The sequence below is a fragment of the Tyto alba genome, unplaced genomic scaffold (genome assembly GCF_018691265.1).
Source record: "Tyto alba isolate M040663 unplaced genomic scaffold, T.alba_DEE_v4.0 Super-Scaffold_38, whole genome shotgun sequence".
In the NCBI taxonomy this organism is placed as follows: domain Eukaryota; kingdom Metazoa; phylum Chordata; class Aves; order Strigiformes; family Tytonidae; genus Tyto; species Tyto alba.
Genome location: NW_024881313.1, coordinates 21,651,452 through 21,795,630, shown reverse-complemented (window position 1 = coordinate 21,795,630; position 144,179 = coordinate 21,651,452). Strand labels below are relative to the sequence as shown.

Here is a 144,179-nt window from a genome sequence, read left to right as displayed (position 1 = left end):
TGTTTTCACCCTGTTTGCATTCCTTTTCTATCCAGTGTTTTCAAATGTGCTTCAGTGGGACAAAAAATTGTCCAGTGCTTGTGAGACTGTCACTGTACAGTAACTTTTAACCAAAAGTGGAAAAATATTCACAGAAAGGGAATCTGGAATTTACTGCAGTGCATGGTGGAAACTCAGGTTTCCAGGGCTGTGTTTCAGGGAAAGAAACATTCCTTGGGGTCCAGTCAAAATACCTCAGATGTCTACATGCTTGTCAGAAACTTCTTATGAAGAAACTGTACACTAAGATTTACTTGCTTATCTATTTTAAAGTAACAAATATTTTCAGATCATTCAATATGTATTCACAGTTAACATTCAAATCGGAGAAGAGTTTAATTTTGTTCATATAATTGATGGAATACAAATTATACGTATGGGATTGATGGAATACAAATTGTACTACATACCATATTTCTGTGGCAATGAAAACCTGGTCAGACTGATGGTGTTAAGATTCTCATAAGACCTGAATCTGCAGTTATTTTTAGATCGTTCTTTTAAGTGTGGACTGCTCCCCTCAGTAAAGCCATATACATGTTTAGGCTGGTCTGGTTTTACTGTATTAATCACGCTGATCTAAACATTTACAAATTGCTTTCTAATTTCTACTATATCATGATAATTAGAATCTTTACAAATACTACTGTGAAGTCAAAAGCCTGGCTAAAGCATCAATTAAAACCTTAAGTTATGTTACTGCCAATAAGTGGTCATTAAGGGCATGTGAGGGCAACCAGCATGTTTGTAGAATCAGATTCTTAGGAGTTGCTCTCTACAGCAGATGTTTTTTTCATTTTTATTTCTTTTTTAAATGACTTATGAAATAGTGATACATCTGTAAGGATAGTGGAGATTTTTTATATCAACAGTGCATTACTAATGCAGAGATAAGCTTTTAAATTCTGAAGTTTACTATTGATGATAGAGGAATAATCCTTGATCTGTGGAGAGAGGCATTGCAATAATATCAACAGTTCAGGGGAATGCTCACAACATTTTAATGCAAAAAAGAGTAATTAGTAGCTTTCTCTAGTGTGACAATTTTCCTGCAACATGAGAAAGGCATTTATTCAAATATAATATAGGAGCAGAACACAATTTCTTCACACATTACAATTCTTCCTATTTATTGGGAGTATACTACAGATTTTCAATACGTGCTATGAAAAGATAAGGGTTTTAAGTCTGTTCAGTGTGATTTTTTTTGTCTTTTAATATGTCATGCATTGTCAAAATGGAAGTAACTGATGAGTTTGTGTTTTTCGGTGTGACCTGCAAAGTGTAATATTTGCTGAAACAGAAGTATTACTGCTAAAACACAGTCCCAGAAGAACACTTCCAAATGGAAATAGTTAATTAAACAAACCTCAGAGTAGGTGAAAACTGTTAATTTCACTCGCCTCCTTATTCCCATATCACATTGCCACCCTAATTAATTTAATCTTCACTGAAAATGAAGTATAAACTCTTGTTTGGGAAGTAATAATCACAGCATGTAACAGGCTGAAATACTGTTCTTAGTCAACACCAGCTGTTTGGCTTGAGGTAGTTTGTGGTGTTGAAAAAGCATTTAAATTATACAGCAGCAGTGGACTTTTAATGGAATATCTGTTTCCACTCAGTAGAAACTTCTCTGTTGAATCTCAACATGAAATAGAGAAAAAGACAGACTCTCACCTCTTTTTTTGTCAAATTTCAGCATGAAGTAGATGAAAGTATAGGGGTTTAGTTATAAATCCCAGTAATGTAAGGAAGAAATAGTACCCTTCCTGCACATGCAATAAACTAGATTCTGAACACAATTACTTTTGAAAGGTAAACCACAGAATAAACAGAAGTTAGTGGTAGGTTTATGTCCAACAAAATGACTGAGCAATTTAGCATGTCTTGTGATAGCCTCAGTGTACGACACAGAATAGCTCTTTCTGTTTTCTTTCTTCAAAACTATTTTCATCTCAAGAACTACAAAGTTAATGGAATGGAAAATTCAGGCAACCTCATGCTCCTGATTTATGCATGACAAGAGAAACAGATCCCATAGATTTCTATGATAAAATGCTTTCCTTTTATTACAATCAAGTTATTTGCAGTTTGTTTGCTTTTTGTGGGGGTGGATGTTACCCATCACAAGTTAGACAGTACACAAGTGCTTTTGAGCTGCTACAGGGTTCTGCTGGTGTAGGTGTGTAGGTCATGGTGGCTAATCCCCTAATATAGATGCAGTTTTACTAGCCTAATTTTGCCTTTTTTTTTGCCAGCATAGTCCATGGAAAGCAAGCCCCTAGCTGTGTGGTGCGCATTCACAACCATAGCGCTTTAGCAGTACATTATACCACTCTTCCTATTTTGGTAGCATCTTCCTAGTATAGGCACGACAAAAATATCCACCATAGCACTGCCAATGTAAGTGCAAGCAGCTCAAGCAGGTATAAGTCAGGCGTCACACAGAGCTATTTGTACATGCAAACCCTGACCTGCAGTGTGTTATTTGCAGCCCTCCACCAGATATCTACATTTGACCCTTCAATGTCAACAGAAGTGTCTGACTACCAGAACCTAGTTGTCATCTCCTTTCATTATCACAGGATTTTCTTGGGTCTTTTTCTGTTCTTCATATTCACAGTGCTAAGCTTCCATATTAATTAAATGTCAACATTCACTAGTCTGAGACTATGTTATCCAATAAATACCTGCCTGAAGCCAACTACATGAAGGGTGGAACTTCTATGATTTTTAATACAAATTATTTGTTCACAATGTTTGATCAAATTAATCAGTGGCAGAATAAACGGGAGCTGTAACCATGGCTGAAAAGGATTTGAAAAAAATATTAATGCTGCTGTTGTAACTCATCTCTCTACTTTGCTCTGAGAGCCTTTATTTTGGGGATCTTAACCTTCCTATGGGCCAGAGCTGGGTTGCTTGCCTGTATGCACAACAAAACAGTCAAAAACAGTAGGAAGCATCACACAAATACAGTCTTACTTAGATCCAGTGGGGGGTTTTTTCCCCTTCCAGGTGTCTCATTTTCAGTTCACTTAGTTTTTATTGATAGAATGTAGAAAAAAAAAATGAATTCTGATGGGAAATCTAACAATACATGGCCCTTTTCTCTGACTTAGTTTGACAGTTCTAGCCACTGGCTGTAACCGATGAAGCTCCCACGGGCAGATATTATTATCCTAATTCCCGAGACGAGGAAGCTGAGTCACGGGGGGAGGGTGGCGCTGCCTGACCGCCCAAGACCGCGCAGAGGCCTACTCCCCTAGTCTCAGGGAAGCCCCACGCTCAGGCTGGCTGCAAGCTGCAGAGATAAAAAGCGCATTTTGGCACGTCAGAAATCGTGCTTGCTTGACACGGACCCACCGGGAGCCCCAGGCCCGCCTCTCCCACCGCCTGGGAGCTGGCAACGCTTTCTTGCTGGGTCGGATTCTGCAACGCGACGTATCACTCTCCCTCAGCCGGGAAATAATGGCTTGGGGCTGGCTTCAGCGCAGGAGAAATGATATTTTCCCCAACAGTGCTGCAGATGGAGCTCCAAGCAACTGTCAAAAGCGCGAGGACTTCCACCTCCTCGTAACTGGAGGCAGATTTAAGCCGGTGACCTACAAGCAGAGGGCTCTGTAGTGTTTTCCCCGACCTCTGTGCAATCCAGCCGCCCTGGCAGCTCGTTTTAACCTCAGCAGCCATCTGGGTTGTCACAGGGATTCGGAGCCAAGGGTGCGCTGCGGTGCTTGAGGTCTTATCTGCTCGTCGGGCCCTTTGGGATTTCTCACCCTCCACGCACTAGATGCCTTAATTTCCACAGGATTTGCTGGGATTTCTGGGAGAAGCAGCCCCAGCCGGTGCCTGCTGCCCTGGCAGCCCCCCCAAAGCACGAGGTGAACAGCTCCTGCCATGTGTGGGACCCTGCAGCATCCACAGCCCTCAATCTGCATCCAGAGCAGGAGAAACTCTTTTAATTGTTGGTTGTTGCCTTTTTTTTCAGGGGCATCAGGGAAGGAGGAGGTAGCCCTGAGGAAGAACAGTGTGTACAAGTTCAGTGCTGTCCGTGAGTCCGGCTGAACACCTCCCTTGCTCCTGTACACCACCACCACCCTGCCTTCCAGTGGGCTGCTGCCTGCTGCCATTCTCTCAACTGCAGCAGGGGTGAAGGTGGAAGAGTGGTGGCATCTCATAAACAGCGGTTCAGAAGCCCTCAGAAAGGACCTGGGATTTCAAAACAAAATGCTGCCACTACCAGCACAACAGCATTTTAATTACAATTCCACAATATCTGTATCACAAAACCTGGCAATTTTAATGACAAAGTACTGCGATGCAACAAAGTATTTTTAGAACTAATAAAAGCTCTGCAGAATATTACCCTGGAATGTATTAAGATCCAATTTCTGCATTCATTAGTGATATCAAATAGCATGTGGTGGATGGTTATTTGGAAAAAATGTATTCAATGTAAATTGATTTTTGTATTATCAGGAATAATGTGAGGAGAGGCTTTTCCAGCATCTTCAGGCTTCAGCCATTCCACCGCCTGCTGCAGTTTATGCCCTAATCTTGTGAGATTTACATAGCATTTTAATTTTCAGTCTTGCTTGCATTTGCCAGCTGAGGGATTCTTATTATACTTTACATTAATTCCAAATTCACACCATAACAATAGCAAAAAAACGAGTACTGACAAAAGCAAGAGGCCAAACATGACTCAATTAAAATAATATGTATCACTATTAATCACCTCTGCCTGTCCATCTACATGCCCATGGCGGTGCCTCTCTGCAGCAGCAGCATCTATGAGTAAAGGCAGCTCTTGTCCCTCCGCTCCTCCCTCCTCCTGCCGCCTTCCCGAAGGATGACGAGGAGCCGGGGAGAGCGGGAAGGAGCCCCGAAGGGCAGCACTGGGAGAAGCCCAGGTGTGAAGAGGAGCTGGGCCGGTGCTGACCCCTGCACCGGCATGTCCTGGGCTCCCTTCCCGCCTCCCCTCCCGCCTCAGCTGGAAGCAGCCACTCATGCCGGCCGTGGAACCGAGTGCTTGGCGTGTCCGGCTGCCTGCCACGGCGGCGAGCAGCCTTGCACCAGCGGCGACGTTGTCCTCGGATTTGTGCAGAGCTCAGCTGGTTGCCAAAGCTTAACGCTTCACATTATTATTAACCGTTAATCCACATAAAAATAAGGCAGGACTGATGACAAAGAACAAAAGCAGACCAGTAATAACCACTCTCTGCAAAGTAAACCCCCCTGGGTAAGCGAACCAAAGAGGGTAAGGCTCCCACACAATTTGCCACCAGCCAGCCATCGGGCTGATAGGAGACTGATCAGGGACAGGCGGTGACAAAGGGGACACAGGAAGCTGAGGCTGAGGGCTGGCCCTGGCTGTCACCTCCCCAGTCCCTGCCACGGTCCGTGGTGCAGCGAGATGATGTGCAGAAACGGGGTGAGCTTCAGCGTGAGGGTCCCACAAGGCCTCGGCCCAGGGCAGTTGCTGGCAAGCTGGAAAATGGGGCGGTAAACTGGGAGCCGTTCCCCTCGACAGCAGTCAACAGACAGACAAGCCCTAAATCTGCTCACTGCAGAGCTTCGCCGGGCCCCAGCTGTTGCGGAGGCCAGGTTTAACACAGACCAGTTGGACCAGTCTCTCCCCTCTTCTGTGCCTTGTGAGATTACTGGCATTTGCTCAAGGTAGGAACAAACCACTGCTGCATCCAGCCGACAGCAGCCTTATGCCTGCATGGGCAGCGGGGAGCCCTGCTGCAAGGGACAGCCCTCGTGCAGCGATGGCGAGCAGGGCTGGTGCATCTCTGCGTGACAGAGCGGAAGCACAGCCCCACATGCTGCAGACTTGCCCAAATGTGATATTGAAGGTCATAATATAATCCTGGAATTACAATGCCTGTCCATGAAATTATGAAGCTATAGAAGAACTATCTTACTGTTCTCCTGCATCTATCTAGCCAAAGGCAGGTTCGCTCACCCCAAAAATCATTCAGATACGACCCAGGGAGCTTCTCTTGAAAGCAGCTTTGACAAGGTCTCAACCTTTGATAGAAAGGGACAGGACCGTGTGTGCAGGAAGTGATGTTGTCTTCGTGATGGTGTCTTTTGCTCCACTCTCTTTTTCCAGATAAATCCTGTATGTGTCAGCGTTACCCGGAGCCTACAGCACAGAGGCAGCAGTCACCAGAAACCACAGGCAGCTTGGTTCGAAGGAGCAAGGAAAACCACGCAACGTTTACAGTAAGCACACGTATTTGATCTGGCCATGCTAGCTGCTCGCAAAGTGCTCCGGACCAGCGCTTATGGGCTCCACTTCATTTGAATAAAAACACTTTGGGTAGCCATGGAGGAAAAGAAACAACTTGCAAGAAACACTTGCTAGTTTCACAGGAGTAATCACTCATCTGAAACTGGTAACAAAAAAACGGCCCTGTAGCCAAGGAAATCAAACTTCAGCTTGACTAATTTGTGACTGGTTATCTCTTTGTGAACAGTATGCTGAATCAAATCTGAGGAAAAGTGGGTAATTAATGAATCAGTCAATGACATCAGCTCAGTTACAGACAAAGCTCAGCATCTTTTTTAGCTTGGGACTGTCATTTGTTGCAAATGATCAAACACCTAAAGAAAGAACATTTTTGCTGAAAAATGTACTGAGCCAGGCAGACCCAGAAGCATTTGCAACAGGGCTGGGTTTGGCTGCTTCCCTGGGTTACTGCTGTACCACAGCTTTCCTCTACTGAACGACACAGGATGACACATCAGGCAGGTTAATAATAAAATAAATTATTTTTCTCTCCATTCTTGTTGCTGAAACTGCTGGGAGAGGCATTTCCGATTTCCTTCTTCAGTAGCAACTCTGGCCATCATGTAGTTTATCTGACCTTTGGCTACACCGCACCATGAAATCAGACACCCCTAGGAGGGGGGCCAGAACAAAGCCTGGAGAGATTAATAAGAGCATTATTTGCAATGTGGCACAGGGCCATGAGTCACCGTGCAGCCAGGCTGCTGCACCTTCTGGCAACAAGAACAGCCCAAGTTCTGCATGAAGCTTTCTGCTTTAAAAAAAAAAAAAATATATATATATATATATTTATATATAATCTTTACTTCTATTATTCTTTTACACAAAATCCTGATTGAATGAATGAATGGGAGAAGAAGGAAAAAACCCACTCAACTGAAGTGGAAGCAAAATATAAACATAAAGTTAATGTGTGACTTTCATTCAAAAGAGTCTATTCTTTGCATGATTGTTTGGGGCTTTGGGGGATTAACCAACAAAGAAAAAAATTCTGCTTGCTCAGCCTGATATTAATGTTGGTGTGGTACTTTCATTAACACAAAGATTTGCTCACATCCCACTCTAATACCTTCCACCTTCACAGCTGCAGCGTACCAGGGTGCAAATGCAGCACTCTATGGCAAATACAACTTCATCTTCTGATGTTGTCATGTGAAAATGTCTTGACTTGGAGAATACTAAATTCTGTGTGGGTCAGGTTCAAAGAGCTTGAGGATAAAGAAACATATCTAATTATTATTATTACAGTTCCATACCAAGCCCAGATAATATGAAGAGGAATTAGATTTCTTATCTTCAACTGTATTTGACTGTAGAGTTAGAGATCAGCGGCATCTTGATTAGGAAGCAAGAATGATATGAATCAAGAGATTCAAAATGAATCAAGATGATGTGAATCATGGTGAATCAAATATGAACAATATGAGTTGTGTTAAGGAGCTCCTTCACTGTACCAAGCTCCAGCAGGAGACTGAGACCAGGGGAGTCTCTGGGTGAGGAGCAGAGGGGACAGTCCTGCTGCAGATGGAGCAGCCTCTCACAGCACACCCAACAAGGAGGAGCCTGTGAATGGGGATTTCTACAGACAACTGGCAGAAGTGTCCTCCTTTCCAGCCCTGATCCTGACAGAGGATTTCAATCATCCAAGCATCTGCTGGAAGGACAACACAGCACTGAGCAGGCAATCCAGGAGCTTCTTCTACTCTGCTGGAGGTAATTTCATCATGTGAATGCTGGAGGGGCAGCCAGGGTTTACACTCTGCTTGACTTGCCAGTGGTGAATATGGTCTCTGTCACCATAATTGAATTCAGTATATAGAATAAGGCTGGGAAGGTAAGCTACAGAGTTATAATTCTGGATTTCAGAAGAAGAAACTTCCGTTTAGTCAGGGAGTTGCTAAATAAAATCCCCTGGGATGCAACCATGAAGTGGAAATGTGCCCAGAAGATCTGAATGATTTTTAAAGAGGTCTTACCTACAGCTCAGCAAAAAAAATATCCTGTTGTGCAGGAAGATGGAATTTCAGCAGAAGACCTGATTGACTATGGGAGCATCTTCCTGATGAAACCAGATGTAAAAAGTGAGCATACAGGAGATACACGTGAGGGGTGGCATGCATTTCCTGAAAGAACTGGCCAATGTGATTGTGAGAGTGCTCACTACTGTCTGTGACAACTGCAGTGACTGGGGAAGTCCCTGATGGCTGGAAGAAGGCTAATGATTCACCTATCTTTAAAAAGGCAAGAAAGGAAACTGAGGAACTATCTGCTGATCAGCAACATCTTGGTCACAAGAAGATCAGGGAGCATGTCCTTCCTGGGATCCACTTCCAAGGCCATAAAGGACAAGAAGGTATTTGGGAGCAGTTACTATGAATTTACTGATGGCAAACTGAACTCGACCAACTGACCTGCTTTCTAAGGTAGAATCACTGAATGTGTGAAGAAGATGAAAGCACTGGGTGTAATCTACGCTGATCATAGTGAGGCTTTGACACCATCTCATACAACATCATCATTTGGAAGCTCAGGCGTGGTCTAGAAAGACAGGCTGCAAGAGGGGCTGAAAACTTGCAGGTCATGTCTGTCAGGTGACCAGCAACCAGAGGGGCACCCAAGGGGTCAGTACTGAGATCCACATTGTTCAGTAACTTCATCAGCAACCTTGATGGTGACAGTCAGATTTGTTGATGACTTAAACTGTCTGGACTGACAAATGGCAAAGCTGCACTGCAGAGGCTCCTTTACAGACCTGAGATCTGGGCCAACAGACACCTCATTGAGGTTCAACAAGGAAACGTGATCCGGTGCATGAACCTCACTGAAGAGTCATCCGGGTGAAAAGGAGCTGGGGATTACAGAGGGCATGAGACCAAACGTGTGTCACCAGCGTCCTCTCATCTGAACGGGGCATATCACATCCTGGGCTACACTAGGAGGACAGCAGACAGAAAACTGAAGGAAGTTATTATCTCCCTCTATTCAGCTTTGCACCAGTTTTTGGGTCCAGCAGACCAAGAGGGGTGTGGAGAAACAGGAAAGGGTCCAGTGGAGGATTACTGAGATGATCAGAGGCCTGGAGCAACATGAGAGGGGCTGAGGGAACTGTGCTTCTTTAGTCTGATCAAGGGGAGGCTAAGGGCTGCTGGAACAGCCTCCCACAGCTCTTTGAAGGCTGGTTACACAGACAAGAGCCAAACCTGTTGTCTTAGTGATAGAGACTGTAAAAAGCGCCAGTGGCCACAAGCTGAGGTCTGGACATGTTCACCAGGAGGGCAGTGTAACCCTGAAACAGGATGCCCAGAGAGGTTGTGGAACTTCTGCTCCTGGAGATGTTTCAGGATTTAGCAGGACCGTGGCTGACCTCATCCGCTTGGTGACAGCCCCACTTCAAGCAGGGTGTTGGACTAGATGAACTCCCGAGGTCCCTTGATTCTACAATTAACTAATTGAAATAATAACTGTATGAAGTGATAACAAAATATGATTATAAATAAGATTAGGTGGATTCATTTTCAATTTGCAAGAAAAATGTAGCTGAATACCCACTATTTTGTAATTTTGCACTGCACTAGAAGAAACTATACAGTAACTCCTGAGTAATGTTTTTTAAAAATCCAAGATCAGGGGAAGGGTAAATAACAAGGAGGAAAGATTGTAACACAGAGTCAACTTGATTATTTGCATGGGCACACTGAAAACATAAGCTTTCCAATGCAGCCAAAAGCAAGCTCAGACATTTACAAGGATGAAAAATTTACAGCGGAAGAGATGCCATGTTGATCAGCAGAGGTTAGGGAAAAAGACTTGAAGAGCAGAGTGAATGAACTTAAATTTGCAGAGCATATTGCTGTCACAAAAGGAGGTAATATACAAAGATTGGTGCACACCAATGCGGATAAAAGGAAATGCCAAGTATGATGCGGTAGGTTACATCACCTGTGACATCAGCCCTTGTGGGCTGTTCTGCTGGCTACCTCCTGAGCAGAATACAAACAAACAGGAGAGAGTCTTAGAGAGTAGAAAACATCTTGAGGTAAGAGACTGAGGCATTCTAGTATGGTAGCTTTATCAAAGGTGAACATAATGGCCATTTCTGTACTGGTTCAAAGAGAGACAGTTCAACCTTTCTCAGCAGCATAGGGTCAAAACTGGGTTTTGTTGCTTCCTAGTTGTGAAGAAAAGTGATTTTATGGGCACTGCAGTGTGTTTTCCTCCACCTCCTGCACACAGGCAGAGCCGGGGAGCCCTGCAAGCCCGTCCCAAGCCCTGCAGGAGCCTCTGCCCAGCGCCAGGGGAGCAAGCTCAGCGCGGGGCTGCAGACATGGGCAGCAGGGACTTGGCTTCCTCTCTGCAGGTCTGTTTTACTGCTTCCATCGATTTGCTGCCTGGGCCATCTGCCTGTTCTACCCTCACCCAAGATGGGCTTTGGTCTCTGTATTTAGACAAGGAGCACAGATTCGGCATCTCTTAAAGCTTTCCCAAAGGTTGAAAGTTGAAGCTAGATCAGTTGAAACAGGAAACAAGACACAGTTATGTACACAGCATATATATGAACTAAATAACGGTCATTAACTATTGAAATAAATTGCTAGTGACTGGCAAGCAAATGCTATTAAATTGAGTGTATGTTTGTCCCAAAAGCTGGTGTTTTGTGCAGCTATAAGGCTTGAGACATGACTTATCCCTGGGTTGGCTAGGCAGGAGGTCAGCTAGATGATCACACTGGGTCTTTCCGGTCTTAAATTCTATGGCTCTGTGGAAATTATGTGTCAGAGGGTTTTTCTTGTCATAGCCAGACTGAGAGCTTGAAATCCACATGGTTACTGACAACTCCCAACTGTCAGTAAAGCTGTTTCACAGAAAGTGTTACATGACTGATGTCTCTACAACTGCACTTTTCCAAACAGATGGGGGGAAAAAAAAGGCACTGGTCTCAAATCAAATTAGTCTTGATGGATTACGCAAAAGAAATCTAACACATGCTCCACATTTTGAGAAACTTCTAAATAGAACATCTCCATTGAAAACAAAGTATATGACGGTGCTAAAAATATGTAAATACAGAGTTATAAAACTATTGTCACACTACAGAATGAGGACCACTATTAGGGGCAGGAAAAAATGACATTTTCTTGATGCAGAAGATCCATGATGGGTTTGGTGCAGCTTGTTTAACCTCAGAGATAAGGTCATATTTGAATGCTTACTTTCTGACTTCTAGAGGTTTGTCTCTGTGGAACACAGGGCAAAGATAAAAATGTTCCCATTGTGACTGATGTCGTCATTGCATTTAGAAATAATAAATCCATGACATTATGGAAAAAAATTAAAATAACCCACAAGGGAAAACATGATATTTAAATTCTGTTGCAGCTGGAAACACACTGTAATAAAGAATTAACCGGTGAGTCTTGGTCTACACTCTGGTTTTCTTTCATTATAATTAGGCAGGTTATAATTTTATTTTACCAAAGTAGTTATACTGGTAAAACATTTACTGCATATACAATTTACTCACACAAAGGTATGATGCATTAGTATATATTATGTCATCACCATTTCAGGAAAGAGATACAGCAATGTAAGCACAGCACACTAATATACCTACATATCTACCAAGCAATTGTACTGGTTTAAATGGAGCCATGTAGTTAAAGGAACATACTGTGTATATTCAAATAGGTTCCTGGAAAGTTAGAAAGTGATATTCTGAAGATATAAGTCTTTTACAATTACTTGTAGGAATTAATAATAGTAGCGAAAAGCAGTCTCAGAGACAGAAATAGCAGAATAAAAAGGCAGAACTGAGATTTGAACAAACAAAAAAGGCATATTTTTTCCTGAATAATGTCAAATAACACAGGTAAAACAGGCCCTGAGAAGTATAGCAAATAGGCTCTGTATAACAGAGGAATGATTTTATCAAGGAAATTACATTTGAATTCATTTATAGCCATTTTGGTGCTCCAAGTGATAAAAAGCAATTCACATCTCTAGGTTCTTTATTCCATGTAGAACCTGCTTTGAAAAAAGAATAATGACAGCTTCCTAATTATTATATTTAAGGTAATTTTTAAAATAGGAAAAAGAATCTCCCATGTAATTATCGAAAATAATTAATATCCTTCCAGGAACAGCAGCAAAAAATTGGACTGTAGCCTCCTACCTGGTACAGGGCCAGGGAGTTTTCTTTGGTAAGACTGTGGCAGGCAGGAGAGGCATAAAATCCATTGTAGCAGCAGACATTAAGAACATTAGCACAGGGGACAATTTTCTTCCACTTGTCAGTGAACACGTACAAGATCATCTTACCTGGCTCTGTCAAGACCAATGTGGCTCTGTGTGAGTGGCAGAAGAACAACATCCATTTCTTTATGAGAAACACCCAGAGTACCACTGCAGGGAAAGGCACTTGCAGTTCTTGCAACAAGAGTCAGAATTATATCTGGGGGTACTGAAAAACTATTAACTAGTGTCTAAGCAGTGCTTTTTTATCTTCAGTATATTTTACAAACCTTAATTTTGATTCAGCCCTGGCTTATGCCAGCTTGCAGCAGCAGCAGCAGCCAGATGGGGCTCACTGCCCCACCAGGCACTGACGGGACTTTGTGGGGACGTTTATATGGTGGGAGGTGCTACCCGGGACAGAATCTCGTTCAGGCATGTGCTGAGTCAATGTATTTCTCTGGCAGCTTGTACTGGCAGAACAATTATAGTGGCCAAAGGGTTATTTATAACTGTCCTCCCGCAACAGGATTCTTGAGGGAGGATGTTGGTATGAACACTGCTATTTCATGTACGCACACATCTACACACACGGCAGCTACATCTCTATTTAATGAATGCAGAACACTGCTCTGACATAAGTCCTGGAGGTTTTTTTCAAAGAGGTCACTTGTATGGGGGGAAAAAAGAACGCAGCTCCAACCACAGTCAGTCCACACCTCATCCAAAAGCCTGGAGGTCTCCCCACAAATTACCATAACTCCTTCACAAACTCATGAGAACTGACAGCATGGGTAAGCCTCTGACCATACAAACAAACCCGAATACTAATGTGGCTTCACTCACTTTGGCTTGCCTTAGACTCACCTCCTCGCAGAAAGCAGCCACCATACAGTTTCTGCAGCCCATGTGAGAGTGGGGAAAAGGAAACTTTTCCTTAAAAAACTCAAGGCTCTAAATTCATCACCCCACAGGAAAGCCATCCCCGCCAGACACAGCCGAGCCTCACTCCTTACTGGCTGCAGTCTCTTCACTTGCTCACATGGAACAAGTTACAAAATCAAGACCACTGCTTAACCAATTTAAGCAGTAATCTACCACAGGTGAAGAATGACCTTCATAGTATCCTTATTTGCTTGTAGTCCAGAATACGGATGAACTAGGTAGAAAAATTAAACGATCTGAAAATGCAATGGCAAATGCTTAATCTGCAAAATGCAGTTGTATGTATGGGGCCTCCCCACAGCAGCGCACCTTCGTTATTGTACTGGCAGGTACAGTACAAAGCAGGTTGGTGAGGAACAGAAATAGTCCTTAGACGCTCAAGAATGTGTGCCTGCTAGTTTATTTTCTTTGTTTTGCAGTTACAAATGCGAGCATTCAGCCTGCCTGTCTGCTGCAAGAAGGCTCTGCAGCGGAGGAGACACTGCTTCCAGCACTGAGATTTTGTACATTTTCCTTTCCTGGCATTTCCCTCTGCAGGAGGAAAATGTGCATTTTGCTCTTTGTATACAGAAAATGTAAAGAAACTGGGAAACAGGACAGGGTTGTTAACTAACCCCCTCTGCAAGCCAACGTAACAGTAAAGGAAAAGTGAATGCAAAATCTCCATGAAAGAGAAAACAAAGCCTGTCTCTCTTCCATCTTGAATCTCAGGGTCCTGCCAGGCAGGCACGATGCTTTGCACATTTAAAGGTGCAAAGCGCATAATAGGAGCTGTATCATAGGGGAAATAAATATGACTGCAAGCATTTCAGAGGAGGTAGGACTGGAAGCAAAAAATATCATAAGCACAACCCTTTCTCCACCACTTTTCTTCGAGATGTGGATCTGTATGTTACAAACTACCACAGCGGTAGAAGGATGTGTTGCAAAAGGGAAACAGGCAACTGATTCCAAATTTGGGATTCAAAACCTCTTGCACACAGCATAGAAATTAGACTAGAGAAGTAATCTTTTGTACTGATGGGGCTGAATTAAGAAGCTTTCATTCATGGTCATTCTATATTTCTTTCAGCCACAAATCCTGGTTTGCTTTGGGGGTTCAGAGGAGCTGGGAAGATTTCATAATGTCACTGTGTCAGAGTCTGATGACTGTTTTTTGTTCCAGACAACATAAGGGATGTACACAGCTATCGAGGTGCCAGTATCAAAGAAACGGCAGCAATGTTGCCCTTCACAATTATTTTTATTCTAAGACTCATGTGCTTTATTATATTTTCTTAAAAAAAAAAAAGAAAAGAAAAAAAAACTTAGTGGCACTAAAATTAGCAATGCCAAGAATAGACACAAAAATCATCTTCTTCCCCATTTATTTTGCTCAGATGTGAATGATGCTGCATCAAGCACAGAAAAGGAGTATATTAGTCTCATGCTGCTGGAAAAACAAGTGTATTACATTGCTGAAATGTCAAGTTTCCACCATGTATTTGATAATAGATTGCATGCTCAGTTTCTTGCATCCATTGTGGCAGCTTGCTGAAGATATGCTCTGCATTTGCCATCAAACCAGCCTGCCCTTTGGATTGAACCATTCCAGCCAACTGGGGCTTTATCATTAGCCCTTTCAGGTGTGGCCTGGCCTGTCAGATGGCTATGTATTTTAAAAATAGTTAATACGTTCTTAACAATAGAATCCTTCATCTGATTTTATTATTGTTATTGTTATTGTTGTTGTTGTTGTTGTTGTTGTTGTTGTTGTTGTTATTATTATTATTATTATTATTATTATTATTATTATTATTATTATTATTATTATTATTATTATTATTATCCCATAATCTTCCATCATGAACTATTCCTGCAAAGATTTTTGGCTGCCATAACAGGTGAAAGTTCACACCTGGACATCATCCATCACAGCAGCATTTTCTCCCCACTGCAATTGCATGGGTGGTTGGTTGTTTTGCAGGCTGCAGTAAGCAGATAGGAATAACTCTAGTGAGAAGGGTTGCATGCTGTCAGTGCAGGTCCCCAGATGACTTCTATCATAATTTTAAGGCTCTGCATGTCATTAAATGCCCTGACACTAAGCTTCAGTCTGTTTCAAATTATACCAAATGCCCACACATAAATCTCATTCGGAGCAGTCCTCCTCAGACCCAGGCTGACAAGCTCAGTGTGCAGAAAGCTACATAAGTAGGTATAGTTGCTATATCCTAGTTATCGTTTGGAACAAAAAAAAAAAAAAAAAAAAAAAAAAAACCACAAAAAAAATGGACTTAGAGTACCTTTCTTCAACTCACTTACCAAAAAGACTGGAAAGCATCGGTGATCATACACTTTTTCTCCAAAAACTCTGGAGAGGAACCAGCTTCTAGAAATTCTTTCCCTTCAGCTGCAGCCTTGTGAAACCTGCTTGCCTTCAGAATCTTACAATAGTAGTTGCACGAGTTGTGATGTCAGCTGCCTGATTTTTAGACACACTGTTGCTGCAGGGTAGAAAATAAACATGGGGTCAGTACAGGAGGGATGGATGCAGGGAGGGAGCCATAAGAGGAGAGGAAGAAGCCTGTATCTATGAGAAGTGATCCACTTAAAGAAGCCTCAGTCACTGCCTGTTTTTCTCCCCACACCTTGCCCCTGCCTTGCCCCTGCCTCGCGTGGTGTGGGGTGCCGTGTTGTGTGGGGAAAGACGAGCTGAAAAGCAGTGCAGGAGGAAGAGTAACGCACCACCAGGCACTGGAAAGTAGTCAGCATCTCCAGGAACAGGGAAGGCTGAAAGTAGCAATGGGCAGAGAAGATGTTACTGGATTGATGAAGGTAAGAAGTGCTGTAAGAAGCCAAGGAAGGAAAGTAGACAAATTAGCTGAATAAATTTTGTGGTGAAAACAGCTGGATGAGCATCTCTGGAGACTGAGAAAAACCAGAAACAGAATGGAGAGATCATCATCATCTGTCCATGCTTATAATGATGACAGATATGACAGCCTGCCCAAGCCAAGCATTCTCATCCTGCTGTGGCACTTTCTCTTCCCAGAACAAAGCTCCTCAGCAGTCACTTTGAGCCCTACAAAAAAATTGGCATCTTTTACTGCTGCTTTCTGTGTTTTTATTTACTGTTCACTATTTCTTGTCTTGCATTTGTGTTTTCCTTTCTCTCCATCTTGGTGATGATCAGTAAAGAGCATTACCTGCAAAACTGCATTGCCTGTGAGCGGGCACAAGAAAAGTCTTCCCTGCCTTCCAGCCTATTTCCCGAACTGGATCCTCTCAGAATCTCCTTAGTACCATTTGTCCCTCATCAGATGTCATGTAAGAAATATCTGTGTTTAACAGTTGGGCCAAAAACTTTTCATTGTGGTGTTTCTCTAATCCAAAGGGCCTGTATTTAACTATGTTCTTCTGTTTTGTGCTCATTTCTTCTGTTAAGTCCTAATCTATACGATTTCAGTGTAGAGTTACACTCTCTCCCCTCTTTGCTTCAATAAACTGGCGATGCAGATATTCCCACCACACCATAGGAAATATTCCACCAGTTACCAATTATATATCAATATCAGGTATGAGACCTATGACAGAAATTGTATTATCACCTAATCTCATACATCTTCTCTGTATTTTGCAGACCATTGTAGAAGACATATAAAATGCCTTGTCCCTATGGAGGGAAGAATGGGAAAGAATAACTTGCACCTAAGTGCTCACTTCAGAAGTTGAGCAAATGCGTTCTGAAGTTAAAAAACCTGAGTTACTGACATTTCTCTGGATGGTGGTTTCCATTTCTGAGTAAAGCTCTACTCTGTCACTGACAAGCATTCATCCTCACCCCTCGGACTCAGGCTGCATGGGACAGGGAGGGGAACGCAGCACAGTGAGCACCAGGCTGCCAGAGGGCTGGCAAGTTGTCCTTGCAACTCCCAGCCACAAAAAGGACTTTAGAAGGGATCCTGGGAATTGCAGATCCGGAAGTTTCCCATCCATCCTTGCTAATGGCAGTAGGGTCTAAAAAAATGAAGTCACTCTAGACAGGGATAAACATGGTATGTTGGGAACAAAGCAGAGTGGCTTTTGCAGAGAGAAACCCTGCCTCACCAACTCACTGCAGGCCTCGGAGTGCATCAGCAAAGACGGAGAGTGGGTCCAGCAGACACAGAACAGTCCAATTTTGAAAAAGATTTGATGAAGTTCCACACCAAAGGTTATGAGAGAAACAAACTTGGCACAGGATGGGAGGAAAGAGTCTTACAGATAGAAAATTGGAGGCAGGGCATAAAGCAAAAGATAAGTCTTAAATCACTTTTCAGGGTGGAGAACGGGCATCAGCAAGGTCTCCCTGCTGTGGGACTGGCCTTGCTCAACATTTTCAGTGAGTACCTGAAGAGGGGAGAGTTAAGTGAAGACCTCAGGCTTCTATGTGACACTAAGCTTTTTCAGTCAAGTAATTCTAGGACTTCATAAAATTGAGTGAGTGGGCAATGGGTCCATGAGCAGGTATTATAAGGGTTAGGCAGTGATGAGCCTCTAACATCCAAATCCAACAGCTGGGGATGCTGGGGGAGCACAGAGAGGACAGGCCACAGGACATGGCCAGGCTCACCTACACTCTGTAGGAGACAGACTCAAGGCTGGATTGACCATTGGCCTGATGCAGCAGTTAATGTCTTATGTTCTTAAATGTACTTCTGCACATTGTCCCAAGACACTTCCTAGTTTCGGTGCACACTGATGGGGTCAATTCCCAGTCTGGCACTAAATTTGGGATGTAAAAACCCATGGAGTCCAATTGTGGCAGTCCCCAAAGCCAGTGCTGCATGCCTCCCTCCATGTCTTCCTCGCAGCTGACCTGCTGGCAGGCTGACACGCTAGGCATACTAAATATAAAACCCTTCAAGGACCACAGGACAGTTAAAGAGAGAAGGAAACAGACTTTGCAAATGCACTTTCACACATGTGCACTCTCACTTCCTCCTTCTCCATTAGCAGCCCTTGCAGAGTAAAGGTCTATGCAAAAATTACAAACACTTGACTGGAAATCCCTGCTTTCACCTCCTGAGCTTTCCTTGGATTTCTCTGGAGTTTGGAGAGCATCCTTTCAAGGTCTAAGATCACTCAGCTTTCCATTCTTCCTCTTCAGTCTGCTGGTGCAAGCATGTCCATCCCTCGGCTGCGGGAAGGACAGTCCCTTTTAAAGTCAGGGTCTGATGATGCTCCTGCCTGCCTCTCCTCTACTCCTTTACTACTCATCCTCTACAGACCTGCCCTCAGAACAGGCAACTGGTAGAAGTTGGTGGCTCAGACTGCCAGCTCCACAGACACACTTTTGGTAGCCACAAACAGCCCAACTCCATTCCAAAGCACAGCCTGCCCTCAACCATGACAGGGATATCTTAATCCATGCAGAAGGACACTGTCAGAAATACCATTAATGAAATGAAGCGGAGCCCCTGCCGCAGCAAGACTCTGCCTTGCAGCGCTGACACCGCCCGGCACGGAATCAAGGGCTGGGGGGGAATTGAAATCAAGAAAGCATGACTTAGCAGCTTGTGTAGTCTGTCAGCCCTCCGTGCTGTGTGGTTTCTGCGGTGATAGGTAAAGGGTAGAATCTCTGTCTCTCCCAGCTCCTCCTGCTTCCGTTTGTTTGGGTTGTATCCCAAGGCCTTTCCTGCATTACGTCTTTTTTTCCAGTGCCCACGTGCATGATTTCAGAGGTTTCTGAGCTCACTTTACTGAGGAAGGACTGATGAGCCCAGCCCGAAAAGACAGACCTCTGCTACCACTTAGAGGAGCTGCATCCCAGCTCCCCCTCCCCCAGCCCCTTCAACACCACCCACACAGCAATCCATCAGCATCACCCATGGAGCATCTGGGGGCAACATGTAATTAGGAATGATGCTGTCTGCCATTTATAGACATACTACTGCAAAGAAAAGCCGGTGAAAGTAATACTCACCGACAGACATACCTTATAGCGTGCATCGAACATTAATAGGGAAAAGTAATGGAAAGGTGGAGGAAAGATTCAGAGAGGAGAGAGAAGGATTAAGGCAGTAGTGTACTCCACACAGCTTTAAAACAAAGCAGTCATTAAAATACATGTTCAGAGTGATCATGATGTAGTTATCTGATAAAATAGTTCATTTGAAGCAATAAATTAATTCTGTAAAATAAGAACATCCTGTCTTGCTGGGTAGGTAGAGCTGCATTTGCTCCATGATCCCTTTACTGGGATACAACCCAGCAGAAATTGTGGAGGCACCCAAATGCTACATTGCCTATGCACAGGACATCCTGGGGCCCGTGGTGTTTTCCTCTTCTTTTAAAGCCTTTCAGTGCAAGAGGTCTTCTTTGAGATTTTCCTCCCAGCTGATACTGTGTGGCTCATCTCAAGCATGCCTCCTCCTCAGTTTGTGGATGCTTCTTTTCAATTATTTCCTATTTTTTATCAACACCTTAATTTTTTGTAAAGACCTTTTAAAAATTGGTTGGGCTTGTCACAACAGTGCAAGCATTTAATATGCAGGTCTGTGTATTCACTTTCAAGGCGTACACCAGCCTACTGTCACAGCAAAAAACAGCTGTTTGTGAGATGCTATAACAGTTCTGCCAAGAGTCAGTAACTAGCTTTGGAAAAGGCAAAGTCAAACAAAAGGCGTGTGAACTATGACAAGCAATGTGCAGAGTGGTAATTTAGAAGGGCTGAAGGAGATGTGAAGAGTAATTAGCCAAATAAACAAAAACACAGGACAAACTATTTAAGTGCATCAGAAGCTGGAATCAAGGAACAGAGGGAGTATCTGAGGTCTGGAAATGCACTGGAAGGAGCTGAAGGAGAAATTCTTGCATCTCGCTCACAGATAAAGCCACGTAGGAGATATGTGCCTCAGTGAATTTGAGTTAAAGCAAATGAAAGAATTCAAAACCAAAAAGACAGAGAGACAAGATGAAGGAAATCTGGAAGAAAGTGACTGAACCACTATTTCGTTCAGCAGGAGAAAGGGAAGGCAGCTGCCTGCTCGGGGCACAACGGTATGGCAACAGAAGACGGCGAAGACCTCAGTGCTGTGCTTCCGGGGCTATGGAAAATGCTCTTCTAATGAGTTTTTCAACTGCATTATGAAGCCAGATCAAATCTCTCCGTTGCTTTGTTCTTTCCCCTGGTTTGCTAATCTGCAGCAGTAGAACTGATGGCAGTTAAACAGAATGGAATTTATATCAGGCTTAGACATTGTACTTGCTGCCTACGCTTTCCCTGCAGAATGGCTTCAAATTACAGCGCACTTGTGTGAAGTTGCAGAGTTTTGTCATCTAACAATTCCACCAGTCCGGAGCACATCATGAGAGCTGCGCCACCATCATCTGACTGCCATATGCCCAGGCCCAGGAGCCTTCCTCCAGCACACAGTCACCCTCAAATCAACAAAAGCTTTTGCCTGGCTGAGGGTTTTCAGGACCAGCTCCACAGACAAGTAGGATGGCCTGTCTGCAGCACCAGTTCAATAACATCCATCTTTTATGTATTCTTCATGTGTCTATCACCCCAGGATTCCAACACACTCGCACGACATTTCAATCATCTGTAACAGATTGGAATGAACATTCAGCTGAAATTTTATTAGTTTACTAGTGAATTTTCCCAAATTACCTTTTAGCTTTGTGGATTTTTGCAGCTCCTTCAATAGGTATTGCTAGGGTGTTTCACACTATGATCCTGACAAACTACTTAGCTGTGTATAAAAGAATCTATAGCTCTGGTCCTTTGGACTAATCAGGCTGTGGGGAAGGGAGAGATATATCCCTCCTTCAAGATTCAAATAATTTTCGTTAAGATTACAGAAAATTACTTGTGGTCTCTGAGGAACAGGAAAAATCCAGATTTCGGATTGCTTTTGTAGTTCTGTGTCCTTCCTGTAGGTGTGCAACAATGTAGCTCTGTCTATTTTCACACAGAAGGAATCCAGCTGAGAGCCCATTTTATTCTAACTCCAGATGATGTTCAAGAGGATGAAAAACTCATTTTTCTAAGGTGGTCTGAGAATAAGTCCCAGTAAACTGTCATTCTTTCCTCTCTCATCTGAATTCTGAAGAGGAATTCAAATTGTTTATAAAGCCATTTCAAAGATGTTTTAAAAAAGAAACACACAAAATGTTAAAAAAAAAAAAAAAAGAAGACAGTCCTGGACTTTTTCACCTTTTCAATTACTTTTCAACCTCTTAAAAGCAATCATTTAGGTCAGCATAGTTAAACTGCTATAAAACAGCCGCTAAAGCATTCTCCTATTGTAAATTAAACAGCAATTTTACCAAATGTTCCCTTTGCACAACTACATTAGCATAAACACAAAATCAGGATTTTAAGAAACACTTGGAGGGGGAAGGGCTAGACCTAAAATAATGTTTCATGACCTCATGATAATTTGAGTCAATGGCAAAAATTTTAACAGATTTTGTTACTAGTAGGTCATGTCTGATATCCTGAGGAGGTGGAAGTCCTCGCTGTGCCAGACCCAGGCAGGTAAGGTTGGTGCACTGCTGCCAAAAGGACATGGGATAGAGGAGGGGAGAGGAATCTATAATTCCTCTCAGCCCTATGGGTATATGCTGTACGCTGCTTTTTCCAGGGCAGGGTGGGGTCTTAACCCATGTGATTAAGGACAGACTGATTTCAGCTCCATCTCTCTAGCTGTGATGGCATACAAACAGCACAGACACAAGGGTTGCTCTCCTTGAACCCTGCCCAGCCTACCACTGCCAAATTTCCCTATCTCTGGTGTGTTCCAAGACCTTGTAGTCTCCACAGATAAACTGACGTGGGATTTGCTTTGCAGTGAATGAAGGCAAGAAAGTTTCATATTGTTAAAGTGCTTATAGAATCACTGGAGTCATGCTCCTTTCTGTTACTGTAAACCAAAAATATCTGTAGGAATTATGATCCAATGCTAGGCTGGCACAAGCAGCACTGCTGCTGTCACTGACTGATGCAACTGCGGGGCCCCGAAGTAGGAGGCAGATACAATAAACCCCACAACCAAACTCAGAGATGGCTACAGCAAGGAGGTATTATTCATGAAGCAAGATAGAAAACATGAAGCTTCCTTACATATTAATTTCCCAAAGCAGGTAATAGCTGCAACACCAGTATGTTACTGATTCTTCTAATCTCCCTTTCTATCTCATGTCCTGCACAGCTGGGGATTCAGTCTCCAACACAGAGCATGAGCCATTCCCCAAAAGCTCTAGAAAGATTTTCCTACCTTTCCCTCATTTGAAGCACTGTTGGGGAAGAAAAAACAGAAAATAATTTTATCACTTCTGCTTCGTTTCCAGCACGAAGCAGAGCTGTTCAGAGCACAAAGGAGTACAGGTGGTACAGATCCAGTGCTTGATTCTCACTGCAAGGGAAATCAGGTGGGTGCTGCTGGCCTTAGTGGAAATTAGTACCATAAACCTAGCATTAGTGAGAAGAGGACCTGCCAATGACTTGCTCTCCTCCAGCCACTAAAGATGCTTTCCAGAGGCAAATCTTGTGAAAGCAAAGACAGAAATCATTATGGTTATATTTTGGTTGACCATGCTTGCAAGTGTGTATGTATGTGTATACAGGGAGGGGTTACATAAAGATCAGAGAAGACTACAAATGGGAGCTGTTCTTTCCAAATTTCATACATTGTTTGAGTCATAAAAAATTAACTTCACCCTACTCAGTAAACTCCCTTCCCTCTTTGTCCATATTCACTCTAGTATAGCCATCATTTTTGATCCTCTACTGATTTCCATTGTTGGGGCTTATTTTCTGTGACTTGAGAACCTGAAATCACGCTATATATCTTTGTAGCTCATTGAGCTAACCAGCATTTATTTTAATTTAATAAAGAAACATTTGGCTGGGTGTGACCAAATAAATACTGTGTCTAAACCAACACAAATATACTTTGCACGAGGCTATAAACCTGTCTTGGAGCTCTAATGATATTGCAAGTCAATGAAGCTTCAGTGTTCTCATTAACATGATTCCATCAGACCTCTATGTTGCATATTATTAATTTTTAACAATAGATTGTAATATAATTTATAGCACTGTGGAGCAACAAAGGCTGAATCTTGGTAGTAATCCAGCCTTTTAAATTGATAATGGCTTTAACACTGACCTAATATTGAAAGGTGAACATGTACAGAGGACATCAGACCTAATTATAAATAGGACAACAGGGATAAAATACATCACTAGTCTGTATCAGTGAAGACAAAACTTTCCCTGAGAGCAAAGGACACAGATCTTTTCACAAGATTATGAAGAGTTTTGTTACTGATTTTGACACAAAAAAAATCACGAACTTTTTTTAAAGACATTAACCCACTTCCTCATCCTCAAAATTTAATTTTTATTATAAAAGAAACAAAATATAGAATAGCTAAAGTTAATCTGGATACCTACCTTTGGAGTTAGGAACAAGCATATTTTTATGAAGAAAAAGCAAGCCTTCACAATCTCTGTGGAAATCTGTTAAGATGATATTACTACGTTCGCATTGTTCCTCTCCATAGCTTACTGACGTGTGATAGTGAACACAACCGGTTTCTGCTACAGAGAGTAGATCATGGTCCTCAGCACTTCGCTGAGCATTCAGCGAGCCTTGTGATCAGACCTCTGGGTGGGAGGGAACACAAACAACTGCAAAATGTGTTTAACCCAAGTAAGAGCAACTTCTTGTGAAAGGCAGCACAACACCATTTCCTGGTTTAAAAGGCATTCTCATCATCCAAATATGCTTTACTATTGCTTATATGTATTTTCTAATTCCATCTTTTGTGCAGTATCTAGAAATACAGTACAGCAGTAATAATGTAATTAGTATTTTCACTAGCTAAATTATAGAGCTGAGTGCAGAGTACAGCATAGTAGCATCAATATTAACAGTTAAGTATTATACAAAAATGACATCAATAGTTTTAGTATAGTCATGAGAGACATTGTAATTTCCTCTTTCTCCAAGATCCCTTCAAATTGTGTCAAATGAGGAAACTCACAAAATCCACTGGCTTCTAGTTCAACTCAAATTCTAATAATCAGCATCTCAAAGATTTCTTAGGTAAATTTTTGTAGGTTCTTGAACAATATTCCTTTCTAAATATGGTATTAGTTATAGATAACTTAAGTTCTGCTGCATCAACCTCTCATATGAATTTAATTTTCCCAGCACTTCTGCAAGTTAACAACGGAGTAAAACAGCGACTTCACAGCTGAAAATGATGATACACAGGGATTTGTAATAATTATCCAAGACCATAAAAGCAATTCTATGTCAGTGCAAGAACTGGAACCACTGGCTTTGCAATCTAGTGCTGCTCTGTATTTCCTCTCTACCCTGGTCACACAGTGAGATCTAAAACTCTAACCATCGAGATACTGGACACCAAGCAGCCATTAAGGAATATACTGAGGCACAAATGCTTTCGGAGATTACTCACCTGAAGGGACAACAGTCCTCAATCAGAGGACACCAATTTACACCAGAAGCTGAAGGTTATCCCACAGCATCCTCCATGCCTAAAATTCCCCTTTGGCCAAGCTAATTCACCACCACCTAGACCAAATCGAGAACAGTGAGGATCTACCCACACTCCATCCACTTCCTAATTACAGTAACTTTATGCTTTACTTCACAAAATGACACTCATTTCTTCCTTCACCAATTTCATTCAGCTCCTTCAACATTTTGTTCACTTGTTTGTTAAGATGCAGATCTCCAGCAGATTGATCACTTCAGATGAGACAAAGCAACCCCTTGGTAAATCCCTCTGGAAACACAGAACGTATTACATGCACAAGAGTTGAACTCCTTGAATTTCCCCTTTTCAGATCCTCTTGGTTTCCAGTCATTCAGATAAAGAATGGAGCTTTTGTAGGCTAGTTAATCCATCCACTGAATGAAATATGGTAAACTTTTACACATCCATATGTTCTTTCAAGGCCCTGGTTTACATCTGTAGATGTAATAATAGCTGTAGTAATGTAGACAAAAATCATGGCTCGGGCCCCCAGAGAAGATCTTTAAAGACTTGGGTTGAAAAGTCCCAATGCTGCAGTCAAAGGAACTGGCAAAATGATTTAAGGGCTGTCTCCGCTTACATTTATTTCCGCCAAAGCACTGGCTTAATTTTCTTTGTGTGTCTTAATAAGCCACCTCTGTGAGAGAGACTCTTACTTGAAATGCTTGTATGTCCTAAGCTCAGAAGTAGGCACTATTGAGTGGTAAGCCGAGACAAACATCCAAAGGTGGTGTCAGGCTCAAGCTGTAAAATGAGCCTGTTCTTCATCTTCTCTAGAATCACAGTCACAAACTAGAATGAAAACAGCATTTACACAATGAATTAAAATGCAAATCTACATTTTATTCGATGAAATTGAGACAAATGACACACACTTGAAGCCTGCCACAGTAGCAATTACAAACACTAATATAGTTTTAGATGATGACTTAAGCCAAATGAGAGGACGGAATAGAAACACTGTACATCAGAGCTTGTGAAACACTACAGGAAAAAAGCAACTCTTGCCCCAGTAATGTAAGCCTAAATACAAATTAAAGATAATTCTGCTGTAAAGGACAAGATTTGCCTTGCGCAGACGAGTACCTCCAGGGAAGCCTCCAGCCTCGACGTGTACGTACAACACAGGGAAGCAGCCTGCCAGCAAAGGAGAGCTGAGCAGGTCTCAAAGTATGTGGGAGAGGACTTTGCAGTGCCACAGCCTAAAGGGATGTGGCATCATCTGGGAGAGTCTTGTGACAAGAGGCCAAACAGCCACTGGCCTAGGACAGAACTGCCTAGCTGGTGTAAAGATGTATTTATGCTAGGTCTGATTTAGATTGCGCTCTGCACAATCAGATCGCTTTGAAGGTTTGCCTTGTGCAATCATTTCCTTTGTCAGGAATCAGAGAAAGACTGTGAAAAGACTGTGAACAAATTGTTTAGGCATTGAAATTTAACCCTGTGGAATCCTTACAGTGTAGCACAGAGTGACACAGCAGGAGCACATTTGTCAGAGGACCAAAGCCTCTTTGCTCACCCCGCACAAAACATATACATTAGCATTGTGTGGTGTGGGTGTGCTCCCGAGCACGATGCAGCTATGGGTACAGCTCCATGCCTACCCTGGCTCCCATCTGCTTTGCAACTGCATTCAGCCCTCTGTACCATTTCTGTTCCATGAGGGAAAATAAAGGCTTCAGATCCTTCAATAGCATCTGGAAGCCCTTCAATTACATTTTCTTTTAGAGATCATACAAGATTTTATTTTTAAATATCTGTAATGCATGTGGGAAATTATTGAGTATTACAACAATCTTTTCAATAGACCTAATGTTTTTCCACTAGTGTCCTAGCACTAATAATGTCAGAATATAAACACCAAAAATGAAAAGGCGTTTGGTAGAAGCTAGTCAGTTCCAAGACTTTTCACTCTGATGTGGGCTAAGCAAAGAACCCAGCTGGTGTGGTTTCTATACCAGCATTAATGACACCAACAATTTCCATCTCAGGCTCCATATAGCAAGGTACTATGCATCCCCTGCTTCTTCTGAAGAGCAGAGTCTGAGAGCACCAAGTACCTCACAGTGAGAACATAGCTCTCTGGAGAATTAAACCTTAACAAGATAGCCCATCAATGTTTTTGTGAACTGTTGAAAAATATGCTGACAAGAATAAAAGAAAATAGTCATTTGGAATTTGGCAGAGAAAAGCCACTCTAAATCATTTCCAACTGCAATAAGCCTTTGCTCCTGTTTTACGAGTAATAGAAGAAACTATCCCTGTTTTATAAACTCATTCAGTTAATATGTTTAAGAATGTAGACAAGTTTCTCTCCTGCAGGGGTTTTCAAATATTGTCTTTCCTTGTGGCTGCCAGTATTTCAACATGCCATTCCAGAAACACTGTTTATTACTCTTTGGGAAAAACAAAACAAAACAAAAACTGCTGCCTGTGAGGAAAAGAAAAATGGTTAGAAGAACAAAAAAATGGTAAATGACAGTTACATATTAGGGAATACGAAAGGGTTGTATGCTGCTCCCTACTGCTACAGTACACCAGAGGAGTAAGCAGAATGCAAAGTCTTTTCACGCTATACAAGAAGGCAAAAACATTTCCAGGATGTTCTGCAGACAGGCAAGAGCTCATACCTCCCATAACCTCCACAATGATGTGATCTGCAACTTCAAGACTTAAGTTCCAAGTGTGTTTCAACTCAATTCTGCAGCAATTTCAGCTCTTGAAGAATAAGTACTGAACAGTCTTAGTCCCACCACTCAAATCAGTGGGACTCTAGTATCCTCAGGTTTCTTCTGAATGTGCTCCAGACTTTGTTAACGGTGTTCTTGCGGCCAAGCAATTCTCTCGCCTGAGCCGCACAAATTTGCTGCTGACCCAAATGGAGGCCAAACCTCCCAGGGTCCTTCCCTTTGTGCCTGTGGAAGTTCTGAGTTCGCTCCGTCCTGTCCAAGCGGAACAATGATGCATACACCAAACAGTGTATTGCTCCTTCCCTCCACAGTGAATCTTGCCTTAATTAGGAGGACTTTTGCAGAAGATGTATTCTCTACCATGACGGGACCACCCACTCTATTGTATCATGCAGAATTCAGCCCTTTTATCATAATCAGATCTGATTATTTCTTTATTTAGTAGCTACTAACACATTTGGAGATGCAAAATCACATTACTTTCTGAATGGTAGCAGTAGGAGATGTCTCAGTGCAGAATGGATTCCATAATTATAAAAGGCACAGGGGCCAGCTTTTTCCCCCCTCATCAAGGTTGGGAAGCTCTAAACAATATGCAAAGGCAAAAGGGGAAAATGGTTACAGTACTGAGAAGGCTAAAATTTGAATGAGATAACAACAAACCTTTCTTGTGGAAGGAAAAGGAAATGACTGATTCTAAAAAAGCTTCTGTGATAAATCATCACCCCTGCATGAAATTCCATTCATATATGCTGCAATATCTGGTAGTAATGTTAGAGAAAAACAAAAAGGAACAAAAACTTAGCAACAAACAAGTTTATAAAGAACAAAATATAGCTTGCTGGAATTGCTGAGATCTTTCAGCAGTTCAGACAGTAGAAGGAGATTTCAGAACCAAACAAGAGTTTCAACAGCTGTATTTGTATTACAGTCATAAAGGCATAAATGTGAAAGACAACTCTAATAAAAAATTGAAGTTTATAAAACTGGATGGTAATTTTCCACCCTTTCCAGAAGTATCTCAGAATATCCAGGGGAATAATACCTGAAAGAGAAACATTTTGTTTGTGCATTAGACTACAAGGCATGTTCTGTGCTAAGTAATGAAACACTATTCATATTTCTATTGATCAGGAAAAAATTCTAGCATTAAATACCGCTCAAGGAATTCTACAGTTATGCCCCTACAATGTTTTAAGAGCCCTGCTTTTCAACTTACATTATAATTTAAACTTGGAAGTCAGGTTTTCAAAAATACGTTTAACTTCTTTTTAGGGCATGTAGGTGAGTGGCTAGTTTTTATACAGGTGCAGCAGCCATAAGCATTGTCTTTAGTGAGGAACGTAGATGTTAACTTCTTTTGAAATTATGGCCTTTAATAAAAAAGCACGAGTTTACACAGAACCATAGGCTGCCAGACGACAATAGTCTACTGCTGTTCATCAAACATAAGCACACACCCCAGAGCTAATCTGAAGTCTACATCAATGCAAAAGACATTGATTGTAGAACAAAAAAATTTATCACAATGACCTTCTGCCTCTAATGCCAACTCAAGGACGGAGATTACCCAATAGGTTTTCATTAGAGTAGGACTCTATGGTGCCATTATTGTCCTGCTGTCATTCAGTTGGTTTTCCACAATGGACCAACTACATGCTTCCAATATGCAAGCATCACCAAAGCTGCATTTAGGTCTTGTATTCTGGGTTAAGAGTATCTGAAATTTATTACTGTGTTACTCTAAAAACACACATCTCAGTACAGTTCTGGGTTTGCAAGCATGTAAATTGTCATCTCTGAGCCCTGGTAGATTTAACTATAAAGAGAGAGGAACACACTTCCATGTAATCCATGACTAAAATGTATTAAAGAAGAAATCCCCAACGTTTTCACACTGAAGGAAGATCCACTCACCTGGATGATTTCTGCATAATGTAACTCTTTTTAAAACTCATATTAGTTCTCTGATTGTAAGCCTAACTTTTCAATGCATCATTATATTCAGTCTGCAAACAGCCGAAAATAACAGGTCTCCAGGACAAACCCAGAGCTGGAGTCTATTATAGCAGCTGTGCCTCAGGCAGCACAACCAACATCAGGCAACAGCACAAAGAGGCAAGCAGGAGATGCTCAAAGGGGGCCTTTTCTTTATTACATCCCAGCCTACGTGAGTAACCTTGTTTCATTTACAGGGGAAAAAAAAATAGCTGTAACAAAGAAACACCAATTATATCCAGAAAAGCATAAGCAAATGTCCTCTTTCCCTCTGAAGTATTAACTGCAGACTAGAATTTCTTTATGATTTTGCTTTTACCCATTTGATAGCCACTGGCTTTTCCTTGTGGAGACAAACAGGGCTTCCTTTTGCATGACTTGGTTTGTAGCTACTGTTAGCTGAAGAACTCTGTTGCTATAATTAAAATTGATGATACAGATTTTTCAGAGCCTGTAGAGGGAGCGCATGAGTACAACACCCTTTTGATGTATTGATGGAGTGAAGGACTGGTAAATGGATATCTAGAATCTAGGAGGGCATTTCTCTCATTATTACAATTTAGGATGGTGACATTTTGACTGTAAGCTATTTAATAGTGTTTCTGTATTCATTAAGGGCAAAGTTCAACTTGGTGCAGACAGCTGGTGTATGGTCCTTTTATATAACACTTAAGCCTCATGATGAGGCTGGGGGAGGAAGGGCAGCTGTGGGTGAAGCAACTGTGCAGGAGAGCCTCTGGACCCTCTGTACATCAGAGGAAGTTTCAAAGGAGCCTCTGAATACTTAGAGGCTCTTAGAGAAGTCAAGGATGCAACCAAAGATTCACCAATACCTGTATTTTGGAGCCTGAGTAATCCATAAATAAGTTACCAAGATAAACTAAACTTCCCACAGACATTCATTAATACGTGTGATTATGCTGAAGCCTCAGAGCCTGTCTAGGTAGTGCAAGACCGACTTTTCTTCCCTGTTTCCTGCAACAGCCTGATTATTTGGGCTTTGTTTACAGACAAAGAAATTTGATTCCAAAAACAATTGGAAAAGAGAAAGCATTCAAAAGTATGTGTCTAGAGGTTGTCTTACCACTGGGGCAGTTAACCAAATGTTATGCTGTTTTATTAAAAACAAAATTCATGTAGAAATTAAATTAGTATTTTAAATCCTTGCTTTGTGTAGTAGCTGTGAAAAACATCTAACAATGTTATAAGTATTAATTTTTTAAATTTCGTTTTCCCTACCTTACTATTTCCTCTGGATAGCAGTTGTTAATGGCGTTGATATATTCCTGGAGAAGTGACCCAGGTTCTGCTTTTATTTCTTGAACCTTTTTAAGTCCACCAGTTGTTACAAAGAGACGACGTGCTTTACTGTCATGTGGTAACACCTACACACAGAAAAGTACGTTAAAAAAATATATTTTCTTTTAAAGGAATCTCTATGCTACTAGGCTCAAATATTGCTTATCTGTTTTTAATTTAGAGGACTGATAAAATGGAACATCAGAGGTACAACATCTGTAATGACTACTGTATTTTAATGTCCAGTTGTTCAGGAAAAAATCATAACCCAGCCCTTTATGGTTATAACAGAATTTCACATGTACTTCAATATATAACATATATAAAAATAATGAATTGAATGTTTATCTTTACGTAAATAACATCTCTTGAATTATTCCTATGGAGACAATAAGATTGTGGAGATTAAATAGATAATAAAACCAGAACACTAACGTGGAATAACAACAGCATCTGTTCCACTTAAACCAAGTTATTCAGGTCTTTTATGTCAATTCCCACAGTTTAATTGTACAGCAGAATTTTATATCATTATAATGATCTAGTATAGATTAATGCATGAAAACAATACTGAGAATTGTTGCAAGTGAACAATGCAGCCTTGAAGCATTACATGCTACTATTAAATTCCTAGATATTAAAATCCTACAACACACTGTGTAGCCATGGAAGCCTTTTACAAACACACACACAAAGCAAAAATGTGAAATTTCTGCAGCCAAAGGGGATGAGAAGCAGAAATGATCAGACAATACATTCTGCGCTCCCTGAGTGATGCCAATATGCAGCTCTGTCCAGAGGACGGGAGGGAGGGAAGGAGGGAAGGAGGGAGGTGGGGGCTGGGCCAGGCAAGGGAGAATGACAGCATGTAGTCCATAGGCCCACAGGGCTGCAATAATATTAAAAAAAAAAAAAAAAAAAAGAGAGAGAGATAATGCAAGACATCAGCTTCATCTACAACAAAACCAGACAGGTTTAAAACCAACTCTGAGACTTACATACTACGGGGGCAAAAGCATTTTGTAAGCCTTCACGCTGGTCAGATAAATCAAGCCCTAAATTTGACTGTATCCCAGTGTAAAACAAGAGCCTCAAAGGAGGAAGGGATTGCCTAAAAGGATGAAGGAAAAGGATGATATTTCTGCTTTGCATATGGGCAAACAGCTTTAATTTCTCTCGTCCCTCTAGGCTGTACAAAATCAACAGACAGGTAAAGAAAAAACAAGGGAACGTAGAGACTTCTCCCCATTACATGCTCCATAGAAGTGTCAGGAATAACTGTGATTGTTTCATTGTGGGAACTGAAGAGATGGCTGTTTCCATGTATCTCCCACAAGAACGAGCAAGGATAGAGGATATGGCCCCTTCCCTGCCTTCCTCCTCCACACTCTGACTCCCAGGCTGGATAAGACAGCAGAAAACTCTTTTGGAAGAGGCCCTAAAGCCAGACCACACCTCTGAGACACAGTCCCTTCCCCCAGTCTAAACTGAGACAGCACAGAATTGCACAGACTCTGAAGATGATAATACTAATATGACACAGTCCAGCACCAAGAACGGTTAGCATCTCACTCTGAAGCACAGCTTGAAAATAAGGCTTTTCCTGTGCTATAAATAAGCCCACAGAAGTAATACAACACAGCTCTAAGAATAGGAAATTCCCAAGCTATGGTACAGGAGAGAAAAATGCTTTTACTGCAGCAAACTTAATTTTAAATGTATACTTCAGAAAAGCAAATGCCAGGTAAGTATAGTTTGTTTAATACAATGTAGGAGAAGAAAAATAAAACAAAACATCAGCTGATATGAAGGGTAGAAAACCACTCCAACAGCAAACAACATTCAAATCTACATACTGGGTAACCAATTACTATGCACTCAGCTCATTAATAGCTCCAGTCAGCACAGAGAAGCCAAAGGCACTGGGTTCTGTGCAAATCTCCCATCTTTGTACAGACTTAGCAAGAGGACAGGACAAACCTAAGTGTGGCAATGTGATCAGGAATCTAGACTACAAACAGTAGTGCCTCCAGATCTGTGGTAATCAGAACTGAATATAAAGAGTGTTTTACTTGGCTGTTTCCAGAAAGAACATCTCACTAAGAGAGACTGGTATCCTCTGCTAATAGATTACACTGCAGAGTATTGCACAGAAGACCACTTATAGTTGAGCAGGATTCCCAACAGCTGGTGACTATTGCAGACACTGGAAATCTCCTGATTAGTTAGCAATTTCTTAGATAATCAGAAATATTTTGATTAATTTGTATCACTTCTTATGTGCTGCACTCAAATCAACAATGTAACAACAAACAGTTTCAAATTTTGAGAGGGATGAGAAAAGATTTGAGATTTTTACACTTACCTAATTGAGACTGAGAATTAATGAGGATAAAAGTCGTGAAGCCTTTATACTCTACATTATTGTAAAATACCCGATTTAAATCACTCCTGTACAGACAGCCTGTACTTTATCTAAGACAGATGTGACTGGGATTTATGTGATACATTGGCTCAGTGAAAATATTTGCATGTGAGTTAATATTCCACTTAATCTCAAGAGGCAAGGAAGAAAAAACACCTTGCTTATAAGCAACTGTTTTCCCAGTCTTAGGATGAATTACGGCAGGTTCCAGATGAAACAGTATCCAGCTTTATCAGACAAAAGAATGGGATGCTCCAAACTGCTTCTGCAGGGGATGCTTGAGGATCCTGAGAAAACAACTGAGACCTTTAGAGATACTTCATTTTTGGAAAGATAGCTTCCTGGCTAAATGGAAAACAATTAACATATTACTCAGCAACCACAGCCTTTTCTTACCTTACTAAACTGCCCAACAATATGTTTCAAAATATTGGGAGGGGCATCATGCAGTAATGGTTCAAGTGCTGGAAGATACGTGCATTTCTGAAGGATGTTCTTTAAGGCTTTTTTAGTCTATTGAAATGCAAAATAGAATTTCTCTGGTAAGACATCAATGAAAACAACAAGAATTCATGTTATATATCACTGAGGTCTGATCAAAAAAGTAAATTGATCAGAATTTTCAGAGAGCATTTTCTGAATAAAAAGTGTATCAGATCACTTAATAAATAATCAATTTTCTACTTAGATTTATTAAACCTCAAAACCTACAGTGCATCATATTCTTATTATGTTACCTACAGTCAAAGTAATGGCAATTTTCCTTTGACTACAATGGAAGCAGAAGTAGACCCCTTAAGTAAATTGAAGTATTGTAACATAAGAAGAAAGCTAAATCAAAATACATATTAAAAGACTGTATTTTAGAAGTGGCTTACTAGGGAAGTCTGCTGGTCTGGGATAGCAAAGTGCACTACTGTCCAGGCATGGAGGGAAAGAGAGTGAAACAGCTGTACATCAGTGCTTAGTTTCTGAAAACAGACTCAATGTTAACTGCTACAAGCAGTAATGACCTTCTTGGGTAGGATAATAGGTACAGTTAGTCTAGTCTTGATATTTTGGTGACCACCAAAAACAACTATACAAAAGTTATTTTACAGATCTGGAACATTATATTTCAGTGGAATGTACAGAAGAGTAGCACAAAATGGGAGACCATATCTTGTCATATCATACTCTTCAGCTGGTTCACTTACTGACACTCAAAAATACAGATCACCAAGCTGCAACTCTACTATCTCCCACACAAGAAAGGCCCTAAACATGAACAGTTGCATATTTTCAAGAGCAGAGCTTTGAGTATTTGTTAGTTTTAATAAAAATGTAAGCAAATCTACTACAAGGACTATAATATTTTGTACAAGAGCTTATACTTTAAAAAAAAAAAAAAGTAATTATTAGAAATTAGACACTCACAAGAAATTATAGCATTTATGGGTGTATGCAACTGATCTAAATTGGGAAGAAAATGAGGCATTAGACTGCTGTGGCTGTACCATATGATTTGGTGTGCACCACATGCACACCCATTAGGGCCGGTCAGTCCTAATAAATGACACACAGCCTTCAGACACCCTACACCCAGGAAATCTGTGACTCTATAAACATCAATTAAAGCATACAGCATTTAGTAGTTTTTAAGCACTTATACCTGTTGATTATTATAAATATCTCATACAGTAGATACTACAAATATACTTGCTTTCATTTGAAGATCTTCTGAACTACGTGTGTCCATATACATAGCAAGTAGTGTGGGTAGCACATTTGCTACTGCAACAGCACGTGCGTGCTCAGGGGTATGTCTTCCAACCTGTCCCAAAGCCCAAGCAGCTGCTGCCTTAATATGATCTTCATGTTCTTCTATCAAGCAGGTACACAGTGGTGGTATTCCCTGTAGCATTAATCAAAAGTACAACTTTTACAAGTTTACACCAGGGAAGGACAACTTGAAACTGATACAGACTGTGAGAAAATGTTTCTGTATTTACACCCTTCTTCTAAAATAAGCTATAAGAGAACGCATGCCAGTGGTGTCATATTTTTACAACATCATGACTAGCAAGAATTTTTAATCTTAATAAATCTAAAGAAAGAGAGAAACAGACTCAATATTCTAAGTCAGAAGGCAGTTTGAACTAACACACAAATTTAAGGGATAAAAGGAATACATGACAATTCAGGATCTACAAAGAGTAAAGACTTCAGTTTTGACGGACTGACCATAGAAGAATTTGAGTGCTTATGAATCTACGCAAGCAGTTTAAGACCAGAAGGTGTCAATCATTGACTCTCTTTTTTTTTAATCCACAGCACTAGATTTCAATTTCTCAATCTCTTCTTGAGCCCAGTAGTTCACGTTTGGCTCATGCAATCACTTCCAGAAAGGTTTTAACTCTTGAAGACATCAAGAAACGGAGAATATCTCACTCACATCCAGCTGTTACTGACGTTCTTCTGGTTCAGGGTCACAGTCTTTATCCTTTCTCCACAGGATTATGGAGCTGCTTAGTAGCTGGTATTTTATGTCAGGATACCTCAATAGGAATCATTTCATGCTACTTTAGGTAAGACAAGGCTATTAAACCTCTAACTAGAAAACCTTTTTCTCCACTCCAGGGGTCATTTTTTAGTCTTTTCAGCACACTCTTTGGCTTTTTTTTCCAAGATCCTTTTCAAATACAAACAGAACTATATGCACTAGTACTACAGATACATTAACTTTTCTTTTCCAATAATGCTTCATCTTCCATTCTTTAATACCACAAAGGACTGAATTGTCTTATTTTTTGCCACTGCACTATAGCAGAAGATCACAATGAAGTGTTTGTCCAGTATGACCCCAAAAATAATTTTTCAAAATTCATTCTTTCCAGGATACAGTACCACAGAATGGAGCTATCACTTTGCATCATAACACTGTAGGTGTGCAACTGCATGTGGTTATGACACAGTGCATTTCTTTCAGATGGTTCCAGTTTACCAAGCCCTGTCCTGAGCACTATGTACCACTCCACAAGCTTAGTTTCCCCTGAAGTACACTTTTTTCAAATGGGTTTTGAGTTTCTTTTGTGGATCATTCATTAAAATATTTAATTTCATGAGAGTTTGCACAGATCCCTACAAAATCTCTCACTGCACTCCCATTCAGTTACGGTAGCAACCATTATTATTCTTCAGAAATTTATCACTTAGGTGCTTCCTCATGAGCTTAATTCTGGATTCATCCCACTCAATGTCAAGCACTCAACAGCAGGAGCATCTTTGCTCTAGGCATCCCTGAAAGTGGAGAGACCGAGACACATCCAGAGGCAAAGGGCCTCCAGAATGGGCAAGGAAAAAGCGTCTATTTCTTTAGTTTACAAATGCAGAAGAGCATTTTTTTGATCACTCCTATCTTTCCTGCATACTTATTGACGTTATGTTGTAGTAATTTCCATTTTTTAACTTGCATTCCTACTAGAACACATTTCTGTTCCTCTGTTTTTATCGTTTCGTTGTTTCCACTCATACAGTGTATTTTAAATGACTGACATAGTGTGAAAATGGGCCAACAATGCTCAGTGAAATTACTTCCTTCTTCCTGTCATTAGTTAGCATTATTCACATCAAAATATTACATCAGGCACTAATTTCACCTGTTGCGAATATTGCAAATTCTCTCCCTTCTATATCATTGCCCAGCAGAATGTATTTAAACCTGAAAATGTACAGCTTATCTCATTTGAAATGTCACTTGCACAACTGAATCAAACCATATAGATTAGAAATTGAGGTCAAGTCTGAAGATTTCTGTTGCAAGACTACTCTAGCACTACTAGCAGAGTCATGCTAGTGCAATGAAGAATATGCCATTAAACATTCTTGTTTCTAAAAGGGTTTTGATGTATCCACAAATGCCCATTTTAAGAGGAAACAGACCACAGAAATTCACTAACTTCTTTTCTGTACTCATGCAGAAAAATCATGTACTGTAATACAAATGGATGCTCAGAAACTAATCCAGGACATTTTATAAAAGGTTCAACTTCATAAAGACACACTGATCAGGTTACCACATAATTTCAGCCATAGCAAGCAGCAATATTTGGAGAAAGTGCATTCATCAACAGCAGGTATATAATTCTGTCACAAAACACATTCTCTGGCTATGTTAATTTGTATCTCTTTCTCAGAATACTACTGAAGAATTATAGGAAGATGACAAAGTGATAGCTAACCTTGGAGACAATCACTGCCATTGACAGGTTCTCCGAATGAGCTGCTACATAACCAAGCATCATGATGCCAGGCAGTCTGACAGTCCCTCTGCAGCTGCCAATACAATCAATCACAGCAGCAACTCCACCTGCATTTACTATAAGCTGTGAAAGCTGAAAAGATAAATGGAAGAGATTAGATACTGTGAAGTATCAACAGGCATAAAGTGCTACATTAGAAAAGTCTTTAAACGTATTGCTCCCGATTTACAAAATAAAGCTGGAGTAAGGGTGATGTATCATACAGACTGTTGGGCACTAAGTGCAGCATAAAGTTCTCAGGAATTAAGCTGTTTTGATACTCTGTTTTTGATTGACTTTATTGCAAGGAAATCGTGACTCTGAATTCTTGATGCTGTATAGCATGGAGTGACATATTCTCAACTCCATTAGCATACACCAAAGAAATGTGCAAATGACAGCCTAATACAAGAATGCCCTTGAAGACACACCTACTGAGCGAGATATTCTTTCACACTTGTGCCCGCTCATTCCCAAGCCAACATCATATGTTCTGTGCAGGGACAGGGGGAAAGCCCCACTCCTGCTCTCAACTGCATTCTGACTGACCTCTGCGCCATAAAAGCCTTTATGGATCCCCCCACCGAGGCATGAAGCCAAAGCCAACTGTCATGGATGTGCAAAACTGACTTGGACTACACCATTCTGTCATGTTAGGGTGCTCTGAGGGAGGTGTCCAGGGAACACACCTGATGAGTGTGTTTTGCCCCAGGACACCAAATTACATAGCCTTGCTTATAAATTATGATCAAGCGATGCAACACGTTTCTTTCCAGAAGGTATCGCTTCTCAGATCACTTGAGGGACAGCAGTAGAATACGTATGATATCGACAATGCATAGCAATTAAAATAATTTCCTACTATGATTATTTTCTTCTACCTTGTTAGGTATATCCCATTTTTCCCAAAGATCCCAAAGCAAAAGAAACATGTTCTTAAAAGTCAAAATTAAATTAACAAAACTGAGGCATATGGACTTCCAATCCAGTTGATTTCTACAAAAACGTGAAACCGACCTTTGCCTTAGAGCCTTTAAAAGGGGATTGTTTTATTCATGAAACAGATAAATTTTAAAGTTATTGCTTAGGAAAAACTGTTCACATGATTATGAGCTGCAGCCAGTGACAACCAAGTCTGATGCCTAGGCACAGCCATGTGCACTTGGACACACAGAGCTCCTGCACAAACACGCTCCCCAGTGCTGTGACCCTCAGGCCCTGCTGTGAGCCCCCCAGATCCTGACCTTCACGCACATTTTACTGCATATGCAGACCCAGAGCCGAGATCCAAAAGCCACAACGCTCACATGACTGACACAGCCAGCTCCTCGAGCAGTATCGTTTGCCAATCTGTCTCTGCTGCAACATGTGTTGCTTGAATAGAGTTGCTCAGAGATGGAGAGAGAGCACTGTCACTCAAGTAGAATGTGGATCGTGACTTCCCATGGGGAGTCACCAAGATACTTCCTACAGCTCCTTTGGATAGCTGCTAGAACAGCCAATTCCCCTTGCATGGAAGATCCTGTACCAGCAGCTCTTCTGACTTACCTGCAGTCTTCTGAGTCTGGCCTCTGGCTTCTGACTCTAGTGCCCCTCTTTGATAATGATTCCTTCACTTTTTTTAAGAAAGTGAAATTGCATTGCTCATGAGGTACAGAGAGAAAGCAGAAAATATGACAAGACTGCAACCTTTAATCACCAGCATTTTAAAGACTAGTAGGCTGAAGAAACAGCACAATATTCACATTTAAACACTTCTCAATTGTTAGGCTAGTATCATGATTTTGAAATGGCTGTGCTCAGCATTAGTGTGTTCCACAGACACATTGCTTGTTTTTCATTCCAGGTTCATATTTAGGGCCTTTTAATTATCTCTGTGGTCTGACAGATTAACATAGTTATAATTATTTGGTTTTCCTGTTTATTTTGTATTGACTTTGCCAAACATCCCCATCTTTCTGTATCAGTTATTGGTGAAAACACTGCAAATGCTGAGACTCAAATTACAAACACAAGCTAATAAAAGAAACTACCATCAGTTTAATAATAAATAAGAGAATTTTTGACCTTCATTGTCACTGGAAAAAAATAATTAAACTGTGATCCCAGCACTCCAGATGATTTTTTTAAAAAGACACACACCATCTATTATTGTTAAAGGATGATCTTGTCATTTATTAGCTGCTATCATGTCTTCTGTGAGGCTTTTCTCATGATATTTTTAATATCTAGGACTGACAATACTGTCAGCCTAAAACTCCCTCTCTGTGCAGATATCTTATGGAATGAAGTAGCTAGGTATACATGATATGATTCCCAGTTTCCTAACACAATTCATATTCAATACACATCTCATAATATCAGCAAGCATTTCCATATTTTTCCAATGAGCATGCCAAACAGCTATTTGCCCTCCCTTTCGAAAAGCAAATGACAGAATAATCCTGTATTTTATTTAAAGTGTAAAATCTAATGATATGACCTTGTATTTGCATTTTCAAGGTTTTACCTCAGGCGTGTGCTTTGCTATCTCTCTAATTAAAGTTGCACCATTTTTCTTGACATATTCATCTGAGTCCTTCAGGCATGTGAGCACAACTGGGAAAATTTCTGCTTCAACCACCAACTCTGCAAGATCCACCGAATGCTTTGCTATTTGGCTTAGAGCTGACAGCACCTGACGCTAGTAAATAAAAATTGTTATAAAATCAATAGTACACAAACATCCCACAACACACACTCCTCCTGCACACAAAAATCTATTGCATCAAGGAAAACAAAGCAGGATAGGGAAAACAATTACAGCTATTTTACAATTCACTGAGTCAATTCATGCATGAATATAATGGCACAGAACATTCGCTGGTTCCTGAATAAAAGTTTCTCCTTTGTTTTATCCAATTCAAGCTTGCTATGTATTAAAAAAGAAAAAGAAAACACATATAATCTAAAACTATAATTTAAAATTTAGTGAAATCTGTAGAAAGTATCTCTATTTGCATAAGTTTGGTCTGTCAGAGCTCATATTAAAGAAATTTTATCTATTTGTTTGAAGTGGCATTTTTATGTTGTCTTGTGGTTTTTTTAGAGTAAGACAGAAAAATTATATTAATAAGTAATTTTTTTGTCAAACTAGTGATTAAACCTTCAACAACAACAAGCTATTCACATCAGCACATTCTAGAATACAATAATACATTTAATATTAACTAGTTTATAGTATAATCTTAAGTATGCAAAACCTTTTTTTTGTAACTGAAATGTGCAAATTTTATCTATTGAAAAGATCTGTTGCATTCTTCATATACTACATAATTCTAAAAAAAAAATCATACTATTCACTTTAAAGATTAGTTTTAGCTGTTCCTCACAGAGCAGCAGTTTTTACCCAGTAGCTAAATCGGTGAATAAACTAAATTGGTTCAGAACTCTTTGTCACTAACTATGTAGTTACATTTTGATTTTGTTAATGCCCAAAACAAGAGCTTCCTAAATCATTACGCACATTAGTGTCTTTGATTCAATATCAAGTAATGACTGGTATAATGGAGATTCAAAAAAAAAATTTTTAAATGTACCTTCAGTTTAGCATCAGGGTTCAGGATCATCTGAGCTAAGTGAGCGATAGCTCCTGCATCCACTACTGTCTGTGCTAACTCTGGAGAATGCTTTGAAATATCACTGAGAGTTGAAGCTGCAATCCTTTTCAAAGCAATTTCTGGCTCCTGGATACAGAGCACTAAAAGAGGAACAGCGCCTGCATCCACCACAGCTTGTGACAGTTCTGTAGGTCCAAGGAAAGTAATTAAGTGAGTATGGGTGACTGACCCTTGTGCAAGCCATTTTTCACCCTGACAGATACAGCAAAGGAAAAAGGGGAGGGTGTAGTTCACTGTCTCGACATCTGCATTTCAAATCAGCCCTCCTGGTTTCATAAACCGCGTGGACCAATCCACAACTGAAAAGAATGCAGGTCAATAGATGGACCCCCATTTACATGCACACATTTGAAGTAGATTAGGCTGAAATGGTTTGTTATTCTGTTTTCTTTTTCTTTTTTTAAAGTAAGCAGATGTCAGCTGTTTAAACCCTGGCTATTCTACACTGATCAATAGGAAAGCATTTTATGCATGGATAACAACAACACAGAAAGCCAAAGTACCAAAATTTTACCAACCACCTAATTAGAGAGCATTTTACCCTCTTTAAATGATAAGCAGATATTAGCATAGATCAAATGCCAAAAACAGAAATACAAAAAGCATACATAAAAGATTTATCTTACATAAAAGATTGGAAAAATGGAACTTGCTGATCAAAACTAGGTTTTGCTACCATACATAGGACAAGACAGAATTTATAGTTTAATGACATGAAAATGTTATCATACACAATTAGACAAATGAGAAATATCATCAGTGGGACATTGTATGTCTGAGATTAGTACAATACCCTTAACTAACTCCACCTTAAATAAAAAAAAGGAGAAAAAAAAAAAAAAAGAAAATCTGAGCATGTGATTAGCTGACATGGACAAAAATTACACTATTAGAAATTCATTAGCTCTCTCTATGTACGCAACATTAAACAGAGTCCTAAAATAAGAATTACTGGATATCAGAAGCAAAATTTATACTACAATCAAGCAGTGCTATTTTAAAATAGTGTTGAAAAAGTGGTAAAAATCATGGGGGATTCAATAATCTATTAGGTTCTTAGTTCAGTTTTGCTACACCTTATTATGCATATCCATTATTATCTTTAACATTTATCTTGACTTACAGTACCATGGCAACATATGGCTGTTGTATTTCAAGATTCTAACTTAGCTTTTGATTTATAGTCCATCCATAAAGAGATTTTCATACCAAGAAAAATATAGCATACTTCATTAAATATACATAGACTAATATAGTTTTTCATGAAATCTCTAAGTCATGTCATCATTACATTGTTAATATAAAAATAATATTCCTGACTAGATTTGTTTTCAATTAGTAAGTTATAACCACACACTCCAATACATGTGATAAGTCAAATATTTACACTGTATATTATTTTATGATATAGTATTTTAAAGAAAGTATATTACCTCACAAAATAATAATAATGCAGTAATTTCTAAACTAATACTAACTTAACCCTTCAAAGTTCACTTTTCAAATAACTATTTGACTGAAAATGTAGAGTGTGCATCCTCCAAATACACACAAATCATAAGATTTCAACAAAACCCAAATGCTGTATCTTCAGTTTCACAAATTCAAAATTAAATGCACCTGAAACGTATCTGAAAACAAACCTGAAAATTAGATAATCAATATACATAGTATAACCTACATTCAGCTTTTCATGGAAAAAGCCATACTTGATTTCTTCAAATTGTATTTTGATGCTGTACACTGACCAAGTGGAATACATTACGAACTACTGACCAACAGTTCAGATGAATCCATCCAACTGTGCCTCAGAAGCAACTTCAGGGCAACCAACTCAATTGCCTACAGTCTGCTAGGAGATGCCAATATCAGGAAAATCATTTCAAGAGGGACAGCATGCTACTAGAAGAATAGGCTGCTCTGATGCCTTATGAGCTGAAATCATGAAGTTCAAGTAGTGAGACAATGAGCAATACTTTAAGGTAACAGCTATGCCCAGACATGCAAAAGTAACCATAAAAGTTATTTTAATAGAGCAAACTAAATCTGAGTCAATTTAGATCAGCTCTTGCTGTTAGAAGTCTGATATCATTTAAATACTGATGGTTACTGTTGGTCACAGTTAATTAAATGGTTGTTCTTCCAGTGGTGTTTGTAAGGTTCATAGCTAGTAACTTACCACATGGAGGGCTGGACCATGTGTCAAAGACAGACAAGCAGTAAATGGACTGTCAGTAAAACAGGAAAGTTGAGGCAGGGACAAAAGAAAATACAGATCTTCCCATCTCATTCCCCTGCAAACTCAGTCCAAAACTACGACTCTAAGTATTAATGATTCTATGATAATTGTAATTTTTTTTCACCTCAAAAAGAGGCTCAAGTAACCTTCCCACTTGGTAGAACATTTTTAATTCAGACTGTACACCAAAGGATCCATGAACCTTTGCTACCCAATTACAAAACACAGAAGTGAAAAAAAATGAACGCTGAAAAAGAGTTAAAAGACAAAATACAGTTGTCAAGAATAAATGTTTAAAAACAAATATTCAGACAAAGAAATTAAAAGAGCTGGAACAAATTACAAAAAGATTCTTCTGAAGACTATGCCAAGACTGCATCATAAGGCAAAAACAAGACCAATAACTGAAGAGGAGAAAGACAGCAGAGAAAAATGAATTTATTAATCTCATCTAATTCCACAGAAAGTTATGAAAACTTTGGGCATGGAAATTTAGTTTGGGGTACAGATCAAGGAAGCTGTCCAACTGCATGATAATAAAGTAGAAAATGTTATTCTATATCTGCTCAGAGACAGGAGAACTAAGAGTCAAAACCCACCATAAATTAGTTGATTTTGTCCAGAACAATATGAGGAAGATTTTAGCAAAAGAAGATATGGCAGACATGAAGACAGACTGACATGGTGATAGAAGACAAACAGATAAAGGAAGACTTTGGAGTTTAAGCCATTACCAGTTCAACTAGAACTAGAGTTGCTCTGATTTGTCTCAATACAAAAGTACTCATCAGGGACTAAGAAATTAATTCAAAGTAAGTTGAGACCTAGGTATGAGTTTATGCAATCAGAAAGAATGGAAAGTGAACAAAGAGGAATCAATAAGATTCTGACTACATGCCAGCTAAAATCAACGGGAAGTCTTACAGGATTGATCTAAACTGGTTTAACGTGTTACCAAAAAGATGTCCATACTAATGTTAACATATTGGCAATAATAGTATGGATTAAAAAAAAAAAAAAAAAAAAAAAAAAAAAAACAACGTTAGGGAGAAGAGATAAAGGTAAGAAAGTGAATGTGTGGGTAGTCCCCAGAAAAAGAAAATCAGCTCTGAACAAATGCCATATTCACATAGTGAAGCAGCAGCAAAACCTTCCTTGCTTGGAAACAAAAGCAAGTTTCAGTCCAGATCAGGGTTCTCAAAACCTGCTGTGCTGGCAGGTGTATCCACAGGAAATAACAGGTTTTGACCAAAATAACCACCAACACTATATTTTTCTGAGGACTGCATGATCAAGTAATGGCCACATAGGAAGGCTCTAATCCCCACAAGTAGTCCAGAGTCTGCACTTCAAAATCACGGGTTTACGCAGACCACTACAACCACAGTGATAAAGGTTCCACTGAAACCAGCTGGAAAACTTTTCATCGGAAGGATGAAGGTCATTAATCACAGAGCAAGCTTAGATCTTGGAGTAAGACAAAGTTACTGCTAGACTTAAATCACTGAAGAACTGAGCAACCTGGTCTAACCTTGTAGCTGATCCTGCTTTGAGCAAGAAGATGGACTAAAGACCTCCCAAGGTCCCTTCCAAACTGAGCTATCCTATGATCATAAGAGTACCACTGTATGACAGAAAATAACCGTAACTCTGCTCTCTTATGCTCAAGTATAGTGTTGTTTATTTTTGTTTTCCTGCCAAATTAAAATGTGCTGAAGCAGGTAAGAAATGACTAATAAATTACACCTTTTATGTATGCAAAGCAAATAGAAAGCTAAGTTATTTGCATGTCTCAAACATAAGAATTTTACATTCTAAAACTGAATGTAAGTAAAAATGCATAAAACAGTCTTCATGGACCTGATGGTATTTTGATGGTATCTGAAACACTTTACACTTTCTTTAAATACAAATAGTAGAAATAATGAATGGTAAAGTTACAGCACACTGATCTGTATACTTTGGAGTAAGACCAGTGTCTGAAAGTCAGCTCAAAGGGATCTTCAAGAAAGAGCAGAACTGCAAGAGCTGTTCCTAAATTTTGGAATCTGACTTGGTAAGATTTCTAGTATCTAGAAATCTCATAAAACATCTGTCTTGACCTAAAATCTCATAGGCCTTCCGGAGACATCTGTCCACAGAAGAACTGCATTTTAATAGATTGTTGTATGAAGACAGTGGGGAACTTGCTAACCAGAGTATGTTTTCATCAGGAAAAAAAACAAAGTCTTCAGTTCTCAGAATGGAAGTCTTTTCACAGGAACATACACCACAGTTCCTAGAGAGCAGCTTTACCAGGTCATGGATGGAATTTCTGATTAAAAGCAGAGACACCCTCCCATTGCAAGCAGTTATTGCCAAGCGCTGGGAGCCTTTGCTTGCATTCAGGGAGACAAGAGGTTCACATCCTGCCTAAGGCAGATCAGGACTTTAATCTGTCTCCCACATACATCCCAGACATATGCCCTAATTACTGAACTTTTTTTGCTGGGGCAAATAAGCCTCCCTACCTCCACAGTCTTTTCAGGGGAGAAAAAAAAAAAAAAAAAATCTTCTCTTAACATTGTCCCAGTTTGGAACTGAAACAATTTTTGAAACTGAAAAACCTTTCGTGGGTGGGGAAAACCGTTTCACACCCAACTTTATTTTTAGAGTTTAAGCTGTAATATATGTCCACAGACAGTCAGTGACAGATAATCATAACTGCCAGATTTTGTCAACACAAGCATGTGAGTCTAATCCAGAGTTTCTTGAACAGTAAACACCAGATGTTGATAAAAACAGGTCCATCTATCTTTGTATCCCATCTCCAACAATATCCTGTTGCAAAGGCATGCTTGTAGGAGTGTAAGAAACATACCATGCACAGAGCGATCTTTCTTAAGTGTAACTCCTCTATTTTCAGTAATCATTTTGGAGACTTCCTGTGACTGTATTATAGAGGAAGGTAAATCCCCCAAATCGGCCACAGCTGGGCAGAGGAAGAACAATTTTTTTCAGGTTTTTGTTTTCTTTTGGGGTGGTTTGTTTGGGTTTTTTTAACTGACTACATCTAGTAATCTGTCTATGTCCCGATGCTTGCAGCTTGGTAACACTTGCAATTTCAGGTTAATTTCTGAAAATGCTGTTCTTATTGCTGGCATATATTGAGATAAGACGTGTACCCATTCGCTGTAAGTGAATAAATAATTCATAACCATGAAATAAAAATTTGTACAAGGAGTTTGTTGTCTTCAGTACCCCCACATTACTTCCATCTTTGCAGACAATGGCCTCACAGAGTGAACTGGATCACCCTAAAGATCAGCCAGCATTCATGCAGTGAATAGCATGAAGGGCAGCTGAAGTGAGTCAATATTGATTTACTGGCATAACAAAACTACAGAAATGTTTATGTTAAGAGTAACACAGATACACATTTATACTACATACATTTATACAAACAAACACTTTCAAATTACACTTAAACAAATATCTTTCAGATGGAAGCAACAATTATTTTCCACCAAGGGTAGGATTCAGACCCAGTGACCAAAAGATAAAAGATCTTTACAACAGAAGTGGCCCTAGAATTAATTTGTTCCCCAGAAAAAGCAGTCTGTTAGGAAGTTGTTGACAACTTTGGAGTCTGTCCCTGCAAGTTAACCCTCTCTTTAAGTGGGAAGGGGAAATCCCCCATGCCTTCTTGCAGTTCAACACTCCGTATTGATTAAAAAAAGAAGAAAATCACTTCCAAATTCAGTCTATGCACATTTCAGAGCCAAAACCAAACTCATGAGTTAATGTTATGATCCTAGAATAAGTTTAACTTTAAACAATATGAACACAAACCATTTCTACCACCCTTTCCAGCCAGCAGTTTCTTCCCTCAGTTCTTTGATTCATAGCTCTAAACTTTTACTTGAACTATATAAATAGCCAGTAAAAGAATTATCAGCCACATGGATCAGCTTTTAAATAGGAACATGACACTGCCAGGGAGTTATACAACTGCTTGTGAGACAGCAGTGAACTGCTCGATATCAGATTCCTAGGATCTATTCCTGACTCTCAGAGAAGAGTGTGGTCTACTGGCTAACAATAATATAGTCAGTGCAATGAATTTGGCACATTTATCCTGCAGGCAGTGCTGTAAGCTGAATTAAACTTGTTTCTGCAGAGGCTTCTCCATTTTCCTATGTACACAAAATAAGAACTAGTATCGAGCAAATGAAACTTTGTTCCACAGTAAAAGTTACACAATACATAAAGATTCTGAAATTTCTTCATGAAGGAGAACAAATCAGAGTGTCCCTTCCTGGCCACAGGCCCAATGCATCTCGTCTTAGAGCGCCTCTCATAACTAGGCACTGCTGGTATCAGATATGCCATCTTCCCTCAAAAGATACAGTATTGTCAGATTGGTATACTTAGAATAGATTTTTATTCCAAATTTAAAACTTTATAACAGTAGAGAAGAAAAAGTATCTTGTTCTATTTATGAACATTACAATAATGCAATTTATTGTAAGTCTCACACAGCATTAAGCCGAAAGATAATACATGTGAAAACTGTTACCTGAATTGTGTCGGGCAATATACCCAAGTGCCCAAGATGCAGCTTCTTTGACACCAGGGTCAAAATCTTCCAAGCAAATCACAAGCATTTCCAGTGCTCCACACTGAACTATTGCCTGGGCTAGCTGTGGAGAATGTTTACCGACTGCTCTTAGCACAAATGCAGCTGCTTTCTTGTAGAAACGCTATGCAAATCAGAAAAAAAATTAAGAAAGGGACCAAAAAAAAAAAGCTTTTATTAACATTAAGTAGTTCAAAGCATAATACAATACAGACATGCATAAATTAGACTTTTTTAGTAGCAGCAATATCTCATACAGATCCAAACGAGGACCCCCAAGCATCACACAATGAATCTCCAGTCCTTCTTTGAGACAGCTCACAATCTAAAATTTGCAGTAAGTGCATAACCAAACAGAAAAAATGAGAGGGCTAAGAGGATATGGGGAAAAGATAATAGTCAAGATAAGTCTGTTTGCTTAAGTGAGTAGTGAACGATAAGAGCTGCAAAAACAATAGCTCTTAACATATTTAACCAGATTACACAGGTTAGGCAAGGCAAGCTCCTAAAATAGTTCTACCCATCTGTGACACTTGCAAATTTTCACAATTTCTAATGTACATACCCTCACAACATCTCTATGAGAAAACGTTGCTTATATTTACAAACAGGAAGCTGAGACACAGAATTAGATCCAATAAAACAGTTTAGGATTTGAATCCTGAAATGTCTAAATACTGCCTAAGCTCACAGTTAAGATCATCCCACCAAACATCCACCACTGAATGACCCTCAGTTTTGACCAGGCAGCCTGCAATTTTACTCCTGCATGTGTTGAGAAACAGCACACTTTTGACAGCACTAAGCACTTTGGCACTTCTGTCATAACTCCAAGCAAAATCCAGGCACTTGTCTCAGTTCCACGTATCTCGGTGCTGGACCAAATCCACATTTTGAGCATATATATGGTGCTGCACACATCATGTGGTTCCATGTAAACTGCAGTGGTGGTTGTAGTTTCTTCTAAAAGTACAGTTAAAGTCTTCTCCCCAAAAGGCACATTTCAGTCTCCTCCTGCAGTTTCACAACCATCACTGGGATGTTGAAACTGAAGATTAAATTTCCCCCCCTGCCTTACACTTTCAAAATCCAGAGCCCAGTTAAAGTACTCTAGTCAGAGACAACCATGTTGTGATGAAGACAATTCCCCTCCCTCCTGAAGCCACCATGCAGCAATGAGTGCAAGTTTCACTGGGACGCAAGTAATTACTGCTACGTCCAGTGCCCAGAGTATGCAGTTGACAGATCATCCCTATGGACAAGCTCTAGAGGGCTCCCTCCGTGTGCCAGCTGGCTTTAATCTCATTCCAAGGTGTCCAACTCTCCCCTGCTCTGCACAGGGAGCCTGGGCATTTTACAGTGCTAGATTCCTACTGTCAAAGTACCCAAAACTTAAACAATACAAAGCCCACATCCCTTTTGGATCAAGTCCAGAGAAACAAAGAACCACGTGAGTGCTTTTGTGCATCCTGTAACGTGCCCAAACACCTTCAAAAGTCTGATCTAAAGCTCTAATGTATGGCAACACAGGAGTATCTGCAATGTCTCCACAGGAAATAAAACGGAGCCAGGTCCACTCCCTGGCCCTGAAAAGTGACACAACATACCATATCCACCCACCTAAACTCCTCTTCCCTCAAAGCACACTGACCTCATCTATACTACTGGAAACTGTCCTTGAGTTGTGCTATCCCCTAAACCATGTCCAGGCATTGTCAAGTAGTCTGATGTAGTAGTTAGCATTGACTAAAACCACATCAAAGAGCACGTTAGCAATTAAAGAATATAGTCATATTCCAGTGCTCAAACACATGCCCTGGCCTTCCTCAGTCTACCAGTAGTAATCTAATTCCTTAATGCCAAAAATCCAGTCTAAATTAAGGATTACAAGCAAGTACATTAAACATAATTTACAAGCAAAACATTAAACATCATTTAAGATGAAAAGTTAGGGGAAACAATATAGACGAATGGTCAAATCCCTAACTAATGTAAGTTACAGTAAGTTTTGCTGAACTCAATGGAGCTACAGTTGTTTACACCAGTGTATGTCTGTGCAAATATGGGTATGTTATTTCTGTTAAGTAATTATGCCCCTGGCAAAGAAAAACACTTCTTTGTATTTATTATTCAAAACACATTTATTTACAAACAAACCATATTCACAGGCACAGTCAGAACACACTGTAAAACTGTATTTTGCTCAGTTTAATTGACAAAACATTGATCTGGGGTGTGACCCTGTAACTGTTCTCCATAAATCAGTAGAATCAGTATTTATTATGTGCTCAAAGAATCTGCTCCTTAAATATCGATGTTGATACATGAAGAGTGAGTGGAATAGAAACTTATCTGGGGTGGGTTTTTTGCCTATGGGAAGTAACAAACTGCATGCATTGCTAAACTCTGCATGAACTGGATAATGAGTTTCCTTCACTTGCCCTCAGTCATCAAGGCATAGTAGGCTTTCCATGACCTCACACTAATCTTGCTGCTGCCCCAAGTGATTCTGAATTATAGCCACCTCAATGTAAGCAACATGGAAGAGATAAATCAGGGTGCTCTCAAGCTAATTTAGTGAGGGCTTTGAGTTGCAGCAGGGGGCTAGTTTCCAAACCAAAATAGAAGATAAAGAGTTTTATTCCCCTTCTTCCCTTAAAAATAGAAATAAAATAACCAAGATGGTTATAAACTTGTCAAACTAAAATGTTAACTTTCCTTCCATACTATACCAGTTATCTTGATATTAAGGTTTTTCTGTAGCTTTTTTTTTTTAAAGATTAATTGTATAGGCAATGACTCATAAGCATAAAAAAATATGCAATGAGTACTCACATTTATGCTTTCCTCAAAAAACTGAAAATTAAAATATACAGCTTTCCAAATTATATTTCCATTGAAACCCTACTTCTCCTAAATCTAATAAATCAAAACTGCAACTTAAGCATGGCTGTGATATCAATGAATTTAACTCTCAGCTGCCTCTTTTTCTAGTTATTAAGGACCTTATTTTAAAGTATTTCTGTTAATCTAGGCTAGGATCACTGGAAAAAAAATCAAAGCTGGAATATATGCAAAACCGAAAGAAAAATGGCAAGGAGGGAGGAAAAGACCACCAGATTTATTTGTATTGCAACTGTAACTGCACTTTGTTTGTTCTTCACAAATACGAAGATTAAAACCTTCCACTGTATTTTCCTGTGTCAGTGGTTTGATATTTCTCATGCTACAGATTTCCAAAAGGCTATGTTTGGAGATATTAAGTATTTCATTACAGAAGTTTAGTTTTTTATGTGTATTTTACAAGTGTTCAGTATTATCAACAAACCCTAGTCACTTAGCACTACAGCTTTCAAATTGTCTCATTTTTAAAGAGGGACCTTTTATAAAGCATCATTCAACATTTTAAAAATATAACAGTGCCATAAATGTATTTCCTGTAGTGCAATAAAAGGTAAGATGATATTTTAAAGTCAAGCTTATTTGAAGTCAGACTTAAGCACACAGTACACATTGATCTCTCAGGGGTTCAAACATACATGCTGTCTCTGACTTCAGTACATTTATTGCTATATTAGAATAACAGCAAATAGCTGACACAGAAAGATTTCCCTTTCCCTGTGCAATAGTTAAAAAAAATGATTACTTAAGAAAACAATGATGCCTTACATTCTGCTCAGACAATGAACACACGAGCTGTGGAAGAATGTCTCCCTTCACGACTGCCTCTGCCAGGTCATCATTATAATTTGCAAGTCTCCCAAGAGCCAAAGCAGCAGTCTGTTGAATAGTTGGGATGACATCCAGCAAAAGAGGTCTCAGCAAAGACATTACACCTGAGTTACACCAGGAAAAGAAAAGCCCATTTGGTAAGCAGAAATTTTTCTAAACATTTGCCTTTATTCATAAAAAAAACTATTAAATGATTCTTCCAGGTAATAAACACTTGTAGGAGATCCAGGTGTTCACTGAAATGAAGTCAGTACTTGGATAGCACTGCTGATGCATAGCAATGTTTCTGCCTGTTTTTCATAGGTACAAAACACTTCTAAAATATAAAAAAGTAACATGTAGAAATAAGCGATATTCAAACATCTATAAAATATGTGTCTTAAATTATACACAAGAAAACAAGGTATATTCAAACATATATAAAATGCACGTGTTAAAGTATGCACAGGAAACTATCTGGAAGTCCTGGTAAGCTGACACTGGCATGTCACTCATTCAGCATGCCAGCAGAACTTCTCCACTGAATTACACCAAATTACATTTCATCTATTATAAGCAATTATTGATTAGGGGACCAATATTCATAATATATTACACTCCAAATGGAAGAGTTGAATATTTTCTTATCATGTTAATATTTATGATGTGTTTTCACTGATGAGTCCACAGTGTATCAGTTAAACATAACAGAAAATAAAAGTCCATTCTCTAAGGTGGTCTTACAATACATACTTGAAATTATAGGTGAGGTAAGCAGCCGTGACATGAACCATTAGCAGATAGGGCCTAAGAAAGTCCTTACATGAATAAACATCTGGCTAAAAGTAGGAAGTGGAAGGAGTAAACTTTCCGTTCTTGCAATAGGAGGGAGGAGGTCACAGTGCAGTTCCATAGGCCTTTGTGATGGGACATGTGCTATTCAGTATTCATCCATGGTCTGGAACAGCATGAACGGCGAGATGAGACTTTGCTGGTGACTCAAAGTTACTGGTACAGAACTAGAGACTGAATGACTGGATAACAAAATGGCAAGTGAAACAGATCACATAGTGGGGAGCCAATCCCAGTGATGGACCCCAAACAGATCGCTGCCACCCAGGAGAAACATCTCAGTGTTAGAACAGACAGTTCTATGGAGCTACCAGCTCGTTGCTCAATAGCAGAGAAGAAACTTTACCCACAGAAGTATACAGAGCACTCAGGATTGTTTGGAAAGGAATAGAGGCCAAAGCAGAGGCCATCATCATGCTACTGTATAAATCTATTCTACATTTAATACCCTCCCCGAGAGTAGAACTGAAAAAGGTTCACTGAAAGGCAACAAGGATGATGAAAGATGACCAGTGTATGTGGAAGCTCTTCCTACAGTTAAACTACGACTCTTCAATAGGGATACAAATGAGATCCACAGGGTACATTAAAAAAAAAAAAAAAAATGTTTGTAAGGTCTAGAAGGGAAAATTATTTGTATTGCAACTCTTCGAAAGTGATGTCCCTGTACCAGCTGGCTGCATGAATCAATACCTCTGAGCTTTATATCTCAGCCAGAAAACAACGCTCTGAAGATGCAGAAGTGCTACAATAGAACACCAAATACTCAGCTACAGTCAGAAACCACCTTATCTGCTGACTCAATTCTTCCATTACATTTTTTTTGCTAACAAAGATAAAGATTTAGCTGGGTGACTGTGGAAGAAAGCAAGACCTCCCTTCTCAAGGTCTTGTGTGGTTATAAGTACAGAACAAAGGTGTTTTGGTGTGACAGTCACACAACAGTAGGACTACTGCCTAATGGCAGACAACACCCAGGTGTTGAACAGGCACATCATGACAAGGAAAAGCTGAGGACTCTAGAGCAAGGAATTGTCCAAAAGGATGAAGGCTATAACACCTTACACCCATAGCGTACTTCTGTATAGAAGGGCACTCTGAAAAGAAAAAAAGTAAGTTGAGCAGCAATGTAATTCTCACAGAGAACATTTATTTTAAATTAAAACCAAATTGCTCCCAGCAAGGAGAAAATAGCGTAAGAATCTATACATGTCTCTTTCAGAGTGGTGGTGGAGGGTAAAACTAACCATGGAGGCCATGCTGACCACTAATGAATTTATCCTAGGAAGGTCAATACTCCAGACAGAAGCTGCGCTGCCGTGAGAGGTATGGCCTCCCAGGATGTTCACAAGTCAAAATAACACAGGTCTCAGGGGCACACACAGTAAAAGCCAAAAAGTAAAATGAAATTGTGATGTTTAATAGCACTTCTGAAGTACCACAAATGGCTCTGTGGCATGCATTAATTGAACATGTACATGTAGAACCTATGGAAATAGGTCTGTAGCATAGCTGCAGCCTGCTCACACTTCTGTCAGCCTCACTGGAAGATGAAAGAGGCCTCTTGCATACCAACAGACAAAAGCTAGATCCTCCAGTATTATAAGATCAATGTGAATTCATTTAGCACTTTGCAGAAATCACTACTTCAGAATGCGGTCATCATACTGACATCTCACAAACTCTCTCAAATCACAGGTATAGTCCCATTATCAAGTTATGCTTCATATCAAAATGCACTAAGTACCTTCTATGACAAATTAAAAGTAAAGACAAATAAACATGCGAGCTGGGGCCAACCCCATACATCACCTATAGTGAGTTATCTTCTAGCAAGTCACCTGCACCCTCTTTGGGAGGGCATTTTCTTGTCCTTCCCTCTAACATTAATTGCATGGCTGAACAGCTGCTGAAATTCCTAAGGGGACATCATGCTCTTCTGACTCTATTTACACTCAAGGTATTTCAGTAAAGCAGAACCAGTTAGGAGTAGTACACCTGCATTTAGTTTACAGATAATACATTTGAGCCCTTAAGATAATATGAAAATAAGTTTATTAAATAAATTTAAAAAAAGGGGAGGGGGGGAAGGAAAAAAGAATTACTAATATAAGAGACTGTTAGAAGTAGTTGAGGGAGAGGGAAAGGAACACTTCAGTGTGACCCTAGAAAAGCCAAGAGCCTGATGGGTGGGACATTCAACCAGGATGTAGCAGAAAGCTCAATTCTGGTGACGGTCTCAAAATCCAGTGAAATTTAAACAGACTAGCATCACTTTGCCCAGAAGGAACCTATGAGCTAGATCCAGACAATGTGACATGTTTCTGGCCTACATGACATACCTAAATACTGCAAAATGTAAAACCACATTTAAGAAATTTTACATATACATATGAGATGCTTTGAGTTGTCCCAAATATAAGATTTGTATCATTTGTATTTTCAAGATTAGCTGATACAGGTTTCACTTTTAGAACAGACTAAAAAGCCTTGAGCCTGGAAATGCTTTGAAGCAGCATGCCTCCCCATGATCAATACCATTCATTTCATGGTAGTATAAACCATGTAAAGCTTGGTGATGACATTTAAGTGTCAGCACAAAACATTCTACTGCAAATTTTTTTCAGCTGATGAAACTGAAGGTGAGGAAAGAAATGAAAAGTGAAATGGGAGTTACTGTTTGAAGAAAGGATGCAAGAGGCTAAATCAGGGTTGAAAATAACAGTAAATGGATGGAAAAGGTTCAGGAATAATAGAAAATGTGCTGATCCTCTAGGAGGCTGTGTTTTCCCAAAGTGATGTCTGAATGTGAGAAAAGACAGTGAACAAATAATTATCATGACAAGAGCTTTGGAGGAACAAGAAAAAGAAAATCAATTCCTGTTGCTGTACAAGCCTTATATTGACATCAAATTAACTGAGAATTGAGAGAAGTGTATAGGCCTAGATTATGCCTGTGCACTGAACATAATTAAAAGCTTCTACTTCCCACCTTCTCTAAAACTAGTTTATTTCTCTGCATCAAGATGTTATCCATCATCTCTGACTACTCTGCAACACCAACTGCTTGAGCAGTTTTCACCACTGTCATGATTTTTATATCTTCAACAAACAAACAAAGAATATTTCTTTCTTTACAGCACTTAGAAAAAATAAACAATTCTGAGAGCGTTAAAACAGCTACAGAGAGATTGTATAGTCTCCACTAAAACACCTACAGGAAAACCAAGATGTCCACCCTTCCTTCTATGACTTTTCAAGATAGTGAGGTGCCCGACACAGGAGAAGGCTTTCCTGTCCTGAACCCAACCCAGTTCCTTCTACCAGACATCTGTATTTGAAGACCTCCCCTATTTAATCTCTTCCTTTCTTCTGACTGTCCCGTCTACAGCAAAGTCTACCCCTCTTCTCTAAAGAGGTCCAAGCCAGGATTCCTATCAGCATTTTTAATTAAACTCAAATTTATTTAACATTATCTTAGAGCAGGAAAATAGGTAAGAACCTTCCAGCAACTTTCCTTTACCTCCACCATTCACGCAAGTGAACAGGGCCATACAGAGCAGGGAGTAGCAGTGTCTTGCTGCAGAAAACTTTACAAGAACTCTTTGGTCTTCTCCTAAATAAGTCTGTTGTGACAGAAGTAAGAAATTCATTAACTCTAATTCAAAGGCAGCAACACAGAAAGTAAACTACAAAATAAGGCATTTAGACCATTGGACTAGATTTGTTTTGGAAGAGTTCCCACTAGCAACTCAGAAACAGGGTAACAAGGAATTACTGCCAAATATTCTCCCTTGCACCATGGAACCTTGACTGACCTTGGGCAAGGAACTGTTCCCTTTTCTATCCTCAGTTTCCCTTTAGAAGCTGAATCACCCTTGACACACACTTCTCAAGTGGAGCTGTTGTGCACAGGCCTGATGCACTTTCTTTTAGCAAGTAAGTGCTGGCTGCTGCCTATCTGGAAAAACAAAACAACAAAACACTCAGGGCAGCAGCAGGTTCCAAGTTTTTTTCATTCCAAGTTTCTGTAGCTAAACAAATAGTTACTATTCTGGAGATAACAATCTTCATTTGGTCATTTTGATTTCTTGAGAAAACACACCTGGAAGCCATAGAGAATCCCCCTATTCTCCTATCCCCACCAAACCCTTGTCAAATTTGAAGTCACAAGTCAGAGAAACATCACTCTACATTTTAAATCCTCTCCATTTCTGCACTTGAAGATGGTCACTCCTACCCTATTCTCCTTCCTTAAAAACAATATTTATTTCCATTTTGAAATGTAAATGTGGAAAAAAAAAAAAAGTCATTCTATGCTAGTGTTGTCTCTGGACATGCTCTTATCTCGAAGATGCTGTCCTTCTAATTTGTGCTTTGGATCAAATACAATGTCTTTAATTTTTCTGTGTTACACTAAGAACATTCACCAAGCTAACATTAGCACTCAAACATTCATCATATCACCTCGATTTTTTCAGGGCTCCTGATGTCAAATTCAGCTGATTTAACAAGGAAATAGAATGGAAATTTATTTCTGCCTCACTCCAAGTCCCTATTTTCAAATACCCCTTCGTAGAAGCAGCACAGCAGCAGGTTTTAAGAAGAGTTAAAACAAATTTCCCAGAAGAACAGTAGGAGAACTTTCACACTCACTTCTCTTGACATAGCCTCGTCCAGAGACAATGCAGTATGCATGTCTCAAGTACGTACTTGTCAAGTGTGGCTCACCCCAAGAAAGGACTCCTCACTGTGACAGTTCCTACAATCCTTCAAATATCAAAGGGAACACAATCCCACAACTACAGTCCTTCAAATATCAAAGGGAACATAAATACAGTTTGGTAACAGAGACTCTGGGTAATCAAAGTAATTCATACAGCAGTTACCAGATGGTGTGGGATATAATGCTGATTCAGTTTGACAGTGGAGCAGGAGATTTCTGAAGGACCAAGGAGCAATAAGTTTCTCCTCTTTAAAAGCTTATCTGGCTGATCATTTCCCAGACCCCATTTCTGCACTAATGGAGCAGAACTAATCCTGGTCCAAGAGGACTGTGTTTCTGAAAATGCCCCACACAGGGGCTAGTTAGTGGCCACCACGCAATCCTTCACAGACACACCAAGACCAAGGTGGTCACAAGGAGATGCTTCTTTTTAATGGCCACTTGTTAAGATGAGACTGAAGTTCCTAATAAATTCTGGATTTGAAATTTTACTTGCAAATCTCCTCCAAATGGGCCAGGAGGCTGATGAAGAATCCTGGAGCAGTTGAGCTTTCAGTTGATTGAGTTACAGAAAGAGCCAGTCCTCCAATTTCAGCTGCATTTACTTTCTCCTTCTCTGTCATCTCTCTAGTACTCTCTTTAATACACAGCCTCCTTCTTCCCTTCATTAGGCACCACCATGTCATCAAGACTCAGGGAAGGCCACTCTCCTCACTTGATCTACTACAACTCCAAAGATAACATTTTGCCTTTCACACCACATTTCATACTTCTCTCCCACTTCTCCCACCAAAGCTCAGCAAAGCTTTTAACTTAAAATAAAAATAATTTTTAAAAAGTGCATCCTTTACAAGACAGGGTGCATAAATCCAAATGTTGAAACTGGCTGTATGGGGGCACTGGAGTCTGTCCATGCATGTCCACTTGAAAGGTCCAGACAGGGAAAGAACGTAGATGCTTTAAGGGAACAGCTCTTTTTCTGCACAGCTGACTTGGCAGCCATCCTCCCTACACACCCTATGCTCCCAGTGGGCTTTCTACAAAGCTCTGCGCTATCAGAGCACATTTGTTAATATTATTTAAAATGTAGAACTACATCCTGAAATCCCCTCCCAGACTCTGATCCTCCTTACACAGGGCCAAGTGTCCAACTGTCACATTCAAACAAGTATGTTTAGAATACACACACTAGAAAGAGAAGTTGAGAAAAGCATGGGCAAAAAGACTCAATGTAACTGGATGAGGGAAATAAATTTGAACAGCCTTTTCTCAAAAATAAAGACTCCCAAAGCCACTCCAAAGGTTTGGAAATACAGTGTTTTAAACCTTGTCACCAGTGGAATAGCTCCAGAGTCAGAAGAGAACTGATACTCATGACATCATCCTTTACCCGCATAAAACCAGACAATGAAGTAGGGGAGAATCTGACATGCCACAGGAGTTTGTGATGGAGCCCTAGTCTGACGCAGGTAAGCCCTGCCCCCAAGCTATAGCCTCTTGCCAACACTGATTGTGAGGAACAGGTACAGGAGAAGATGCCCAGAGGTAAAAGAGCAGGAGAGAATTCAGTCCTGAAGTATAGTTTGTATGCTGGAGTGTAAGGCCTCAGAAGTATCCTGACATCAGGCAGAATGTAAAGGAGACCTGGGGTCAGGGTTGTGGGCTGATGGAGTGGGTGGACAGTTGGAAGAGATTCACTAGGAAAGAGTCTTCCTTTACACGGACATTTTGGACCCTTCCTGGAACCCTGCAGACTGGCCAGCAAGTAGGTAAGGCAGAGGAACAGAATTTGAAGTTATCTGCCCCAAGATGATAAAAATACCCCAGCAGCAATGAGAAGGGAATCCAGGTGTGCAGGGTCAGGCACGGAGTCCCATGGCAACACACAGGCTGCTAGACCACACAGCTTCAAACACCTTTTTCCATTTTCCACACTCAGCTTTTCCAATGACTTCCACAGCCATTATGCTTAAGAATGGGATCGGTCCCAAGAAAGGGGTTAAAGAACTGATCTTGTAATATCTTTAAAGTCAAAGGCTAACTTGCAAGATTAAACTGTTTCTTAATCCCAACAATATCCTTAAATAACTAATAAATTAAAAGCAACAATCCCATCGCCACAAACTCTAATGCCAAACAAATAAATATTGAATTAATACTATGAGAGAATACAAAAATATCCAGAAGTAACTCGTCTTATTCTGATACATTTATTAGTGCTGAATTGTAAATGTCTCTTAAAAGAAAAAAAACAACCAACCAACCAACCACAAACCAAATCAAAACACTATTTCAAAGGGACTATTTTATTTCGAGAGTGCTAGACTTCACAAGGCAGATGAAGAAAGAAGAATTAGGCCCTCAGTGACTACCACTCTTAGAAACATACTGGCATCAGCTCAGATTTTCTCCTAAATTTTCTAAAAGACGGAAAGCTGCCTAAATCTCAGTGCAAGAAAGAGAACTCAAATTCATCTGCTGTTATAACTGAAAATAGTCTGTTTCTAAGATTTTAAATTTTGGAAGGATGAGGGGATGTGGAGCTTAATAATGAATTCCAAGTGCCAAACTTCATGAACCGTAGCTGCCAAACAAATAGCTTTATTTTTATATAATATGTTTAAAACTGCTACTATCAAAGTAGCTTCTCCCACTTGTCAGCAGCCCTCCAGAAACAAGATTGGATAAATTAATTGTCTGACATTGTTCCAAATATACATTTACTAAATGGAAAAAGTTTAGAATTTTTGGAGGAGGCTTTTTTTCCCAAGTATCCATTAATTAAACATTCAAATGATAAATCCTGTAATTATTATTCATGGTAATATTTAATCATAAGGAACCACCTTATCAAAACCAACCACAGACCTGGAAAACACACAGGAATGAGTTCTGACAAAGGAATTTCTCTGATCATTCCTTGCACTTCCCCACCACCAGAAAGCTGCTGAGCTCCCAGGCATTAACCTCCCCAGGACATTCCTGACCACAAGAGAGCCAGTGCCATGTAAATGGGTCAAAGACCAGGGCCAAATTCCAGTTCCCTGCTTACAACCACGTTCAGGATTTAGACTCAGTGGGAAAGGCAGCTCCAGAGCTTGATGAGATACAGAAGCCTCAGAAGAGAGATGTCCTGGGAAAAGGTGGGTTTCCTGTTGGCCCTCTCTGACCTTTCCAGCTTGTCAGCTCCCACCAGTTCTCCTTACAGGTCATATATAGGAGCCTCCACAAAAATGGTACCTTGAGGTTTCTCAACAGCCAAACCGCCATAAGAAACTCCCACCTCTGATCCTGGCCACTTGCTCCTCTCCATGCTGCAGTCTGCCATCTCCTAATTTGCAATACCACTGCCTGTACCTGTTTTAATACCACAGAAGCAGGTCTTATAGTGTAGTAAAGAATTATTTTTTAAACACACCTCCATCTTTCACAATATTAGCACGGTATCCTGAGACACTTCCACAAAGAACTAGGTCTCAAACTAGTATTTATTTTCCTTATAAGATATTAAGTATTTATAAAAGGACTTCTAAAAATGGAACCAAACACTTTATTCCTTGAGCAATGACCTTTCACTGCTGCCAGTCTGAATTTTGGATATTCCAGAAACATAAATTGAGGCCAATAATACAAGAGTATTAATGCTACAGTACATTTTAAAGGTTCAGTTTTGTTCAAATTTAAATCACTGTAATCTTGTCTTCTGCTTCAGACAGAAAAAGACTAAATCCTGACAACCTTTGAGATCCAGCCAAAGAACCCTGCAAGGTGCCCCTGCCTCCTGAAGCTAATGGAAAATGACAGCAGGCAAAGACTTTCTGCATCTTCTTAAAACTGTGATGTCCCTAAGGGATAGCTAGCTTTCTTTACAAAAATAACAAACAAGCCCTCAACCCTTTTCTATATGGCTTTATACAGAGATACACGTATAGACAGACATCTTTCCCCAATCATTGCTCCAGAGCTCACTAGATCAAGACCATAAAAGATCTGCCAGTTATCTGCTAGATACCTATATCTTATGTGCTTTAACAAAAGGATCAAATCACATTTTATTTGGTGGGAGGTTTTAAAAATCACTTAATCACATTTCATTCAGTTTTAAAAACCTGTATCTAGCACATCCAGAAATGGTTAAAACTAACAGCCATCATCTGAATTATAACACTATGAACTAGCTTTAAATGCAGAAGTTGGGGAAGATGGTAGAATATTTGTGGGCCTCAGCTTTTCAAACAAATTGTAATAGAAAACACTATATTTGCAGACATTCCCCTCTCTTCTAGAGTCTGAAAAACTAAAGTCTATGGAAAAGCAGCTTGGTACCAGAATGATCCAAAGATGATAACTTACACAAATGCACATTTCCACATTACTACTCCAGAACCTGATCCTTGTAAAATTAACCTTCAGACCAACACCAGCTGTGAACAGAAGAAAGTTTCAGACCCCTGAACTGATTATTTCTTCTGCACAAGCAACAGATCACTTTGAAGGTAAAGTTACCAACCAGACTACATCAAATAATTATTTTAAGATGAAATACAGTATCATTAAAATTAGCTTGGCATTTTCTTTGTTTTCTTAAAATAGAAACTTTCCCCATTTTTAAAAACACTGAACTGTAAGAAGCCTGCCTAAACTGTAAGCAGCTAAAATCAGAACTGTAAATGGGCACAGAGGGAACTCTTCTTACAAATAAGATGTCAGTTATTCCAAGACATCCCTTTGGTAAACGGCAATCATTTCGATAAACTAAAGCACTGACAGTAACTCACTGAAAGACTAGAAAAAAAAAATAATCAAAAGACACAGCAAGGTAACACAAAAGGCCTGGTGTCAATGTGCCACTCCCATAATCAAAGCAAATGTTTCCTTAACAAGAATTTAAGTGATAGATTTTCAATAAAAACATTTTAATACACATGTGTAAATGCGATAACAGAAAGTTGAAAGTATTTACATGATTGGTTTTCTTGTCTGATCCCACTGTATCTCAGAAAAGACTAACAGCTTTACTAGATCTGGGAAACAAGTATTAAAAACAAAATCAAGACAAACAGAAACATAATCAACTCATGGAAAGAGCATATGGCAAATCAACTACCGATTTATAACACTTTTTCAAACTGTCTTTCAGGTAATCAATTACTGAGCACTTCTTTTTCCTCTTTTAAGCTCAAGAACTTTGGCTAAGTGGAGCAGGTCTGCCAGATGCCAGCAGCACAACAGCTGGTGGAAGTGCTCCCATTGCTCCTGTTTCTAAAAATGCCCAATTTGGTTCATGACATCCCATGACAGCAATATAACAAAAGTGAATCCCTTCTAAGCTGAGCAAATCTGCTGGCGAAAAGCATTGAAGAATTTAGGAACAACTTGTAAAGCTAGTATAAAAATAGTTACTTCTGAAGTCGGCTTTCCTTGGCAAGTCAGTGCTGGCTTCACCAGGAATCCCGTTTTCTAGACTTTACATAAAGCTGTATCAGAAGCACGAGGAAGTAAATGAAGTGAGTTATACTGAGAAATTTACCCTGAAATTAAAGTAAGTTATGAGGCTACAGCCACAGTCATCTACCTCAAAACAAACAGAGAACCCTTCAGACAAGCAGGGGAACCCGCGCACGCAGCTGACGGGCGTAATTAACTTTCCCACCGCGCCGCAGGGGACCCGGCGAGCCCGTCCTCGCACCGCGGGGCCAGGCCAAATCCTACGGGAAAAAAAATCCTCGGAAAGTAAGCAGCCAACCCGGGGCGGGGGGGGGGGGGACGGACACACACGGACAGGGAAGCGCTCCGTCCCCCCCGCTCCCCTTTCCCCACCGTCGGGCATCAGGAGCAGCGGCGCCGGGGCGCGGAAGTCGCCGCGGCCGCGCACCGCCCGGTCCCGCCGGCTCTGGCGTGGCGGAAGGGCGGTGGGCGCGTACCTGCGTTTTGGAGGGTCTCGATGTTGTGGGGCCGGGCGGCGAGCTCGGCCACCGCCTGCACGAACTGCGTCCTAGCGCGCTGGTACTGCTCGAAGACTGCGGGCGACAGCGCCGGGGCACGGGGTTAGCGGCCGCCCCACCGGCCCCGGCCCCGGCCCCCGCCGCCCCGGCCCCGGCCTACCTTGCAGAACCTGCCTCTGGCTCATGGCGGCGGCTCAGCAGGCTGCGCGCCCGCGCAAGGCTGCGCTGTGTACCCGTCGCCCTGGCAACTGGGCGGAAGCCGAGCCGCGGAGGGGCGGGGCCGCGCCACCGCCGCTCGTGACGTCAGCGCGCCCGCCCGCCGCGCACCGCCCCGCGCAGCCCACGAGCCCGCTCCCCTCCGCGGCCCCCCGTGAAATACAGCGCAGGCGGGCAGCGCCCGGGGGGCGGTGTGTCGCATGCGTGTGTTCAACGTATAGGTGTAGGCACAGGTGTGAGCATAGGCACCTATAGGGCTCTGCGGGGGCGTACGGACCGCGGAAAGAGGACTTCACGCCTCTGTACCGCACCTAAATACACACACGGCCGCGTGGAGATGTGTCTGTGGTTATATAGGAACACGAAGTTACGTAAGGACGCATATAGGCAGCTGTTTACGCTCTCCTCTATACCGGGAGCTGCATTTCTCGGGAGCGCTGGGCGGGGAAGGCCGGGGCCGGGCTCAGCGCCGCGACTCGCCCAGGCCACCCCCCGCGGGCCGCCGCTCCTGCTCCGCGTCCCGCGCAGCGCAGGCGGGCCCGGGGGCTGGCGGTGAGGCGGCGGGCTGCCGGGCCGGGGCCTGCCCGCCCCCTCCCCTGACATTTGGAAGCGTCAGGGGGGGTCACCCCTGCCCGGCCGCCCCGCGCAGGCAGCCGCTCCCAGCGCCCTCGGGGCGTCCCGCTCCGCTGCTGCGCAACTTGCCAAGGGCCCGGCAGGCCGGGAGGGAGAGCCCCGCCGGCCCGGCTGAGCCGCACGCATCGCCCGGCAGCTCCTCCGGGGTCCCCCTGACCGGCTCCCGCTCCCCCTCCTCGCCCTGGGTGGGGGATAAATAAAAAGGAATAAAAAAGAAAAATACGGGCAGCCGCAACGCTCCCGGAGCGGCCCCACCGCACCCCGCCGCGCCTTTATTCTTCGAGAAGAGGGGTCCTTTTATTTTAATTTTTTTTTCCTTTCTTACCACCACTGCCATTGCTCCTCGGGGATCTCCGCTATTGCCTTACACCGCCGCGCCGGCCCACGCCGGGGCTTTTCGCGCTGCACTGGAAATCAACTCGCTCTGCACAGGGCCGGGGACCTCCCGCCCACCCACAGCCGCGGAGCGCTTCGGCAGCGCGGGCGCGCAGGGGCGAGCCCGTGGGCTACAGCTACCGCCTCTGCCGGGAGCCACGCGGGTCGTGCCACGGGGAAAGTGTGGCGGGAGAAGCGCCGTCCCGGCGGGAGGGGAAGGCTTTGCTCGCGCCGTACCCCCGCGCAGAGTCAATGATAAGCCCGAGCGCGTCCAGCCGCGGCGGGGGAGCAGCGCGGGAGGGGGCACTTGGGGGGGGGGCGGTCCGGCAGCAGCCCCCAGACTTTGCCAAGCACAGGTACTAGTTATTCCTGTGCACCATAACAGTATTTTTTTTTTTTTCAATAACGTATCATTACGGTAGATAAGCGAGGCACCGCCTTCCACTTTTCCCATCTTGGTGTCTCCGGCTGCAAGAACTATTTACGAATAATTCTCTTCATAACCGGTCGGCCAAGGCATGGCTGCATCTGTGAGTAAACACAAGCTTGGAGGTCTGGATAGCAACTAATGCAAACGGTGGGACTGCAAAATGAAATTAGGGTTATCAGGATTTGAGTGGAAACAGACTCTACATCTCCTGCAGTATCTTTTGAGGGCGATTCCCAAGACGTGGTATATTTGTGAACGAAGTTACTAGTTAGCTTTGCTATCGATCAGGCTGCTCCAAGTGAAATCGTGATCCACAGCAGAAAACTAGAGTTACTAGTCAATAAAGAATGTCCCTTTCTGTAGCCACCTTCTAACGCACAGTGGCTTCAGGATTTCATAGGCTGATATTTTGTTCCGCAGAGCTCTAAATGTACAAACCCAGATCAGTGACACTACCCAAACTTACTATTTGGTAGGTAGTATAAAGTTTTATCTCATACCTTGAAGTTGAAAGGCAGGAGTTACTTCAGCCGTATTTTAAAAGTTTGAAAAAGTGTAAGAAAGACGTCTAATTTTAAGAAATCTTCTCGGGGTTTGCTCAAATTAAAGGAGGTGGGCTAACATAAGCAATATCATGGTCTAAAATGAGCCACGTGTTTCCAGGAGTATTTAATGCGAAAACTAATCTCTCTTTAAGCAAACAAACAAAACAGATGATGTGCTGTTCTTTACAAATAAATGAGACAAATTAAATCAGATTGGTGAGAAAGTCGTTTGCCACAGAAAATATTTTGGGAAATTATCACCATGTGTACTTGAGAAGGGAACAGCTGTTAAACACATTTCTTTATACTTATTTCTGTTCTTAAGTTAAATAAAAAAAAAAATAAACAAACGGTGATGAATTACTTCCAGAGGTTGGGGCTTTTTTAAAAAGCAGATGTGTCGATTACAGATAAATTGATTTATCTGTCCAATTAAGTCTAATGTTCGGATAAGTGAAACAACAAAACGCACCCTGAGTACCTCCAAAACTTGGTGTTACATTTCGTTCCTTGATACTGAGAGTCTGTTCGCATGGTTAATAATAATAATGAGGAATAAACACCATGCAAATGCGGTCTACGGAAATGTCACCGGTTCTCGCAAAGTACTGAAGACGGAAAATCATTTATGGAAATGACGTAGTTGTGAGACTTCATTGCTTGCTGCTGGGGTTCTCATTAGTAAGAAACCTGTATCCTTAGGCGGGTGGTGTTAGTAACGACTGCGTTGCTGCACACCTCAGCTTAAAAAATAAACCGGAGACAAAGGGAATAGGCAATAATTATACAAATTAATAACGTGTCTTCGCTTTCTGGTGGGTGTTTTTTAATCTCAGCCTTTGATTCACTCGGAAATACGCCCGTAACGGGGCGGGGAAGCATCATGTTCCCCTGGCCGCTGAAGGGCGAAGTTGCTCCTGGAGAGGTTTGGGGTTGGTTTGGTTTTGGTTTTCTTTTGGAGGCGGGGGGGGGGGGGGGGGAGGAGTAGCGCGGAGAGGGATGCCGGGGGGGCTTCCCACGGGCTTTCCCGGCTTGACCCCGTCCCCACGGGTGCGAGGCAACAGGTAGCTCAGCCCCCGCAGGGCAGCAGCCGGGTCCTCCGCGGGTCCCCCGGGGCTGGCAGGGCGCTGGGTGGCCGGTCCAGGGCCGGGCTCGCTGCCCCCCCGACGGCCCCGCGGTGCGGCGGCTGCTCAAGCCGTGGCTGCTCCTCCGCGCCTTCAAACTGCGCGACGCCCATGAGAAGGTGAGATCTTCCTGCGTGTTGGGGTGGCGGCTTCCCCGGCGGCTGCGGGCTGCCCCCTCGGGACAGCCCACGCGGGACAGCCCCCCCCGGGCTCTGCGGGACAGCGGGGCCGGAGCCGCCCCCCGCGCCCATCGGCGCGGGGCTGGGTCTCCCGATCTGCCTCTGGAGGGTCTCCTCAGTTTGCCACACGCCTGGGAAATTGTTCAAGGCTTTGAGCAGATATTTACAGGGTTGCAGAAATTAAGGGGGATTTTTTGTTGTGTTTTTTTTTTTTTTTTTTTTTTTTTAATCCCGCGCTTGCACGACTGAGCGCGTTTGGTTAGAAGAGCAACGCGCAAACTCCTCCGCTCGCTCCCGCGGATCGGAGCCGAAAGCGCTGATCTTTTGAAAGCGGGGAGGTTAAGCGTGGAAAGGTTAGTAGGAGCGAATGGGATGTGGGGAACTGAAGTGCTCTCTCGAAGAGAGTGTACAACGTATCTCCAACGCCGTGTATAGTCTCTACTAAAACATAAGCTTTGAGTTCTTGAATAATTAAATTTTAAAATTTAGATTGGGGCTTTGTCAGTACCTGATTTTAGCAAAAACTCTGTCAGAGAGACCGTAGCAGTGGAGAGTCACCCCTCTTTTTCCCTGAGCTTTGGTTCAGGGCTCCAGCGATTTACACTATGCTAGGGTCCCCTCCGGATGTTCAGCAGTGAGTTTAGTTTTTGAGACCTTCCTATGGAGTAAATTAGTTCTGTGAAGCGAAGACAGTCGAGGCACTGCAAACGCACTGGAAAGAGGACTTCTTTTCTTCACCTAAGAGGACGACGCTGGCATTTGAGCAGACATTTGTAACTGTAAACATGTAAATAGGGTGGATTTGGCTAGTGGAGATTGGTGCGTCGCCACTGCACTAAGCAAAGACGGAAAAAAAAATAGAAGGGGTAAGTAAACTGGAAAAGGGCAAAACATTTCAGGCTGACTTGCAGGATGGGACCAGGAAATATTAGCTGGTAGGGCTGAGCCCTTTTTACCACGTGCATATGGTTACACCTCTGATTTCCTGCGGAACCGTCAGCGCTTGTGCAGTGCCATTTAAAAAAAAAAAAAAAATTTTTTTTGGGACGTTCCAAAACTGAAAGCCTGAGCTTAATTTATTCTGGGGACTTGAAAGGAACGAGGTCTCCCTTTGTGTCTGTTGCTCCGGGGGAGGGTGTGTGTCGGCTTGGCTCTGAACGCTGCCCGCATCTACATATGTAAACCCAGCAGCGCTTCTCCCCCCATGCCGGTAGGATTGCGGGCGCTGGCAGCTCACAACAATGCTCCAAGACAATGCGAAATACGCGGAGCCTGCGCGGCCGCGGCGGGAAAAGCGAGGGGCTGGCCACTATTTAGCTCTTCATCTTGGAAGGACCAAATCTGCGCGATGCCCGGCGGAGCCCGCGGCCGCCCCGTCCTCCTGCCCCATCATTGTCCCTGGCTGCTGTGGTTAGAGGGGTGGGGACACGCAGCAGCCAGACGACGATATCCCGGTCTGCAGAAGGTGTAACGAGAGGCACCAGCAGCAGAAAAGGCTGCAAATCGCTGTCGTGTGGTTGCTATTAGCAACAAATCAGCTGAACAGCCTGCAAACCCCGAGCACCTAGGGCGGAGGTGGCAAGGAAAACGCCAGGGCTGGGGAGGCTGGGGCTGAGGGGCGCTTTGCCGAGGGGACCTCCCGTGCAGCCCCGGGCCGCCTCCCCGGAGGGCGGCCGAGGAGGGGCCGGGCAAGGGGAGACACCGCTGCCACCGCCACGCACCGCGCTCCCAGAGAGGGGAAAGGCAACCCACTTAAAAGAGACAAAATGGCAGCTCGTGGCTTGTAGGCATCCCTCTCGGCTCTCAGCCTCGCCTCCGCCGGTCCCCACGGCTGCCGGCTCCTCGGTGCCCGGGGGCTGTCCCTGCGCGCCCGCCTGCCCGGGGGCAGCGCTCCGGCCCCGGGAGCAGCAGCGCGGTGTCCCCCGGGGCTCCTGCCGCAGCCCTTCGCCACCAGTCCACTCAGCCTGGAAACCAAACTCCCAGCCCTCCGGGGAGGGACACGTCCCGGCCGGCTGCACCGGAGCACCCGGGGGCCGGGCGGAGCCGCGGCTCCGCGCCCCGCGCAGCCCGGCACCGGTTGGCGGGCTGCCGGCGTCGGGAACCCGCGGAGGGTGTGCGCAGGTTCCTCACTCCGCATAGGCGACAGCTGTCTCGCAGGGGCATCACTCACAAAGCACTTCTTGCACCTCGGCCACGCCAACACCTACCCTTGCAGCACCGTCTTCGCGTTGCTTTTGGGGGTTCTTGGTTTTGGTTTGGGGATTTTTTTACTGTTGGGTTTTTGGTTTTGTAATTTTTTTCGCATTTCCCATTTAAAGTTTTTGGGATTGTGTATGCGGAACTGTTTTGGAGTGGGTTTTTTTTGTTTGTTTGCTTCTTTTATTTTTTTTTTTAGGATCAGCCCATTTCGGAGGCCTCCAACAGCCGCAGATCTTTGGCACGACGTTGTCTCGCAGGTCAGAAAGTGCCTCGTCGAGGAGGCACCTCTCAAGCATCCCCAGAACATGCAGAGGGAGGAGTGAGAAATGCCAGCGCTGGCAGAGGTGCCCGGGAGCGCTGGGCTCAGCGGAGGCCCCGGGATGCGGGGCGGCGCCTCCCGGCCTCGGCCTCCTCCACCGGGGATGCGGCGTGCGAGACAGCGGCGGCGCGGAGCCCGGCGGCGGGCGCGGAGGAGGGAAGGGCTGCTGGCTGCCTCTGCTATTGGAAAAGTGGCCTCCCTGCCACCGGGGAGATCTCGCCCGGCTGCTCCCCGGGGAATATCCCCCGCCACACCGCTGAGAGCATCGGCGCGGAGAGCGGGGAAAGCATCTGCCTTCCCCTGGCGATGGGGAACATGCAGCCCTTTGTCTCTCTAGACGAGGTGCGATATTCACCTGCGTTTCACGAAAATACAGGCGCCAAATGGCTACCGCGGCCCCCTCCCCACTCTGGGGGAGGTCGGGGCGCCCCGGGGTCCCGCCGTGCCCCGAGGAGGGCTGGGGCCGGCCGGCCTCGGGAGGAGGCCGGGTCCCTGCAGCAGGGCCGCCGAGAACACGGGACGGGCGATGCCGGAAAGCCACGTCCCGGTGCCCCCTTCCCGGCACGCACATCCCCAAATATCCGGGCTAGCTGGAGCACCCTAAGGGCAGGGCGGGCGGGGGGAGAAGGGCAGGCAAGGGCGCAGGACGGTGCGGGGGCTGCGGCTGCATCGCTACGCCTCGGCGGAGGGCGGCGGCGGCCGGGCGCGCTGCCCGCCGGGCGCGCCCGCCTCCCCCCGGCCCGGCCCGGCCCGGCCCGGCGGCGAAGCGGGGCACCGTATCCCGCAGCGGCCGCCGGCGGAGGTTGCGCGGGCAGTGCTCCGCGGGGGCGGCGCGGCGCTGCGCGGTACAGCGCGGTGAGGCGCGGAGCGTTCGGGGTGGTGTTGGGGGGGGGGGGGGTCCCGCGCGCTGCCCCCCGCGCGCTGCCCCCCGCGCGCCCCGTTCGAATCTGGCGGCGCGCGGGGGAAGTTCCGCGGGCGCGAGGCGGGAGAGCTGCGCAGGCGCAAGATGGCCTCTGCCCGGGCGGCGGCGGGGGGCGCGGAGCCGGGCCGGCCCGCCCGGTAGCGGGGCGGCCGGCGGGGGCGGCCGGCGGAGGGGAGGGGGTAGGGGCTAGGCCTCGCCCGTGGCACCGGCGGGGCCGAGCGCCGCGTTTCCGCGCCGGCCCGGGGAGCCGCGTTCCCCGACCGGCGGAGGCGGCGCGGAGAGAAGCGCAAGTCGTACCGCAGCTCCCCGCCGGCCTTCCGCGGCCCGAGGGAGGCGGCGGCCGCACGGCCCCGGCGGCGGGGCCGCCGGGAGGCCCGCGGGCTCACCGCCCGGCTGGGGCAGTGCCCGCCTCCGGCTCCGCCGCCCGCGGCCTGTCCGCGGCCGCCGCTGTCCTGCCCGGCGCGCCCGGGCTCCGCGGCAGCGCCGTGGGGTGCGAGTCCCTGTCCCCGCCCGCCCCCGGCTGGGAAAACCTCCCTTTGCCACGGGAATTACATGTCCTTCGTGCTTTACCCGTTACCGACTTTTTTTTTTTTTTTTTTTTTCCCCTAACCCCACATCAGCACTGTTAAATAAATACAAATATCCCATCCCCAAAGACGGTGAGACCGAAAGTTGCCCCAGTCCCCACCGGGCTTTAGCAATTTTCCCGTTGTCCCGGTGGGACTGTCCTGTTAGCCGTGGGGAAAAGGAGTGAAGGAGCCAGAGCTGGAAAAAAAAAAAAAAAATCCTCGTTGCCATAATCCTTTGCAATTCTTGAACTAATAAAGCACAAAGCAACCGTGGCTTGGAGCTCTCGGAGCGGGGCAACGAGTTTGAACCGCGGAAAGCGGAGATCCGCAGCCCTTGGGGCGGGAGAGCAGGTTCTTCTCAGGGCGTCCGCTTGGTAGCAGACAGGCAGAAAACATGAAAAAGAAACTGTTTATAGTAAAATGAAGGAAATCCGTTTCAAGTACCCAGAGTAGAAGCAAGAACGTTAAAAATTAACAGCGGAAACAGGAAACACTTATCTGAGTAAACATCGTCTCAGAATTTCACCGTATTGAAATCGGGAGGGCGCAAGGTGCGGGCCGGGGCCGCCGCCCGCCGCGGTACCTGGCGGGGGGGGCCGCCGCCGCCCGCCCCGCGCCCGGGCTGGAAACCGGAGCCAGGCGCGGCGAGACAGCCCGATCCTCTGAACCGGTTTGGTGGCAAAGATCGGAACTGCAGGAGTTCCTGCGTGGCGAGAGATGAGCAGTCCAGAAGCGATGTCTGGAAGGCAGGAGCCACAAGCTCGCCGCCTCCGGGGCGAAGGGACGGGCGGCCCGGGGACGCGGCGAAGGAGAAAAGAGGCGCGGGGGTGGCGGAGGTGGAAGGGAGCAGGCTTCGCCCCGGTACCGGCCCCGGGAGGACTTGCTCTGGCCGCGTTTTGAAAATCCCCCAGCGAAAGGAGTGAATTCTTGGGCAGCTGCGCGGCGGAGGAGGCGACGGGCGGCACATCCTCGGCAGCCGTGGGGGCACAAGGACCAAAAGTATCGCCCCGGCTGGGAGGACGCCCGCCGCTTGCTTCGCCTCCGCCTTCGGGTTTCGGTGCCCCCCTTCATGATTAGAAAACCGGAGAACGTCGCATTTTAGCGGAGCTCCCCGGAGCCGCCCCCGGTGCTCGCCCTGCGCTCGCCCCCCGCCCTCGGGCCGCCGCCGCTTTTCGGGAGGTTCCCGGCGGTGCCCGCCCGCCGGCGCCGGACCGCTGAAAGGCGGCGGCGCAGGTTGTTTCGAGCAACGCTCGGTGCTGGGGGACGAACTTGGCAAGCTCGTAATTGCTCCTTCTCTTCCTCCTTCTACATATTTCTGCATTCCTTCTCCCCGTTCTTGCCTCTTCTCCTCCAGAATCCTGCGGAGCCCTTCACGCTCCCTCTCCCTCGCTTTCCCCGGGGCTGGATCGTTGCCGCCTATCGCCCACTCCGGCCGGGCACAAAAGCGCTGCTCGGAGCTGCAGGCGGCTGAACCAGGGCGGAAAATTTGGTCGGACGAAGACAGAGAAACATCATTTCCCAGCCTCACAGCCCGCCTCTGCCTCTACCTTTGGTCAGGGTGCTTGTTGAACAAGCTCAGAAAGACACAGCAGACTTCGGCTTTATCCCTCGATCTATATAAATGTAACGTCGGAGAATGAAAAGATTCTTCTTACATATACCGTGCTGATATTTCTTTCCAAATAGAGACGATCGACGCACATTTGTAAGGAAACCCGTTCGCTATGTAGCTGCAAGGGAAAACATTGTGAAACCGGCGAGGTTGACACAGTAGCTTCGCAAGTAGAACATCAAGATGATATCTTTGATCGTCCTCCCAGTTGTGCTTAGCAATATATACGCATCGCAGTGCCATCTGCCTAGGGCCAGCAGCAAAACAAAAGTTTCACATGGCAGCACAAACATCCTCGGCGGCTTCTGCAGCTGGGCAAAAGAGCTACTGTGAACGTTTGCTCCTTTTCAGACGGGAGATGTCAAATTGGGAGATGTCGGAAGTGCTGTAAGAGCTTAATAAACCTCGAAGGGAATTATCCAACTCCTGTTTCATTGCTTTATGCTTCACGGACACTCTACAGAGACCGAGAATAGTTCCGTTTTGATGCTAAAAGTTGTGATTATCAGCTACTTCCAGTATAGAAAAGCTCATTTTGATCAGTGGGCTAACGTACAAGCCTCTGCCGCAAGTTCAGTGCTGGTCTTTGGGTGAATTCATTCAAACAGTACAGTGTGATTAACTCATAGAGTCGAGGGAATCGTGCCAAGACAGACACTCGGTCGCATGGAGAGATGTTTTTACATTAAAACGTTTTTAGTTCCACTGAGGCTTTAAAAAGTAATCCAGAGCAGCACAGGTGGAACCTGGCACTGGCCACCCCAAATCCCTGTTGTGCCCTTCACAGCCAGTGCAGTTTAGAGGGAGGGAAGTTTGAGCAGACGGGAGGTAAAATCTGTGCCTGGCTGGGATGTGAGAATACACCATTTGCTTATTTTCAGGAATAAGTCGGGGTCAAATAAGGAACAGCAAATGTTTTCGAGGCAGGCAACCAAGACAAATCATGGCGATTTTGAGGCTTTTTTTTTTTTTGTTATTTTAGTACTCTGCTGTTCTGCTCACTAAAATCTTTTGTACACCCAGAAAGACTTCCAATGAGAACAAGATCTTTGTCCTTTAATACCACATTACCAACAGAGGTCATTTGCTATTTTTCAATGAATTATCCCTTTTATTTGTTTATTTCTTTGATCAGCTATAAATGAAAGTTATTTGTGTATATAAAACTGAAGTTTTTACTGTTGAAATTGAACTGTACATGTTTACTACAGGAAAAAATATCAACTCTTGTTTAACAAGACATTATACATCAATAAGCAATAACCTTGTGGAGGATTTGCAATCACCTGGTCTATAAAAACAAGCAGGACAAATAACAGCAATTTATATGCAAAAGTAATGATTTAATGACTATAAGCAAGACAAAGCAATAGAATTGTGCTTCTTTTGCAGACTGGAGACAATGAAATGTTTAACTACAATTTTCCCGTACAAACATGAAACAATATCCATATAGAATAAACACCCTCACAAATGTATAACTGATGGGTGATGAACACACACAAAGTTCGACCAAAGCAAAGCACAAACTGAAAAGTGTTCTGGACTGTTCATATTTTATAGTGGAAAAGTTCTTTCTACTGAAAAAAAAAAATACCCTTAGAAGCCTCTAATAAAATGCACCTATTTGCAGGCCATTAAAGAGGAGGCATTCTCCACAATTTATTGGAAATATTAAAGTACCTGTTAAATTTTAATGAAGTTAGTACTGTACCATATACATATATATTAAAACAAATTTAGATAAAATGCCTTCATCCAGCGACTTGCTGGTTCCTTAAAATTTATACCAAATAGTTTATGGCTTCTATAATGATTCCATGTGCTTTTAAAAACACAGTCCCACCACACCAAATAATAAAAAGGTAATCAAACAGGTCAAAGACTTCCATGTCCCTTAACTCTTTTTTTTTTTTTTTTTTTTTTTCTTCTTCACTGCATCACTTCAACATTTGGTAAAGTAAAAATATATCACTTGGAAAAAAAGACAAAGCCAGTAAAATCCTTTTAAGATTGCCAATTGCCTCCAGGTTATCAGAGACTTGAATGTGCTTTCCCAATACTGTAGCTCTTACACGCAAAGTGTTTCTTGCAGTATGAGCAAAGCTCAAACAGGCGGCATCTGCAAGGGTCGAACCAGTTTAGAAATTTAACAACCATATCATGAGTGCATGAAACACAATATTTTCTTTATAGTATTTATAAATATATCATACAATACTGTTTCCTGTTATGTCATATACCAATATGGCATTGTACAATAAGCATAATGCCATCTGATTCTTACAAAAGCGAATCATTTAAACAAGTCAGTAAATAAAACGGTAATACCCGCTTTTAGGCATACAGATTGTAAAACTGAAGTTTACTTTTCTTTTGATCGGTTCTGCGCAGCAACAGAGAAGTAAAAGATGCAACATAAGAATCAAAATGGCTAATACGCAAAAATTGTTATTCACAGTGACATGGCTACATATATGCATTATTCTATGCATATTCTTTCCGTTTTGTTGGATTTCAAGATGAAAAAGCACTTGCTTTCTACAGGTTCACAAAACAGCATAAGAACAATAACAATCGAAGAGAACGCAATGGAGGAGTTAGTCTGGATTAACAAACTACTTCCCGGGATTTGTATCGACTTCTGGAGACTCCCGAGTCCAGATGATGGGGACGGAAACAACTCCACATCACTCAGAACAGGTGAAGGTGTAACTTTTGTTTGCTTCCCAGTCCTCTGAAAACAATTTACATTTCAATCTCGCGTTTCCATTAACGTCCATCCTGAATGTCACCTAGTCCGCCTTTTATAGCCAAGTTCAGTGTCACTACAAAAGAAAGCAATTTGGACGATAGTCACATGGATTAGCATCTATAAAGCTGTAATGGCATGGAGAGATCTATATAAAGGAGGGGCAGGGGTGGTAGCCTGGTTGGCAGTCAACCAGATGAAGTGGCCGAGGAGCCATTTATCGATGTTTTCCTCGCTCTGTTGGTAAAGGAGGACTGATGGTTACTGCTGGGGCTGCTGCTGGTGCCGTTCATGGTGCTGGAGATGTGGGGGAACTGGGGGTGAGGAGACTGGACCGGTGTGCTGGGGCTGGGCAAACAGGAGGAGGTGGAGGGGATGCCTCCCGCCGGGCTGCTCGCCTTGTCGCTCCCAGAGTCACTTTCCAGCTCCCCGCTGTTATTCAAGCCTTCCCTCTGGTGACTGATCTTCATCCTCTTGCAAGTAGGTCGGACCCGGTATTTCAGGGGGAGAGGCCCGTTCTGCAAGGCAGAGGGGAGACCCTGGTAAGCGCCCTCCCTGGGCCACAGCCCACACCCCCGTGGGGGGCACGCTGGCCACACTCACCCGCCTCCAGGTGTAGATGTAGGCAATATCCATTAGGGTGTAGTAGTCCTTCAGAGGCTCCTCCTCATACATCACATCAATCTGTTCAAGATACAAATCCTTGCATTAAGGAGTGTCCAGGCATTTAGCCCTAAGCTATGTTTGCTCTGAGGCAAAAGTAGTCCCGCTGCCACATATCTCAGAAAATTGAAAAACTGCTATACCAAACCCAGCAGGGAAGAGGGAATTTTTGCATCAATTAGATATGTTTTAAAGATGTTAAGGAGAAATTTCTTGATACTTTGATATTTGCAGCATTAAAAAAATTACAGTGTCAGCAAACTCTCCAGATAGGTATTTTAAAAATAATGTTCATAATCCCATCAACATATTGTACACGCCAGAAATACGTGGTAATTCACACTTGCTGTAACTGGCTGTAATGAGAAAATTAGCACCAACCAACAGTACCAGGCTTAGAATAGCATGATTTATATTAAAAAAAAAAAAAAAAAAAATCACTCTTCCCCCATAGGTACCTGGAAAGTGTTAGGTATATCCATTTTACTCCGCAGGAACTTTCTTAGATGCATCACTGTCATTGCTGCTGGGCAGCGTAAGTATCTCTTGTCATTCACCTGATGGCATAGGAAAGAAAATCAGCCTACTGAGAACAAGCAGTTAACTCCCATCAAAGTTGTACTCTATCATTTTATGTTAATTTTTTAAAATGCACCTTATTAAATTATTAACTATAATATAACAATTTCTGCTGCTTTATAAGGATCAACAGAAATAAGTGGTAAATTACATTCCAGAATAAGTAATTAAAAATGCAACTGATTTTATACATTGAGAATTTTATCTCACAGTAAACCTCTTTTTACAATATATACGTATTGCATATTGATTTAAAAAAATAATAAATAAATAAATTATTGCAGAATCTGACAAAAAATCAGATTCCTCTTTAAAAGTAACATGGCAAGTATTTTTTTTATTTTAAAAAGTTGTTTACATAAACAGTTTACAAAGATGTTTGACCGCTTCCATACCTAACACCATAACAGGAGGTGTGCTTCTTTTGTCCTAGATATGAATACCTATGCATTTTTTTCAACTACAAACCTGCCCCAAAGACGTTTGTGTGCATGTTACATTTCCCCTAGAGTAAAGAAAAGTTGTTTACCTCTTCCTTTGATTTTTCTTTCTCCTTATTTCCTTTTCGTTCCAGTCTGTGAGAAGAAATGAAACAATTACAACAAATCATATATATAGCTGCTATCAGTCAGGTAAACATAAAATATTGCCATTCTGGAACTTGCCTATTCTGGTCAAAGAATTCAATGGATAAGCTTATTATCTCGTCGTCTGTTATAATTCTTTTGTCTTCATCAGCCACTTCTCCCCTGTCTTCATTAGAGCCATTGGCAGCTGCGCAGAAATTTCCACAATAATTTACATTTTGAAATTCAAATCAGGAAGAATGGCAATTCTCAGTAACAAGAAAAAAAAAAATCTCCGTAGTAAGATTATAAATTAAAGCTACCCAACTGTTAATAAACTTTTATTATGCTGAACTTACTTATTAAAATTCTATCACAGTAATACATAATTTGTAAGTTAAAAAGGAAACAGCAAAGCATCTAGGTCAATGCTACATTTAATAAAGTTGTGAACGAGAAGCTTTTACCATCAGCTGATGGATGAGCAGCATAAAAATCCCTTCTTCTTTTCATTTCATCTAGATGGAAAAGCATATATTTTTATTTTAGTACATACTCTGTAATTCCTGGTACTCTTATAGAATAGCAATTCTGGTTTTGTTTTTCTGCTCCTCATTAAAAATACCCGATTTAACTACTTACTTTTGAAAAGGCCCGGTACTAGCTTGTATACAATATCTTGGAGAGTTTTATCTGACCTGAAAAGAGAACAACCGCAAAACGTAAAATTAAGCAGATGAAACCATATTTTAATCCAAGCAGCAGCTCCTCATTTATAATCTTTCACAACAATGAGGCATCTTCTACAAAGCGGGAGGCTAGTCATAAAAAGTTAAATTACAAGACCTTGTAATCAAACTAACACTGCTCTAAATACCGCTATAAACCAAAACTCATCTGTGCTACCACAACTGAAAAATCATTTTCTCAGACTGAAGGAAGGCCTTCAAAACTACATGCCGTCCCTAGAAAATAAAGAGACCAAAGAGTAACACTGACAAGAAAAATATTTCTGAAAGGAAAAGCATGCTTTTAAAGCTTTTGCTTGCAAAGTTTCAGCAAGAGTTTTCATGACTAGAAGCTATGGCTGGAGTGAAGCATGTCTGGGAGATAAAGCAAGTGGGGGTAAAAAGTGTCGGGATGGTACACATGAGAATGGGGGAGAGGGAAGAGGCATTGCATCAATGGCTGGCATATGCAAAAAAAGACCCACAAAAACTTTCTGTCTCACATCCAGAGAAATCTTCAGTTTCAATCAATGACAAAACTCCAAAGAGAGAGCATACACACGAGTTGGCTTGTAAATTGACAAGTCCTTTCAGATTTAAATCGCAGAGGGTGAGATAACATCTACAGGACTACTGCTGGTCTCCCCATGTAAAGTAAAATAAGAGATGCAGGGTGCCCATCGCATCTTTCTCCTACCTTATATTCAAAAGCGGTCGAGTTTTGTGAACTTGGACATCACAAATAGGACAATACTTGCTGGTCTCCAAGTAACGCACGATACAGGTCTTACAGACTGTAAATCAAATACGAAAGCCTTTTAGTGATGGTCGTAGGTGATGCTCAGATATGCATAGATAGAGGTGCGATTTTTCTAAACTATGCAAGCTAGAGCAAATCGTCCATTGTCAGCAGCCCGCTGCTTAAGCTAAACAAATACCCAAATAAGCTGCAATTACCATGAAAAGGAGACGCTTAGAGTACATATATTATGACTTTAACAAAGACCCTAGGGCCATCGTCAGAAAAACTGCACCGTGGCCAGGCCACCTATTTCCCAGCCCGTTGGTCGGGAAGGTGGAGGGGTGGCGGTCCCGAGCACCTCGGGGGGTTTGGGGGCTTGGTTTTGGTTTGCTGTTCTTTTTTTTTTTTTTTCGCCTATTTCCCTCCCCCCCCCCCCCCGCCCCCTTTTTTTTTTTTTTTTTTTTGGTGTGTGTGTGTATGTGTGTGTGTGTGTTCCCGGGATGCCGGGAAAGGTGGGAAGCGGCGGGGGAACAACGCGGAGCGCCCGGTCGTACTTACAGGAGTGGAGGCACTCTATGATGGTTGTTGCATCAATGAAGTACCCGCCGCAGAGCACGCACATGAGATGGGGGTTTAGCTCGGTTATTTTGATTCTGGTTGTTCGATGCATTTTGGCGTGGTGAGGGGGGGCTCTGGAAGACACACACAGGACCGATCAGCGGGGACGAGCGCGGCGGCGTCCCGGGTGCCGAGATCCGGCGCGTCCCCGTCCCCCGGGCAGTCGCATCCCCCGGCGCAGGCGAGGATGAAGCGCGGAAGGCGGCGGCGGCGGCGCGGAGCCGGGCGGCGGGCGGGGGCCGGTCCCGAGGCCGGCGGCGCAGCTCCGCTCCGCTCCGCACCGCCCCGCGCCGGCCTGCGCGCAACCCCGCGGAGGCGCGGTCGCTCCGCGGCACCCACCGCGCCGCTCCCCGGCGGGCACCGGGGTCTCCACCGCGGCGCTGCGGGGCACCGGCCGGCTCGGGCGCTCCGGGAGGCTCGGCGGCGATGCGGCGGGGTGCTCCGGGGCGGGAGGGACGGGGAAGGGGACACGGCCGGGCACCGGGCTGCCGGCGAGAAGCACAAAGGGGAACCAGCGCCTCCCGGTGCGGCTGCCCTGGCATTTCCGGAGAGCGGGGAGGGGCGGCGGGGGGAGGGACGGGGGGGGGGGGGGCGGGGGGGACGCACCTCGGAGCGGGGCCGGGCACCGGGGCGGCAGGGCCGGCCCGCGAGGGGGGTCCGGGCGGCTGCCGCGGCTGCTCGGTGCCGATCCGGATCTGCTCCGCTCTCCGAGGGGGTTGCTATAGCAACTTACACTTACACTTGGCATCCTGCCACCGCTGGGAACACACGAGAGCCGGGCGGGGGGGCGGCCGGGGGGGTGGGGGGGGGGCGGGCCGGGCCGAGCCGAGCCGGGCCAGGGGGTGGGACGCGGGGCCCGGGGGCTGGCGGAGGGGGGTGGAGGAACCGAGGAGCCCGCGGGGGTCTGGGAGCCCAGTTGCGAGGGGAGGGGAGGGGGACGGCGAGGAGGGAGAGGGCGGGAGAAGTGGGGGGGGGGGTGGGGGGTGGGCCCGGGCGGGGTCGGGGTGCCGCAGCCCGGAGGGTGACGGGGCGCGGTGCGGGGCTGCCCGGGCGGCGGGGACGGCCCCGGCCGCGGGGCTGAGCCAGGCTTTAGGGTCTCAGCCCGGCGGAGGCGAGCGCCAGAGGCTCCTCCCGAGCCTCGGCCATTTCGGATCCTCTCAGGGGCCTCTCTCCACGTCGACTCGGTGCGAGGAGCTGGGCTGAGATCGCTCCTCTTCCTTCTCCGCTCCCTTCCTCCCTCCGCCGAGCCGCGCTGCGCTCCCGGGGTCCGAGCCCCCCGCACCGCCGGCGGGGAGCCGAGCCCCAGCTCCCGCGCCGCGCCGCCGGCATCCCCTCTCCCCCTTCTCCCCTTTCCTCCTTTCTCTCCTTCCTTCCTTTCCCTCCCCCCCGCCTCCCCAACTCTTTCTCTTTCCTCGCCCCCACCTTTTTTGACTCTCGCTTGAAAAGCCTCCCGTGGACGAAGCGAGCGCGGTGCAAAGTTTTGCAAGAGGTTTATAGAGATTTGCAGCACCAGAGTAAGGTGTTTGGACGGAAGAAGTCCAAAAAAACAAAGTCTCTGGATCCTCAAACAAACCCCCTTTTCAGCAATAAAGCACACCGGGGGGAGTTGGGGGGGGGGGGGGGGGAAGCCCAAACCGACTTTAAACGGTACATTGGTGACAACATGCGAAGGACCATGTGACCAGATCATTCCTAAAGCTAAATCAACACCTTGTCAACACAATGCAGCGACAAGAGTGAAAAACAAATGTCATTTTCACAGTCTGAAATCCATAAACCCCTATCGGATGCACTGGCACCAACGTTAGATGCACACATACTATTTAAATTGAGAGGGAATAAGAGGTAAAGGGGAAAGTACACCGAGGGAAAAAACCCTGTCAACCAGCTCAATGGCAAAGTAAATTATTTTCCGTCAACCAGATCCTGAAAAATGTAACGTAACAACGTTGCTCCAAAGCAAGCTATTAATTTCCCCGTGTCACCGCTCCCAGCACACCAGCTCCTATCCTTAGTCCCCACTTTTCCCGTGGCTTGCAAGCCACCTCTCACGGCAGCACCCTCCAAGCTGGAGAAGTCTCAAGATGTGAGGTTCTCCTCAGCCACTCGCAAACTTCGATGTTAGGCAGTGGGGAAAAAAAAAAAAAAAAAAAAAGACAACACCCCAAGATTTCTAAAAGCTTTGAATTTCGGCCAAACTGCCCAGGACAGGGGTACAATATTCCTCAAGAAGTGTGCACAGCGCCAACGAGCGACCCTAGCCAGGAAACTTCTCTTGTTGCTGCAGAACCCTCGAGTGAGCAGCAGATAAAACTCCTCAGCGTCAAAACACAGCCAGCCAGCACACAGAAAACCAAAGTGCAAGAAGCAACAAGCTAGACCAGGTCCCCAAAGCTGTTCTCAGCCCCGTGCGGGAAAGCAGGACCCCCGCTGCATTGCACTGCGTTTAAATGTCGCTTCCAGGGTCCTTGACCCTCCGCTTCTTACTTTTAAACTGATACCAAGGGTTTGCTTTTCCCAGAAAAAGCAGAGCCCGGGCTTCTACACTCCTCTCTGAAGAGTCCAGTGCCCTGAAGCCGGCGACTCTGAGGTCCCTTTAGGTACTTCACCATGGACAGGCTGCTTTCACGGTTCTGTGTTTTATTTGTTCGAGCCACTACCTCATAATTCATAAATATCTGAACCAAAAAGTCCAGCAGTGACCGAGGTCACGCAAGTCGGCTGACCGAGAATTCCTTCCCAGCCCTGAGAGACTGGGATAAACCTTTCAAGACATTAACGCGTTTATTTCACGCAGGCGTAGCCCCTTCCCAAACGGTGGGGGATTAAATTCAACCGTGAAACCTGTTTTGTCGAAGCAACCCCTAAACTCGGATTATTTATTGCCCAAAGATAGCACATTTTCAACGTGCTATGAGCTATCTTTGAAATCAGTGATTTTCTGCAGCGAACTGAACCAGGCGCCTAACTTTTCCCCAAAAGCCACTCGTACAGGCACATGCACACGCGTGTCTGTGCTTTCGGGTATGTAAGACGAACGCAGCACATTTTACTACAGCATCCTGAGCTTAATATTTTGGTACGAGGGAAACCCTTTCAGATCTTTTTCTGCTCGTGCTGATGGCACGGCGAATACCAACACTTCACATAGTCAATACAAACAGCCTCTTAACCAGGACAATATATATTTACACACTGACACACAGAACAACTAAACGTAAAATATACGGAGATAATACTTGCTAGAAGTAAACACTGCCAGACAACTGATTATTTAGAGGCCTTAAACGGGTTATGTCAAAATGAAGAAAACCAGAAGTGCATCCTCCTGCTACGAATCAGCTGCATTATTAAAAATCTATAAAGGCAATAAGCTATCAAACCTTGCTCGACAGGTCTCTACCAGAAAACACATACATAAAAACCAGAAGCATCCCTCGGCTAGGTTTGTGTACTTTGCACCCATCTCCTCTCGGAAAACTCTCCCATCACGAATAAAGCAGCCGTCATTCTACATCTTCGCCCATTATCAGTCCGAGCCACTTGGACTATCGAGCCTGCTATTACTCTTTCGCTTTAAAATGACCACATATGTTTTAAAGGAGGGACGGTGCTTCTTTCAGAGCAGGCATACGGGGCTCAAATGTCTCTGCCCAGCTCGCTGCAGCGAGGAAAGTCCTGAGCATTGGCAGCAGAGTGCAAAAAGACCCCAAGTCCCTTAAATCCCCTCCCTGGAACTAGGTGAAGGACACGATCCCTCTACTTAAAAAAACACACTAAAATGTTAATTTTGTATTACCTAAGCAATCAGGTAGGTTAAACCTTCGTGTCTCTGGCAAACTGCAACACAAGTCTGTCTCAGTTTCCAGGACGCACTGCACAGAGTCACTCAAAGTAGTTTTATTGGACTGTATTTCCAGAATCAGCCCGGGCTTTGGGACAGTCCCATAAAATAAGTTGCTCTGACCACTACAGACTGTGCAAAAAAACCCTTTTAACGCCAAGCTTGCAGAGGGGCACACACGCCCAGGTTTTCCTCGACTTTTCTGTAGAGTGGAGGAGTGAATCAAAGTTTCTAGAGGCTGAAAAGTGACTCTCTCACTTTTACAGAAATGCGATTTTTCTGCTTATTTTTACCTGATTATTTGTAAATATTTACAATAGGCACAGAGGAACATCCCACATTATATATTGCCAAGGCCATACAATTACAAAAAGATACACCAGCAATTTTCCAGTGCTGCCCATGAGCAGCACGAGGAGCTCACTCGTGACATCTTTAAGATCTGACAAAGGATTTAATGTAAATTTACCCTTCCCGGGCTCAAGAGAACCCCCCCCCCCCCAAAAAAAAAAAAGCAGCAAACAAAAAACGCCCCCCCCCCCCAATAATTAGAGAAAACAAATTCAAAAAAACCCCCCTGCGTCCCACAGACAGATCACCTTTGCTCCAAAGGCTCCAGCAAACCGCACGCCCCAGCTCCTCAAGATCGCAGCCAAACTGCTATCCTCACCCCCCAAAAAAAGTTATTTCTCGGTGTCGGCCACCCCCTTCCTCTCCAAGCAGGCACAAACCCCCAAACTTTAGCATTTAGAGCAGAAATGTAAGAGGAGACACTGGAAACAACTGGGAACCGCCATCTTACCACCCATCCAATTTCACACAAGTACTTGTCCAACTTAAGTTAATAACATTTTCTGCTGGGTGCCCCGACGCCTAACAACCCCTCCAGGAGGATCGCTACCCCCCGCTGGCTCTATCTCTATAAAATGGGTGCGTTATCTGACATTTTAACCTCCCCCAGACACATTTCTTTCGGGGAGGACTGAAATCACTTGACCCAGGCAGCTCCAGATTTCACGAACGTCCCTGTTTAATCAAAATCTGCTTTTAAACAAAGGGCGCTCAGGCCGGGCTGGCAGCAGGGTCTGGAAATATAAATATTCTCCTCGGGGGCCATGTGCACAGAAAGGTTTTAGGGGGCGTCTGGAGAAAGAAAGGAACTAAAATTTGCAAATGTGGGTGCGTAACGCGAGCGAGTGCACAGGCTGCTGCTGCGTGTCTGTATGTGTGTGTGTGTGGCTGGAGCAGCCTGTCAGCGCTTTTCCCATACGGAGAGCTCGGGGGACACCTAGGCTCCCCTTTGCAGCCCCCAAACCGGCCGAAAACCGCCGCCGAGCCCCCTTCGCCCCCCGCCCTTGGTAAGGCGACACCTCGCTTCATACGTACCCGGAAAACGGAGCCGGTGGGTGATGATCGGAGCGGCCAAAAAAGACAATGAAAGTTAAAAGTCGTTCAGCAGAAAATGAATGTGAGCCAAGCGGCCATCTTGAAATGAACTGCAGACGCTGTCAATTGCAATAAGCTTATTGCCGCCGCCGCCGCTGCGCTCCGCTCATTTTAGTTACAAAACACCCGGGTTTTCTCCTCGCGTCCACCGGCCCTTCTCGCTCCCTCGCTCTCCCTCCGTGTTCGCCGCCCGGGCGGCTCAGGCGCTGGGAGCGCAAAGTCTCCCCGGTCCGGATGGGTCCTCTCTCCACCAGCCCATTGTCTCTCCCTCTGCCCCCCGCTCCGCCTCGCGGCCTCGCTCGCGTTCCTCTTTTTATTATTATTATTATTATTACGAGTATTATTGTTGTTGTTATTTCATAGTTGGTGGCGGGGACCCGGGGAGGGAAGGAGGGCGGGCGGGCGGGCGGGCGGGAGGAGGGCGGAGGAGGGAAGAATGCAACGCTGAAGGCACACAGTGGAAACTGACACCGTCCCCAAAATGGCTCGGAGTTCGCCCGCCCCGCCAGCGTCACGTGGGGCGCCTCATTCCTTAAGGGCGGCCTGGGAATTAGCGGCGCTGCCGCCGGGGCCCGGCAGCCTCCCCGTGACCCAATCCCGCAACCCGGCCGCCTCCTCCCCCTCCGCCCCCGCCTCCCCCCCCCCTCCCCTCCCCCGCCCGCCGCCCCCTCCTCTTCCCTCCCTCCCTCTTTCCCTCCCTCCCCTCCCCCCGGCCCTGCACGCGCTCGCCCGCGCGCCGCCGATGCCTCCTTTTCCCCGCCGCGCCGCCCGCCCGCCCGCCCCGACCCCCGGCCCCGCTCCCGCTCCGCGGCTCCCGCCCGCCCACTGCCCCCCCACACCCACACCCTCCCGCAACCGCCCGATGCCCCCTTCCCCCCGCTCCCTCCGCCCGCCCCGCCGCTCCCGTTCGACCCCTCTGCTCCCTGCTTTCCGCCCGCGCCCTCGCCAGCCCCCGCTCCCCTCCGAGCCGCCCCCCCCCCCCACCATACACACACCCCCCGCCCCGTCCCGAGCACCCCACGCCCCCGAGCAGCCCGTGAGGTGCCGTCCCCGGCCCAGCCCGCCGCTGCCCTCTCCATCCTCCCCACGCCGCAGCCCCCCCCGCACGCCCGCCGCGGCCCCACACGCCGCCCGTCCCCCTTCCCCCGCAGCCCTCGCCTCCTTCCGCGCACTTGTTGCACGCTCCCACCCGCGGCCGCCCCGCACGCCCCGTCTCGCCACGCTGCCCAGCACCCCCCCGCCGGGGGTACCCCTCGCGCGCCCGCCGCCCACCCGCGGCAGCGGGACGCGCCCCTCGCCCCGCCGCGCCCGCCCGGAGCTGCGCGGGGCCGCCGGCGTCGGGGCGACACGTCCCCTCGGGGGCCGCGCCTACGCTTTCCCGCCCAGAGCGGCGGCCCCCGGCCCCAGCCCGCCCCGGCGGCCCCCGGGCGGCGTTGTGAGCGGGTGTCGCGGGGTCTGCGGCGTCCCCCCGCCCCGCGGAGGGGACGGGGAGCGCCGGGCGCTGCCGCCGCCGGAGCGGGCGGGTGAACCCTCGTGGGCGCTCGCCGCCGCCGAGGGCAAGACGCCGCCCGCAGCCCGGGCGCGGAGGAGCGGGGAGGGAAGTGCCCGGCTCCGCGGCGGGGTGTGTGGGGGGGAGGCTTCTCCGCCGCCGCGCTTCCTCCGCGGGGCCTCTCGCCCCCGCCGGCAGGTGCGGGCGGGCTCCGCGGCGTGGAGCGGCTCCGCGGCGGCCACCCGCGGCCCAGGGCCGGCGGGGAGCTGGGCGGGCAGCGGCCCCGGCGGCGGGCGCGGAGCGGCACCACGAGGGGGGAGACGCCGTCGAGCCGGAGCCGACACCCGGCTCCGCTCAGCCCCGCGCACTGCCAGCTCTCGGCGAGGCGCTCCGCTTCCAGAAAATTAAATTGACGTCCTTCTTTGCCTCCCGCGCCGCGGCCCTGCCTCTGCTCTTACGGAAGATGTAAGATCAGTTGGAGTGAAGTAACAAAGCGCGGGGGGCAATTTAGCAAACGCGCTGTAGCCGCGGCACGGGAAGAAGGGATTTTTCGCCTGATCTAACGTTTTAGCATCCTAGTTTTAGGTAATTCACCCATAGAAATTGCAGAACAGGGGTGAACAAACTTTATTAGATCCCAGAGAAAAATAATCGGTGACAATTATAAAAATGCACAAAATAAAATAGAAGGAATGTTTTGAAGACATGATAGCTAAGCAAGTATTTAAGAGGAGTTAATTAAAAAAAAAATGACACGAGCGAGGAATACCAAGTGCAGTCACAAAAAATTGTTATTTCACTTAATTCGCATCCAATGACTTAAAAAAACCCACAAACAAAACAGTTTGCATCAAGAGATGAAAGACGTTTGTCATTTAGAAGATACTCTTAGGAATGAGAGTACTTCAGCTCAGCAGGCTGACACATCCTCCTTCAATCACATCTGAGTTGCTCTTTCTAGACTTTTTGCAGCATCTTTTAGTTTTCCAACTAAATCCTAAGAGATTAAATACTGTCTTAGAATAAGCATATTTTTCAAAAGGTCACCTAGAGGAAGACAGTATTTTTTTCATACAGAGAGGCAAGAGAAACCAGCACCTTAGACCACAAAGAAATGTTGCAACCGATGAACAATGCCAGCAAGTAATTAAACAGCTCCCTATTTTACAATGTAGTAAGAGAAGTGGGAACTGAAGGAAAACACCTTTCAACATATATCATATACTAAAATAGATCACTACTCCTAATGCATAGATTTTATCGGCATTGTTACAATGGCTAATGCTGACATTTGCTCTAGGCTTTGAACTACTATATACATTTCTAAAATACTGAAAATATTTTGAGTGTAATTTTGTACTAGGACCATTCTCCAGCTAAAGCATGTCATATTTAACTAAGTCAGCAAACCGATTAAAAACACTCATTAGTAAGAAAAGGGCTACTTTTGTGACACACATTTAAAAAGCAGAGGTGTAAACCTGAAGTTTTAATATCTTGCTTTTCCCCTCTCCCCAACCTCTCTTCCCAATCCTCCAGAGTATGGTCACTTCCAAGCATTACAATACCTCTATTGTTCAGTTACACATTTAAATCACTAAACAAAGATCAACGTTTGTTTCAGTAGGTTTCTTACATGTCATTAACACCACTGAAGAGCCTTCAGTTCGTTCCCTACTTTTAATCATGACACATTTAAATCATTGAACCAGCTTCTTTAATAATTTCTCTAAAGCACTGGAAATCAGTGTTTCAGAAATATATATATATATATATTACAGTTATGAAAACAGCCAAAATATTAATTTATGTATGTAAACCATTCACCATGCAACTAAAACCAGTTACTTTGCAACTTTATTTGAGAAGACAGGAAAACTACACTTGGATAATTTTTATAGAAGATTCCCCCCTACCCTCCCAGTCCTGGTTATTTCTTTTTTTTTTTTGTATTAGTATATATTATTTCATTTTGATTAGCAGGTTGTTATAAACTTTTATATTCACAACTGGAGCCAAGCATAGAAACAGTGATAAAGGAAAGAAGTACCTGTAATTGCTCCATCGTGCAACTAAAACTAACATCTGGGTGTGATCCTGAATCACTGTTCTGAAGAAAAAAAAAAAAAACACAGCAATGCCTGTTTTATTAAAAAAAATATTGTGAAATTGCATTTTTTCCTCTGAGGGTGCTGGGAGTACAGTACCTCTACGTTTAAGGTCACTAAGTAGGAAGGCTGGTAAGTTTTATGAAGTTGATTGCTCTAAATTAAAAACAAAGAGCATAGAAAAAAAGTCAGGTCTTGGCACTGAAACAGACTAAAGAAATACCTTGATGTGTTAAAATTACCTTGATCTGATATTCCAAGCGCCAAGACACATCAGTTATATGAAGAGGAGACCTGCCTATGCTGAAAGACACAACAGTTACAAGTTCCCTACACTAGAATAAAATGTAATTTCCTCAAGCTGTCATCAAATAAAGAACTTTTTCATGGTCCTTGTAATGCTTCTTGAAAAGTTAAAAACATTTCTTAAGAGAGTAGAATTCCAAAAGGAGAAAGATAAGTTTCAAAAGCTGTTTTCTGAAGTTTGTTAAAAATGTACTTTTTTTTTTTTTTTTAATGGAACGATACTTTAATCACCTAAAGTATGGCTATATGTTTCCCAGGACAGTTTCAAAGTAGCTGCAACTGAAACTATGTATCAGTGCTGACTGATTGACCTACCTTCCCAATAGGATTTCCAATGCATCCTTGTTTTTCTGGAGGAAGAAAAAAAAAAAAAAAGGAAAAAAAGAAAAAAAAAATTGCTAGATTCAATAAATTCCTATGAGAGAAAGAAAACATAAATATGTTAAAATAGGTTTTAAAACCTGATATTCGGTGCAAAATTGTTCTATTCTTTCTTTGTCCAGTTTACAGTCCTCAAGACATGTGCTACAGGGAAAAAGAATTTATTAGTTTTCTGTTAACATTAACACAGTAGTACAGTTTAAAGTAACAACCGCTTGAGAAATGGGGTAGCTTCAAAGTACCTTATAGCAGATATGTCAGCTTTGTGCTTTCCTGCCTCCAGAATACATGTTGCAGCCGCAGCATGGCAATGTTTTAATACCGTAGGGTCAATATCTTTCAGGTCTGGATCGTCTAAAATAAATGAATTACTGATGACAAACTTATTTGCTAAATCCCAGCACACGGTACCAAGAGCTGCTGCTCGCCCTTTGAACGGCGTCTTTCCCACAAAAACTTCCAAATGAAACACATTTGGTGTCTCAGAGCGAAGGGACAGAGTACGTTGGCAAGGTGTGAGGAGGAGGAGAGGGGCTGAAGCACTGGCTGGTGCAAGCGGTGCCCGGCGGGGCTGCCCAGCGATGCACGCCCTGCCGCCTCTACAGCTCCTTCCCATTAAAAAACAGGAGGGGGGAGGGAAAAAAAAGAAAAAAAAAAAAAAAAAAAAAAAAAAGGGGGGGGGGGGGGGGGGGGGGGAAAAGGAAACCCTCAATTTCCTCTCCAAGTCCCGTCTGCGCTCCTCAGAAGCCCGTTGCCGAAGGCGAGGAGCGGAGCCGGAGCCCTCGGCCAGGCGGGCACCGGGGCTGCCACCGGCCCCGGCCGCTCCCTCCCCGCACCGAGGCGGCGGCGCCCTCATTAACACCGCGAAATTAATTGCGCGGCCGTACACCCACACGTCGGGGTGGCCGGAGGAAGCGCCCACGCGCGAAAAAAAACCCGGTCACGGCGGAGCGGCCGGGGAAAACCGCTTCACTGCCCCGCCATGAGTACACGAACGCGCGAGGGATCCGGTCCCGGGCCGGCCCCCCCTCTATTTTCGACGGGTTTAAGCTTTAATGAAGTAGGCACGCATTAGCGATGACACCCCGCGCAGCGGCACCCTGGAGCCGTCCACGGGCGACTCTCCGAGTGGGAGCCGCCCCGTGTGTGTGTGTGTGTGTAGGGGGTGGACGCCGGGCAACGCAGCACGGACACGCGTGCGTATATGCGGACACGTGCGTGGCGATGCTGGAAGAAGGAGCACGGCGCCCGCCTGCGCGCCCCGCGGAGCAGCGCGGCCCACACCGCCCCCCCCCACGCCACGCCGCCTCTCCCCACGCCTTACCCAACCCGGCTTGGGGGTGATCGAGGAGGCTGCGGAAAGCGGCGCGGAGCAGCGCGGCGTAGGGCCGGCGGGGGAAGCGGCGGGGGTCGCCCAGCAGCCGCCACCCGCCCTGCGCGTACGCCGACAGCTCCATTGTGGGCGCCGTGACCTTCGACACGCGCCCACGTGACGCGCGCGCAGCTGATCGCCGCGACGAGGCGGAGCCGCCCGGCGTGGGGCGGGCGGGGGGGGGGCAGAGGGAGGTGCTGCTCGCCCAGGGTTCCGCGGCCGCGCCGTCCCCCCCGCCCCACGCCGCGGATCCGGCGTGTCACCCTCTCCCCCCCCCCCCCCCCCCCCCCCTTCTCGGTATCCACGAGTGGGGGAACGCATCCTCCAGCCTCGGTCCTTGGGGTTTGAAGTGGGAGGTGATGCTGTTTCTGACCGAGTTTGGGGAGGGATGGGGCGTCCGGCGCAGCAAGGGTTTATTGGGGCGGGTTTAGCTCGTCAGTGCTTTTATTTCTTCATAAATCTTAAAAGTGCTTCCATCTTATTAAACCCCTAAAGTGCTCCTAGCTCAATACATCTCTAAAGCGCGTATATTGGTGTGAAGCTTTAAAGTCCACAAATCCAAGCTATACATTTCTGCAGACCTACTGCCTGCTAACTTAAAACATCAGGAATAGAGTCTTATCCCCTGCCCTATAGGTAATTTTGCTTCTGAAATGTCTACCTTAAATATGTGTATCACAAAGTAATTTATCTTCCCCGCCCTGTGGTTATAGATATGTGTATCAAACCACATTTTTTTTCCCCTAGGGTTATGGCCAGATGAAACATGAGCTTCGAATCAAAAGAATTTTGCAACTAAAATTGCTGTAGCATTTTGGTAAAGCATTTTGCACATTCTGACTTACATAAAATAGTGACAGACAATACAGCCTTCACTGGTGATTTAGTTGAGACCTACAAATGCTACCTAAAACCATCTCCATGTTAAGCTAATAAATTCCTAATGTGAGGCATTAATCTGTTATATTAACATTTTATTTTTTACATATTGGCCATCGTGCTCCAAAAATCTTAAAGTTACTATTTTACAAGTAAACAACTAAATTACATGCATTTGTATCTCAGCTAAGGACCAAATTAGGACTGAACTAATAAAACATAGGTAAAGGCCTTACTATGTCATGTGGATTATGATGTACACAACCTTTGGAGTTGAAGTATGCAAAACGTTTTAGATATCACCTTTTCCTTCATGCATGGCTATTCTGAATGGACAAGAACATTTCTGTGTAATCTGGCCTTCTTTACTGAACATGAATATTTCTTAAATGAAAAGTCAATACTGAAAGCTGCTCAGCCTAAAAAAAAAGAGTAAAAGCTAAAGGCATCTGCCAGAATAATGATTTTAAAAGAATGGCTATATTATGCCAAAAAAATATTAATTTTTTTCCTGCTACAGATACATGTCAGATAACACAAAGTGCAAAACCAACTGACTTTGCAAACAATTCCCAGATACGTCAAATAATAGAAAAACAGAGCAGAGGATTTTCCCCTCTACATTTTTAAAATTACTTGTCTTAAATAGTGTTGAGCAGGTCAGATAGCACTACTTATAAAGTATAATATTCCAGAGTAACTTAATTTAAAATAGGAAGTATAGTCTGCTCTTTCGATCATCTGCCGACCTGTGCTGCCATCCATTTGCAGGTTGACAGCGCTGTCAGAGGACTGGACTTCCTAGTAGGAACAAACACATTTCATTTCAACTATTCACAGTAATTGGCTGGTAGCTGATTTAATCAAAAAGCTGTTAGGAATTTTGTATCTGGACCCATAGCTCTTACTAATTACAATCAGTCATATAAGAGTTCAGGACAGCTTTGGAGGCCAGTTCAAGTTTTGTCTCAGTAAGAATGGTAAGACCTCACCTCATCGCATTTGATGTTTATTTGAATCACGCTACATTTGAGATCATCACTGTTTTGTTTTGTTTAGTTTTGTTTTTTACTTTTTGTGATATTAATATATTTCATTTATGCAAACCCAGCTGCCCACTTGGCACCGTGTGTGTCTCCTTCAGTACAGATGCAGAGCATGGGTGATTGCATGATTCTACATGCTCAGTTCCCTGGCACTGTGGGTCATCTGGTCACTGTGTTGTAAAAACACACGTTTGTACACTTAGGTCTCAATTATGTCCGAGTTGATGAAATTATACTGGTTGCAGGATCAGGTCCTTAATTCTAACATACCGTTTATGTACAGTATTAGGCCTCAGGATACCGTGAAGAATGAATGCTTAGAGTTTTAGTGTGTGGTCTGAAGTAATATCATTGGACTGATAAATTGGCATAAATATTAATACCACTGAATTGATGAACTCTGAGCTTCAGAGTTCTGACTGACAGAAATCCTGGTAATTTTTGTCTTGCCAGAAACAAGAAAGACATGGCAACAGGCAGGCTGATTGACAAAATAAGGCTTTCTCTATCTTTTCATATGGTTATCAAATATAGACATGATACCTTAGAAAATACAGTGTAAAATGGAGGAGAAGAAAAAACATAAAATGGAGGAGAGGACAAAGCTCTGATTTGTAGAATTACAAAGGTAAAGAGACCAAGGCTATAGAGAAGGATAGTCACCCCAAAGAAGTTAGAAATGTACACATATGGCATGGTCACACATTACAGAAATTTATTCTTCAACATCCCCTCATCATTTATAGCATATTGAAATTTATAAATTAAAATCTAGTTTTAAAGGCAAAACAACTGCTAAAGATTCATTGCAAGATTATGTAGTATATGTAAGTTTAACTCGTTTTCATCACAAAATTTATATTTTCCATTCCTCTACCCAACCTTTCAGCCTGACTTTTTCTTCTCTTTTTCCTTCCAAAAAGGACAGGAGATTAATTCATACTGTCAGGTTACTATCAGATTTTATTACTTGTACATAGTGTATACACATTTTAAAACTCTGTTCATTACAGTTTCCAAGAGGAAGTTAAACAGCATATTGAATAAAGAAATGATGAAGGAAATGCATTAATACTTGAATATTAATTAATGAGGGAAACAAATTGCCTCAGTCCATGCAAACCATTATATTCTACAGCTTGTGATTTGTTAGTCAAAACAAAATAATGCAACTGTTGAAAACGAAGGGAAATCACTTAGCGTGTCCAAAGGACCAATTCCTAACATTTAAGAGTTGTCATAAGTATTTCTGAAAAGTTTCAGCATTTTTTCTTTTGTGTATTGCTCTTCACAGAGTTAAGAGACAGTAATTTAAGATGATTCTAGTGTCAATTTTCTGCAAAATTATTACTGACTTCCAAGAGTTTCACCCTCACATTAATTGAATGCCCCTTGAATTTTTCTTTTAAGTCAGTATCAAGTCTTCTTTATTACAAAATATATTTTACTCAATAAAATGTCTGAAGCAGATAAGAACAGTAAAGAATAAGTAACTATTTTCTACAAAATTTATTTCTTGCTGGAATCATATCTGAAGAAAAACTGTGATACTCATGTATCAGGCACTGACATGATCGTAGCATCAAAAAAAGGAGTCTGCATATGCTGAAAGGCCCAGGAACATTTCTGTCATGTCACGGGCACAAAAGTGCAATACAGTGAATAAAATACTGCCTTAACAAAGCCGTTAGGTAGATTATTTATTTGGTATGATTGCTGTAGACAGCCCTCATATCTGGTGAATGTGCAGTACTTGTCACATATTTTTGAAAATATTTTATACTTCCAGGAGTTTTTTGTTATGTATTAATTTCAATAAATGCATTGTTTGGCTGCAGACAAGGACTACTCAATGAAACATACTTTGTTCACTCACAAATAGTTCTGATCAACAGTTATGGAAATTAACTTTTTAATTAAATATGTGAAAGCACTAGATTTATTTCAGTAAGGTAAAACCTATAGTAACTGAATACATTTTTTTATCAGGGATTTAATATTTTTTATTCTAAGTTTAACCTGGAAAACATTTTTGCTACTAGGTAGTATTTTTTTAATGGAGTGACATTAATTTATTAAAAAAGAAGGACAACTATTTACCTTTTGATTAGATTTATTCTGACTTGGTTTTAGTTTCTATATGTCAAAACTTAAAATCTTATGAGTTTCCCCTCATATATGAAAAGAGCCTCATATTCTTAGGCTGTAAAAAAAAAAAATTGAAAACAAACTTATAGCTTTCACATTTAAATTATACACTTCTAAGCTATTCGTATTTCAGTCCTTATTTAAGTACTCAGGAATAGAGGCAACCAGAGAAGTACCACTTGTTGAAAACATCATCGCTCATCTGATTTCTAACAATTCAGGAAAATATTGCATTTTATAGAAGTTCCACTTTCTCCTTATTTTACTAAGATATATATCAGATCAAAGCTCCTAAAAAAAAATATATATATATATATATATTTTATTATTTCTTGTCAAATAAACAAAAAAAAAATCACAGGGAGACACTTCATATCTAAGATCACACAAAAAACTCAGTAATAAAAGGATATAAGGATTTAGGCATGTGAACAAACATTACTGTGACGTTCTAGACTGTACATCCTCCAGGATAGCAGCTTTGCCTTTTTGTGTGTTTTAACATATTTTAAAGTTCTTCTAATTAAGTGAAAGTCTTATATTGACTGAATTTTCAGTCATTCTCTTTCTCTCACAGAGAAATAAAGCTATGTAATTCATAATGTGTTTGCTCTTTCTTAACATAAATTTCCAATGTCTTTGACTAAATTCATGGAGATTTATAAATGAGGCCTACATAAAAGATGCCATCTTTAATGTTGAATGGAGAAATACAAAGATTCCTGCTGCTTTAGTGGAACTACTACTGTAATTCCATGTCTAGTCCTGTGTCACAGATTAACATAGTTTGTCATACTCACAAAAATGGTAGGAAGTGCTTTTCAGTGATTATATTGGTATTGTCTCTTTGTAAGCAACATTTATTGGTAGTAGCTTTTAAATGGAATGTTTTGCTACTTTTCAAATGACCTAACATCATTTACAGATACTTCAAAGTTGTACCTACTGCTAGTGCTACTCAGGCAGCACTCGAATACAGGCATCACACATAGTACCTAAAATTCTTTACATTTCGCCTTGGTTTTTAGATTTATTGAGAAATGTCTAATCTGTATGTGCTTTTAAACAGTAAACCAAATACATGTGAAATTTGTCAGCCTTTTAAGTAAGCCTTTTTACATGTTTATAAGCTCAGTGGTAAGATTGTAGCCTTTCTGGTGAAAACCTGTAAGGAGGATACTATGCTCTGTTGTCAAGAACCATTCACAGTCTGTCACATTAGTGCTGGAGATGTGTATAGAAGAGTAATTATTATAAACTGACATCCAACAAATGTAAGTAAAAATAGGTAAACCTCAAAGGGAAATTAAGTTGTATGTTTTAGGTACTATTTGTCTCCAGATGTTTAATGTCAGGACTCTAAAATGTTATTTAGCATAGCACCTAATTGGTAAAATAATTTTGTATTTATATAACAAATAGAAATGTGATTTTCTTAGCTCTGCACTCAGTTAGCTTCTTATCAAGGTAGATAAATACAGAAATGCAAACAATGAGTTATCAGTAATCCAGTATTCAAAGAGATGCATGATATAACATTTTTAATTCTCTTTATACAGTTCAGCAGTACCAAGCAGCAAAAGTCTCTAAATCTGCTAATCTCATACGCAGTTTTCATAAAAAAATTAGTTGGAATAGATATTACAGCAAGAATGAGCACTACGTGGCATTTTTTGCTAGAGTTAATCCTGCTGTTTCATGAAAACGTTTGATTCTGGTCATAAAGCAAGGTTTGCGTGCCAAAATGATAGATGCCTTAAAAGAAGCTTTGATAAATAAAATCCTGCAGACCTTGGCATTCACAGTTCCCTTTTGGCAATAGTGAGGAAAGGCTGAGTAATAGTGAGGAAACAGACTTATTTAAGATGGTTTATTGCATCTAAAGATATTAGGTCTAGATCTGCCGCTAGTGTAAATCAGCATATCTGCCTTCAAATTACTTATATTGCTTTGTGTCAGCAGAGAATCTGGCCCATATCCATTATCTAGAGGGAATATCAACTACTACAAAGCATACTTATCTAACCAAAAGCAAACGTAGTGTGCGTAGCTCATTGATGTTTCTTGTAACACTTATGTTAACCTTTATAATGTGATAAAAATCTGGCACAGCTATGTATGGTTGCAAATGATCTTTCTTTGATAATATCAACAATTATAAATTAGCATTTATCGCTTTTAATACTGCTTCAAATTACATTGATAAAAGCTTAACTTGATATTGATGGGAGGATGAGCAATTTAGGACCTTGCTGTTGTTCTAATTAACTTTGCTGGGAGCAGAATTAGGCCTCTTCTCTGAAACAGATCTGCCTATTGAAGTAGTATGGAGTTGGGGTTTTTTTATATATATAGTGTACATTTTATGTTCTCTTTCGGTGAATGCATTTCATATCTGGTGATGACCACATTTTACAGAGCCACTAAGTTTAGACTCCTGGCTTTTACATATAAACAAGCATGTTACTCAACCCAGCAAAATCACCAAGAGTGAAGTTAAGATGCAGGCATCTGCAGAGTACAAGTTAAAAGTTTTAGTTGAAAAGACTGCCCTGTGAGACTCAGAATAACATAACAAACCCTGGCTCGTTCTTCATTTGTTTGTCTCAATTAAAGAATGAGGATGTTTAATAATTATCAGAATTTTGAGCACTAACCACTGGGTCTAAGTAGTATCTCAATTACTAGTTATAAAGTGGCAACCATTAGACCTGTTCAGCAGCTGTTCCAGCAATAACTTGCAGACAAATCAGAGCATTGAAGTACACGGAATTTTATTTATGCTGAATTGTTTGCGTTGTTTATGTGATACCATGTTTCTTACAGATTGTATAAATAGTTTTGATATTAAAAATATCAAAGTTGTGGTTTCTGCCCATTTTTAAATGGCAAATGACATCATGGTCAATCTGAGAAAATGAAGACGAACACTTTTGTGGCCCTAAGTCTATTATATTGGCAACACCACTGAAAACTACAAGTGTCCATGTACTGTCTGTTTCATGCAAGATTTATTTGTTGTGAGAGAAAACCCTGATGGTTGGTTAGTGAATTAGGTCAATAAGCAGTAGGATAGTGATAGGGGAGATTCTATTGCTCTTGGGGATTTAGGCTTCCTAGCACGACATTTAAATCAATAGGAATCATCAGCTACCCTAATCTGCCTGTACCAAATAGCACTGGGCCTGAGGTGGTAGAGAAAAATTGGAAGATACCCTGGGAAATTGCTTTTTTTTCCCTGAGATAATTAATGAAAAGTGTTGTGTAGATGCTTATAAAAATATTTTATCTACTTTTACTGTATATGTAATTTCATTAAAAATACAATGTATTCCTAAAGGTAACAATAATTATGATCATCATCACTTCTTATCAGTACCCTCATAGAACTCTTGAACTATTTTTTGCAAATGCATCAGTAACTTGTCAAAATGTACACAAGAAAGAGGCACAAAGCAAGAAATTCCCACTACAGTATAAACAAAATGTTAAGATCCTGGCTTGAAACTGCTGGCCTGAGTTAACATAATAGGATGTTGATCCAGTCAAAACAATAACAGCAAGACAGAGTTAAAATTACAAAGCTATGTGCAACCAATATGAAGAAGTATAAGAAGCCTATATTTTGTAGGTAAAGTGAACACTTCTTCAGTAATAATTCAAACTGCTGATGATACAAACTCAGAACTATGTAAGTGCATCAATGAGATGCAAAGATAAATCTGCATTCTTTTCACATCCTATATTTTTACTGACTACACAGGAATTTGAGGTGCATGTATACTGCCATAGTAGCACTTAGAAAGCTGGGAAACAATGTTCTTCTAAAAGAAAGTTTATTTTCTTGACCTATTAGTAGCAGTCAGATACGATTTAATTTTGGTCAATTCACTATGTTAAGTCCTGAATAATATTTGTTATATAGGTGCTAAAAATTTTAGACAATATATTATAAATAGTGAACCCATTCTTTGGTGAAAAAGTGAATCCATTCTTTGTTTAAACATTTATATTTATTAAAAGGATTTCAGACAGAAGACTTTGTATTAGACCACCATTCAAATTAAGCTTAGATACTCCCCTTCAATCCCACTGGAAGCTCATGTAGGAACCTGTTAAGCTTAGAGAGCTATGTCACTTCATAACGGACATTCACTGACGGCATCATTCTGATTTTGTCAGCCAGGAAACCTGCCTGCAGCACCTGCACGGGATGTGCATTTGTTCAGTCAAATGTTGTTGCCATTTTACCATTTTTACAGCGATAAAGTTCCATTGAGGCCAATTAGGAACTACTAGAGTAGAGAGTGAGCAACAAATTTAAAAATTTGATCCATCAGTTCTTGGCTGTCAAACCTTGTGCCCATCTGTTCACATGGCAAAGAGCCCACTTGCAAGTGAGCTGGACCTTTCCCCTAAGAAATGAGTGACAGGCAAGAACAGTTTAGTTCGTCTGTGTAACAATGCAAACATTTTTTTTCCGCAGGAAGTGTGGTCCGATATCTAGGATAGCTGGACAGCATTTGTCTCCTTTCACTTCATGATATTTTTTGACATGTACATTGTTAAAACCGGTTGAGTGAAGGAGGAAAGAAAATCAGGGGCTTACTGGTACTGGTTGCTGCCAAAAAGACAGGTTGAATTGGAACAGGTGTTTTGAAAATCTGTGAAAGCCAGCTGAAAGGTGTCAAAACGTGCATAACATGAACCAACAGTTCACAGACATTTTGTGTGAATTTGGTCTTGCAGCAGGAAAGTTCAGAAGGGACCCTCAGCAGAAAGTATCTGCCTTAGGAACAGGCAGCCAGCTTAACAGGCATACCCTTGTCTGCTCAAGCACAGCGTGCATGATGCTCTCATGCAGGAGGGAAGACAAAGGGAGAAAAAAAGGTTTCCTTTTGTTACATTTAGATCCTTCATTATCTTGGAATTGTCAAATCGGGAAAGAAGATATGATAATTTGTTCCTAAAATACGTTAAGCTGATCAGCTAGCATAAAAATAAAAGTAGATCAATTGAAACTCCATAAGCTGTTTTGGGGTGAGTAATTAACTGCAGAGTGTGTGCAGGTAAAAGAAAGAAGAATGCATGAACCTTTTTATAGTACCGGTCAAACTAATGCCTGTGAGCCACACTTGTCCCTTGACCTTGTTAAATGTGGCCCACGTGTTGGAGGGAGTACAAGCAACTTTTCCGACACATTCCCTTCCCACATGTTTTTCCTGCAGTGTGCTACTGTAGATAGTTCTAAAACACATGGGAGTACAAGTGGCTTCCCCATGTGTATTTAAAACCTAACAGAGCTACAGCAGTCAAAACCACACGGGAATAGAAAAGGAGCATCAGGGAAAAAAAAATCACTTTTCCATTATTTGTGCTCCTGTTCTTCATGTGCTCAGGGAACACATGGGAGAGCAAGAGCAAGACAAAAAAGACAATGGAGAACAAGAGAAGAAAGGAAGAGGAAGAAGAAAGCAGACAGAATTAAAGAAAAAGGAACAAAGCAAGATGGCATTGAAAAGAAAAAGGAGAAAAGGCAAGTGAGAAAGGAGAAGGCATTGCAAGGAAAGGACAGGAATTGACAGGGAAAAAATCATAGATAAAATAATTTCCCTGCGTGAAGGGTAAAACCAAATAAGGTTGCTCATGCTTTTAATTCCAGTTTTATAGTTTATGTGCATGTTTATTTTTAACAAATGTAGGAAGAGGTATCTTTTGCACATTCCCTGATATCATCTCTCCTTTCATTTTGTCTCCAGATACTGCATCTTTCTTTCTGCTTCTGCTTTCTGTCTCATTCCATCTCCTGCTTCCCCCTCCCCTTTTTCTCTTCTCTGCCTCTCACAGGCAATGAATGAGATGTAGCATATCATTGTATTAGCAGGGCCAGGTTTTTTCCCAAAGTTGCCTTAAAAATGGAATGCCAATGAGTATGTTGTTATTCTTTCAGCCTTTTTTTTTTTTCCCAAGAAGACTTAGTTGAGACAGCCTGAAGTCATCAACATAAACCTAACTGAGCATATGGGTGAAATGTGACTTTTGCTCCATGCTAGCCATGGGATATGGTCACAGCCTTGATTTCAAGGAGCTTTACAAGAAGCCAGTGCTGAGAAAGTTTTCACTGTAGTTGGTGAAGTCCAAGAGGAACAAATAAGCAGCCTCCCATCTTCCTCTCTGATGCTTGTGTACACATGTCTGCATCTACAGCCTCTCCTCTGGACTCCCCCACAGCGTACTGCTTTCTTTGTGCACCCTTAACCCTGTCAGCTGGGAAAGATGGTTTTGTATGTTGCACAGCAAATGTATACACACTCACAGGATTATACAAATATTATGTCATCTAATTTGGTGTAATTTGGATTGGAATAAAAATTAAATAGGTTTGAACCCAATTTTATTGCATTATCATTTGGTAGGCTTCTGTTCATCTCAGGATTTTTTCCTTGATTTGAGAATGAAGATAATACTGAGTGTTGGCATTGCATTGAGATTTATGATTTCTATCTTTAAAAACAGAGGAAAACTCTTAAAACATGTATGTACTCTGGTTTTGCCCCTGCTTTGTTTTGTTTCTAAGTCTTATGCTCTATTTTTCTTTTTCTTGTTTTTGACCCTTTTCAGTTGTGTGCCAGGATCTCAAGGTTTCCAAACTAAAGCCAGGAGCTCGGGAGGATGAACAGCTTTCAGGAAACAGTCAACAGCTCTCAGGGTGCAATTCTAAAGGTCATTTGTTATCACATCTGTTCCTGTCAAGGCATCCTCTCTTAGGCAAAGCCCATCTGAGAGGCTGGAAACCCTGGGAGGTTCTATGGTAGGATTTTCTCTCGTGCCGTATGATGAAACTGAAAAGAGTGCATTCATCTGTGGAGTTCTCCCAGTGTCAGGGAAAATGGTCATAAACCGTTTCTCTATGCCATGCTTCACTGTGACCTTAATTTCCTGGCCACTGGCTTGACTCTCAGTGCAAAACCCCCGTCAGTTATTATTAATAATAGTAATTATTAATAATTAGTGATTATTAATATTAGGATTGGTCTGATTTCCCCTGGATTTCTCGGGTCAGAGTAAAACTGGAGACCATCATTTGGCAGAAAGCCCAAGATTTCTTCAATGTAGCTATGAAGAACAGGAGTCAGAGGAGAAAGGAAGAATGCTGGAGTTGAATGGCTTGTTAGTTTTGCTAGTGTTGGAACTTCCCAATGCTGAAAGCTGTTCATGCCATGGAAGTTGTGGAGCTGACTGGGCTGGGCAAGTCGTGCTGCTCAGGCTTGGAGGTAAAGTCCTGCTTTGTGCTTCCTACCATCCACCCACTAGGATCACTATGCCACATTCTACTGGAAAAATGTCCTAAGGATTTTGCATATAGAAACAGAGCCAAGCATGCATTTTATGGCAGTAATATAATTTAATTATTTAAGTTGATATATTATCATTATATTACAGTCCTCTGGAAAAAAGAAAAAGGTAGAATTTAGAATATCCTGTGCTGGACCCAACAGAGTATTATCTAGTCCAGTTTTTAAGTAGTCTGTGAGTATAGTAAAATATCCAAATAACTTTAAAATAGTCATTATAGCAAGTAGATAATATGTGGTTTAAAATGTAAGCACATACAGACTACTTGTCCACTTAATCTATTATTTACAGGACAATGTATTAAACTAATATTATGGGCCAAAGTATCTCCTAGCACAAGCTGGTAAAGCCCTGTTGGGATCTGTGTAGCTGTGCCAATTACACCAGTGAATAACAGTTTTGTATTTTTCTATATTTAATGGATGGTCTACAGAAATTAACTAAACTATGATAAGCCTCTCTTCATATTTTGGAAAATAAATTGTCTATGGATTTTAAAGACAGTGAAGACATAGTATCTTAAAGCATAAACCATTTTTAAGCACAACTGAATTCAAACAAATTCTTTACACATTCTAAGATTTCAGTTCATTTTTAACGTCTATATTGCTCTATGAAGGCAAATTAGGTAAAAGTATTTTGTGGAAGATGTTTTAGTCCTTGTCTACAAAGAAGAGGTGTTCCAGAACTGTTCCACATTGTATTTTACATGGCAGACAGAGGTTGAGAAACAGTGAATTCTATATCTGTCACTATTCTGCATCTGTCACTCAAAGAAAATTCCCCTTTCCCTTTTTGGGGAAGTTGCCTAAGGATGATGGGATATGGCTGATAACAATAATCCATATTTAGGCAACCAGAAGATTGTGACAACATTAGCCAGAGTAAGGGAATGCAGACTTAAAATCAAAACATCTGTTATGGTAACTTTAACTTACTCTATTATTCCTAGATGTTGAAGTGTTGTAACTTACATTCCTGCATTGTCTTGCCATAAAAATACACATCTAGTCTTGAAATACAGCACTAACTTTAAATTAATTTGCTTTAAACTTCATGTAATAAAATTAATATTGCTGAGGCACAGCAGTTCATCTTGGTATTAGGTTTGCATGGCAAGGTCTTGGTAGCAGGGGGGCTACAGGGGTGGCTTCTGTGAGAAGCTGCCAGAAGCTTCCTCTATGTCGAATAGAGCCAATTCCAGCCGGCTCTGAGACAGACCCGGTGCTGGCCAAGGCCGAGCCCATCAGTGATGGTGGTAGCGCCTCTGGGATAACATACTTAAGAAGGGGGAAAAGAAAACAAACCTGAGCAACGGCAGCCAGAAAGGAGTGAGAATATGTGAGAGAAACAACTCTGCAGACACCAAGGTCAGTGAAGAAGGAGGGGGAGGAGGTGCTCCAGGTGCCGGAGCAGAGATTCCCCTGCAGCCCGTGGGGTAGGCCATGGTGAGGCAGGCTGTGCCCTGCAGCCCAGGGGGGTTAATGGTGGAGCAGATACCCACCTGCAGCCCAGGGGGGTTAATGGTGGAGCAGATACCCACCTGCAGCCCAGGGGAGTTAATGGTGGAGCAGATACCCACCTGCAGCCCGGGGAGGACCCCACGCTGGAGCAGGTGGATGTGCCTGGAGGAGGCTGTGACCCCATAGGAAGCCTGTGGTGGAGCAGACTCCTGGCAGAACCAGTGGACCCATGGAGAGAGGAGCCCACACTGGGGCAGGTTTGTTGACAGGACTTGTGACCTGTTGGGGGACCCACACTGGGGCAGTCTGTTCCTGAAGGACTGCAGCCCGTGGGATGGTTCCACACTGGAGCAGTTCATGAAGAACTGCAGTTTGTGGACAGGACTCACACTGGAGAAGTTCATGGAGGACTGTCTCCTGTGGGAGGGACTCCACGCTGGAGCGGGGGAAGTGTGTGAGGAGTCCTCCCCCTGATGAGGAAGGAGTGCCAGAGACAACGTGTGATGAACTGACCACAACCCCCATTCCCCATTGCCCTGTGCGTCTTGGCAGGAGGAGGTAGAGAAAATTGCGAGTGAAGTTAAGCCTGGGAAGAAGGGAGGGGTAAGGGGAAGGTGTTTTAGACTTGGGTTTATTTCTCATTTCACTACTTTGATTTGATTTGTAATAAATTAAACTAATTTCCCCAAGTTGAGTCTGTTTTGCTTGTGATGGTAATTGCTGAGTGATCTTTCTCTGTCCTTATCTCGAACCACGAGCCTTTTGTTATATTTTTTCTCCCTTGCCCAGCTGAGGAGAGGAGTGATAGAGCGGCTTTGGTGGACACCTGGCATCCAGCCAGGGTCATCCCACCACAATTTTTAGACACTAATAGTACAAGTAAATGATCTTCTACTCGATAGATTGAAAATGTGTTGTATTTTATTCCTGATTATGAGAGTAATTTGATTTGCCTCAGCATAGCTATTAAATAGTTACAGAGAGATTGATTGTAGTGGTATGAAGGATTTCACCACTAATAGTTTTATGAGAGAGATTCAGAATATAAAAAGATTTCATGGCTGTTCTTAACTGGAATATCTGAATATATACCCTTCCTTCCCTACAACCCGTGCACATCAGCTTGCCATGGAAATTTCTGTCAGAATACAGATTTCTTTGATTTTCCAGTGTTTCATATCACAACATGTTGCTGTATCACCAGCACTATAGCAATGAGGACATGGTTACATAAATCAGAGGAAGCAAACGCCCAGAATAAAATACCATAATGAACGAGAAGAGGTGTAGTATGTGATAAGCCTGATCCCGTTACATAGTAGATCTCAGATGACTGCAGAGAGGATCAGTACCATCGCATGTGCTGGGAAATGTCAGTATTAATTCTGATTCTGCCCTCTTTCTACCTGTCATTCTTCCAATTATGAGCAAGACCCAGTGCTGGTAACTTATAGCTGCTGCATAGCTTGAATTTAGGAGCATATGCAGTGTCTGCGCTTGGGCTGCCAAATCACATTGCATGTCTTCTGTTCATTCACTATGCCTGCTAGAATAACTTATTATGATACTGGACTTCCAAAGAATATATTAACTTCCTGACTCTCTATAGTAATACCATACAGCTGGTTCAAATAAACATTCCAAGCCAGTGCATTTTTCATCTTGAAAAAAATAGCAATCCCAAAGAAGTTTTGTATTTATTCAGTGCTTACTGTCATTGCCTTTGACACCGAGTACAAAATTAACAGTTTAAAAAATTGGAGTTACTCTCTAGGCCTTTGCATTGATTCTCTCTTGTTGTTCTTCATTTATTTTGTTGACCATTGCAGTCAAAAAGAGAGGAAAAACTGCTAAAGGCATTAATTTTCTTGAGTTATTGCACTGTTCTGTCTCACTGAAACTTTATTGTTGTTTTTTATACTTTGAATAAAATGTGACTGTTTTTATCTGAAGCAGAATCCATATAAGAATTCAAGTTGTTCTTGACTTTACCTTACTTTTCTGAAATTTCATTAAAATGTATACAAAAACATGACTAGGTAACTAAGTTATCCACAGTAAACTTTTGAGTACTATTAAAAATATGTTACTTCGTTTCTTTAATGATTTCATTGTCAGTTCATTTATTAATATTGCTTCTATCAAAAAAAGCTGTTGAACAATATGAGTGAGAACCTTAGGTAAAATCATAATGTAAAAGTAATAGATATTTTGGCTGTATAAGGGCTGAAGATTTGGTCATATTTGATCACATGGCTTTTGCAGTTATATTATTGTAGGTGCACTGAGTTTGGCTTCAGAAAGAGTACACATGATTAAATACGGAAGGATTTTTCTCCAAATATTGCTTATCAGTAATGTATTAATTCCCGCAAGAGAAAAAGAGATATATCGCAGCTTACAGGTCTTCCATTTCTATTTCATACTGCCATTTAGTAAGAAATTTACTAATGAAAATTGTTAGATATGCCAGTTTTCTAATTTGGATTATTGTACTCTGAGCTGTAATTATGTAAAAACTTATGGATGGAATGATGGAAATTATGGGAAATACTGTGTGTGTTCATACTTTTCTGACTTCTGTTTTAATTGTTTGGGCTAATTATGAAGAAAAAAGTGATATTTCCAGTAAATTGTGGAACAGAGACAATCAAATATGTATGATACCTGTTTTTAAGGAGTTTTCAAAAGCTGGACACTTGTTTTGATCTTTCATCCAATTGTAAATGATGGAAGTGGGAATGTGTCCCTGATTTCAATGGGAGCAGGAGTAGGTGATACTTTTTCATTGTTATATCACACGTGAAAAAGGCAATTGTGTATGCAGGACTTACAATGATGTCAGATCTACATTTTTATATGTTCTGTTACAGTCTGTGAATAACTGGACCATATGGATATAAATCTGTCTTTGATTAAGATAGATTATTCTGGTGTCCCGTTATAAGATTATTTTACATAAACAGAGTTATCATTGACAAGTACAGAATCATTTTGATTTATAGTACTTTCTGAAAAATACATACATCTGTGAAAAATGGTAACTTATGGCTGGAATTAAGGGTTAGATGCAGGTTCTTTTTATTCTGCTTTTGCATGAAAACTATTTTGCCTGTTACTGGTTCACATAGTAATGGAAATTTGCTTTTATCAGAGATCTATTCTTGATAATTTACAGATAAGGTAAATCAATCTATAGTTTTACAACTGGAAGTGAGGGAGTATTGTAAAACTGCAGTATTAAGCAAAGTACATAAGAACATTCTGAACCCCCAAATGCTATATTAAGGTCACACACGTTTTAAATTAGGAGCCTCTGTTCTCACTCATAAATGTCTCAAACTTTAAACTTCTGATCTGAAACTTTTGGTGGTTAAAAATTGTAACAGTAGCCACTGGAATTAGTAGATACTGAACCTTGTGCCATATGACAGGGTATATGTAACTGTTTGTGACCCTGACCAGGTTCATGTGACTGGAGCAAAGAAATTAAGGTTAGTCTCTCACTAGAGCTCCTGTACACTAGATCTTTATTATAGATGTAAAGATGACTGTTTTTTTAATTAATCTATCAATATAAAATACACTTACACAAAGGATAATATTAGATTTAAATAGTTTTCTCCCCATTCACATAACATCTGTCATATTGCATGCATAAATATGAAGAAAACAAAACATAACTCAGTCTCACTGACTTCAAATTTGTGGTTGTTACCAGTGAATGCCTGAATATTTATCTTTTATGTTTTCATCTTAGTTTTTTAAAAATTATTTTTGGTATTGTTTCTTTGTTGTTTTTCTTTTGTTCTTACTATCTGCAAGACATGTAACATGACAAGCATTGAGCATCTATTTATGTGGAGCATTCAAAGAAATGAAGTTATAAATATGTATGTCCGATGATAATATGTAACTATGACAGAAATATTCCTGCCTATATTTTTTGGAAGTGACCACACAAAGCTATGGTTTATGGTAAAAATATGGTTTTAATAGGTAAGGTTTTAATGGTAAAAATAACATTCTAAAAATGTAGTAGTTACATAAATATTAAAAAATACAAAAATATGTTCTTAGTCCCAGGTAGAAAAGCTCCTCTTTGAAATATTTGGAGACAGATGTCCCTGTGTCTCCCTATCCCCCAAGATCCATTTTCTGCAAAGCTCTTTTAAATGTGAGAGGGGATAGAGTTTCGCAACAGTTTATTGCTAGATTTACAATGCTGGCGACAAAGTAATTCTTAAAAACTGGGATAGACTTCTCCCAGGAACTGATCTCTGGTTGGGTTAATGGATTATATGGGTCAGACTGTGACTGTGACTAGCCCTTACACAGTAATGCTGCTGCAAATGCATGTGAGATCTGGTCTTGCAGGAAAACGCTTCAGGGAGCCCAGCACCCCTACCCTCTGGGTAACCTCTCCAACAGAGCAAGAACGAGACAGGGTCATGCTTATGCCTCCTCATTGATACAAAAGTAGGAAGAACAATGTCTTCCTAAAGGTGCTGGTAGCCAATCATGTCCCTACTTTGGTTTGATTATGGAAAGATTATTCCTTTTCAATTACTCCTAACTCATGTTGTTTGAAACAACTGTCGTCAAGACTACTGGTAAGCACATAGAAGGCTAATTATTTGGCTGTGTATTTTGATATTATTGATTAGATTTTATGATGTTCTTTTTTTGTTCTTTACATAAAACTTTAGCTGCAATCAACAGGATGTAAAATTGACATTTTGTATTTCATATTTATATATTCTTTTAAACAATTTTCAGAAGACCTGTGTGACAGCAAAAGGCAAAAATAGTGGCTGAAATGGCTTGATGCATTAAATTGGATGGGTGTTTTTGTCCCTGCCGAGTACAATAAGATCACTGCATTCCAGAGTCGTTATCATATCACCTAACTGGTTTGCTAAACCTTGCTATTACGGGCAGCTTGATCTTGCTGCCAGTCACACTGGTGGCAAAAACTTTTTTTCGCTTGTTTGTTTTCAGCAGAAGCAGGATTGGGCTGCCCAATGCCTGCAGCATGGAAATTTAGTGGCTCCCCAGCATTGCTCCAGGTGTACAGTGATTTTTCATTCTCCTTTGTTTCAAATTGCTGCATTGAGGACTGCTCTACAGTATTAAAACCAAAGCAGCACAGAGTATGAGAAAAGCATACAAAAACTTTACAAATGCACTTTTGAAATTTAAATCCTTTATAAAAAGCTGTGAGATTATAGCCATTAATTTTGCTGTGTCTTTTTGGTTAAAAATTGCTTTTGAAGTGGCTCTGGCCTGAGATCAGGGCAACTTCCTTTTCCATTATTTGGCAGTAACCAGGTTTTGCTTACACATAAAATATTAAATTTTTGTAAGAACTATACAAAGAAACAGTACTGCACAGATGTGGTGTGTATATATGCACATATCTGTGCTCACACTACTTATTTTTACGTCACAAGCTGGTGGTTTTGGGGCTGCAGCAGCAGCATTCACTGTGCCTCTGGGAGCCTCCAGGCAGGCGCCGCCATTTCCCCACCATGGCATCCTGAGGCCTGCCCGTCCACTGGGCACTGTGAGGGTGGGAGGAGGCTGCAGCTGGGTGTGAGGGGCTGGTGAGGAAGAGGTGGGTGAGGAAGGGGCTGTCCATCCCCGCCTCTCCTGGAGGGCCTCGAGGCAGAGGAGACACTGCCACATGGTGGCTTCGAGGCACCAGGGCGGAGGCCAAGGTGGTTGCTTGCAGGTGGAGGTGGCACTTTGAGGAAAGAAGGAGGAGAAAACAGCTAGCGAGGCTGGAGATCAGCTGCTCCTGAGGCAGGTGAGCGTGAGGCAGGGAAGGGCAGTGGTGGCATGGGTGGCACCACACGGTGCCTGTGGAGAAAAGCGGAAGGGAGAACTGCTGCTGTGGCGGCCACTGAGGTAGCCCAGGGCCATGGCGGGCTCCTGGGGCTGTCTGAGGGCAGGGTTCCCCGGAAAGGTGTCAGGGCCTGGTGGGTGGGTGCTGGTGGGCACTGCAGGCTGGCTGGGGTGCGGTTTCCCCCAGGGGAGACCCGTGGCGGTGGCCATCAGGGTTTGCTCCCAGGTGGGGAGGTTGTTGCGGCCCTGCCGCCATGTCAGGAACGTCAGTTCTCCTGTGTGCGGCGCTCAGACGTGCGTGGGGTTCATCTGTACCTTTTTATTAGCAAAGCAAAAAAGTCTGTGAAATTCAAACCTTTTGCCATTCCTCCTCCTTAAGCGGTTCTACGGGTAATTATTTTTAAAACAATTACACAAGATGTTACCCCAGGCAAATCGTATAAAATTAAAAGAAAGAGTACAGTGCCGTATCATCAAATTTCACATTGGTAGGCAGTTTAAAATCCACAGCCTTCTGGAATTCCTGTGGTTCAGTATTTTTTCATGATACACACCAGGGGAAAACATACGGTAATCCCATATAGAAATAAATGTGACTGAATCCTGTTTGCTTTCAAATAATTGCATTTATTCACATCAATTTAACCTCCATTTAAAATGTCATCTATATCTCAGCTAGATTAATGCATGTAAAAAACCTAGCAAGCCTCTGTGGGAAGTGTTTCAAGTAAGCAATTTGTTTTTCTTGTAATTCATGGATTCTTACCTAAAGTACAAGTTATAAATAAAAATAAACTAATGGTGAGTGGTAGTTTGCTGCTGTCATTCAAATAGTGGACAGTTGGGTAATTACAGACCATCAAAGAACTGTTGCACTGCTGATTATTATCTTTTAAGAATTTACCAGCCTTTCATTGTTCAAAAGAAACTTGCATTGAAGACTTTAAATATATACTATTTATAAAATAAACGTATTAAGTGGTGTGATGGTTGGTATTTACAGCTCACACAGGAGAACAAATCACCTTTCCTTTGTTGCTTTGTCTGGAACAGAATGCCACATTGTGAAGTAGGTAGCCAAATCTCATTTAGCCATGTGTATCTGCATGTATACCAAGGGCTTCATTCTGCAAATGTGTAAGCAGTTTGGCTAAGATGAGAAGCTTTAGAGCAGAGTTGGACTGTATTTCTGGAGAAAGTTACTAGAGTGTTTGTAAGGCCAGGTCCTGAAAATGTCAGAAAAATCCACATGGACAAACACTGTATGCAAACCCCTGAATTAAAAAGTACCAATGAGGTAGATCTTGGCAATAGTTGCATCTGCTTTAAACTAGAAATGTGTGTAATTTCTAACACTTTTGTATATGTATACTTATTCCATGTGTTGTTAAGATTTGTTATTTTAAAATCCTTATGAATAATATCTTCATATGTATTTACAGAATTTAAATTTCAGAACAAAAAAAGTTGCTAGCCACAGAAGTATTTTTCATGGTTGTGATACTCCATTTATTTAATATCAAAATGAACAAAACATACATTTCCATAGTAAAGTTAGTTAAAAAATTGATTCAGGATGGAAATGATGTTATATATATGTATATATATCTGCCTTTTCCTCATAGAGCTAAGCCCATCCTAGGCTGTGATCTTCGTATTGACTAGAATTAACATTTGAAACATAATATTGAAAAATATGTTTATGTACCCAGTGGTGCTGGAGATAGTGAACTTTTTGTCTTGGGGTAGGAGTGGGTACATGCAGTATAGAGTTGATTGTAGTATGTTTCATCAGAAGTACTGCAGAGCTCTTGGAGCTTGTTAGGATTTACGATTCAACATTGCTGTGCTCATCTGCCCACAAACCCGGTACAGATAGCAGACACATTGTCTCCAGTAAGAAGGCATCCACTAAGTCGATCTATATAGTTTGTCTACCCATTTATCTTGTGTTTATATCAGAATGAAACAGTCAGTCCTGCATCTCTCATTCAGAATACTTACATGAGATTGGATTATTCCTGTGAGTAAGATTTACAGAATGGCGATCATAAACCTATGTAAACAGAACATTGAAAATATAAATAATATAAACCAAATACTAAATATTGTACTTTTCAGTTGCTTTCATTGAGCCAAACTCTAATCATCATGAATACATGTAAAAAAATATAGAGATATGTGGTTTATATGAAAGGTCAGTTGCAGTCCGTGGTTATTTTTAATTCACAGAATTGTTTTCAGCAGGCGTATCTGTATGTAGCATAATCTCTTGCCCATTTTCTGCAAAATATTCCTAAATTCATCATTCATGAAAACAGAACTGGAGGAAGAGGAAATGAACAATTTTCCAATTTATGCAATTTAGGAGAAATATGGGGGTGTCTTTAATGACCGTTGGCTGTATGAAATACAAATTATCTGTACCTACTAAGCTGCAAAAGCCTGTTAAAGATGGCAGAAATGCTGCTTTCAACGGGTTCTGTAGTCTTGTGAGACTAGTGTTGTTATAAATTTGCTTGTGTGTCATTGAACTGGATACTCTGATTTGTAAAAGACCATAAATATAATTTTTATTATTAATATCATAATTCATTTTGACACGTTTTAGCTCGATGGTTTTGGCATAATATTTTAACAAGCTTTAAAAAATCTTAAAAACAAATTAAAAAATTTCAAAGAATTAACTATTTTAAGGTTGTTTGACAACTTAGTTGAGAATCCACTGATTTTAGCAGTACAGTTGTGTAGATTATCTTAGTTTTTTCAAAAAGATTGAAAATTTCCAGGTGCATTGACAGACTCATGCATACCTGTTTTGGTTGTTGGTTTTTTTTTTTTTATTTTATTTTTTTTGTTACAAACTGCAAGTCTGAGAATCTGGAAATACTAATTGCATGAATACGTATGGAAAGCAATTGTTAGTGTGCTCTGAGTGTTAGAATCTTTTAAAGCTATTTAAAGTTGTAGTGCCAAGACTAGGAAAGGCTATAAGACTTAAAAATATACTGTACATGTTCATATGTTTTTCATATTCTGTGTTTACGCTTAGGTAGTTACTTGTGGAAATTGAGCATATGTACAGTGTATTAACATGTAGTGTGGAAAAACTGAAAAAGCTAACGATACCACCAGTACTACTTGGCTGTATGAAAAATCAAAAATGCTCTATTGTGTTCTTTTGAAAAATACATAGTTATAACATGTGGTAATGCAGATTATCGGGAGTCTCTTCAGTAGCAATTGGGATATGTTGCAGCGTGTATTTACTAATATATCATTTTTTCTTAAAGTAGAATCTCATATATGTATAATAATTATTTGGAGGTAGTAAATAATTGCAACACAAATTTGAGGAAATCTAGAAAGGCTTTTATGTAATGAAAGTGAGAAAGGAAAATGGAAAATGAATACTTTTAGTCCTTTCAGGCCTACCGAGTTTTTGAGTAGATGAAATTATGAGATTTTACATGTTGTCTGACTGCTCTTGGGCTTATTATTAGGGCCCTACATCAGAGCCTCAAGGAGAAGGAGGACTTTGGTACTGTCAGAATACGCTGCTGTGCACAGCCTGTATTTCCTTTTCCTGAGAGGATTATGCTGCATGTGAGTGGCAGTGTTCTGCGTAGCAGTAGAGATGTCTGCATGGAAGATCCCTTCCCCCAGGGGTGGCACATCTCAGTAAATGTTCTGGTCACTTGAGCCAGGGGCATTTTGACCAAAATGTATTAAACTTCGGAGATGTGACCTCTTTTGTTCCTATTTATTAAATACTGCATGTGATTCTTTACTTAGGGGCAAGTGGTTCTCATTTTATTCATAGGTAGTGAAATGCATGCGTGTGGAAAGGGAGAGAGATTTAGCTTGTGTGTATCTCTGAAATAGTTTATAATATTGTCTAATAATAATAGTAATAAAGTCCCTCTGAAGTCCCTCAGGGCAAGGACAATGGCAAAACAGGATTGTGGCTCCTCATAACACCTTTGCTCTGTCTTAGCTTTTATGGACCAGCTTAGATATATTAAATGTCCAAACAACAGTCTTTGTACACTGTATTCATACTTTTAGACATGTATCATGCCTTTATTTTACCTTTGATTTCCTTGGCACATTATGCTATAGGGAATTAAGATAAAGTGCAGTCATCTGTCCAGTTTCCTTCCTATAGCCATATTGTATATTAAACTCAGGCCCCACAGTGTTCTGCAGGAGATTATCCAAGAAATGATAAATCCTTGGTAGGAGCCATCAAAGCATCATTGCCAGTTTGTAGCCGCTAGAAAGATCCTCACATCTCTTTCACTGTCACTGCATTATTGATTAGCTTGCGAAATACTGAAGCTGTATTGATTGCAAATATTTAGGGATGAAAAAGGAAACATTGTCCTCGAAGGTATTTGCAGTCCTCTCTTCTCTGTTAGAGATCTTTCTTCTCTTGCATTTCTCTGGCTGTCCTTTACCTATTATATTCTGCAGGCTGATACGTTCATCCGAGGGTACTGGCAAGATAGGCAAATGTCTGTCTCACCCTGCCGGGGCTGGTAGTCACCAAAAACCTGAAAGAGGCAAATGAAGGAGAGTGCTCAGATAAAGACTGCCTGATTGGTTTTGCACACAGTTGCATTTTGACAGAAATTATAGGAAGCAAACCCCATTTCCTATTTGTCAATATTTTAATTAATTTGTATTTAAAAATTATCTTAATGATCCAGGCAATCTAGGCCATGAGGTCTGAAACAGTCCTGCCTAAGATAGCACTTAACTGGCTGATATTCTAGTCCCATTAGACAACATAGCTGCTGAAATCCCAACATATTCTCCCTCAATATTCATGGGTTCTCCCAATCCAGTCACTGGAATACTCTGTGCAGCCTAAAATACAAGACTGAGAAAAATCTTAGCTTGTTGATCCACTCGGGTGAAGTCTGAAAAGGGACTTTGCAAATGAAGAACAGTAAAGTACACAACAAAACAATCCCTGCATATTCAGCAAGTCACTTCTCGCTGTCCCTTCTCCAAGAAGCCCCTGCTTAGCTACATTGGCACATGCAGGTGGTTTCTGCCTGGTTAGTGTACAGTTAGTTCTCTGCCTGGTACTTAGCCTGAAATCATTAACATGTGTCTTGTGTGTTACCTGAATGAAAGGCGAGTTCACGGGTTATTATTGCCCATTTTTTCTCTTTGCTCCTGCACTTCCCTGTTTCGATTACAAATCCCCCTCCAGGCACAAAGCAAGCTGGACACCTACAGTGCAGCTAAAGAGTTATTTGTTCCCTAGGTGGACACTAATGAATGACTGCAGTGCTGCCCTGAGTGAGGGGGTACCCACTATTAAAAGTTTAATAGAAAGATCTGAGAAGCTGGGGGCCAAGAGGAGGAGGAGGGGACAGGGAGCTGTGAGTAACTCACTAAGTGCCTTCTCTGTTCCTTTGCTGTAGTGGCGATTATACCATCCATTAGGACAGGAGTAACTGGAGAGAGGTCAGTTCCCTCTGCATTCTCCTTTTGCCTTCAGTCTCACGGCAAGTTGTTGAAACTGCAAAAATATGTTGGTTCCTTTCCACTGTAAAATCTCTGAAAACAGCAGGAATATGGCCTGTCTGAAAAATGAGCTAATTCATAATTCCTTTCGCTTTTCTTATTTTTTTTTTTATCCTTCAGTTTCCCTCCCACTCCTCTTTGTTCTCTTTTTTTCTCCCTAATCTGTCTCTCTTTTCTTTACTCTCCATACTCTTATCTTCCTCTGCCTCATACTTTTCAAGACTTGGCATTAGGATAGGTATATTTAATTTGGGGGCTTAAAGGTTTTTGTTTTTTTTTTTGTTTTTTAATCTTTAAATACTCCAACACCCACATGAATTCCTGTCTATGCTAAGTGATCATAAAGTTTCACAGAACAATGCAAATACATTGTCCCTTACCTCAACTGAGGTAAGTATAAACCTCCTCAATTTTTCTCTCCCCCACTCAGTTGTAGGAAAGTTTTTGATCTAGGTCCTGTTACTGTAGCATCTGTCCATGTCTGAGACCATATGAAGAAAAGGGATTGGTTATAATAGAGACAGAGATAGATGTAGCCTTTAGTTTCTCTCTGCTGTGTATTACCCTTATGTAATATCTCTTACATAATCCTTATAAGGAAGAAGACAAACCTCTTGTATACCATTCCTATTATAACTCCAAGAAAGAAGTTTTTATTGCAGGTTCAGGCCACCAACATGTTTGGTATCCTGGAGGCCAGCAGGATGCCGCTCACATTGCAAGGAACAGCCAGGGAATAGCAATGGAAGAAGCTTCCTTGACCCAGAGGTGTTTGAGAGAGTTAGAATTCTGCTGGAACTAATCATAATCATAGGAATTCAAGTTTGTTTTCATGGTGGGATATCATCACCTCCCTCCATTTTGGCAATGAAGTTCTAAGATTAGAAACTTCTGCTTATCTTTTAATAGCTGGTAATAAGTGTACCTGGAGAAACTAAAATATAATGATTTCTCCATGGTACTCCCTGTGTCATCTTTCATGCAGAGCTATTCTAGAAGGCAATGCAAGAACATTTTGAGCCCCTAAACACATCCTGAAAAGAGCACCAATACCTGAATTTGATGACTGATCTCCTTGAAGCAGTCTGATTAAGAAAAGGCCTACAGAAGTGGTGTTGCCATACAACCTGTCAGCACAGGTTTCTTAAGATTGCTGCCTGGCCAAACATGTCAGGTTCCTGTTTGGAAATATCTGGAGTGAATCCACAAATCTTACCTGTATTTTCTTTTCTCACTGTCTTTCCTTCAAACATTAGTGTTCTGGCTGAATTATAGCACTTGGACAGATCTAAAGCTGACTAGCGTGATTGCCTGGAAAATAACTTTTAGAACAGAGGTAGATGACTTCAGGTGAGAATATTTCAGGGAGATGTGTTTTCCTAAGCATTGCAAGGATACAAGATTTCTGTTCTCATTTTTTAATGAAAAGTGCTTTTGAGTGTGCTCTAACCTTTGCTCTTCACTTTTTTTCTTAAATTTAACCTACCTAAGAAAATACTTTTATACTATACTACTAATCTGATTGTACTTGAAGTTATCACATGCTTTCATATTGCTCTGAATGCAGTTGCTTTCCTGAACTGAGGCCTGTGTTTGGAACGTAAGCCTGAGCCCTGGACATCAGAAAATGCTAAAATAATGGCTGCTCATGAAAACACAGGCTGGCTATTCCTGTGTTTTCCTGTGTGTTCTTTAGAGACAAAATTAAAGTTCAGTTGCATAAGACTCATTCTTATTTTCATGATACTCACTATTATAAAAACTCTTAAGCATTCTTAGTAGATGCAGTTCAAAAAAACTGCAAGGACAGAAGATTTCTCCCTTACCATGATAATAAGTGATTGAGAGAAATAAGTGCTATGTAAGAAGCCTCATTATTACTCTACTTGGTATTACGCTCATTTCTTATGCAGTAAAATTTTCTTCTTTTCACTTTTTGAAGCAGTATCTTAAGATTGTTTTGTTGCTTTTTTTTTGTGTGTGTGGAAACTATTAAACTGACTGCCATAATGACTGTACTCTTTTCAGTAGTCACTCAGAACAGATAGATTGCAGGGAATTGAAAAATTCCCCTTACAGTATGTCAGGTGAGATCTGAAGATCAGTTCTGAACACAGCCCTCTCTACTTGGTTTGGGGTTGGTTTTTTTTTGTTTGTTTGTTTGTTTTTTGTTTGTTTGTTTGTTTTTTGTTTTTTTTTTTTTTTTGTTGTTGTTGTTGTTTGTTTGTTTTGTTTTTGTTTTTGTTTTCCACAGCTGCAGACTATATTCCAAATTACTGATAATAGCAATGGCTGTTCTATAATTTTGTTGCAAGTCACATTGAAACAACTTTTTATCTCCTGAACACGAGATAAGTGTAACTGTACATTTTGTGATCCAGAACCAGGCAGCCTGTGCCATTTCCTTTTGGTAAACATGGTTATGGAGGTTGGGAGAATGGTTGATTTTTAGATTACCCAACAGTCTGCAACACCCAAAGTTTTCTAGATTTTCTCATCTACCCTTCTTTTGTGTGACTTGCATTATAAGAGAAGCCAGAGCTAAGTGAACTGGAGAGGTCAGTAAAATACTATTGTTCAGTCTTGTTCTTTGCTTTTAAGGTAAGTTGATCCTATTTGCAGGGATGTCCTTTCAGTTATAATGCTTTTCTGACTTTACTAACAGACCCAAGAATAGAAGTGTGTAGTTAATGAAGTCTTAAAAAAAAAACATGGTAAGCCTCTTCTGTATTTGAGCAAATCTGTATACAAGCAACTAAATAGAAAACCCTCCAAATGCAGTTTATCTGAAGAATGAAAAGAACAGAAGTCTTGCAACTGATAAAGAAAAACTGTCTATACCTGCTTCTTCCAACCTTTTGAATCCTTTTTCAGCAGTAATGCTTTCCATGGTTTGATGCTTGCAGCTCCATAAAGAAAAAACTTGTCATGGAAATCTTATTCTCTGCTTTTAATAATTTTAATATCAATGTTGAATTATATTCACTGTCCATTTATTTTAATGTCCTGGTTCTGGTAAGGACTAGAATCATATGTTTCAAAGGAGAGCACAAGAAATCTGTGGATGGTACACTGTGCACTTACAGACTTCTGTTACAAAGTAAGCAATCAGAAATATATTTGAGCAGAAACTGAATAGCTGTTCTGAAATTTTAGTGACTATGAATTTTTGTAGTTTCAGCCAAGTTGTAACTTGAGAACTGACAAATAGTTAACCAAAAATGACACATAGAATAATAAATAATGTAGGCATATGTTCTTGTTGGAGGGATAAGTGATCCTTTCCTGTGAGAAATTGAAGAAATAAAGTAGTTAATGAGTAATTCTGCTATATAAATGTGAAGATTCTTTTGTTTCTGTTGTATCCTACTGAATTGATTTTAGGAACAATTCTGGGTGAACAACTAGGCTTATTTTTCTGAACAGAGGATGAATATATGGTATGTTTATAAAACTCGTAAACAACCCAGTTTCACCCTCTGTTCTGTATTAACTTTCTCTGACGTTCAGGAGCCAAAGCCTATATTTGAAGGTCACAGATGTCATAGCAATGAACATGTAAGTTCATGGATTTCAAATTAACAATAAACCAATGTTATAAAATAATTAAATATTACAAAATATTAAATTAGTTTATATGTCATAGCATGATATTTTCATATATTCACATGTAATATATTTGTACACATTTATGTTTTTATAAAAATACAAATCAAAATATAATCCATAAACACTGAATCCAATAATGGCATTTAAATGATATACACTAGGTATTGGAAAAAACTAAGCAACTCCAGATATGATCCACAAGAAACAGCATATCAGGGAAGAGAGTTGTTCAGAAACAAAGAACAAAACTCTGGTAGGGAGGACAATTAATCTGACGTAGCAGCCCTTTATGGTTTCTGAAAGCCTTAAACAGCACTTGGCCTCTTCCTTTCTACTGAAGTCACAGTCAGAAACCTTCTCCTAAGGGTAGATAGCTAATCTTTTCCATTTACGGAGTAGTGACAGACAGTGTTGCTTGCTGGTGTGATGGCTCACTGGTTAGTGTTTCAACAGTCAGCAAAAGTCATCAATGTTCAGATCTTTTGCTGATCTGTGGGTTTCAAGCTGAAGAGGTAACATTTGCTGTAGTGTATGTTCTTTTTATTTTCTTTTTTGCCTTGTAAGGCTTTAAATGAAAGACTGAGATTCAGTGAGGAAGAATGCTGAGAAGAAAGATGTCAAGTGATGTGGCAGCCTCTCACTGTCCCGACACATTGAATAGGCAGCCGTGGATGTCTAATGCCAGGTCCTGTGTTCCTCACAGACACCTGGAAGTTTGGGCGTGTGCTCAGTACCAGCACAACAAAGTCCTTTTTTGGATCTGGCCTCTAGACACAGATTTTGAAAATAGTCAAGGCTACAATCAGTAAAACTAATGGGAATATCCATGTAGAAAACATTTCAGGGCCCAAAATCCATGCCCAGATGTTCATCTACTGGTCTGTGGGTTAGGACCTTGTTCAGACTGGAATCCTGGTGTTTCCACTAAATACCCATTTGCTTGTCCATAAAATCACAGGACTGTTTGCTTGTCCTCCTACACGGAGAAAACAGAAGTGGTCCAGCCAATGATTCTTCTGACACTGAGAATAGCAGGAGTCTGGGTAGGAAAGCATGCCACAGTGGGCATGCTGCCCCAAAACTTTAAAAAAATGATTTTAATCACTGTTGAAGACTTGCATATCTTGTCTTTCTCCATCATGTTTTAAAATATGTTGGTCAGTAAGGTACAAACAATATACAATAAAAAAATTGAGCAGTACCGTGACAATATGCAATAAAAAAATTGAGGGGTACTGTGATAATGCTGACATTTATGTGGCTCTTTTCAAAGTATGGGAAAAACTGCAAAGGCTGAGCTGTGGGTGATAAATGGACAGCTTGAAGTTACACACTGGGCTGAGGAACAAAGTTTTAGGGTATTGCACAAAATATGAGAGCTGGATTAACATGCTCTTGCTGTTACTGCTGCTGCTGAAGACTCTGGTTTCAGGAGTGAGCTAGGGCTGGGTCTCGGGTGGGCAGAGACTGGGAGGTAACCAGCACCTGCCTGGCAAGGAGCCAGCGCCCGTCCTCGCGCCGTGGGTGTCGTGTCTGCTCAACTCCAGAGGCTTTCAGGGGACAGAAGAGCCATCAAGCTGAGCTTCATGGAGCCACACGGACAACATGAAGCAACTGGTCTCGTAAGACTTCAAAGAGATTCACAGTATCAGTCTGTGAAAGAAAAGGGGAAAACATTTGCTCAGGTTTGGATGTGAAAACTTTGTACTTTGCAGAGCCATAGATATAGTTTTAAAGTAATGTGGAAAGTAGATTTCAAAAAAATGGTAATAAGAGTGTTCGCTTTTCTCCACTGCTGTTCTCAGTCACTCAGGAAGGTAAGTATGATTTACCTACATACAGGCAGAGGGACGTTGCCTGTGTTAAACAGTCTAACTGCTCCCTGCAGTCACTTAAAATTATCGTTTAAACATATTAATAGGGCAATTTTGCAATAATTTAGGAATTACATTTTGGCTTGCATGTGTAATGGATAAATTAGCAGCAGCCAAGAAGCTGTTTTAACCGATTCACGAATTTATTCCTCAGAAGAAGAATGCTGCTGTTGTGAACAATGATTTGGGGGATGAGTCCTTCATACCGGCCAGAAGAAGAAAGGCCGCCGCTCTCACTGTCCCCTCAGGCCTCCTGCAGCATTCCGCAGGGCGCAGAACTCACGATCTCGGCGCCGGGTTTCGCTTGCTCGGCGCAAGGCGCCGGGCCGGGGGCGCGGAGGCGGCGGCGCGCGCGACCGAAGCACATCCCTCGCGCCGCGGAGGTGTTTCCCAGCGGCGGTCTCTGTGGCGCAATCGGTTAGCGCGTTCGGCTGTTAACCGAAAGGTTGGTGGTTCGAGCCCACCCAGGGACGGGGTTCCCCTTTTGGCTTCGCCCGCTTCCCCCCCGCAGCCGGCCGCCGTTTTGTGCGTGTGCGCCGGGGGAGGATGTGAGATTAGCGCTGGCGGCCGGGCAGGCGCCGCGTGCTTCTGGGCAGGGGGGCCCCCGGCGGGGAGCGGAGCGCGGCGGCAGCTCCCCGGCAGCGATCGCTCCGGCGGCCCACGGCGCCCGTGGGGCGAGATTGGCCCCCGGTCTGCGCCGCCCTCCCCCCCCCCGTGCGCCGCGGGGTCGCGTCCCTCCCTTCCTGCCCAGCGAGGGGGGCCGCCTGCGGGGGGGTTGGGGGGTTGCGTGCGGGACCTCGACCCCTTGTCTCCGCTCCTCCGCTGATGCGGGTTCCCGGAGCCCCCCGTGCTCCGAGCGCTGCCGGCGGCGGGGCTGTAGCAGCCGTGGCCGGCTCTGTCCTGCGGCTGGCAGGGACAGGACCCTCGGAGTTTCTTTGCCCCGTGCTCCCGCGGTGGAAGGTGCAAAGGCAGATATCGTAGTTGCGCTGCATAATGATCGTTAACGGTGATGCCGAGCGGGTAGGGTTTGCTTCAGGAGACGCTGCTTTTACGGCACTCCGGTACTCGAGCGATCGCCATCGGATAACCTGGGTCGGAGGCGAGGCTCGGGGGAGAAAAGCGATTGGAGAGGATTATTATAATTACGGTTGTGCACGACTGTCGCCGCTATCGCCGGCGCTCACTCGCGCAGTTCGGAGGCACACGCGGCAGCTCCGTCTCTCCCCGATGGACGATGGCAGCGCGGCTGCCCAGCCCGCACAACGGCCGGGGCTCAGCCTGGCAGCGGGGAGCGGCCCGCGGGGCTCCGCGCCCCGCCCCGCCCCGCCCGCAGCCCGAGGTGTCTCCAGGCCCGGTTCCTGCTGGCAGGCACCGCTGCCTCGCCGCGCTCGCCCTGCCCGCACGAAGCCGCTTTGCATAAATGAATGTTAAAAGCAATTACGTTGGGAGCATCGCCTGAACGTATCAATTAGAAGTTGGCACCTTCGCCGCCTCGGAGCCCGTGAGCCGATTGCAGTGAGCGTTTCGGTGGTGTGAAATACGGCTGCCTCCCACACCAACTTCTGCCAACTCTGCGAGGATCTATTTACAGTTTATAGAAAACAGCATTCGTATTAAAAATGCCCCCTTCCCCAGTGAAGTTGTATTTCACAGATCTTTCATTTCAACTCGCCTGTTTTGAATAAAGGATACAGCCCTCTTAAAGGTCAGGCTGTGCCATTGATTTACCGTTGATGACAAGATACGGCCCTCGCTAGCTCAGATACTGGAGAAAAGACATGTATTTAGAAACAGTGAAGAATCTTTTGAAAGTAATAAACCCTAAATCGTTGATGTGCTGTATCTGCAGCAGTTCGCTGTCATATATTTTTTTCCATCATCCGCATCTCTTGCATTTCGGTAAAACATTTTGAGAAGCTGGCAGCCGTGGGCTCAGCATCAGAGTAGCTGTAGCTCGCCGCAGGACCCACCTATTACCGTTAGCAACACTTAACCCATAAATATTTCCTACTGATCAGTATAATTTTATTTTAACTAGAGTCATTTAGATAAATGCCCTTCTTGGTATTTCCCCGTTGTTTGCAGCAGAAGGATGTGTTCAGCCCGGCAGCACTGCCTCCTCTGCAGCCAGCAAAGCCTCACAGGGGACAGAAATTTTAAAATCTGCGTTTGTCCGTGCTTGGACTGCCTCGCTACCAGGCAGACATCAACAGCTTACAGGAATCAACAACGACAACAACAAAAAATTGATCCTGTCAGTGTAGAACAGCAATGGCTGGAAAGGCAGGAACAATTTAGGAGCTAAAATTTACCAAACTGCTACTTCAGGAGGAAGGACAAGCGGCTCTACTCCCATAAAGCAGGTCTTGCTTTCCCTAGCAAGTCGCAGACGCGTTTCATAGAGGTGATGATTGCTGACCACGAGGTTTGTTAACGCTGCTTCCAGTTGTTGCACGTTGGTGTGCGAATGTACGCCATCAAACCTGTTACAAAAGACGCGGTATGTGAGCTTCCACACCGTGTTCCTGAGATACGTGTACAGAAGGAGGCTCTTTCAAATGCACATCATGGGCTCGATAATATAGAGACGTTCAGGCAAGTGCTTGATAAACTCATTTTGTAGAAGTGCATGGAAAGTGCCTCATCCCATCTGCTCACTAACTAATTACAATTAAGGTTGTGGAAAACGGGAAACCTGATACATTTTTGGGGGAGAAAATAGGGAATCGAAGCTTTCTTTGTGCGAAGGAATATTTTTATGGAGGTCAGGGAAGCTTTCTGTTCTCAGCCATGAAAAAGAAAGCTTCACATAGCTGTGTAATGTACCCATATAAACCATCTGATTCTTTCGTTAATCCACTTATCTCTGTGCAGTTTAGGATAAACGCCGCTCCGAGTATAATAAGGGACTGCATCACCTGATACTTTTAGGAAAAAGACTTGACATATTCAGCGTGACCTCTGAGCAAATACCGAGTTAAATTCCAGCGTTAATATTTCTAACCGATATGCTACCCAATTTCTAACGCAGTTGGGGAGGAGTCGCCGTCGAAACGTCCGAGAAAGCCCACAACCCGAGGACTGGGCATTTCTGCGCCCAGCGCCACTAACACCTGGACAAACCCCAACCACCCGCAACGCGCCGCGGCTCTTTGTTCCCGCGGCGATGGGACGGGGCCGCGGGCAGCCCGGGGGCTCGGCCCGGGGCCCGAGGGCACAGCTCTGCCGCCCGCCCCCCCCCCCCCCCGCCCTCCGCGGGCAGCGCCCGGGGGCTCCGCACCTCATGGCGGGGAGCCCGCCTGCCCCCGCCCGCTGCTCGGCCCGGCGCTAGGGGGGCGCGGGGGCAGCGCGGCGCTGCCCGTGGGTGCGGGGCCCCCTCCCCGCCGCGGCCAGCGGAGCAATGGCGGGGCGAGGGGAGCCCGGCTGCTCCCGACCCGAGCCGACCCCCGCCTTTACTCCGGGGGGGTGGGGTGGTACACGGGACGACACGCGAGGACAAAAGAACACTCTGCCCCCGCCGCGGGAAACCCCAGAGGAGAGGTCGGCCGTGCGTGGGAGCGGGGGGGGGGGATCCGTGCCGCCCCCTCTCCTCCCATCCCCGGGGCTCCCCGTTGCCTCCTGCCAGCGGGCGGGGCTGCGGCGCCCCCGGGGCCCCGCCCCCGCCGGCGGCAGCAGAGCCGCGGCCCCGCCGCCCCCCCCGGCCCCCGCGGCGCTGCCGTGGGCCGCCCCGCCCCGCAGCTGCTCAATAGCAGCCCGGGAGGGGCCGGCGGGGGCCGGCGCGGAAATCCAGGTGCGGGGCGCGGGCCCGGCCGCCCCCGCGGAGCCTCCTCGTTCCCGGGCGCTGCCCCCTCCCCCGCCCCCCCCCCCCCCCCCCCGGCCCTGCCTGCCCCGGCGGGGGCCCTGCCTGCGCACGGCCGGGCCGCGCTGCTGGGGGGCGCGGGGGTGGGGGGTGTCCCGCCGCGCATCCTCCGCCGGCTGCCGCGCATCCTCCGCCGGCAGCGCCCGGCGAGTGGCGGTCCAGGAGCGGCATCCAGCCGAAACGGCGGCCGGAGGGCTGCGTCGGTGTCCGGGCTGGAAACGAGGCAGTTTTTAGGCAACCCCCTTTGAACTTTGGCCAGTATTTAATGACTTGGGAGGCAGGCAAGATGGGAAATAAAACATTCATAGTCTTAATCAAGACGGGGACCCGGCATATTCGAAGCGTGCAAAACTGTGGAGCTCGCAGAAAGGGTGCAGAAAACAGCCATCTTGAATATTTTAATCTCTGGCAAGTGTTTCTTTGGAACAAAATGGATGTTGGAGGGAAACAGCATAGTTAACGTTACTGTAGCCTTCCATTTCTAACATCATCCCTCTCGCAGAATTGAGCTGGCACGAAGCAATGAAGCTGGAAGGAACGCCACAGCCTTTCATCTCCGTACAATGGCAATAAATAATCATAATCTGAATACTGTGGTCTGGAAATTTAGTACCTCTCTAAGTGATGGTGCTTTTTTTACCCACGATTTATATTGATCTGTTTGCATCGATGTAAGTCACATGTAATGCTGCAAAAACACTTTTAGAGCTCGTGCAACATAAACGAACAATTGGTCTGTATTCACCCAGAACTCATTTGTAAAGATTTTTTTTATTTTTAATGATACCATACATTGTTACTGTCACCGAAGTCAAAGGAGGTATTCCTACCGATTACCCTGGAAATTGGATCAGGCCCTGGCTTCAGAGTTTGTTGTGTATTCATGATATGAACCAATTATTCTAAGGATTCATTGTTTGGCCATAAAAATCACTCTAGGCTGAAATTAGGCTGAGAAAATCCCCAGGATTTTTCCCACTTTTACTAAAATGGATTAACAGCTGTCTTTATTTTTTCTTTCCTTTTTCCTCCCTGCCCCCCCCAACTGATGATGAAAACAAATACAATATGCTGATTTCAGATGCTTTTTGTTTTCCTATAGATGCAAAATAGCTTTCTCTTTTTTATTAAGAATTGTAAGACTACTAATGCTGGTTAGGCCTTCCCAAATTTTAATTTTTTTTTTTTTTTTGAAAAAGGAACAGACAACTAAATGGGGTGTGTGTGGTGACAGCAGAGACAATAAGTCAGTGGTTCAGCTACACAGGCTCAGAAATGCTCCTTCCCTGGGATTATTTATTTATTTCCTCGTTGCTGTTTGCTTACTTTGGACCTACTCCTTTGCACATAAGCTCAGCAGAAACAACACACTTAAAAAGGCCAAAGATAGCTAATAAAAAATACAGGGATGGCTGGAGACCATTGTCTGAAGATTAAAGAATAGCATTGCAAGGCAGAACTACTTAATTTTATACATTTACTGATTTCTTTAATGTCGATTTGGGCAGTATTTCTAATCCTAATTGCTAAGGATAAGGTTCCTATTGAGAACTGTATTGTTCCTATTAAAGTTTCTAATTTTTCAAGGAGATTTTGAGGTACTGCATATGCAGTTCCTGATTATTTCAGTACCTTGCTACAGCTTTACTTAATGTATCTGAACATTTTTCCTTTAATTTCTCAGTGCCATACTTTTCCCCGTGTTTGATACATTAAAATATATTTAGCAGCTGTTTCGTTGGCATCCTGATGTTTGTACAGCATTCCTTGAGACTATTTGGATCAAAAGCCGCTATGAAATCAAGCAGCTTCCTAGTCATTTTTTACTATTGGAACATGTAGGAGTCTCAAAAGAATAGTATTTGTGTAAAGCAAAGTGAGCAAAATTACTAAAATGCGAATGACAAGCTCCATCAGAGGCTAAAACTACAAACTTGTCTCTGAGAGAAAAAAAAAATGTATAAACTAGAAACAATAACCTAGAAAAGCAGGCGCTGACTTCTTAATGGGCAGGTCATTCTAAAAATGAAAGCAACGCTCAGGTCAAATTGTAAGTGTTATCTAAGAAACAGGAAGATTTCAACTAGATTGAATAATACTGGGAATTTGGGGACTGCTATAGGGCCCAGAGAGGAAAGCCATATCAAATTTGTTGAAAGCTTAAGGAAATGCATTTAAATGTCATGAAACTCTGATTTATGTGGGAAAGGTATGTAGGGTTCCAGGGAGGAAACAGGGTGCAAAGAAGGACTAAGGAGATACATCTCTATATTTTGTCCATCAAATATGAAGGACAAAGAAATTTTGTAGAAATAAATAGAAGAAATAAATGAATTTAACTTATCTGCTTGCCAAATCAGGTAAGTTGAAAAATGCCTTTTTAATGATGACTCAAAATATGTATTTTGCCTGAAAGAAATATATTCACAGGAAGAAAAAGAGATATAATATTTTTCCTGTAAAGAATAAAGCTTTTATTCATAAAGTTCATTTGCCCTAATATACCTAAAGCATTGTTACATGAGATGGGCTCAGACTTTTTTTTCTAAGTACTCTTTTATCATCATCATAGCTTGGTGACAAAACCTTAGCACTAGATTGCACCTTAGTAGGTAAACAGATGGGGAAAGGTGTGGGCATACTTCTATCCGCGCCTTCCAGAGGGGCAAGGAATATCTGGAAACTTCCAAATAACTGAGGCCAAAGGGACTGGTGGCTTTATATTTTACTCTGAATGGATGAGATGTTCTGGTTATTTTGTTTTCTTGTTGGGTCATTGCCACACCAGGCTCTGCAAACAACTGTTAAGTGCTTATTAGAGTAGTACATATATTGGTAAAAAATAATTGGTTCAACAAGCTGAGTGCTGTTTGTAAATATATCTGTTTAAAAATCAGTGCAGTTAAATCCATTGTAATGTATAAAAGATGATTGTGAAGAGGTGCAGTAAAACGGCAGCAGAACTGCTGTGAACAGTTTTGGTCTTCTTTTCTTTTTACAGAATCCCTGAAAACATTTCTGGTTTTCTGAGGTGGATGTGTTGTTCAGATCACTTCTCTAAATATTTATTCTTTTATAGCTTCATTGAGAATAGGTAGTGACATGTAGCTGCAAGTCAAAACTGAGATCTTCAGTTTTATTTGAGGACATACTTTATCTGACATTATTTTTTTCCTGGATGATATAAATAACTTGAAACTCAAAAATTAGCTTCTTAGATACTCTCTGTAATTTGCTTAGCCTCAGCAGAGTGAAAGTGATACAAAAAAGGTCTGTGCCATTACACACACTGTGCTTGGTATTGTTGGGCCTCACAGGGTTGCTGGCCCTGAGGTACTTCCAGTATAAATGGGAGATAAAACTCATAATTAATGATGTGCAAAGTTCTGAGTTTAGGCAAATATTTGCAAAAATGTTTTATTCATTTGCCTTTAGTATTTAGTAATGGATTCTGCGTTTGACTGGCTATAAGTTAAAATGAAGAAAGGAAAAAAAAGAAGTACTTTTCCTCTTTCGTTTTCATTTGGGCAGTGCAGGTCTCGTCAAGAAGAAGGTGGAGCTTCCTCAGAGCTGTCAGGCGCAGGAGCAGCCGTGACTGTCCTTGACTTCTCTAGCATGAATAGTTTGCTCCCAGCTTGTAACTTGTTCCGTTATATCATGTTGTTCGGAGCTTAGAAAACAAGGATCTTCTGTATGCCTAACCTAAGTATTTCCTTTTTTTTTGGTCTTAAGATCCAGCACTTGCTTTTACTGCTGTCACACACTTTTAAAATCACAGATATGTTGGCTGGAAAGGTAATAATTAGGAGTTTATTGTAGAAGGAAGATAAGATTAGCCGCAGTAAAGATTTATTATTAGAAAATGAGTAGTCTCATTTTCAAGATTTAAGAGACTTGTACAAATTACTTGCTGGACGGTTTTTTAGTTTCCCGTTCACATTAGTGCTGAAAGAACCGTTTGGGGCCTATTACCCAGCTTTTGGAAAGTTTTCTTGTAGTGGAAAAAATTGTAAGGGATTTGGAAGTGAGGACTCATCTGGCTAGTAGATGTTCATAAAAATCTTAATGACTTCAGCAGCCTGAGGCTGTTGGGGTTGGGATGGGCTTAGATGGAAACTACTGGACTGGCTTACTGGAGGATCCCATCCCTACACTTGTGGTGGTGATAAGGGAAGGGCTGGAAGCAGGCTTTGAGATCTTTGAAAATATCTGTGGCTAGGACAACACCATCTCTTTTAAAAATGATTCTGTATTATAAATTGCATGAAAAAAAAAAAAAAAAAGAGTAGATCTTTTGCATAGGACAGTTCGGGAGCTTGTGTGTAAAACTCTTTGGGTTTTCCTACAAAGGCACTTTACAATTTTATATGTGCCATTTTCATGCTATACTTTACAGCTTTATATAAAGAGTATATTGCTCTGAACCGAAAGTGTTTTCAATTTAGTTTGTGTTGCTTTGGAGGGCTTTTTAAGCTAAAATCACAATGTATTTGACTTAAAATGGTGACATTTCTATATATGGAAAAGCTGCTTTACAGCATTTCTAGAGGCTTTTACATACTTCAGTAATTTTACTGTTACTCAGACATCTGTGTGCTTTTAACTCCAAGGCAATGCCGTTGATCTCAGGGGTAACTCGTCTTTGGTGGTAATATGCAAGGGAGAAATCTCATTTATGGTCAGTTTGACAATTGGCTTGAAAAGTGGAATGATACAAATGTAATATTAATTAATTAAAAAAAAAACCCACCTAGCCTTGTTCTAGGCTGGTCTATGTAATACACTGAGCACATGATACTGCAGTTGGGCCAGTGGGTGCTATTGGCAGTTGGGGATTATCTGTGAAATCCATGCTGATTTTCACTAAATGTATTTAAATCTGTTTCTCTGTAAGAAAATGTAGGGGATGTTGTCTGTCTCATGAGGCTGAATGGGCTGGCCCTGAAGCGGGGGAGTACTGTGATGCTCCCGCTAGGAAAAAAACACGGTGTATCTTAGAAAAACTCAGCAGATCGTCATTCTCCTCAGGAAAAATTCTTTTGTTGCACAGCCATGAAGCGATGGTACGGTACAGCAGCCTGCTGCTCTGCCAGCCTTTGGGGCATTCCTCTGCCGACATACGAACTCCCAATACTGAAGCTGAGTACCAGCGCGAGGCTGTGAAGCTGTGCATGTCCGGGGAAGACCTGCAAGGCGAGCTGCTGCGGCACAAAGAGATGCTATGGCATGGATGAGACTGCCGAAGCAGAACGTTCTTTGTTACCCTTACCTTTTGTGAGGTACAGGGCCAATGAACATGCCACCAAATAAGACTTTTTTCTTTAACTACTATTGGTTATGCATCGAATCCTATTACCTCTCTCTCTCTCTCTCTGACTTTGGTAGTATTCCTCTTGACAGACAAGCAGGTTTTTGCCGTGCCATTACTAACCTGCAGAGGAACAACAGATTTTTGCAACAATACAGCCATCACTTAGACATCCATAAGGGATTATTTCCAGGGTTTGGTATTTTGGATACTCTGCTGATTTAGTTAGTCACACAGCGTTCTCAGAGTAGAGTACTTTCTGGAGTAGGAACCCAGGTGATACCATAGTTTAGAAAGGTTTGCTAGCATCTTTGAAGGCGCATCCAGTAATCTGGCAGGGTAAGTGTAGGTGAGCAGACAGCATCTGGGGCCACCGAGGCTGCCTTGGCTCTCCCGGAGATCCTGAGCAGCTGCCGAAGCTCCAGCCCCACCAGCCCCAGGCAGTCACAGCTCTCAGAGGCAAAACCTGTCCAGCCCTGAGCCCTCAGTGCCCTGGGTTGAAGAGTCTAAAGAAGAAACTTGTTTGCTTTTGTGGCGCTGGCTCAGTCAGCACCACGTTTGGGCTGCTGACCTGTGAGTATATGACAGCAAAAGCCCCTCTCTCCTCTGATCCCCTCCACTGTGTGTTTGGAGCAGTTTTGCTGGTGTGGGTCAGGTGCTGCAGGCATCCATCCATCCGTCCGTCCGTCCGTCTGTCCGTCCATCTGTCCATCTGTCCATCCGTCCATCCGTCCATCCATCCATCCATCCATCCACCCCCTCCTGCAGCTGGCTGTGCCGCTGGCTTAGCTCCTCTGGAGCAGCAGTTCCCGTCAGGCAGTGACACGAGTGCTGCCTGCTCAAGATGAATTTCTCACTCGCTTTCTCTCTCCTTCTCTCTTCATTTCCCCTTGGCCCTTCTGCTGGCTTTTTGCTTCTGAGATCCCTCACTCCCTTTGGTTGTCCCCCATCTCTCTCTCTCCCCCCTTTCCTTTCTTTCTTTCTTTCATTTTTCTTATTTCTTGTATTCTCCCTTCACTTATTTTTCTATTATCTTTCCTGTCCTCCTCTGCATTCTTTCAATCCCAGCAGGGCTCGCGCATACAAATTGACCCCCTCCCAGCCAGTAATGTGATCGAAGCTCTTTGTGGCTCCTACTATCTCTATGGTAACTATCAGGGGGGTCTTGAGAGTGGTGGTAGACCCAATGCACCGGCCCATGTACTGTTCTTGCCAGCGTTACATGCTGACTACATGGGCCTGACTGCTCATTTACAACTACTTCTTAATTTAAAAAAGTATTGATACCTTAAAGTGCCTAAATGGGGAAAATGGACCACACGCTTGAGCATAAACAGTTGTTGAGTTCTCAGGGTTTTTTAAAATGGTTTCTGTGTTCAGAGCTGCTTTACTTGGCAGATCTGTTGTTGTTTTCTAGTCATTGTGGAGTGGCGTGTTGGCTGTCCCATGTACTCTGGAAACCAGAGCTCGCTGCAAAAATGAGTATCTGCATTTCAAGGGTAGCCAGTGGCAGTGCCATGGTGGTGGTTGTAACCACCAGCAGACTGAGAAGGTATTTAGGAGGGGTTTGCATATTGTAAATGCTCTGAACTCTTGCTTCTCCCTGTGCTAGCCAGCCGACTGCAAACCCCCAGGTGGCTGCTGTAATGCAGGTATTAAAATTGTAGGCAAACATTGGGTTGATAATATAGCTGCTTGGCCACATGTGACATTTGTGCAAGCATGAAACAACCGTAGGATCTGACAGAAGGAACTACTGAAGAACCTGTGGTGTGGACAAAAAAATTGGACACAGTCCCTTTTGGCTATCACACTTTCCTCAAAGAGCCAGTGATGCACTGGAAATGTGGGGAACCAGGGAGACTTAATGAAATCTAAGGCTGTCCATATTATACCAGATCCATTTGCTCAAGAGAGAAGGAACTACCCCTAGAACTTTTGAAGAGCTTAAATTAGTAGTACAAAATTAATTTGATTAAGGTACTTATGGTAATTATTATTTATGCAGTACATACAATATTAAAAATTTAATTCCTGTCAGGACTGTACTCCAAATATTGTTCTGTTGTGTTAAATTCTTCAAAACCACTGGGATTTTTAGTTGTCAGGTCCCATCCCCCCCAAATGATTCAATTTGTAATATCTGTTAATTCCATTAGTAGCATCAGTTTATAAGCAGGAATAATGAAGGTATTTGAGAAATTTTTACAAGATTTACCTGACTTTTAAAAATAAATTCTTTCATTCCCGATATAGCTTTGTAGAAATTTCTGAACTTAAAAAAAAGTCAACTGGCCTTATTATATCCTGGTATTACATATTCCCACGTCACTTAGGATGTGCAAGGTCAGTCAATTAACTATACTTTACCAGTCTTTCTGCTACATGAAAATGTACTACAAAACCAACACCATCCTATTTAAATCTCTACAACCCTCAAAAAATAACGTTGCAGTGTTGACACCATTGACACCGAAAGCATCATTTTGATCAAGTCTGGAAAACAATAAAATTCAGGAGATGTTTGTTAGATTTTTCATCTGGCTGCATAATCTATATTCACAACTTTCTTAACTGTTTAGTCCACTTAACTGTATATCAATTGTGAGTTTTACATCTACCTGTCTGTGGATAAATGAACATCTATAAACTGCCCGTTTGGGTGAAATGCAGTCAGCGGTGAAATGGTTAACACTGTGGGCATTTAAGTGGTCATAATTAACAGTCCATTAAGATGAATGGAGAAAGTTCCCACTTAGGGATGCTATTGTTTAATTCTGTCTGTTTACAGACTCAAGAGGACAACAGTGTGGGGCTTGACATCACCCAGGGTTTGCACTAGGGAAGTTAGGAATTACATTTAAAAATAAATTATAACCCTAGTTTAAAAAAAAAAAAAAAAAAGCCAAAAATCCTTTGGGAAACACACTTCCTACTTTGGGGGATTTCTGTTGTCCCGATTCATTCTCTTGAGGAAGTGTGTTTGGTACTAACTACCATTTTGCTTTCCATTGAACAAGTCCACCAAAACAAAGCCCTCACTATACTTAATTCCCTCTTTGTTTCACAACGATTTATATAAGCAATGGATTTTGCAGCTGGTTATTAATTGGGATGCAGGAGGATCTCAGCCCTACTAACCTGTAAAGGTTCTACTGGTTCAGACAGGTGACTGCTCTTCTTCAATGTTTAACATTTTATATAAAATCCCACCATTAATATCATCAATGCTGAGTGCTAGAAATATGAAACAGAATGCAAACCCAACATATCAGCCTAGAAAATCTCTACTGTAAAAAAGCTTGGGTTTATTTGCCTTTTGCATCCCTAAGTTTTTACAAAAATAGTTTTTCAACATTTCTCTAGTGAAGTTGGAAATTAATTCTGTCAAAAGAAAGCTGAAATTTTCATGTAATCTGTTCATTGTGATCTCTGAAGCTTTAAAAACCATACAATGCAAGACCACTGATATACCAAGCCTCGAAACAAAATCCTGGGTGTTGCCAGTATTACTGCTGAAGAATGCAGCCTTCGCAGCAAGTCTGAAGTCAGAGCTCTCAGGAGAGCTGGGATGGGCCCAGGCAGAGAATTCACTATTTCAACAAGAACCTTTTTAGTCAAAGTGTAGTAGTGGAAGTGCTAGGGAAGCCTATCATTTTGAAGTAATACACAGTCCTTTTTAAAAGGTCTCCAGTTTATTGGTACAATCTTTTCCTTGTAAATGATTGTGAGTGTAATTAATTATAGGCAATAAATTGTAAGTGCATTGCAAAGCTCCTGTATGTCTAGCTATATGACAGTGCTCAGAAATGCTGTCATTAAACATACTGAAGAGCAACAGAATAAGCAGCTATTTTCAGTAGATTTTATTATTTATTTTGGTATCAGAGCACCTGAAAACAGTATGGCAAATATCAACATTTCTATGAAAATGTTTTAATTACAAATTTGAATGTAAATTATTGATAGATTTCTGCAGACACAGTTTTGGTCTTAAAGACAGGAATGTTTGCTAAAAGATAACTTCAAGATACAATTATAGAATTATGTTACACATTCTCATTAGAAATAACATAGTCATGAATGAGTATGGTTTTACATGCCGTCTACAGTTCAGATTTCTTGTCTTTTAAATGTAACTTTGACTTTTTAAAATACTATGCTTTTTTAAAAATTAATGTTGATGTTTTGATAAGAACTCTTGATGTTAATTTTAAAAAGCATGTGCTTGGTTAAATTTAAATTAGGCCATAATACCTTAGACTTATTAACATTAAAATCGCACCTGAAAGATCCAGAATGATTCCTGAAGATACTTTGTGGAAAATCTCCTTTTATCATGTTTTCCTGGCAAATCACATTTATAGAAAGGTAAATTGCATCATTTTAAAATAAAGTAGTTAAAATTAATTCAGCAACCTGAGTCCTGCATGTCTCTGATTAATAGAAATTTTTAATATTTTGAAAAAAATTAAACTGAAGAAAATGGTCTGAATTAACAAGAAACAGTACTTTATACTGCATGCCTCATTAAAACTTAGTAATTTAAAAAAATGTAGTAATTTATTTAATTGATTAAAAAAGAAATCCAAAATAATATAGGAGAAAAACTCAGAGACTAAAATCTGTGTCTGAGGAATGGTAGAATTATTCATTAAATAGGAATTAAAACAGTTAAAATAAGTTTTCACATCCTTCTTGCTGTCTTTGAGCCACTATCTCTGTCAGACTAAACCAGTGAACTCCAGCAGATGCAATTGTTACTGAAGATGTGAAGCCTCAAGCCCAGATCCATGGACTTGAGTTCATGGTTCATAGATGAGCTGCAGCTCTTGAGCACTCCTCCGCTGACTTTGTTACTCCCAGAAGCTCTTTAGGTGCTTTAAGAAAGGCTTCATGCAAGAACAAGCCCCTCTCGATCAGTGTATAGGGCAATGATTAGGGTGTTCTCCTGGGAAGGGGGTTTGAATCCCCTGAGGCTGGCAGTATCTTCTGAACTTCCCTCTTTTACTTCCTGGTGATGTTGCAGTGGCTGGAGTCTGGCAGAAAAATTAGGAACTCTGAAAATTTTAGGGTTATTTCATGAGGGGAGCCTCATCCCAGTTTTCTACTGGAAATAGCTGTTACTGCTATATTTTATGATGAATCCAGTGCAGCTGGTACCCAGCAGTAACATGCCCGCTGAAGCAAACTCAAGGCTGAGGCATGCAACAGCCCTTGGTGATTCAGCTGCCATCACCGGGTGGCAGCAGTTCTGGCTGTTCTCAGAACAAAAAGTTGAGATGCCAGGATTTCCTGGTTAAAATGTAGTCAGCTGTCTCCCTTCAGGTTCCTGTGAAGCGAGGAGAGGGTTTGGGAGGTTCATGCTTGGAAGGAGGCAGTGGTGTCCTCCCAGGCCTTCATTCGGAGCCTGTGGATGCTGCCCGCTTTCCAAAACCTCCACAGCTGAGTCTTTGGAGCCCGTGTGAGCTGTGGCAGGACCACAGGCTGCTTCTCCCTTTGTATGTGATAGCTGAAGCAAAGAGGTGATTGATCTTGATTACTCAGTCTGTTGTGTAGGTAGGTAGATGTGTAAGGAGCTTGCCTGCCTTTGCCTGTGTGGTATTTATGTTTTAAGGTTTGTATTTCTCACTCTATTGGTTTCAGTAATATATAATCTTTGTATAGGTGCATCTTGGTCAGCAGCTTGAGGGCAACATGAATACTTGTTATTCTCTTAAAAAAAAAGGGCACATTTTACCTCTCCGCTCACCTGATACTCTATTCTTTGGTGATTCTTGATTTGTATCACTGTTTTCACTCACCTTTAATTGCAACCACTGCCAGTTTCAGCAACAAGCTCTATATGCTTTTTCCTTCTCCTTGATTTGTACGTAACTGTCCACAAATCTTCTGTCTTCTCCAGAGCATAAGCTACTGGTTTCCACAGGTTAGAAGTTGACTGGTTGCAGGATGCTCAGTAAATGTTCTTCCTAAGAAGTAAAATCATATTGTTTCTTTGTTCCAGCTGTAAAGAACCTGCCATGATAACAACAGCCTTTAAATGATGATGTCAAAATGTCAAAGTGGCCATATGTGAGATGATGAGTCTCACTGATCCAGAAAGCAACCAGCCTTGAAAGTCAACTGCGGACGGGAGATGGGCAACGGTGTGCACCAGGAGCATGCCATGCTTCTCCTGGAGGTCATGGGCACTGAACTGGCCAGTGTGCTGTCGGTTGTCCTTGTGGGAAGGAGAGGAAAAATGTAAGTTAAAAGCCCACTGGCTTTTCTTTTAACTTTTAATGCTAGGCTACAAGGGCTGCAGTCAGATTCCAGTGACTAGTCAAATCTAACTTTATAATTTAAAGCAATGGGATTTTACTAAATTCCTTGAGTTACAATTCTATGAGCCTTTAAACACAGTGTCTAAACTCAAGAAAAAAATAGTATGAGTTCTGGTGAATTTTGGAACCGGTTCAAAAAGTGGATGTTTATGAGAATGGCATAATATATTTATTCTGGATACAGGATCTGCAGGTTTCCTTCCTGTTTTTTTTGTTTTTTTTTTTTTTTTTTTTAAAAAAACCTAAGGTTAAACATGTCTCCTTATGTCTCTCTTAGGTCTAGCCCTGCACACTTTAAACGAGAGGAAAAAGAATTTGCAGGTCTCATCCTTGTATAGGACTCAAACTTATCCAAGCTGGAGAGTTATGCATATATGGCACAGGGTCGTGAATCTTGATTTATATCAAGATTGTGGTGATATTTTTGAATTATGTGGATTTTGTATATCCTGCACATTTTACATATGCTGCTGTATATGCAATTAGACTTACTCAGCTTGGTGGGATTGTATCAGACTGATACTTCTGGTCTACTAGTGTGTGGTGCAGGTTTGCCTAAAAAACACAGGGTGTTTTTTTGCAGAACTCAAACAACTATTGAAAAACCAAGTGGCTGTTAGGGTATGCTACTGAAGAAAGAAAACTGCTAGAATGCAACAGTGCTTTCAGAGGACAGGCATTTTCTCCGATGTGTGTAATGACTGACAAGTGATCTCTGATCCCGAGTGCTTGGATGTGGTCTTGGAAATCTCATCCTGGTTGTTGTTACAGGCAGGACTGTATGGATTGTGCTTTGGCCTCTGAGCCAGCTGCTTATTGGCAACTGCGCTCCCTACGTGAGGTCTCCTACCAGCAGCAGCAGATGATGCTGCTAAATGACACTGGTATCAATGTTTCAAAATTGCAGAGTGCTTTTTTTTTTTTTTTAATAATATTTAATAAAAACTTGACGGTACTAGGGACCAGCATGTTTTCTGTGTGTCAGACATGAAATTTCCAACAGTTTACACTACTGTGTGCTACCTAGGAAAGCTTTTCTGAAAGTCAGTCTAAGGCACTGAGATATTTCTAATGCATAAATGGTTTTTGCTAGTACCTGTTGTAGTAATAAATGAACCATTGCTTGCTTTCAAGACCAGCCAGCCAGTTAACTTGGGGTTCACATGATGGTTTTTCATTTTACTGGACATAAACTCACATCTCTCAGGTTGATACAGGGGGGATTTAAACTCTCATTTTAGGTAAAATGGCCATTATTTTCTGCAAAGGACAGCCCATAGCTCTTGTAGCACCTGATGCCTGTCTCTGGGACATACCAGCACATTATGCAGTTGGTTACCTCTGGTTTTGTAGAACACATTCATTTGTTCAGGGCTAGTGCTTAGTGGAGCAGCCAAGGACGTCTGTGATCCCAGTTGTTTACGGGGGTGTTTCTGTGAGCTTATTCAGTGAATGTAAACCCCTAATTTCTCAAAAAAATTATAGTCACCAGAAATGAAGGCAAGACAGGGCTATCTTTTTGGTGCTGATATTTACAATACACCATAGCTGGTTTTTAATGGGTCAGGTTTTTTAAAATGTTTTTTAAATCCCGTCTGTTCTATTCATAGAGTAAAGGAAGGAAGAAAATCAATAATTGGTCCCTGGTGAGCAGGAGCTTAATTTTAACTGAGATTTCCTTGTTTGCGTGCCCAAGGTAAGAGCCATAAGAGATGCTGCTTGAGAGCCAGAGAAATGGATATTGTTGGGAAGACTGCACAGCAGAGTTAGTAGAAACCTGGCTTAAAACTCAGGATAGACAGTTTTTCTTACCACAGCTTATTTCTCTTTCTTGATAGAAATATTGATTTTTAAAGAAAAGCATGAATAATGATTTCTTGTCTTGTTGATAAAAAAATGAGTGATGATTTTGTGTTGTACAATTTTTCTACATTTGTTCTGAACAGAGGAGAGAGGATAGCTTTAAAGTTCGTAGCATACCTCATTCGCATAACTTTTGGATTTGTAGAGTGTAAGCGTATGTGAGAGAAAGGCCATTTGAAATATCTGGTGACTGTAAATGTATCACCTACTCTGAGAGATTTACTGATGGGGTATTTGGATCTCTTCCTAAAACTCTTACTATGGAAATTTTTGAGGAATTGATGCCATACTATTTACTAGCTGTATGATTTGGCATGAGGTTCTCTGCTGGCAGCACCACGGGACTGGTCCCACCTTGAAATGTTGAGATCCGTGTTAGGCCTCGGTGTTTGAAAATTGTTTGTCTTTGCTGGCAGATGCTGGAGGAAGATCAGAATTGCAATTAACCAATTTACAGTTAAAGCTTATGCATGACTTATAAAAAACCCCTAAACTTTAAACCAGAAAAGATTTAAAAGTTATAGAACAAATGACTGAATAGAGCAAATCTGGGTTTAATTAACTATAAAATTGGTTGCAAATGTTTTCAAAAACTTTTAACATTATGGGTGGGGAAGCTGCTATTTTGGAAGCTCTCGGCAAGTGGCATGGCTCTCCAGGGAGTATGCGGGTGGTGGAGCCAGGTCCCCCCCAGGAACCAGGAGGCAGCTGAGCCCAGGACTGTGCCTGGTGCTTGCCTGCAGGGAGGAGTCCAGCTCGATGGACATGAGTGTGTTTTAGCTCTTATTGCTGCTTCTGCTGCTGCGCAAATGCAAATCATTTGGTGTTTCCTCACTTAGAGACACTTCCTTGCGCGCTTGCCTCGGGGCCCAAAGTAACATTACTGACCACAATGTGGACCTTCCCTCCTGCACATCATTGCTCAGAGTGCACTTAACCATTAACCTGGGGGGATGGTCTCATACAGATGAGTTTTCTGCCTTCCTAGAGGTTCCCAGTATGCATGGAGACCAGAAGAAAGTGGAGAAGGGTGAGGTGTTTGAGGAAAGCCCGTGCTATCAAGTGTTGCAACTGCAGACGTTTGGCAAAAGCTTTTCCAAGGGGCTGGAATGGGGGGCTAATTTTAAGAACTGATCTCTGGTTATTAGCTGTGACTGAAAGGGATGACACAGGAAAAGAAAAGTGTTGGTATTTCCAGAGCACTCAGTATTTCAGATTATATTAGTTTATTATAGAGAAGCATCCAAAACTCTCAGCCAATCCTCAGTGCTTAAATAGCTGAGATTGGCATATGATGAATAGAAATACGGTGTATTTTTGCCAATTTAGCCTGCAAATTTAACTTCTGATCCTTTCCAACATATCAATGGACAATATAAAAAAAGTTTTTTGTGTCAGAAGCCTATGCAAACCGAGGTGTTTCTTGAGGAGTAATAGGAGTTGAATGTTTACAAAATGTTGTGTTTGCTATCTGGGAAGCATTATTAAGAAGTATTTAATTTCTCTTAAAATATTCACCCCTTATATATAAAAAAGCAAACCCTGAAAGAAAACAAACAAACAAACAAAACGATTAGGCTCTGTAAAATGTTTTAATAATGAAACTGAGCAAATAATTTTAAAAATAATTTATTCAGTCTATGTAAATAATGGAATAACTATGATCTCAGCTCAGAAAAGTAGTAAATTTTACCATTTCTTTAGCTATTATCTCTATATTTTAATTATTGTCTGATGGATGAAAACATTTGATACTTATCTTGAGTAGCTTTTGGTCAGATTTGTAGTAGCAATAATAAACTCTGTTCCAGTTTTTTGGGCAGATGAGCATACAGGCATATCATGGGAGATTTTTACACGTGTAGATTTAAAATCTCTCCCACATATAAATGTTTGTACATTGTTTGTTCAGCACTACTTGGTTGTGAATGCAACTGTCACATTTTGCTTGCTGTGTAAGCCACTAAGCTGTTCTCAGCAGTTCTGATTAACACTTTTCCTTGTTCGTTTTCACTGGGGATAAGTCGATGTCTCATTGTGTCTCGGTGATCTTGACCCCCCTGGTACTGAGAGCTGCCAAAGCAATTTTACCTGTCATTAGTGCATGTCAGGGAACTCACTACTTGCAGCCATGGTGATCTTCAAGCAGATACCATTTTTGATTATGGAGGTGACCATGTAACCTTTTAAAACCATCAGTTTATGCTGAACCCTTAAACCCAGCGTGCAAATGCTGGGGGGAGGATGCTGCCCTGCAGGCACTGCTGCTGCTCACCGCTCTGCTGTCTGTCCTGAGGTACATGGATGGGACCCCAGTAAACACAGCACATGAGTACCTCACAGTCATCGTCGTTTTTCACAGCCTTCTGGTGAGGTAGGAAAAGTTATTTTAGTTTTACAAGTGACAACAGAGATACAGAGTCACTGCAGTTGAAATCCTCAAAGATATTTAAATTACTAGTTTCCATGCAGGCATAAATAGGAACTTGAATCCTGGTCTGCCAGGTCCCACACAGGCTACCAAAGCACCGGTCCAGCCCCAGTATGGGTTGCCAGCTGTAAAGGATCACACAGTCACACACACAGGGTTTCAGGGGACACTACAAACCCTCCCGGCTAACCCGGAGGGAACGGGCAGGCGAGCTGCCCTCGGCAGGGAAGGACAGCAGGGCTGCTGCTTGGCTGGTGCTGGCCCCAGCTGGACATCACCTGTCTGGTGCAGGTTCTGCAGATCCTTCCCACCAGCATGAGCTTCATTTTTTTTTTCCTTTGTAAAAAGAGGAAAACATTTGTTTCAGGGCATAAGACTTAAGTCTCAAAGGCTATACAAGCGTTGTTAGAATCTGGTAATTTAACTGTTATGGAATAAGATGCCGATGGGGGAAATTTTCTTGTAATGCTAGGAGTTGCAGTTCAAAAAACTTTCACCAGTCTAACAAAGTAGAAACATTTACAGGCTTCATCAGGAGTAAGTAATAACTTTAATGGAGCAGTTAATTAGTTCTGCTCTTTTCAGACAGGATCATTAGATTTTAATGAGAATTAATAATTTCATAAAGCATGGGAATATATTGCCCCAAGCAAAATATGGTAACACAAATTTCACAAATAGCTATTTTAAATTAATGCAGTGACATTTTCTCATATTGTTGGATGATCTATAATATTTTTACATAGTAACTCTAGGTAAAGTATTTATTTGGCTCACATTATGAAGTGTTTTAAGATACAAAGTCCCCATTGTTTGTGAACAGGAATATAAGCCTAAATACAGTGATGTAAATGTGATTCTTTATCACTGTTGGCTCTTTTATTGAACATTTTAAAGACAAAGCTACTGATCACCTAGAAGCATCACTGAAGAGCATCAGAATTCTTTTGCCATGTGCTGTAATATTCTCTTGTGTCAGATCTATCACACAACTTATCTGAGTAAAACAAGCACATTACCTGTTTGAGAATAAGATATCATAAAAGAAAGACAGAAAATATTTATCAAACAAATATATTTGGAGCTATTTTAGTTTTATGTCATCTGACAACATAATAAGTAAGGTAACAAGCAACACACAAGCATTCTATTTAAGGGGATTTTTTTTTTTTTAGTCTAGCAATTTATGTAAATGGTTATCTACAATTTTTGTGTCTAAACTATTGTTCATGGTATAAAAGGAAACCATTTCTCATTTCCAGATTCTGGGCTGGTTTAAATTGGCCTGACTTCCACTGACCTTCAAGAGGTTATACTGATGTACGTGAGTGGAGGATGGGGCCCAAACACTTTAATAAAGGCTTTCGAAGTCCTAGAGGAGAGGGGAGGAAATTCCTTCTGGTTCAAGTGTCCAAAGCTATTGTATATGCTATAACTGGAGGAAGACTCTTTTTCACAGAGTTTTTCCTTTGGTGCTTGAATATATAGATGACTTTCTTTATTGTATTCATTGCAAATTTAAACAGTTGATCAATAAAACTGAAAAATATGATAGATATTATGAACTGGCTTTCTGAATGTGGCTTGGACTTGCAGGCTAAACAAACAGCATAAAATGGAGGCAGCAAAAAAAAAAGCATTGATCTCGATCCCCCATCCCTGTAGCATGATGCAACATATATAAGTCTAACACAGGTAAATCAGTATAAAACTGGTGCAATGGGGCAGAGATTCAGACCTGCATAGTTTTTAATCTTATTTCTGAAAGAATTATAGCCTGGATAAACATGTCAGAGGGAGTAAGGGCCAAAGCAGAGCTCGCGTGCCGCTGGGGCTAGGCTGTGGTACCATATCATTAGAGAACTCTTTGCGGGGAGATCTCAGTTCCTCTTGCTGTAGCAATACCTAGCCAAAGCACAGAAAGATCAAACTATTCAGCTTTTCATGATCGTCTAACTCATTTCATTTTTTAAAACTGCAGAGCAGTAAAATGATCCATTCTTACTTGCTGGCTATTCTGAGCAAGAAAATAGCAAGAGTATACCCTGGCTTAAACTTCAAATACATAATACATTTCCCATCTCAGATATGAAAGAAAATTACCCGCCAGATTTTTTTTTCAGTAGAAGTTTGTATTTAAAATGAAAAATGTGATCATTACAGATTTTCAACAGTCAGATGAAAAACTTCTAGCAATACATATATATATTTTTTTTAAATGCATATAAGTTGCAAACTCTGCACAAAAGGAGTAATTGGAGTGAGCATTCCAAGTATTTGCCACCCAAATGTGCAACAAACTGTATTCTATTTCTCTCAAATAATTTTAATTAACTTTTATACTATTTAAATGATATTTTTTGTCAGCCTCTTTTTCATCTTCCAAGCGCGCTAATTTCTGTTACTGTAAGGATTGTTATGTACTGCAGAAGTGGTGAGGCACTAGTGACTGGAAATCAAGAGCTACTGTTTCCATATACCAAAAAGACAATCTCTTCCAGAAAGCTGGCAAATACAAGAGTATAGGAGAGGGATCAAGTGGGCACAGCAGAGCAGGGAAGACATTGCAACAACACGGCTTATTGTATGTGCAACCGTGAAGGGTGAGATTTGACCACTGCTTGGTAATCATTGAGTGGGGTGTTGAACAGACACATGACATAGCAGCATTTTAAAATCCCCAGGGCCCGATGCTAGCTGTGGTACCTGCGAGAAGCGCTGGGAGTGAGAAATCTGCCTGCTCCTCCTGCTGCTTTCTCTCCTCCACTGGATCACATGCTGGAGGTGGCCTGGGTTCAGCTGCAACAGACATTTTCCATTCCTGTTCTGCAAGAGTTTTGCCTCGGTCTCCCTAAGCGAGTGGGAAGGTGAGGGAAGGAGAGGTCATGTCCAGTACCTTAGTTCCTTCATTTCTACCTGCTTTGGAGGGGTCGGTGCCATGAAATGATGGCACGTTCCCCATGGGAGGACCAGCTGTGGAAAACTCCCCGTGGCCGCTGCCTGCCCCAGCACACGCAGGTAGCAGGCAGCCTTGCCCTGCTCCTCCTCGCTGGGCCCGCTAAGGAGGTTGCCAGGGTCTTCCTTTTGAAGTCTGCCTTACACCCGTCTCCATCTTCACAGGGGTCAGGGCCATGAGGAGCAATTGTTTTTCCCTCACACAGTGGGTCTTTCCTCACACTAATGTGTAAAGAAAGCAAATGGAGATAAGGGCTTTTCTTTCTGGTCTAACCCAGACATTTTACGTTATTTTAATGTTGGTTTAGGTTTTAATTAGTGAGCAGTTGGCATCAGCAGTTGTACACTTGATCATATATCATATGATCTAAAACCTGGCTACTTGATTCCATAAGATGATTGGTATCTTATTGCTGTATTTTATTAAATATTGATGCCAAAGTTTTCTTTTCAGCATTTGCAAATCCTTTTAGTCAATTAACAGTAAAATAAAAAGCTTTCCATTTGGTGAGAGCTACTGTAATTATATTTACTTTGCAGTTTATTACTGTATGTTTGAAATGTTTGTATGCTTGTATTACACCTAGAAACTTCATTAAAAGAACATTGAAGTGAGGTATTCCAAAATTAGGAAATGATGGAAGTATGTTTTCCTGTGCAACTTTAAAACTTGTTAGAACTGTGTGTTAGCTGTCCGGACGCTGTATACAGTGCATGAGGAGAGGCAGGTGCCTCCACACGGGACATAAACAAACACATGAGATGCTCTGGGAGCCACCTACACTCATAAATCGGGAGTGTAAGAGACAGGGCTCCATCTGAAATTTGAGCTCTCTCCAGAAGTGAAGCACCTGACTGCGGTCAGAAAGGAGCTTCCTTCTCGTGAGGGGAACGTGCAGCCTGCAATAAGCAGCTGTGCCGATCTATGTTCCTTTTCCCAGGGGAGAGACATTGGGAGAGTCTCTGAGAGAAAGGCATATTAATGGGGAAAATGCCACAGTTCCGTACTGCAGTGAAATTTCTATTTACTTTGGGGATAATGTAACATCCTGGCTGCTCCAAGGCTGCTTATGCATTGTACATATAATTGTAACTGGATAAATGTAGGAATTGTTGGAGCAGTAGCTGCTGGATTTGAGGGCTCCCTGTCTCAGGCATCACCTCCACTGCTAGGTATGAAGATGTGCTCTTGGCCGCTTTCTGTGGCTCAGTGGATCTTTACTTCTTTGCTGAACTTCAGCATACCTTCAAAACAAAGGGGTTAAATGCCCCCAGACAGATTTGCTCCATAGATGGGAGCTAAGAGTGTTTGAATTTCCTTCAGTCTGTGGAGAAGTAGCCTAAATCTGCTGTTCCTGTGCAAGTCCTCAATCAGGAAACATTTTTATAGAAGGGATTACTGCTGCTAACTGCAGGGGCATCATAAAACCAGTGATCCCTGCTCCACCTCTGGAA

General features: G+C 42.6%; 3 protein-coding genes and 1 non-coding gene across 5 annotated transcripts; 1 reads left to right on the top strand and 3 right to left on the bottom strand.

Annotated features, from left to right (window-relative positions):
- Window positions 1–25,882: 25,882 nt before the first annotated feature.
- On the bottom strand, window positions 25,883–63,743 carry SPAG6 (sperm associated antigen 6). 2 transcript variants are annotated; one of them, XM_042802168.1, is made up of 11 exons: window positions 63,663–63,743; window positions 63,482–63,577; window positions 51,938–52,104; window positions 48,209–48,392; window positions 41,331–41,536; window positions 40,262–40,435; window positions 37,693–37,845; window positions 35,175–35,366; window positions 33,869–33,985; window positions 30,988–31,133; window positions 25,883–28,795 (listed from the first exon to the last, which is right to left on the bottom strand). In XM_042802168.1, the coding sequence occupies exons 1-11, from the start codon at window positions 63,685–63,687 to the stop codon at window positions 28,729–28,731; spliced, it is 1,527 nt and encodes a 508-aa protein (XP_042658102.1). In that variant the 5' UTR covers window positions 63,688–63,743; the 3' UTR covers window positions 25,883–28,728. The 2 variants fall into 2 exon arrangements, with proteins under 2 accessions (XP_042658102.1, XP_042658103.1); XM_042802169.1 differs by lacking the exon at window positions 25,883–28,795 and adding an exon at window positions 33,629–33,759 and having other exon boundaries at window positions 31,023–31,133.
- Window positions 63,744–73,947: 10,204 nt separating this feature from the next.
- BMI1 (BMI1 proto-oncogene, polycomb ring finger) lies at window positions 73,948–85,045 on the bottom strand. Its single transcript, XM_032991388.2, has 10 exons — window positions 84,504–85,045; window positions 79,214–79,347; window positions 78,611–78,707; window positions 77,828–77,883; window positions 77,653–77,703; window positions 77,285–77,393; window positions 77,149–77,194; window positions 76,499–76,597; window positions 75,981–76,061; window positions 73,948–75,895 (listed from the first exon to the last, which is right to left on the bottom strand). The coding sequence occupies exons 2-10, from the start codon at window positions 79,323–79,325 to the stop codon at window positions 75,566–75,568; spliced, it is 981 nt and encodes a 326-aa protein (XP_032847279.1). The 5' UTR covers window positions 79,326–79,347; window positions 84,504–85,045; the 3' UTR covers window positions 73,948–75,565.
- Window positions 85,046–86,825: 1,780 nt separating this feature from the next.
- On the bottom strand, window positions 86,826–90,338 carry COMMD3 (COMM domain containing 3). The gene is made up of 8 exons (XM_042802073.1): window positions 90,172–90,338; window positions 89,090–89,201; window positions 88,928–88,991; window positions 88,782–88,816; window positions 88,403–88,463; window positions 88,260–88,316; window positions 88,103–88,162; window positions 86,826–87,049 (listed from the first exon to the last, which is right to left on the bottom strand). The coding sequence occupies exons 1-8, from the start codon at window positions 90,302–90,304 to the stop codon at window positions 86,990–86,992; spliced, it is 582 nt and encodes a 193-aa protein (XP_042658007.1). The 5' UTR covers window positions 90,305–90,338; the 3' UTR covers window positions 86,826–86,989.
- Window positions 90,339–120,381: 30,043 nt separating this feature from the next.
- TRNAN-GUU lies at window positions 120,382–120,455 on the top strand. Its single transcript has one exon. It is a non-coding gene; the product is annotated as a tRNA-Asn (tRNA).
- The last annotated feature ends 23,724 nt before the right edge of the window (window positions 120,456–144,179 follow it).

Coding starts and splice junctions, on each gene's coding strand:
- SPAG6 (XM_042802168.1), bottom strand. CDS start 63,687: ATGAGCCAGAGGCAGGTTCTGCAAG. Junction 35,367..37,692: donor TGGCAGTGATTGTCTCCAAG/GTTAGCTATCAC, acceptor TTAATGCTACAG/GGAATACCACCACTGTGTAC. Junction 31,134..33,868: donor TTGTTGGGCAGTTTAGTAAG/GTAAGAAAAGGC, acceptor TTCTGTGTGTAG/GTGTTACCACATGACAGTAA.
- BMI1 (XM_032991388.2), bottom strand. CDS start 79,325: ATGCATCGAACAACCAGAATCAAAATAACCGAGCTAAACCCCCATCTC. Junction 77,884..78,610: donor CGACCGCTTTTGAATATAAG/GTAGGAGAAAGA, acceptor TTCTCTTTTCAG/GTCAGATAAAACTCTCCAAG. Junction 77,394..77,652: donor TGCTCATCCATCAGCTGATG/GTAAAAGCTTCT, acceptor ATTTCTGCGCAG/CTGCCAATGGCTCTAATGAA.
- COMMD3 (XM_042802073.1), bottom strand. CDS start 90,304: ATGGAGCTGTCGGCGTACGCGCAGGGCGGGTGGCGGCTGCTGGGCGAC. Junction 88,992..89,089: donor GCTGACATATCTGCTATAAG/GTACTTTGAAGC, acceptor TTTTCCCTGTAG/CACATGTCTTGAGGACTGTA. Junction 87,050..88,102: donor GCACGATGGAGCAATTACAG/GTACTTCTTTCC, acceptor TTAATCTCTTAG/GATTTAGTTGGAAAACTAAA.